The sequence below is a fragment of the Gigantopelta aegis genome, chromosome 6, assembly GCF_016097555.1.
Source record: "Gigantopelta aegis isolate Gae_Host chromosome 6, Gae_host_genome, whole genome shotgun sequence".
Taxonomy (NCBI): domain Eukaryota; kingdom Metazoa; phylum Mollusca; class Gastropoda; order Neomphalida; family Peltospiridae; genus Gigantopelta; species Gigantopelta aegis.
The window spans coordinates 20,087,476-20,206,580 of NC_054704.1; the positions used below are offsets into that span (position 1 = coordinate 20,087,476).

The 119,105-nt window shown below is 34.4% G+C and overlaps 4 protein-coding genes across 9 annotated transcripts; all 4 read left to right on the forward strand.

Annotated features, from left to right (window-relative positions):
- Window positions 1–3,057: 3,057 nt before the first annotated feature.
- Window positions 3,058–25,105, forward strand: LOC121375264 (Bardet-Biedl syndrome 7 protein homolog). 2 transcript variants are annotated; one of them, XM_041502636.1, is made up of 18 exons: window positions 3,058–3,193; window positions 3,953–4,012; window positions 6,832–6,894; window positions 8,011–8,186; window positions 8,682–8,868; window positions 9,929–10,068; window positions 10,560–10,609; window positions 13,882–14,012; window positions 15,162–15,246; window positions 16,620–16,719; window positions 19,214–19,406; window positions 19,842–19,916; window positions 20,305–20,507; window positions 21,229–21,393; window positions 22,167–22,276; window positions 23,243–23,346; window positions 24,105–24,228; window positions 24,372–25,105. In XM_041502636.1, the coding sequence occupies exons 1-18, from the start codon at window positions 3,155–3,157 to the stop codon at window positions 24,506–24,508; spliced, it is 2,142 nt and encodes a 713-aa protein (XP_041358570.1). In that variant the 5' UTR covers window positions 3,058–3,154; the 3' UTR covers window positions 24,509–25,105. The 2 variants fall into 2 exon arrangements, with proteins under 2 accessions (XP_041358570.1, XP_041358571.1); XM_041502637.1 differs by lacking the exon at window positions 16,620–16,719 and adding an exon at window positions 18,066–18,165.
- Window positions 25,106–28,991: 3,886 nt separating this feature from the next.
- Window positions 28,992–36,275, forward strand: LOC121375278 (microsomal glutathione S-transferase 2-like). Its single transcript, XM_041502652.1, has 5 exons — window positions 28,992–29,218; window positions 29,887–29,986; window positions 31,472–31,542; window positions 34,297–34,378; window positions 35,443–36,275. Exons 1-5 carry the CDS (start codon window positions 29,128–29,130, stop codon window positions 35,594–35,596), a joined length of 498 nt encoding a protein of 165 aa, XP_041358586.1. The 5' UTR covers window positions 28,992–29,127; the 3' UTR covers window positions 35,597–36,275.
- A 5,355-nt stretch (window positions 36,276–41,630) lies between these two features.
- Window positions 41,631–67,747, forward strand: LOC121375456 (zinc transporter 9-like). Its single transcript, XM_041502924.1, has 18 exons — window positions 41,631–41,707; window positions 43,595–43,701; window positions 46,184–46,462; window positions 47,439–47,538; window positions 47,697–47,789; window positions 48,320–48,405; window positions 49,884–49,987; window positions 50,327–50,382; window positions 53,865–53,967; window positions 54,830–54,885; window positions 55,772–55,907; window positions 57,221–57,260; window positions 57,699–57,770; window positions 58,853–59,063; window positions 59,258–59,320; window positions 60,302–60,428; window positions 62,215–62,328; window positions 66,299–67,747. Exons 1-18 carry the CDS (start codon window positions 41,652–41,654, stop codon window positions 66,341–66,343), a joined length of 1,848 nt encoding a protein of 615 aa, XP_041358858.1. The 5' UTR covers window positions 41,631–41,651; the 3' UTR covers window positions 66,344–67,747.
- A 10,208-nt stretch (window positions 67,748–77,955) lies between these two features.
- Window positions 77,956–114,967, forward strand: LOC121376244 (transient receptor potential cation channel subfamily M member-like 2). 5 transcript variants are annotated; one of them, XM_041504065.1, is made up of 33 exons: window positions 77,956–78,064; window positions 78,505–78,643; window positions 79,076–79,383; window positions 80,654–80,839; window positions 82,270–82,494; window positions 84,617–84,827; window positions 85,772–85,985; window positions 86,329–86,452; window positions 87,094–87,187; window positions 87,560–87,690; window positions 88,154–88,345; window positions 89,750–89,914; window positions 94,839–95,020; window positions 95,969–96,224; window positions 96,621–96,708; window positions 97,262–97,335; window positions 98,952–99,086; window positions 100,243–100,386; window positions 101,130–101,363; window positions 102,422–102,596; window positions 103,598–103,651; window positions 103,985–104,002; window positions 104,400–104,520; window positions 104,889–105,108; window positions 105,804–105,943; window positions 106,842–106,981; window positions 108,044–108,165; window positions 108,782–108,876; window positions 109,923–110,132; window positions 110,706–110,913; window positions 112,315–112,434; window positions 112,754–112,957; window positions 113,345–114,967. In XM_041504065.1, the coding sequence occupies exons 2-33, from the start codon at window positions 78,529–78,531 to the stop codon at window positions 113,444–113,446; spliced, it is 5,007 nt and encodes a 1,668-aa protein (XP_041359999.1). In that variant the 5' UTR covers window positions 77,956–78,064; window positions 78,505–78,528; the 3' UTR covers window positions 113,447–114,967. The 5 variants fall into 5 exon arrangements, 4 of the variants coding, with proteins under 4 accessions (XP_041359999.1, XP_041360001.1, XP_041360002.1 ...); XM_041504066.1 differs by lacking the exon at window positions 77,956–78,064 and adding an exon at window positions 78,183–78,255; XR_005958423.1 differs by lacking the exon at window positions 113,345–114,967 and having other exon boundaries at window positions 112,067–112,434; window positions 112,754–112,781.
- The last annotated feature ends 4,138 nt before the right edge of the window (window positions 114,968–119,105 follow it).

Genomic DNA, 119,105 nt, shown 5'->3' on the forward strand with positions numbered 1-119,105 from the left:
TTTGATTATATTTATATTCCAGCTATCTAGTTTAGTGGTACCAGGATACAAACTTGTACCCCATCAAGTGAATTTGATTATATTTATATTCCAGCTATCTAGTTTAGTGGTACCAGGATACAAACTTGTACCCCATCAAGTGAATTTGATTATATTTATATTCCAGCTATCTAGTTTAGTGGTACCAGGATACAAACTTGTACCCCATCAAGTGAATTTGATTATATTTATATTCCAGCTATCTAGTTTAGTGGTACCAGGATACAAACTTGTACCCCATCAAGTGAATTTGATTATATTTATATTCCAGCTATCAGGTTTAGTGGTACCAGGATACAAACTTGTACCCCATCAAGTGAATTTGATTATATTTATATTCCAGCTATCTAGTTTAGTGGTACCAGGATACAAACTTGTACCCCATCAAGTGAATTTGATTATATTTATATTCCAGCTATCTAGTTTAGTGGTACCAGGATACAAACTTGTACCCCATCAAGTGAATTTGATTATATTTATATTCCAGCTATCTAGTTTAGTGGTACCAGGATACAAACTTGTACCCCATCAAGTGAATTTGATTATATTTATATTCCAGCTATCAGGTTTAGTGGTACCAGGATACAAACTTGTACCCCATCAAGTGAATTTGATTATATTTATATTCCAGCTATCAGGTTTAGTGGTACCAGGATACAAACTTGTACCCCATCAAGTGAATTTGATTATATTTATATTCCAGCTATCTAGTTTAGTGGTACCAGGATACAAACTTGTACCCCATCAAGTGAATTTGATTATATTTATATTCCAGCTATCTAGTTTAGTGGTACCAGGATACAAACTTGTACCCCATCAAGTGAATTTGATTATATTTATATTCCAGCTATCAGGTTTAGTGGTACCAGGATACAAACTTGTACCCCATCAAGTGAATTTGATTATATTTATATTCCAGCTATCAGGTTTAGTGGTACCAGGATACAAACTTGTACCCCATCAAGTGAATTTGATTATATTTATATTCCAGCTATCAGGTTTAGTGGTACCAGGATACAAACTTGTACCCCATCAAGTGAATTTGATTATATTTATATTCCAGCTATCTAGTTTAGTGGTACCAGGATACAAACTTGTACCCCATCAAGTGAATTTGATTATATTTATATTCCAGCTATCTAGTTTAGTGGTACCAGGATACAAACTTGTACCCCATCAAGTGAATTTGATTATATTTATATTCCAGCTATCTAGTTTAGTGGTACCAGGATACAAACTTGTACCCCATCAAGTGAATTTGATTATATTTATATTCCAGCTATCTAGTTTAGTGGTACCAGGATACAAACTTGTACCCCATCAAGTGAATTTGATTATATTTATATTCCAGCTATCTAGTTTAGTGGTACCAGGATACAAACTTGTACCCCATCAAGTGAATTTGATTATATTTATATTCCAGCTATCAGGTTTAGTGGTACCAGGATACAAACTTGTACCCCATCAAGTGAATTTGATTATATTTATATTCCAGCTATCTAGTTTAGTGGTACCAGGATACAAACTTGTACCCCATCAAGTGAATTTGATTATATTTATATTCCAGCTATCTAGACTGTCGTTAGTGAACAAGAATTTAGTATAGTGGTCTTAAATCTCACCAATTGAGCTGTTAAAAATGTGCATGGTTTCTGGTACCAGGATACAAACTTATTACCTACCAACTGTTGGGTCAATCAATTAACCATTATACTACTATACTATTAAAAAATAGGAAAGGCTGGGTTCCTGAAAACACACAATTTTGTTTGTAGCACAAATCTTGTTTGTATGCCTAATAATAATTTTTTTAAAATACTCTAACAGCATATGGTCAAGCCAAAATTTTGACCATATTATTGATTCTTTTTACCCCAGCACATACCATGGCTTTTGATATACCAGTCGTGGTGCACTGGCCAGAACAAGAAATAGCCCAATGGGTCCACCAGCAGGGATTGATCCTAGATCTACTGAGCATCAGGCAAGTGCTTTACCACTGGACTATATCCTACATCAAGTACTGTACTGGTGTTGGCTGGCCATATTTTGGGGATTCTAACCAAACCACTGCCTGCCCCCACCTACTGAGGCTAAAACTATTTTTTACAGTGCAACATTAGACTATTCATATAGGTGGCTACGGATAATGAAAACAAAAAGGTCCATTTGGTTTATATTTGACCCCCACCCCCCACCCTGATTCAGACAATGCTACACCCTTGTTATGATCATTATCATTTTAAGGTCATTTGCAATTTGATTAACAATTAGAGTAAAAACTGAAACTCTACAACACACTACACAATAATGTTAATAACTATTTGATTTAAATACTCTCACATAATAATACTATAATATGCTAAAACTATTTAAGACTGTATGAAGATTGATAAACAAAAGGAAAGGAATGTTTGTTTTATGATACTCTAACCCATATTGAATCAGCAGAAAATATTATCTGATTATTAGGTGTTATCAACACAATTGTTTTGACAACATGGATTTTTCTGCTAGCTACGGCCCTGTATATGCAATAACATTGTCAGTCTTGAGTGATCTGGATACAATTTAAAACCTCCATACTGGTAGGCCTACCCTAAACAAAATTCCAGGTGGCAGATGCAAGTTTCTTCTTTTACTTTCTAGACAAAGTGTCACAATTAACATATCATGGTAAGTGTTACGCAGTAAAACAAGGAGAGAAGAGAAATACCTTATATATTTCATAATTAAAGTAAATATTTGAATTCTATGTATGTTGTAACTTTTTTTATGAATAGTGAACACAAAAAGAATTGTGGAAAACATTCTTGATTTGATGACAAAAATGTATAATAATAAAATAATATTGTGCTTTATCAAATGACATATGGAAATCATACGTTAGTAATGCAAATAATATTAATTATTGTGAGTTTTTCGAGTAGACTGCCTGTTTTCATCGATACAAAATAACAACAAAAACAAAGTGTTGTGAGAGACCCTGTCGTTTTCTAACTTCCTATTGAAGATTTACGCATATTTGTTTCGTTGTTTGGGAAGCTAAACATAAATATTTATAAATTAACAGTTCAAACTTTTGTTTGAGAAAACAGTTAACAGATCATTTAAAATGATGGAATTAAATTTATCGCGTGTGGACTATATGCAGGTTAAACTGGTTTTCATTCGTTTTGAAAGATAGTTAACTCTTACTCGTTTCTTTATATGTTTCCGAGAGTTATATATTTTCGATTATATATTGTAATATATTAATTTCGAAGAATTACAATGGGTGATCTATGATAAATGCTTCAATTAAAAAAAAACCTGACCATGAAGTATTTAATACACAACAAATAATATGTTTTTATTATTAACAATAATAATATTTATAATCACAGAAATGTTAATTTTATTGTATTGAATTGTGTAGCAATCTCTATAACTTGTTTAGCAATGACATGAACAAATTATTTTTTGCTTATTATTATTGATTCCTATTTTTAATGTACATTAATTTTTGATACTGAAAAATACTAGGCATATTTATTGATTCCTATTTTTAATGTACATTAATTTTTGATACTGAAAAATACTAGGCATATTTTGTTCCTGTACTGGTGAAAAAGTTACCAGTCATATCGTTCCTGGGTCATAATGTCACTTCTTTCCATTAACTAAAACGTCCCCAGGTAAAACGTGAATAATAAGATAATGAATAATATGTTACATTAAAACAAATACAATGTCCATTTACACATATTGTAACATAATTAGTCTACATACTTCATATGAATTTGTACAATTTAATGTTATTAAACACAAAATAGTTATTTTGTCAGTGCTATCTTGGTGAGGATGTTTTGACCTTAAAATGTTATGACTGGATAAGAAGATAAAAACTGACCCCAAATTTTGGTGATTTCAGGTTGGAATAACCTGTCCTCAGACAATGAAGCTTCTTCCTGCTTCTGGAAAATTACAGAAGGTATGGTAGTTTGTGATATTTAACATTTTATTTTTCATTTTTATATCAAGTCTGTTTGACTAACTTAGTACATGTATTTTAATCAGCTACTAATATTTCAACTAGTAAATTATAATAATAATTTAATTTTTTTTTAAAGAAATATTCATTACAAATATCTGATGGGAATATTTTTAAGCATATCTCTTTGTAAATTAGTATACCTTCCAATAAGATTATCTTTTGAAATTTATATAGCAGATCAAATTGAAATGTCAGTTTTAAGAATATTAGTTTATGTAACTTTTAATCTCAAATGATAAAACATATAAAAGTAGCTTTTTAAACGGATTGAATTTTTGTTGAGATTAATACAATCAACATAAATTAAAACTACACTGTGGGCTGAGTATCTGTCCAAACTAGTATCTTTATAATCCAGTTTCTGTGTATACCAGCACAACCACAGAGTTCCATTTAGAGACCACAGCTTGGGTTAAATCTATCTAATCTGGCACTCTATATATACTTCGTCTTCACCAGGAAAGGTGAGTGATCACTCTTACTCTCCTGGAAAGTTATAGGAGAGCTGCAAATTCATCGCTTGCAACAAACTTTTGTAATAAATTTTATTTGAAATGTGGTTGCTCGCCTGGCATCATTTCAGGAGAGGGGCAGGATGTAGCCCAGTGGTAAAGCGCTCGCTTGATGCACAGTCGGTTATGGGTCGATACCCATTGGTGGGCCCATTGGGCTATTTCTTGTTCCATCCAGTGCACTACGACATGTCATGGTATGTGCTAGCTTGTCTATGGGATGATGCATATAACAGATCCCTTGCTACTAATGGAAAAATGTAGTGTTTTCTTACCAAAACTATATGTTAAAATTACCAAAAACCGATGATTAATAAATCAATGTGCTCTAGTGGTGTCGTTAAACAAAACAAACTTTAACTTTCATTTCAGGAGAGTGATCTTCAACTCATCCATTGATTTTGCTCCTGATGAATACCGTATATAACTGGCACATGTTAACAGTCCCACATGAATCTTGTGTAGACCAGTCCACTGTATTTTGTTACAAAATATACTACTCAAAAGAATTTAAGGGTAAAAAATTTATAACCAAATAAGTTTCAGAGTGTATTAGACTGATGATGTAAACTACACCAAAAATTTAATTTATTGTTCCATATTTACAAAAAAACACAAATAAACGTCACTGTATACAAGAAAGTCACATGACATGCTGTCAAAGTTGAAGGTTGTCAAACATGGATTTTACACATTAGAACATTCGTTTAATAGTGTGTGAATCCACCCCTGGCGCGAATACACTCGACACATCGTTGCCTCATGCTGTTGATTAGACGTCTGAAGAACTCTTGGGGAATGGCCTGCCACTCTGCCATAAGAAGTTGACCCAGATCATGAAGGTTGGCTGGAGGGGCATGGTTATCCCGAACTCTCCTGCCTAATTCGTCCCAGGCGTTCTCTATTGGGGCCAAGTCAGGCGAATATGCTGGCCAATCCATCCTGGCGATACCTTGTTGTCTGAGAAAGTCCGTTACCACCCTGGCGCGGTGGGGTCTGGCATTGTCATCCTGCAGAACTGCCCCGCCGCCAATCTGCTGAAGGCCTGGGAGAACCAACGGCCGGATAATCTCATTCAGATAGCGGATTCCATTCAGATTGCCATCCACCACATAGAGGGGCGTCCTGTGGTGGATAGAGGTGCCGCCCCACACCATGACGCTGCCACCACCGAACCGGTGACGTTGTCTAACGTTAACGTCAGCAAAGCACCCCCCAGGACGTCTGTAGACACGAACCCGACCGTCGTTGAACTGGAGACTAAACCTGGACTCATCAGTGAACATCACTCGACCCCACTGAACACGTTGCCACCGCAGATGAAGTGTGCACCAGTGACGTCTGGCCGTTCTGTGACGTGGTAGGAGTGGTGGTCGAACAGCCTGGCAACGGCAGCGTAGATTATTGGCTCTCAGACGATTGCGTATGGTTTGATCAGACACTCGAGTTCCAGTCGCAGTCCGCAGATTGTCACGTAATCGGCGTGCAGTGGTTGGGTGTTGACGTAGAGCCATATTGGTGATGTAGCTGTCCTCTCTATTTGTAGTGCTTCGGGGTCTTCCCGAACGTGGACGATTTCGAACAGAATTCGTTGCTTGGTACCGTTGCCACAGTCGGCCAACGACACTCTGACTGACACCAAGTCTCAGAGCAACATTTCTTTGCGTATTGCCATCCTGAAGCCAAGCAATAGCCCTTCCTCGATCTTCGATAGTCAGTTGATGTCGTACCATTGTCGAATTTCGAGTGTGCACCATACACGAACGCAAGCTCCAATTATACGGAAATTCAGCATTGGGAACATGGAATACACATGCAAAGCGTGCAAATAAAGCGCTTTGTGAAAAAGCAAGTTATGGGCACTTAGCAGACCTTTCGCTTTCGCCCTAATTTACGTGCAAATGTAAGCACGTTTTCGCCATTAGCACTAGTCGACAGTGTGATTGACAGTGGATTTTAATTCATTTATGGGTTGCTTAAACCCACTTTAATCAAAATGGAACAATACCATGCGTGACATTATGGTCTAGCTAATATAATTGACATTCAGAAAATAATGTCGAAAATATCGTCTGACCCTTAAATTCTTTTGAGTAGTATATAATTATTTAAATACACATCACATTCTTGTATGTTTGAAAAGCATATGTATCAATTGAAAATACATAGCATCATAAAAATGTAATTATTTACATCGACATGAATTGGTATGTTAAATTTGATCTTGTTCTTGTTACTGTTTAGGTTACAGTAGCAGATTGTGATGGCGTGCTTCAGTGCTTTGGTATGAGGAAAAGAGAAGTACAGGTAAAAATAATGTTTCACATAACTTATGATCATTAATGCATATGATAAGGATAGCACCAACAGCAATTTATAAATACTTAATCAATAGTTACTATAGAAGTTGAACATATTCTTATTCTGATACATAACATGTAATATTTATTTTATGATATATTTGACATTGTAAACTGATGGTGAGTGTGTTCTATATTGTGATTGGTTAATTACATTTTTTTGTTCTGGGATCAAATCAAAATAACACCCGGAAAGCTAATGACGTCATTAGCAATTGGAACAGGCCAAATTGACGGTTCAAGGGTCTACAGCAACCCCTGCAATTAACCACAGCAGTCAACAATGCTGTGGAGATTGCTGCGGAGTTTTTAATTATTTATGGCACTTTTTTTGCCTTGGACTGTATTCTTTTTCTTTTTTTCAATGGCATGTTTTTTGCCGTGGACATTTTCTTAATTGCAGGGGTTGCAAGGTTAGATTGTAGCCAGGTATTATTTTTTTTTAAATACCAACTACACAGTTAGTTCTTTAGAGAAACGATTCAGTTTACAATGGACATAACCATATGGAGTTTTTAGATTTGTGAGTGTTATTGTCTATTTGATGCCCGCAAATGTTTCATTTTTAAACTCAGGCCTTCGGTCAAAAAATGACATTTGCAGGATCAAATAGACAATAACACCCGCAAATCTAAAAACTCCATATGGTTATCTCCTAATTATAGAAATCTTTATAATATATTGCCATAGATTTGAAGAAATGTTTTCACTATGTTTGATCCTCCCAGGCTTCTGAATTTTATGAAAATGATAATTTCCGGTAATGTAACATAAGCCACCAATATTACCAAGAGACAGTTTCCAATGGGAATGGAATAAAATCAGTCTTTCCCATAAAATTGCAAATCTTGAGGTCTGTCCTCCAGTGTTCATAATACTGACGGTTAGATGATGACTTGTAATTTATATTTAATTGACTTTGATACCAGTTATACTTTGGTTTATCTGAACATAGACCAGTCCTCTCTGTATTTTAATACATTTATCAGTAAAATGGAGAGACAACTAATATATTTTAGCTATAAATTTGTATAATGGTTTGGTATTTCTTATATTTTAACAGCATTTCTTCAAAACAGTACCAGGTGCAAGGATCACAAGCTTGGAACTTGGAGGTCCCACTGGTCAGCCCCGTGAGAGGGTATTTATAGCAGCTGGACCTGAAGTAAAGGGATTCACCAAAAAGGGCAAAAACTTTCTAACCTTTGATACCAACATGTCAGAACCTATTCAGTCCATGTAAGCATATTAATCACATGTTTAATTATCATTCTTATATCTTAGTTCGTAATAAAATGTTCTAGAACATTAACTTTTCTGAATATTTTGGGTGTTTTGTCACTGGAACATATTACCATTAATGTTCAGTAGTTTGATCATTACCAAATTGTAGTTTACTTAATGTATCAAAGCTTTCTGATTCTGATTATACCACATCAAGCTCTTTACAGTTTAACATTTGGTGCCTATTTTTATTTTTATCACTATCCAAGTTCTTTAGTTTATTTAAATGTGATGTTTATTTTTCTATAACTTTACTAACTTTATTTGGACCCTTAACATTGATAATATTTTTGACTGAGTATGTTACAACAATGTCTAAAAGTCAATATTCAAGTTAATTCTATTACAGAAAAAGATATTCCGTCTTTTCAATTCTGTTTAAATTTTGTATATATTTTTTTAATATACATAATGTTGTTAGCTACTGCTTGTTACACATTTCACTTACAGGTATGTAGAAGGAGCTGATCTGCTTGTTTGTGGTAATTTTATTTACAATCATTACCGGGACTGTAAAGATCTGAACTACTTTCTGTGTGGAGACAAGGTTAACAATGTGCTCTGCCTGCCTCTGGATAGAGTGCCGGATGTCATCCCAGTGTTAGCCTGTGAAGACAGGGTTCTCAGGGTTTTACAGGTAATGTACAACACAGAAGAAGGAAGGAAATGTTTTATTTAACGATGCACTCCAGACATTGTATTTACAGTTATATGGCATCGGACATATGATTAAGGACCACACAGATATTGAGGGAGGAAACCCACTGTTGCCACTTTATGGGCTACTCTTTTTGATTAGCAACAAGGGATCTTTTATATGCACCATCCCATAGACAGGATAGCACATACCACAGCCTTTGATGTACCAGTTGTGGTGCACTGGCTGGAACGAGAAATAGCCCAATGGGCCCACCGACGGGGATAGATCCCAAACTGACCGTGCATGAAGCGAGCGCTTTACCACTGAGCTATGTCTCGCCCCATGTACAACACAGATTCAGGCCAGTTGGAAATTTAGCAGCTACTGTTTAATGTTTTAAAATTGTGTAGTGATCTCTGAAACCGCAGCAAATCGTGACGTGATACTGAACATGATATTCCCTGTAGGCCTCTGAAAATTGCATGTTGTTCACACAAGCAAATTTTAGTATAACCCAAGTTTTGTTCACACATTAAATTTAGGCAACATTTATACGGTCATGATGAGTTATGCACAAAGAAATAGGTTACCTTAAAAATGGTTTACACAAATGTTCAATTCTCAGGGGCCCGATATTACTCGGAAACATTTTAATATTTTGTTTTAAGGAAAAGAAAGTACTGTTGTTTTGGTTAAGATTGTTTTCATCAGATAAATGAATTGTAGGCCCAGATAAAATGTTAACAGTTTAATATTGTAATACTAACAATGAAATGCTATCTGTTGGGCATCTTGCCTCATTCGAAAACAGACCCAGCCCATAAATTTGTAAGAAGAACATTTTGATTAGATGTATTTTAGCTCTCTCTCTCTTTTTTAATGAACATGAATCTGTCAAAGACCAGGATTCTATCGAAACAAGATTTATTTTAGAGTATTAAATTGATCCTGTGACAATGAGAAATCTCTAAAACGTTCAGTGCATTATTTTAGTGGTACATCCACAGCACCAACTGTTTTTTATTTATGAAATATTTTATTATTTTTCCTTTGCCAGTCCTCAGACTTGTTGTATGAGATGGAGGTCCCGGGTCCTCCTGTGGTTCTCTGTCTCTATGCCAACAATGGAGGAGATGATGGCAATGAAATTCTCTATGGAACAGCTGATGGGCGTATTGGAATGGTGCAGATTGGAGTGTAAGCTAATCGAAATAATGGTCAAAATTCATATTCAAGGCCTCTCTGAGGCAATGTTGCATCGTCTTTGCAAGTCTTTTTGCATTTCACTGAGATGACGAAGTTGTGATAGTTTAGAGAATTAAGTCTCTGAACCTATATTTTCGAAGCTATCTTAGAGCTACGGAATCATAAAATCATCATAAGCTATGACATCACTATGGTGTGAGCTGTGGTAACATCATAGCCTATGATGGTTTTACGATTTCGTAGTGCTAACATTGCTTTGAAAATATGGGCCCAGGTTTTTAAGGACTGTCATACCTCCTCTGTTTTTAATGTTTCACGAATTTCATGATACAAGTTATTGCCCCTCATTTTTTATATCAATGTTTTATTTTTTTTGTTATAAGAATTTAAAGAGTTAATTTTAAAAAGAAATATTTGCAATTTATGATAGAATTGGCTTTAAAAGTGATATATGTTAACAGAGATATTTTAAATACTTTCAGCCTGGCTCCAACACACAGATGGGAACTGCCTAATGAAAAGAGAAGTGGAGGTATTGGTTTAATATTATAGCTCAGTTTTAAAAATGACACATTATAATTGTGGTATAAGTTACCAAAATGCATTTATTATTATTTTAGAAATTTTATATACAGTCGAGCACCGTTGTGTTGATATCGTGGGGACTGTACATAAATATCGAGTTAACCAAATATCGACTCAAACGTTCAGTCAAGTATGTAAATAAAAAATTACAAACAAAAGATGTCAAATTTAAAAATGAACTATAATTTATTTGTTTAAATCAAATCAAGAATTTCATTTAATTTCACAATAACATAATGTAACACAATTTTTTTTCTTCTGAAATTAATAATAAAGTAATCAATCAATAAACCAATAATACCGATGTGCGCAAGCTTACTGAATCTGTTAAAAGTTTTTATAAATTGTGGAATTAAAATGACTGTGGTTATGGAGACAGTTAAACAAAAAATTACGAAATAAATTTTAACATATTATAATAAAGGATTAAGAACAAAATGCAATTATTCAAACTGGAAGAACAAATAACAATCACAACTATCACAACACTTAATTCACAAAGTCTGTTAATAATGTCTGTCGCGCATTAGAACAAGGCATGAAAGCTACTGAGATTAGAAAGTTTGTTAAGTCCCCAATAGCATGGACGGGATTTCCATTGGAATCTCTGCTGTCCACAAATCGAGTTAATAACTCCAGTGCCTCTGTTGCTGACATCAACGATGGCGGAGGAAGATTGGCAGTGTCGTCATTTTCCATATCACTCTCTGGCTCTGGTTCTGCTACAACAGGGGTCTGGGCAGCCAACACCTCTTCAACAATGCTGTCGTTGGACATGGGAGCACAGGTTCCAGGCTGTCATCGGCACGTGCATATTCCATTAAAGTCACACCGTTGGTTACTAGGTGTGACAAGGGAATATCGTCTTCGGGGTCACTTTCATACTCCGGATCAGCCGACTCAGTTGTATTATGAAGCCTGCATGGCGGAAACAGTGGTTAATTGTCCCTACTGATACGTTATCCCACGCAAGTTTTAAAAATCAGAGGGCATCCAAAACCGAAAGTTTAACTTCAGTTTTTTTTTCTTTGGTGGCAAGGTGTCTGACAATAATATGTTTTTGATAGTCCACTTTTAGATTTTGAATAATACCCTGATCCATTGGTTGAGTATGACTTGTGGTGTTTGAGGGGAGAAATATCAGTTCTACATTGGTAAGACCAGTGACATGAGGGTGGGCGGGGCAGTTATCAACAATCATTGCGATTTTTCGTCCTTGTCTACGAAATTTTTTGTCAATTTTAAAAAGCCATTCTTTAAAAATATCAGACATCATCCATGCTTTCTTGTTGGCCAGGTACTCAGTGGGTAGTGATTTGAAATTTTTAAAACAACGTGGCTTTTGTGATTTGCCAATAATCAAAAGTGGGAGCGTATCCGTGCCAGACATGTTAGCAATTACTAGAGTGGTAATGCGATCTTTACTGCATTTGCCACCGTGACATTTCACACCCCTAAACTCTAAGGTTTTGTCTGGCATTAGTTTGAAGAAAATGCCTGTCTCGTCGGCATTGTAGATGTCGTCCTCGCTGTAAGACATGAGTATTGGGAGAAAGCCTGTTTCCAGTTATTCATAGCATCTGATCGATTGTTAACAGAGTTCGCCTCACCACAGACTTTTTAAAAAGTTATGTTGTGTCTTTCTTTAAACCTATCCAACCACCCAGTCGAACAAGTAAAATCATTTCTACCCAATTTCTTTGGTAATTCTTCTGCTTTAGCCATTATGTGAGCCCCAGAAATTGCAACATTGCTGTCCCTAGCTAATTTGAACCATTTTAATAAAGCTTCGTCTACATCTTCAAACTTAGCTGTTCGCATTCTTTTTCTAGATGGAGAAAAGGATAAAATTGCAATAGCCCCTTTAATTTTATCAGAATTTTTTAACCATGTAGACTAAAGTATTTTGAGGAATGCCAAATTCTTTTGCAATAACGCTTTTTGATTTATCACCTCTCTCAACAGCTTGGATAGCTTCTAATTTTGTTTCAATGGATTTTACCGTCAACTTACGTTTCTTTGGAGAATTATCTGATCCAGTTTTCACCCCAGATAAGCCAAGTCCTTCACTAGATTGCTCAGACATGGTGCTCTGGTGAAGTGACCAACGGTCCACTTTGCTTAAATAGGATAGGTGTCATTAAAGAAACACCGACATCGCTTCTTTGTTAATTAATAAACAAATAACCGACCACCACAAATTAATCCTACTTTAATCCGAGTCCATTTTACCAGTCCTCATTTATGAAAGCCATAAGTCACGTGACTTACTGCATTCTGTAACAATCATTTCATCTGCTCGATTACCGCGTTTAATTTTAAGATTGGTGAGGCCATTTATTACCGTGATTACTGTTTTAGATAACTTCACTCATTGATGTCACATGTGAACAGTAATTACAAATCATATCTGTTTACAGTGGAATGTCGGCAATGGTTTGGTTACGTGCCCAAAATACCGTCAGAGTGTTAATTATAGGTCGTGCAATTTATACTTACCCTTTTAAACATTTTATTTATTTTAACAAATAATTTTACTATCGACACATCAAGGCACTTTTGTACATAAAAGTTTAATTAGGGACCAAAAAATATATCGACACAAACGTAATATCAACTCAATCGTATCGACTCAACAGAGTAAAAAAACATGATATTTAATACACGTTTCGGCCGGGACCGGCCAGTCATATCGACACAAACAATATATCGACTCAAGCAAGATCGACACAACGGTGCTCGACTGTAGTTCTGTGTTTATTTTGAAAACTACTACTTAAATGCTGGATGTGTGGGTTGTATTGTTTTTTTAGCTTGCTGATTATACTAATATAGCATTGTTGGTGTATGTGTTTTACCATAGTAATGCAGTTATTAGGATTGTGGAACTGAAAAATGTTTCAGTTGGACATTAAAATTGGTTAATAGTGGTTTTTAGAGCCGAAAAGCCCTTTATTTAGTTTGTTATTGATCTGTTTTAACACAAAATTTCAAACGTTTGTCTGTCCCTGTTGCTTGTGAGGTTAGCATCACAGAATGTCAAATGCTGTACACATCAATGTTGGAGGTTCAAATGCCTTTTAGTGCGTGCGTGCGTAATGCTTTAACATGCTCATATACGACGAAGGTTTCGAGCATGTCTGCCCCAGGGTTCGGCCTTTGAGAGGTCAGGGGCCCAATCCGGGGCAGAGTGCCTTTAGTATTGTGTTTTTATTATAGGTGTTTTGTGTCTTGACAACTATGACATCACTGGAGATGGGGTGTTTGACTTGCTAGTGGGTCGAGATGATGGTCAGATTGAAGTGTACAGTTACGATGAAGCTGATGAACCTGTCCACAGATTTAGCCATGTACGTAAATTTGACATGTTTATGTTGATTGTTCCTGTATCTAACAAACAGTGACAAGTTCTATTTTATATAAATTTATAAAAGAATTGAATATTGTTTAACTAACAAAATGTTGAGATATCCTGAGAAAATATATACAGTGAATTCTGTTGCAGAACATGTGTTTGATGCATCAGCTACACTAAAGCTCAAGATTCAGTATTTTTTTTATGCAGTGTATTTTCTTTTTAAGACATTTAATTAAAGGTTGTAATGGTCTTCCATGATTTATAACCAGTGCTTTCTTTTCTGAGTTAGCTGCAAGGTTTTAATTTGTTTTTAAAAATAGATCACATGTTGCAACCTAATCTGTTATGATTATTTTTTCTAACCAAATGACAACACTACTCTGTCTCGGACCTGTCAGTTTTTCCTGATTGCCTGTGAGACACCTTTAACCTCACACCATAGCTCTTCCATGTGCATGTATCAGGAAATCAATTTTTTTACAAAACTGCCACTGTAGGAAAAAAGATTTCACCATTCGTTCAAGTCTAATTTTGAAAAAACTAAAATATATTAATATCAAGGACAGTTCTGTAAATGATACAGGTCAACACAAATTCTACTTTCATTTCAAGTTTAACAAATGCAAAGCTTAAATTAACTTGTTATAAGTATTAGTTAATGCCAACTTCTGTAGTATAGCTGTAACATAAATAAACAGACTTTAATTTTGACTATGGTTAGCTTTTGCTAGATTGTTATTGGTGTCATATCAATTAGTTACTGACACTCTTTTTTTAAATTATAGAAATGAGGGGTAAAATTAATTTCACATTTTTAATACTTTTTCAATAGTTAAGTGAAATATTTAACAAAACCAAAACCAAAAATAATTGTATTCCAAGTTCATTTGTTTTAGAATATTTAAACAAAACCATTGTAAAGTCAGTAGGATATACCTGCTTCTTATATTAGTATCTTGTTAATTATTATTTCGAAACACTAACACTTGAAATAGCTACTTTATTTCTGGAAGCGTGTTATAGGTAGACACACATATAAACAGATATGAAAATAAAAACAAAACTTCAAGCATTTACTTTGACAAATTTGGTAAAACAGGAGGTTATGTTTATAATAATGTTATTCCACTTGTTGTTGCAGACGTGTAGTGAGAGTGTGACGTCTGTACAAGGAGGTGTGGTCTCCTCACCGGGCTATGATGAAATTATCTGTACAACATATGCAGGTAAGCTAATGCATACTATATATTGTTCCCATCTGCTGGAGTCTCACCAGTGGCATATACTATTATCTCACCAGTGAGTTAGCTTTGGAGACAAAACATAATTTGTCAAATATTTCTCACACAGAAAAAAAGACATCCCATCTCCCTATCTTCAGTGGTGGTTGAATCTCACCATGTTGTCATGATTGTTTAGTCCTTCAGACAATGAGTGGTAGTTGGTGGGTCCCCACCCCAAATCCAAAACTCACCAAATTCTAGACCTCAATGTGAAAAAAATTGATTATGGGGAGTATTACCATATTTGATACCATATGCTATGGGGAGCTAAAAATGACTCCCAGCCAAGTGATGGGGAGTGAGAGTGATAGCTCCACGAAGATGGCGAGGTCTGGAATCCCCATCACAATGTCACTCGATTTGACCCACAGACTTTATTTCAAAAAAAAAAATTCTTCTTTTTCTTCTTTTTATTTTTTTTCTTCAAAATACTGAAATCCAATGAAAAAAGATCATAAAATGAATATAACTGCATAAATAAAAAAAAAATTAGATTATACATTACTCTACAGGGTAGTAATAAACCCTACTTAAGAGACTCATTTTGATCATAAATGCTAATATAATATAATTACGATCACTAATAAAGTGTACATTTAACCAATTTATTATTATTATTATTATTGTAAAAAAAAATTTTTTTATTACTATTAGTGTTTCTTGTATGTGATTCTTTTACATATTTGTTTTGTTCTATTAATATTTCTAGAGGATATATTCAATAAGTATAGGAATGTCTGATTCATTACTATTTCTCAGTGATATAAATATAAAAAATAGTCCCCCCTCCCCATTTTTGAGCATTTATCATCACTAGTTTTTAATTTCAAAGTTTGTATGTAGGTAATGGCATCGATATCATTCATTTATGAAGCATAAACATTAGATGTTTCAGTACTGATATAATATTAGTATTGCACATTAATCTATGGGTTTACACTGAAAATTCATGATTTTGAGTTTGTCTCAATAATTATAGTCCTAGTTGTATCTATGAATTAGATTGAAAGTTGATGATTTTGAGTGTATTACTATTTTAGTCCTAGTCAAACAAGGCCGAATTTACGAAGCCTGTTTTTTTTTTACACAGGTGTTTAAGCATTGTAAATGTATGTAGTTACACATATGTAAGACATAAACAGGCTTTCTAAATTTGACCAACAATTTTAAAAAATTATCATTTTGAGTTTGTAATTAGTAATAATATGATTTGGACTGAAAGTTGATTTCGAGTTTGTGTCACTAGTTGTATGATTTTAAAAATGTATGTCTTGAGTTTATATCACTATTACAGTCTTAGTTATACCTGTTTCCAGGATGGCTATTTTCTTTGACATCAGAGTCAAAGCACAAATACTCTGGACATGATACTCTCAGTTTTACTGCTGAGGGAAAACAAAAAATAGTTTCATTGAGGTAACGTGATGGCTAATGGCATGTCTGGGCATGATGGATATTATTGTAATTGCATTGTCATATGTTGCACACTGTGTTATATCTTCATGTATCAAGCTTTTTGTTACCAGAGATCAAGGTTTCTAATTCTGAAATTACATATTTGGAATTTGTAACAAAAGAACTGTTACAAAGATGTGAAGTTAATTTATATATGTCCTTATAGTTTAATTTTCTATTAATATTTCTGCAATTTATTATATTAAAAAATATATCAGTGTACACCTGTAACAATAATAACAGAGAAGTATTTTAAGTACATGTATTTTTCTTTGTTATCTAAACACTTTTGGAAAGAAACATTAAATCACTCAGAAATTGTTGATCCCTGTTTAAATAATCAATATGCATGTGCATTATTAAATCAATTAATGCATTTCCAAGTTTAACCAAGTATTTAGTCAAATGCTAACCATTGAAAAAAATGTTTTGTGTATGTCATTTGTGCTTTATATATATATTTATATATTTATATATATATATATATACACACACACACACACACACAAAACAAGAAACTATTAGCTTTCCATTGATTATTTTTTGATTATGTTTAGAACTACTTTGTTTATTTTAATAATCTCTTATGGTAAGCATACTTACATGTAATTTATGTATTTTAAAAAGCAGCCAACAAAATGTTTTATATTCACATTGAATTGATTGATCTTTGTTCAGATGACTGATGGCAAGTCACAAAGAGTAACATCTGATTCACAGGATATTTTACATATTCACTTAAATTTTGCAATTAAAAATTACAGAATAAAGATATAGAACAGTCAAGGATAAATATACAGGGCAGTGTATAGTATTCTGGAGAACCGAAATTAGGGGTTTTTTAAGGGCTATAAATACTTGTATGTTTATCCACACTAATCAGGATGCATGTTGTTAGTACAACAATATATGTAATGCTGTGTTCATTTGGTGCTCCTGAATATCGTTAATTCACAAGTTCCAAATTGTGAACATGACTTCACCAAGTGGAGAGTGTTCAGGTGACATATAGACAATCTGCAGTCACTCCAATCTTACAAACCCGATCTCATAAATGCACAAATTATTTGTGTTTGTTCTGCCATTTTGTCACGAGTTGTGAAGACTGAGACAGAAAATTTAACCCCAGTTCACAAGTTGTGTTCATGGGTTATTTCACTAAACGAACGCTCTTCACAACTTGTGAATTGGGAAATACAATATTCACAACTTCTAATAAATGCAGCATCACTGTGAGCAAATAACAAAACTATGAAAGTGGTTGCTACTTTTGTCTGTATTCTGCTTTTGTATGTTGCATGTGACAGGTTGGGTGTTTGGTTTGACCTCTGAACAGCAAATCAAATCATTTGGAAACCAAGAAAGTTCGCTTGATGCGGCAACTGAATCAAAGCTAATGAATCTGCAGTATGTAGACTTACCTCCCCTTTGGAGGTTAACCCTGTGTTTTGCATTAGTTTCTCTGGGTAGTGCTTTTTTTTTTTCAAAGCATGATTTTTAATATTTTGATTGCAAATTTTTATTTATTAAGCTTTGAATTTGGTTTTTAATTTAATCAAATTGGTAAGTATTAAAAGATGCTTTGTGTTATTGTTTTCCAATATTAAATTTGATGCTAGCATTTATGCAGACTTTATAAACTAATAGAAAACTAACAGAATGCTAGCAGTATTTCAAATGTTGTACTAACCTTCATTCACAGATTAAAATGTTTTGATTTCACTGTTTTGCTATTTTGTAATTTACTAGACTGCATGAGATACATTTGTGTTAAAACATTGTCTGTTTAATACTGTTCTGCATGGAGTTACTAATTTTTTGTTTGCTTTTTCTTATGCATTGTTATAAAATATTTATTTTATTTTATATTATTACTATAAAAACATTTTCAATTGATTTTAGTGAAATTTAAAAAAAAAGAGAAAAGGATCAGATATCAATTTAAATGTTTTGTTTTCTATTACCGGTATGTTCTTATTAATAAAATAGTTACACATTGTGTTATGACATATATGATATTATTATACTCATATACTCTATCTTCTTAACATCTACTGAACACTGCATAGTATTTTCACCTTCATCAACTGCTGTAAACTTTTAAATAACAAAATGTTAAAAAACAGATGTGTGACTGTATGATGCTGAAGTAATTGATGAAAACCTGTTCATACAGTTACAGTACCATATATTTAGCCTTTTCTGATCTTGAAAGATACCACTTGGATCAAACACCTTCTAATAGGAAGTTTCATTTTAAGAAACAGTGTTTCCAAATAAACATATACAGTAACTTGATAAAAAAAAAAAATCAGTCTTGTAATTAATTTTTCTTCAAAGACTTTGAAGCAACCTATTTTTAAATACATGTACTTAAATATAAATGTTTTTCTCAATGGTGTATCCTTGGCAGAATTTTATTTTTAAGCTAGTCTTGCCTTGTTGACTTTCTCAGACAGGAATTGGATGATCTTCAGAAGAAGGTGGTGGATGAAAGGGAGAAGTACCAACAGTCAGCCTTCTCCAATAATGCAGTTTCTGCCGTCCCGTGTTTCAACATCAAAGACAAGTTTGTGCTAAATCGGGAAGATGCCAGCTACACCATGAGTCTTGAGCTACAAATGCCAATAGATAATGTGCTGTTACAGGTAAATCAATATTTCGTTCTAAAACCTTATAAAAAATGTTTAATAAGGAATTATGTAAAAGGCTTTAAAAATAAAATTATTAGTTAATTTGTAATTGTACTTGCTAATGTTTTGCCACTACAACATTTTAATACAAACTGTTTATTATATTAACCTTTTATATTTTTCTAAAGGAAATAAACATTATTTGCAAGGACAGGTTCAAATAATATATACTATACACCATCTCTAATAGAGCTAAAAAGAAAAAAGAAAAACATAAATATTATTTCCTGAAAATATTTTCTCTGACATAAAAAATTTTTTGTTTCAAGTGTCTTTTTTCAGTGATAGTTACTTCAATGCAAATAATCTTAAAATTTACTAAATGTGTTAATAATTAGTGGAGTGTTATTAATATGTAATATTACTTTGAGATGTTTGTAACACTTTCAGAGTGATGTCCCCATTGATCTACTAGATGTAGAGAAGAACTCAGCAGTTGTCAGCTACAGTCACTGTTCACCTGAAGTCAGTAATCACTTTTTCTTTTTTTCTTTAATACACCTTGTTTACCGGTAATACATTACAAAGCATGAAGTAAAAAAATAATAGTTTAATTTATTTTAATTGTTGATATATTGAATGATGGCAACAATGTTTTTCTGTTGTTGTTTTTTGCAAGTTTGTGTAGCCTAAAAAGTACATCATTACATAAACGTTACTGAAAAGAAAATTTTACAAATCTATGCACTGGCATAGGATTCAGATATTTTGCTTTATATTTGCTTTATAAAAGTGTGTAAATATAATCGTGTGCCCCCCACTTTTTGGCACCTTCCTATGCCACTGCTATGACCTACATGACTTAGGTATGTTTATGTATCAAGGCTTGTTCATTTTTGATATTTTATTTCAGGAAGGAAATTTTCTTCTTGCCACATACAGGTGTCAGGCAAACACGACCCGACTGGAACTGAAGGTTAGGTCTATAGAGGGTCAGCACGGGATTCTTCAGGCTTACATCACCCCAAGAATACAGCCAAAGATCTGTCAAGTCAAACAATATCTTATTAAACCTCTGTCACTTCACCAACGTACACACGTCTTTGATGACAAGAGGCAAGCTGACTTCTGTTACACATTCATATTGTTTTCATGTTGTTTATTAGGTTTAAAGAGCAATTAGTCCAAAAATTTAAATGAATAATATGTTGATATATGCTTTGGATAGAAAAATTAATATACTTTAACTTCAGAAATGAGTGTTATTAATCAAAGAATTAGCTTATCCAGCTTATAGGTGACTAGTAAAACAAATCTCCCAGTATTCTGTCATAAACACAAAATAGTGGAATCTGCATGTGGCTATTCCGTCTTCATATCTTCAGCCACAACAATATTCTGGCTCAACAAAAGCTCAGATATTTTGCTTCAGAATTATGTGAAGTAATATTTTTAAAAGCACTTTCTGTTTGGTAAAAACAATTAAAAAATTCAAACTCTGATGTGTTGTGGCAGCTAGGTTGGGTTTTTGTTTTCTCTCATCTATGTAAAGTGTTTCAATTATTATATATTAGATATCAAAATAGCCACTTTTATTAGCAATATGCTGGCATTAATGGTTAGGTAGTATTTATTAAAAAATATTTGTATATTACAGGGGACATTTTGTTCAGTATTGCTACACAATTTTAAAACATTAAACAGTAATTACTAATCAATTTTTAATTGATAAAAATATCACTAATTGAGATTTTGATAACAAAATGTTCCTTGCATTATGATGAATTTTTAAATATTAAAAACATGTTAATTTAACTTTTTTTTATTTTTTTGGCAGACCATACAATACATTAAAACTGACAGGTTCATTCAGTTTGGCCGAGATGCACAACTGGGTTTGCTTCTGTCTGCCTGAACTGCCGGAGAGGACACCAGCTGGAGACACGGCCACCTTCCATTTTGAGTCCACATTCCTCAACACGCAGCTAGAGTGCTGCTACAGGTGAGAGGGCAGTGGGTTGGTTCAGTTAAGAAAGGAAGGAAGGAAATGGTTTTATTTAACGACACACTTAACACATTTTATTTACGGTTATATAGTGTCGGACATGTGGTTAAGGACCACACAGATATTGAGGGACTGTTGCCACTTTTTGGGCTGCTCTTTTCGATTAAAAGCAAGGGATCTTTTATATGCATCATACCACAGCCTTTGATATACCAGTCATGGTGCACTGGCTGGAGCGAGAAATGGCCCAATGGGCTTACCGACAGGGATCGAACCCAGCGAATGCTTTACCACGGGGCTACCTCCTGCCCCTGTTTCAGTTAAATGAATGCTCTGCTTGAGGATAATGTCTTAGTTGTATGTTGACATTTTGACAAAGGAAAAAAAGGGTTTGGACAGTGATCTGTATTATCTCTATTACATTGCCCAAACTTTTTGATAAATGATTGGTCGACACTTCTTTTTTCTGCACTAAAATTTCAGGGCTAGCTTTGGCACTCACCAAAGCCAACAATTGTAAATTTTATAAACAATTGGCAAAATTTATTTTGATTTGAGGAAATAATTTCATGCAATAATTGATTTTTGGAGAAAACCCCCCCTTTTTTTTCCCCACAATTTTTGAATTTTAATAGATGATTTGGTGACATTTTCTGCTTTCTCTGTTAAATGGATATGCTTATTTTAACATGAATTGCTTAACAGTTGAATTCCATGTTCTCTATCTATCCAGATATATCCAAAAGCCTTCTTTGTTTAATGTATTTCAGGAAAGGTGAGGCTACATTCAGATCAGACAACATCTCAACAATATCTATTCTGAAGGATGTCCTGTCTAAAGAAGCAACTAAAAAGAAGATAAGACTTGATATCACATACGGTGAGTGGATACCCTATACAACAGTCCAATCAGTGCACCACAACTGGTCAAACGCCGTGGTATGTGCTTTCCTGTCTGTAAGAAAATGCATATAAAAGATCCCTTGCTGCATTAGGAAAAATGTAGCAAATTTCCTCTGATGACCACAAGTCAGAAATTACCAAATATTTGACATCCAATGGCCAGTGATAAATTAATCAATGTGCTTTAGTGGTGTCGTTAAAGAAAACACTCTAACAACAGCTGAGATGGAATAATATCCGAGATAGATCATGGATTTGTAGACACATGAAATGTTTTGTCATGTAAAATATCATGATCTGTTTTGTCATGTGAAATATCATGATCTGTTTTTATCATGTGAAATATCACATGTTTTGTCATGTGACATATCATCACCAGTTTTTTCATTTGAAATATCATCACCTATTTTGACAGGGGTTAGAAATGCTGGACAAAATGCCAAGGTGTGAGAACTGTTGTGAAAGGAGGAAAATAAAATATAACAGTGATTTAGGCATATTACACAAAAAGGAAAACCAATTACATTATATGTGCTGGTGAGTTTGTATGAAAATGCAAGGGATAAATACTAAAATGATGAGTAATCTCATCCAGGTTTATAGCTGTAATTTACCAAATTGCCAAATGTGAACTGAAATTGAATTTGGCTAATGCCACTTTGAAAATGAGATAAATACAATTCTTTAGATTTAATTTTGTTATATTTGGTGGGTGGGGGTGCCAACTGAAACTTGAATTTGGCTGCAAATTCATCTAACTAAATTCACACAATTCCTAATAATTTTGGATCCAGTTTAAAGCCTGCTCACCTATATATTTATTTTAAAGACAGGATATTGTATTTTTTTAAATATGATAGAACACACTATAGAATACAGAGCACAGCAGCTTTTAATGTGTGCTACTATATGAGACTCATACTGATAATATTGCTCTTTTTAGAGGTGAATGATGATTCAGTATCACACACACTGGGTTTGATTCATCCAAGACTGGAATCTCAACTTCTGCTTGCCAAGAAAGTTCAGCTTATTGATGGATTGAAGGTATGGCACTGTTGTGATATTGTTTTATGACTACTGCCTGTATATTTTGTTCTATAAGATGTTCAGACTGTCTTCTTGTCCATTCTTTGAAGAGTAATAAGATAATTATATTGTCACAGTTAAATATTGAAATCACTCTCTACCATAAACATGGACTGTACATATGTATTGACGCTAAAGTAGATTATACCAGTCTAAAGTACAACATTGTAGTGCTTACATACACTGACTAAACATGGGTACCAGTTTTGTCTGAAAGTGTAACATGCAAATCAAAACAACTAAACTATGGTCACTAACAAACTCATTTCTCTGTACAAGACAGAGTTCAGTGAATAGTTTGACAAACTTGTGACATGACCACAGAACCACTGGAAAACAATTATTGGAAGTCTGATTTTTAAGGCATACAGTTTGTTTTGACTAAAGAAAAATGTTTACCTGGTATTTGTTTTATGGAGTGAATAAAATTATAAAAAAAACAACTATAAAACAGGTAAAACATGTGACACAGTTTGTGAACAGATATATTTGTTCTAGACCAGTTAGTCATAGGCTTTGTAAAATGCAACACAATTTCTGGTCTTCTACACAATGTGGGCACATATGGCCAAGTCATTGTGATTGTCTTATATTCATAAGTACAACTTTTGTAATCTTTCTACTGTTCTATTTATGTGTGTAAAAGCAACTAAACATCAAGTGATATTTTTTAGAAACTTAATATTCAATAATTAATATAATATGTTTTTCGTCAGGAACTTGCTATTCACGAGAATGACACCAGTTTCCTCTCCTCTGAGTATCAACAAATATTGGATAATGCAGACAAAATTCAGCAAGAGTTTAAAAAGCAACCCTGTCACTTGGAACGATTATATGGTAAGTTACAAAGGTAGTTCCAGCAATAATCGTTTTGTATACCTCAGTAAAAATACAGATGTAGGAATTGTGAAGTGTTACTGATTTCCATCACTTTTATGTCAAGTTTTTATTAATATTACTTTATACTTTCTTCTCTTCAGGTATGATCACTGACCTCTACATTGACAAGTTCAAGTTCAAAGGACAAAATGTGAAGGGCAAAGTTGCTGGACTATTGGAAATTCTTGATAATTATGACTTGGAAAGTCTTGTTCAGTTCTTTGAAAATTCAGCTTGAATAACATTGCAGCTGACTCTAAGTGACTGTGGAAGTCCGTACCAGTTAATTTTAAAGATTACCAATACTAAATTCAAGTATATATATATACTGAATAAAACATGTTTAATAATAGTAAGAAAAAATATCAGTTGTCAGAAAGAGCTTGTTGTGTGTAACACTGGTAATTTGACTGTTCGCATACACAGGGAATCATTAATTTCCTATTGTGGTAACAATGGTCATGCCATGGGCTACAAAGAGATGTTAAGAAGAGGAATATGTCTCATTGATTCAAACAAATGGGATAAATAAAAAATCACACATGTATCAGCTGGACACAGAAAACAGGTTCTATCTTATGACATCATAAAAACATTACATGGCAACGTTATTTATCAAGCAACTGGCACACAGATGTCATCACATTTTGTATTCATATGCATGTTGCTCTAGTTACTCTTGAACATTGTGGAGGTGAATGTTGATGCCATCTAGACATTGCATGACAGTGTTCTCGCTGGGTGAAAATTAAAGGAGGGTGGCCGCTCGGCACCACACCCTTCAAAAAAACAAAACAAAAACCCAATAAACAAAAAGCAAAAAAAAGGGGGGGGGGGGGGGAGTTTGGTTACCATATTGTTGTATGTTGTTAGACTTGTGAAAAGACATACTCCTTATTTTGGCTACAAAAAAGTGCAAAAAGGTTTATAAATACGAAATACAAGCACTTGTCTTTTAATTGAACCGAAGATGATATCGGTCTGACATTCACGGACAGTTCCGGTTTTGCTGAACCAATGAAAGTTTTAATATTATTATTTTTAATAAAGATTTCAAGATATACGAAAAACAATAAAGATGTTTGTAAAGTGATCCCCTAATGTCGGATACTTTTTATTTTTTTTCCATCTTCATCGAATGAATCGATCGCTGTGATAAAATATTCGTTTTGTTTTTGTAAAGGCCGTGTATATTTTATTTGGCACTCAAGATAAATGATTTTATTGATGAACACTACCACTTCCGTTGTTTTTATGAGCGTTCATATCCCCCAAAAATTAAAAGTTTACAATATTTTATAAAGAACTGCTGAATAAACACACTGACAGAAATGACAAAAAGTAAAAATCATCAGTTACAACCAATTATATCTGCAACGGAGGACAAAATATCAGACAATAGTTGGTGGAAACAAAAGACAGAATGACCGTTCTAATCACGTGACAAATTTGGCGCCAAATAGGTGAGGGTTTTTTCAATCGGAGATTGCTGAATCCATAAAAAATATAAATGTTTTCATTGCTCAAATAAAATATAACTTTTATTGGTGTCTATTAAACATACAAATGGATACAGATATGGGACAAAATAGAGGCTGTTAAAAATGCTGTTAAATTATGTTACGGTAACTGTCGTAAATGTTTCGTCAATTTGCTTTTTCGTACACAACGTGGCTTGTTTCCTTTGATGTCCAATGTGCAGACTGATCATTGTTTTTTTGTGTGGAAAAAAGTGCATTTGGAAATGGACTGGTACCATCGTTTTCTATCACATCACATTCTACTAACACTAAATCCAAAAACCAGTGGTGATTTACCAGGATCACTCGTCCACCTAACGGGCGACTTGCACTAACTGTTATTGGTTGTTTTTATTATTGGTCTTTCTTGGTGTTAAATGCTTATGATTCATTTACAAATAATAGTACAGTCGGACCTTGTTACAATGATCATCATTACTACATTTACACCATGTGACAAAACATTTTTGGGAACTAACCTAACATAAATGTTATTCTGTTATTAAAACAGATTTCACACCTTCCGACATTGACAGAGCTAATTAGGAACAAACATACATTTGCCTTCTGAAAACATGATAAAAAATGCTGTAATGGGGGCACTATCCATGACCAGTCGCCAACCACAGAACACATGTATGCAGTCACTTGGCATCCACGATCTTTTGCGAGCAGACGGTATCATGTGATGTCTGAGTTACTGGTGTCTACTAAATTTGGCAGACATGAAATAAGCCTTTAGTCACTCAGTTAAAGGATTAACCATGAATAATTAAGTCTTCTGTTTTTATGGAGATTTATAAATGTGCAGGACAAAAGCAGTTACCGATCATAGTTGTCTTTAACCAGTGAATGATTGAAGTGAATGCATCTTTATGTAGGTCTAGTTATTAATAGATTTAATAACAATTTGTTTTTCAAAACATGGTTTTTGAGATGTATTTGTTATTTTGGATAATGAATGTAATCAATTATTTAAATGCTATTCAGTCATCTGTTATAATTATGACATTATTATTTTTTTTAAATGTTATTGTGGCAAGGGAGATAATTTATGTCAAATTTGTTACAAAAAATTAAAAGTTTGTTTTGTTTAACTAGAGCAAATTTATTTATTAATCATTGGTTATTGGATGTCAGACATTTGGTAATTTTGACCAAGTTTAAGAGAGGAAACCAACTGCATTTTTCCATTAGTAGTAAGGGATCTTTTATATGCATCATATCAGACAGGATAGCACATACCATAGCCTTTGATCTACCAGTTGTGGTACACTGGCTAGAACTGAAACAGCACATCAGATGAGTGCTTTACCACTGGGCTATGTCCCACACCATAATTTGCTACAATGGCAAATTCTATATAATGACAAAGTGACTCCGGTACAAACATGGTCAATGTAATGAGATCTGATTGTATTTTGTTTCTACCATTTATGATTTTTTTGGGGTAATCTGACTTCTGCTATCATAAAGCCTTTGTTAACTAATATGGACACTGTTTAGGAATAAACTTGTTGAATGTTTACATACTGATGTCTTAATTGGAATTATCCTCCTTATGGTTTATGGACCAATAGATATATGAAGTCTCTTCGGTAATAAACATTATCCGTCCATTATTTTATTTTCCTTTGTGATTGTCTGATATATTTCATCTAATACATTTTTTTTTTTTTGCAATATATTTCTTTGAATATACCATAAGAATATGATATGTTTGCTTTACAAATAACATAAAAGTGTGAAGCATGATTGTTATTAATTTCTTGTTATGAGTATGTATGTAATTTTGAAAAGGACTAACATATTGTATATTTCTTATCATTTTTGTTAATGTCTTGTTATGTGTATGTATGTCATTTTGAAATGGACAATGATATATTTGTATATGTCTGATCTGTATTTAATAATGCTGTTCATATCTTTACATTCTTGAATGTAAGCAAAAGTAAACATATTTGTAAAGTGTTTCAACATTTGTTTTTTTGTGTGTGTTATATTTTTTCTCATTCAAGGAATGTTATCTACAATAAAACATTGAAATATACATCCATTAAAATTCACATTTGATTGTTAATCTGTAAAACAAAATCAGTATAGTTGTTTGGATGAGAGACATTGTTATTTGTTCTGTTGATCACATCAGTCACAAAGTCAAGGATTGTGTGTTTTTCTTTTATGATCATCGGGGTATGAATCCCCAAAAATAATCTGGAAACTGTGAATTGGTGAAGCCATTCTCTCATTTGCTTCCTTTTCCTTATAATTAAATTTAAAACAGAATTACTAATAATGTTAAAAGTTCATATTTTATTTTGAAGTTTTCTTTTGTGTTCTAAACAATGATGCTCAATAAGACAAAGTATTATTGTAAAATGACGTTATCAGATATCATCATTGCTGACGACATAATTTTTATGTTCATCGAGAAATTAACAAACTCCCACAGGCGTTATAGCTAGTTATATGCACACAATAACGATTATTAATTGAGTTGAAATGCATATCTGTGCTTTCTCAAATTGCAAAACAGTATGTTAAAATTATATGGTTAAAAACAACAACAGCAAAAACAAACCTATAAAAACACTAGATTTTTATTAGCTAGACAAGATAATTTGCTTCTGACCACCCCACCCCCACAAGACCCACCCTTAAGTCATTGGTTATAGGCCTATTTTTCAACGTGTTTTCATTTTGTGTAAAATTTTACATTGAACAAAATTTTACATTGATCTGATCAAATTACTGTAAACATTATCTTAATATCCATTTAGAAGATTTTGATCATTAATATTTTACAGCTTTTGAGAAATACATGTATATAGAAAATAGGAAAATCACTGAATTGCTTTTCATTACTACTTAAAGTAGGCCTACCTAGCAAGGATCAAATAATGTAAATTAATTATATTTAGATTTCTCAGTTCCTCAATTAAAAAAAAAATCAGTTATCCAGAACCAATTAATCTAATGCTTATAGAATAAATAATTTGATTTTGAAATTATAGAAAATTAAATATTTTGTGCCTCTTTGCAAAGCAACAAAGCTGATGTAAAACATTTGTAAAATAACAATCATCAGAATTAAGTTTTTACTTGGTCATGCAGGGTACATATACCTTTGCTGAACTCCACAAGGAGGTCTATTTATAATACTTGACCCACATAGACAACAATCAACTTTGGGTATATTCGAATAGCTCAGGTGTAAACTAGTTTTTGACAGGTGACCAAGCACTTTTTGGTGTGCTTCTTTTATCAGGAATGATTTAGCAGTTTGTTGTGCTTTTAATACTGGAATCCTTTTTTGCAAAATCATTTTCCATACAGTATGAGTGACAGAATGATGCATCCAGATTTTCTCCAACTTCAAGACATTGTTTTCCCAGCAACTGTGACCCTCATCAGTGGGCTTCAGTTAGGTAAGTGAAATCAAAGTATTCATACAGAACTATATCACACAGTACAAATCATATTCTGTCTTGAATATGTGCTGTGGACCAGGCCTCACACTTGTAAAACAATTAGAGTCTGGACTCCAATCTCAAACTTTAACTCTAGACTTTGATTTTGAGCCTATAAAACTACTTAGAGTCTCAACTTAATAGTCTCATTTATATTTAACATAAGCAGCCTTTTTAAAAAAAAAAAAATTATATTGTCTGCATCATTAATAGAAATTATGTTGTTTTTATGCAAGACAAACATGCAAATTTTAATTCATGTGACCACTGACCAGAGCATACAATACATTTTTTATATATTATATGAAAACACTCAAACATTAAGTATTTAAAGAAACCACATGCAACTTTTATTACTTGCAAAAATATGTGTGTGTGCGTGCATGCGTGCATGCGTGCGTGCGTGCTCATGCATGTATGTGTGCAGGTTGGATTTTTAGTTTTTAACTCTTATAATTTAAGAAACAGTTTTTAAATTAAAGGTTGTTAACCAATCAAGTTACCTTAATTTATTGTAAGTCAAAATATAATGTTAAATTTGTTTTGGAAAATGCAAGTACAATTTAGAAATTTTTAATTCTACTAGTAAATGAATGTAAGTATTCAATTTAAAATATTTGTTCCAGTTCAAATGGCTCGCCGGGTTGGTAAACTAAGATTGAAGTTGAAGATTGAGTACCCAACTATGACCGGAGATCCTTTATTTGAACGAGTTTTGAGAGCACAGTAAGTGTATTTTAAATCTAAAATTGTAGTAATCTAGTAATGTCGTTCATAAATACAAACATTGAGAATAATATATGTACATGCATTTGTAAAGTTTACTATTGGTTATAATCTGGAAATGGGGCTCCATCGAATAATCGACCGGTCTCGGTGGCGTCGTGGTTAGGCCATCGGTCTACAGGCTGGTAGGTACTGGGTTCGGATCCCAGTCGAGGCATGGGGTTTTTAATCCAGATACCGACTCCAAACCCTGAGTGAGTGCTCCGCTTGCACCGACCAGTGATCCATAACTGGTTCAACAAAGGCCATGGTTTGTGCTATCCTGCCTGTGGGAAGCGCAAATAAAAGATCCCTTGCTGCTAATCGGAAAGAGTAGCCCATGTAGTGGTGACAGCGGGTTTCCTCTCAAAATCTGTGTGGTCCTTAACCATATGTCTGATGCCATATAACCGTAAATAAAATGTGTTGAATGTGTCGTCAAATAAAACATTTCTTTCCATCGAATAATCGGTTATACTAATTATTTGCATAAATTTGACATGCACAAGGGCTATGCAATTAAGCAGATTTGACTGATTATTATTTTTTATTTTTTATTCTTAATGTTTGTATTTATATATATGTGTGTGTGTGTGTGTGTGTGTGTGTGTGTGTGTAAATGTGTGCATGTGAATGTGTGTGTATCCGTTGGGTTCATGATAAAATGCTTTTGTTGCAGTAAGTACTAGTGCAGTTTATGTGATTGATGGGAGTATTTGTTTTATGGAACAACATATTTCTAGATCATTTTTGTTTCATACCCAGTTAGCATTTCATTACCATTGAGAATACTGTATATCTGGTGTCCTCTCTCCATTAAATTAGCATTTAATTCTGTCCCCATGCTACAATAATAATTTTCTTGTAAATCATATTTTACCCCTTCCAGCTCCATGTAATGTGAATCAAAGTTAAAAGTTTGTTTTGTTTAACAACTCCACTAGAGCACATTGATTTATTAATCATCGGCTATCAGATGTCAATCATTTGGTAATTTTCACATATAGTCAGAGCACTAGTTATGGCGCACTGGCTAGAATGAAAAATAGACCAATGAGCCCACTGACAGGAATCGATCCTAGACTGACTGTGCATCAAGCAAGTGTTTTACCACTAGGCTACACCTCGACCTGTAATGTAAATCAAGTGCACTGTCCAAAGTTTAGTTGTACTTAATGATATTGCGACACATCTTGTGATATTTCAATGCCTGTAGATGCAATAATTTTTCATTCCTTTCACTGTTATATTATTAATACTAAAAACTCCTCTTACATAGTGAGTTTGTCATGTGAAATACCTCAAATGTGTTATTCTTTGTCATAAACACCTCCATCCTCTTAAAACTTTCAGACATACTCTGCCACCCGATCCATCGCTGCCTAAATTTTTAAAAAGAACTTATTGTTAAATCGTAAATTTTATGTAACCTCACTTGTGTTTCAGACAAAACTCCTTTGAATTCCACCCAATATTTCTGAGTAGCTTGTGGATGTCATCACTGTTCTTTCATCAAGGTAAGATTGTGTAATAATACATAATACATTTTTCAAATTTCAAATCAGTGCTCCATACAACATACCGGTATATAATTATACCTCACATACAAAACAGATTATATACAGTAGCTTGTGCCAGCAATTTACACATACAGAGTACACTCTTGTACCCTGCAGGTTTGAGCTTGCTTCAGTTCTTCTTTTCACTGAATATGCTGTAGAGCGAAGCTATATAAACCTAACCCTTAATATAATATCAAAATAGCTTCATACATGTATGTATATCCAGTAATAGGTCAAGAGATTTACATGCATAGAATCATAATTTTATTTCAGTACCAATTTATGACAAATAAAAATTAACTGTAGTCTGTTTATGGGTACACTTGAAATATATCAGAAAATAAAAATGCAGTCTGTTTATAGCTGGCCTGAAATTTTTTGCATTGTTTTTAAGATGACTTCATTTAATTGTGTGTTTCCCATTTAAATTTTGTTTAACATGGATTGGATGTGGAGGGAAACTATTTCTGTACTTAAGAAAAATAATCAAGTACTCATGTCAACAAATGTCAAATAGTTAATTTCTTGGATTTTCAGCCAAATGAATCAGTTACATACAAAAGACTTGTCTTTAGGGTAAAATGCATGTACTTATTATCTTGAATTATGAGTTTTGAGGAACACGTTTCTTGTTCTTGTGGCAGTTTGATGATCAGCAGGACAACAATTACTACCAAATGTTAAAAAGCAATCTCAGCTTTGTTTTGCCCTTCTTTTTTTTTTTTTTTTTTTTTTTTTTTTTTTAGAAAAGCGAGTTTGCTGTTATTGTAACATAACATATTCCCAACTACCTGAGCCATTTTAAAACTGAAATTACATATTAAGTACATTTTCTTGTTTATAATATCAGTGTCTCCATATTCAGTATATTTCTGGTTGTTCTAATGTTTGTACTAGCTCAAACAGGATGTTACCCTCCAGTAATATTGTACCGTTATGTATGAAAAATATGTATTAGGAAATAAAATGAACTTTAAACTACTAAAACATTAGGATGACAAGAAACACCTTAAACATATTGGCACCGGCCTCGGTGGTGTCGTGGTTAAGCCATCGGACATAAGGCTGGTAGGTACAGAGTTCGCAACCTGACACCGGCTCCCACCCTGAGCGAGTTTTAACGACTCAATGGATAGGTGTAACACCATTACACCCTCTTCTCTCTCACTAACAATTAACAACTAACCCACTGTCCTGGACAGACAGCCCAGATAGCTGACATGTGTGCCAAGGACAGCATGCTTGAACCTTAATTGGATATAAGCATGAAAATAAGTTCAAATGAAATGAAACATATTGGCACTGATTTTCTAAATAAGAAACAGTAATTTTAGTCCTTAAAAAGATTGTATTTTAATGAGTCAAAAATATCTGAACAAAGCAGAACAGAACAATCTCTTAACATATGGTCTGTTTTCAGCTCAAACTGAGAATGTCACATTACATGTACTAAGGTCGATGACAGTCACATTTAGCACCCTGGTTTTAGCGTTGTACACAGTAAATATAACATATCTTTTTGTAATTTCACTTCAAATCCCTATTTTGTAAATGGTACATTAGTACACAGTCAGATATATTACTATTAGTAATTTTCAAATAAAAAGTTATCAACAGCAATTTTGTATTAGAATTTTCCCAGCGTTCTGAAAACAGAAATATCATGCACCCAGTTTACTGTTATTATAAGAAGATGCAAAGCGATATGATTAAAATAAAAACTGGTCTACTTACCTTAATCCCTGTCAAACTAGTTTCGAGTTCTATATTGAGAAGACAACACCATTTTCATGTCAGGATATTTTAATTTTGTAATAATTTTAGATAAAATATTAAGTTTATGTTTTAATAAATGAAAGAAATAAAAAGTACCATTTGTCAGATATATCATATCAAAATATTATCATATTTTGTGTACAAACCCAAAACAAGGGTGCAAAAAGTGATTGTTATTAACCTAAACTTTTTTGTTGTTGTTTTAAATGCCTGTATAATGTAAATATTCAATCTTAAATGGATTGTCCTGAATTTGCTGTCATGGCAACATGTTACTGGTTATTAGAACCTTGTTAATGAGTAAAATTACATCTCCAATATATATTCAATGTTTCTGGTCATACTAATGTTTGTAATAACTCAAACTGGATGTTATCAACCAATAATTTCATACAGACGAGAAATGTTATAATTAGAAAATAAAATGTTTGAGCTCTTAAAAACAATATTAGAAAATAAAATGTTTGAGCTCTTAAAAACAATCAGAAACATTGAACACACACACACACACACACACATGCATGTACACACACCCCACACACACACGCACACACATACACACACGCATGCGCACACACACATGCACACACACACATGCACGCACACACACACACACACACGCATGCACACACACATACACACACACAGACACACACACACACATACACACACACACACATGCACACACACACATACACACGTACATGCACACACACACACACACACACACCTGCACACACACACACACACACACACACACACACACCCTGATATTTAAAAAACCCAAAAATATTTAATAAGAGATATAGTGGTTAGAAGCATCTTAATAGTGGCAGCAAATTCAGGACTATCTCTTTCAGGAGAAGACATTTTACCTCTTAAAGTGCTGTGTAATGGTGAGTTAAAACCTGTCCCTCTTTTTTTGTATTATAGTGCCTTCATCTCTAATGGGTATTGTTTACATTTATTCAAGACAGAAATACATCGAGGGATATAGCAAGGATGCAGAATCAAGGTATGATTGGTAAAACTATGGTTTACACTAAAAACATGTTTTTTATTCAGTTTCAGAAATTTGTAGTATTCTATTGAAATATTAGTGAAAAATCAGTAATTATATACTGGTATAAACTTTGATCACATGACTTAGTAAATGTTTACAGGCCTTGGTGGCATCATGGTTAGGCCATCGGTCTATAGGCTGGCAGGTACTGGGTTCAAATCCCAGTCGAGGCATGGGATTATTAATCCAGATACCAACTCCAAACCCTGAGTGAGTGCTCCAAAAGGCTCAATGGGTAGGTGTAAACCACTTGCACCGACCAGTGATCCATAACTGGTTCAACAAAGGCCATGGTTTGTGCTATCCTGCCTGTGGGAAACGCAAATAAAAGATCCCTTGCTGCCTGTCGTAAAAGAGTAGTCTATGTGGCGACAGCGGGTTTCCTTTAAAAAAAAACTGTCAGAATGACCATATATTTGACGTCCAATAGCCGATGATAAGATAAAAAATCAATGTGCTCTAGTGGCGTTGTTAAATAAAACAAACTTTACTTTTTTTAGTAAATGTTTTCAAAGTCAGCTGGAAATGTTTAATTTAACAACTAATGGGGTGAGCCCAGATAATTAATCTATGTACTATATTCATGGAGATTTTGACTGGTTTTCATAATTTTCTATAACTATCTTAAAAATTGTATTACATAAACAAATTAATATAATTATTTAGGCATGTCTTCACAGTGGTTTCATAAATGTGGCAAAATACCAGCAACCGGATGGGTTAGTTATATAGCCTTTTACCCATGGAGGGTGAGGGGGTCCATTGCATTATCTTCAATTGGGTGTTTCCTCTCACTCTACCCAAACCCCAACTTCTGAAGCCAATGGGTTGTTTTTTAAAATATAGTTTACATAGCTGCATTCAGCTTGGGGCTAAATATGTAGTAATCAAATAACTTTGAAATATTTTAAACTAAATTAAAGCATGCTTACTCAAACTGATAAAACTCTGAATGTAATGTTATTTTGAATTTTTGTCTTAAGTACTTCCATTTTATGCTAACATATTTTTTTCAGGCTCCCAGGATTTAAGCTTGGTATGAAGAGCATGATGGTTATGTTAGCAATGTCTGTTGCTGGCATAGTAACCGTTACCACAAGAATGTACACTGGAGTTGACCTTGCCGAGAAAGCATCTGGATTCATTCAGAGAGCTCTGCCATGGCAGTAGAATCAGTGTTTATTTTATCACTGAACTTCAAAGAACAAAGAAATACAGTTGTATTGTTATTTAAAATTGTTACCTAGAACAGGGTTTAAAATTGTTACCAGGCTGTTCTTTTGCAATATAATAGTACTATTGTAAATCAGGAAATGTTAGCGAGCATAAAATATTAGCGATTTTAGCGAGGTCATACAAAATGATATTTAATGATGCTAAATTAAAAAATTTAAAAAGAAAGATTAAAACAAAAACAATTAACACAAATTTTAGGTCATGTAAATATTTATTGTCTACCAGTACATGTATATGCATTAATTAACAGTTCCAATTTACATGGAACTATACAAACTGAGAAAAATTAACCATCAGTATAGCCAGCAACAATAGTGAGTTGCATGCACATTACTGCAGTTTTCTACTCGATTTAAATTGTCTGTAAGCAGCTTCACTTTGATGTTTGAGGCATGTTAAAAACATTTCATCTAAATATTTCCCAACTTATACTCTTATTTTTATTTATTTATCTTTTTGTTTTTTCGTTGATGCTGATCTTGCTAAAGTTTTATGTCTCTGATATGTCGCTTATTTGGATTTTGCTAAATTTTAAGATTGTCAATATTTTATTATTTGCAGTATTACAAATAGAATGTAGCTGTAGTTTCCTTTAATAAAGTGGTCTTCCATCTGTTTGCATCATTTTCCATTGTATCATTTGTCATTAATTATGTGGTTGATGTTCAGACCTGTCAACCTTTAGTCAAGAGAAAGCAGGAGGTGTGTGTTGAAAAAGCAGGAGATTTTGTCAAAAAACTTATTTTTTAACTTCACACAATTTAACCCAAAATCGCAAGGTTGTTGTAAACATTATTACAATAAGTTATATGAACACTACATAATGTCATATATACTTGTTAACCTTAGATCTTGGCTTTAAAAAAAAAAAAAAAATTAATAAAAAAAAAAAAAGAAGATATGTGTGTATATATTTCTTTTTAAAGTTTAAATATTGTTATGATTTAATAAATGTTTTTTTAAAACATCTCTTTTATCCAAAAATGTTAAGAACATTAACAAGAAATTAAAAAAATTAATTAGTACATTTACAGCATTACACTTACAGGTTACGTTACATCATCATTTGTGGCTAGTGTACCCAAATTGAAGTACCCAAGACAAATTTAAATAAATCTTATAAATTAATATTCAGTTTTTACTATAATGAGGAACAGTGGCGTGGTACTTATTTAAAATCATTATAATGATGCAATAAACATTGTATTCCCATTAATCATAAGTAAAACCTCATTACGGACATTGTGTGAAATATACCGGAATTATACCCATTTTCGTGGATAACTTTATATCAAACACAACATTTATTAACTGTAAAAAAAAAATCTATTGAAGTATACCCTTGTTACCAACATTTTACTGCACAAACATACAAAATTAACTGACACAAGTATGTTTATATAGCTAATTGGTCTTTTCTTTGTCTTGCTGTGACATGTGATTTTAACATTGTGTGTATTGCTGTCAACTCTGGGCCAGAGTCTGGCACTTCAGATCTGTCATAGCTACTTCCTTTATGTTATTTTGGCAAAAGGGGATTGATATTTTTTTTTATGTCTACAAAAATGTCATTTAACAGGAGAAATTGTCTCCTGCACAGGTTGTCAGGAGATTTGATCAAATACCAGGAGACTCCTGCTGAATCCAGGAGGGTTGACAGGTCTGTTGATGTTCAGTGTCAGTGTGTTATTACTCATAGATGTACTCGTCATGTATACTGATTAGACTATAGTGATTTGATTTTCAATGGGGCAGGGCAATGCATTATTTCAGAGTTGGGGCAGTGCCCCCTTATCCCCTTCTCACCCTCACTTCAGACACCTTTAAAACTATAATAAATCATATAAATAGGTAAAACGTTTGAGGATCCTGTTTGAATCAAGCCTGCCCAGCAACAATGTACAAAAAAACAAACAACCCAAGGCACCATCTGTCGGTGAAATGACAGTGCCAATAGCACGTAGCACTTAGTTGGGGGAGGGGGGGGGAGGGGTGGTGGCAAAATTTTATTACTGTAATTGTGTATTCAGGGTGTCTTTAGTTTCATGCTTAATACATGTATTTACTTTTAGTATTGAACTTTTATTTGTACCAATTTAAATCTTGTGAATAAATAGTTTTTTTTATAGATTGTGTTCTTTATATATATATTTGGCACATTTATATATACTGGTATGTTTTAGTTTTTTTTTAACTGTTTGCATGCTGCCAGCAATAAATGCTGTCCAGAATTTGCTGCCTGGTGGAAGGTGTTTAAACTTTATATCGATGTCATTGTCCCCACTATCATACAATTAATTAAACTAACTGAAACTCTGACAATATTTGAGTTAAAATTATTATTATTATTTTTTTTTTTAATCGACACCACTAAAGCACATTGATTTATTCACCATCGACTATTAGACATCAAACATTTGGTAAATTTTACATATAATCTTAGAGATTAAACCTGCTACATTTTCCCATTAGTAGTAAGTTATCTTTTATATGCATCATCCCACTGATAGGATAGCACATACCATGGCCTTTGATACATACCAGTTGTGGTGCACTGGCTGGAATAGGAAATAGATGACAGCGCATAAGGCGGGTGCTTTACCACTGGGCTTTGAATATTTGAATAATTTTGGCAGGAGCAAAGGCTAAGGTGTCTGTCTCTCTTGTCTCTATTTACAGTACAGCAGTAAGGAAAGAGTTAAAAGTGTGTACATTTAATGGTTTTACCTGGAGTATAAATAATAAAACCAGCCTATCTGTGTGTCAAGTGCTCTGGATTTATGCAAACATCAATAAATCATTATTATACCTGTGCTAAAAATAGCATTCATAACGATCCTGCCAAGAAAACCTGTGAATGTATTTCTGAACAAATTGCTTTCATATTAATTTTTACAACACCCCATCAAAATATTTTATCAGGTATCTGATAGTTGGGACATCTAGCTACTATTGTTTTGCAGCAAGGGGTTTGTTACATGCACTTTTCCACAGATGAAAGCACAAGAAAGAAATGTCAGCACATTGTATAATCACTCCCATTATTTAATTAGGAGAGGAGTGTTTAAAGACACCTCATCACTTTGTTTAACCAGAAAAAAGAATTGTGTGTTAATCAGCAGCTAGTAGGCTAAATTGATTATAACATATGATCTACAGAGCAGAGTGTTACAGAAGATATCTACTACTGTTAAATGCTCAATGTGTCTTTTTGTATGCACTTTTCCACAGCTAACACTTAAATTATTATGACAGCGTAACTGCATATTTTCAACATGTCATATCACCAGCTATACATTCATGACCACCTGATTTGAGCAAGAGGGAAATAACTCACGCAAAACCCTGTTCTAGAGTGATTGATCATCAAGTCTTTCTACATACAGAGATCTAAGGAAATGGAGTAGCTAGGTTCAGTTGTACGGTATTTGCACCCTAGATGAGCCATCAGTTATAGCCACTTCACCCCCCCCCCCCCCCACCACACATGCACAAACAACCCAGTTTAAATTGGCTTTTAGCTCTAGTCCTTGTCAAATAAAATACTCTGTTGGCTATTATCAAGCAGTAAGAATTCTGGCTTCAGATCTCTGGCTTCTGATTTCTGGCATTTGATATAAAGGCAGTTTTGGTGGTAAAGTTCTCGCCTGATGCTTGGTCCATGATCAATTCCTATTAGTAGGCCCATTAGGCTATTTCATGTTACAGTCATTGCACTACGACTGGTATATCAAAGGCCATGGTATGTGCTATCCTGTCTGGGATTGTGCATATATAGTTGCTACTAATAGAAAAATATAGCGGGTTTCCTCTTTAAGAGTTGCTGTCCAAATAATAATAATAATAATAATAAAATTCTTTATTTTCAGAGGGTAAACACATTCAGTACAAGGTGACTGGTCTCCCATGAGGCCCTCTCTAATCTATACATGATATTATACATACATACATTCAAAGAAACAACATCAACATACATGTAATATGTATAGCATGAGGAACAATAGCACATATTATGAATATATAAATAATATTTAAATCAATTTGTTAAGAAACTTGAGTCAGTGATAACTCAATACATCATAATTATTTTAACAAACACAAAATCAACAACAAAGGTATATCTTAAAATTGATTATTATTTGAATAGTGCTTAAAATAACTGGATTTGATAAATGACTCAATAGCTGATGATGAATAAATTATTGTACTATAATGATGTTGTTAAACAAAACAAACTTTAACTCTTAACTTTTAATTTTGTTTAGGCTATGTTGCTAATACTTACAGACTAGTTTATTAAAAAAACTAGCTGTATTTGGTTTTGCATTAGTAGTGTACTTACATTGTACAGGCAAGATGGATGAGATTGCAGCTTTAACACTAGAACTAATTAAATTATATTGTCTGTTTCACCTAATGTTATTACCAGCCCAGAGGTCAGGTCAGGAGGATCAGAGAAGAAAGTTTAAAATTTGTTTTGTTTAATGACACCACTAGAGCATATCGGCTATTTGATGTCGGATATTTGGTAATTTTGATTAGTAGTTTTTAGAGGAAATCCACTACATGTTTCTATTAGCAGCAAAGGATATTTTATATGCACTTTCCCCAGACAGGACAGCACATATCACAGCCTTTGATGTACCAGCCACGGGGCACTGGTTGGGATGGGGGGAAACCCCAATCAGAGAATGGGTCCCCTGAGGTGGTTCAATACAATGACACAACAAACTCAAATAAGCCATGAGGTTGAAGAGAAACAAGAAATCTAAAACATTAATGGTAGGCCTTGTTCGTCTGGTTGAAACTTAAACTTACCTTATTGCTGTATTCCTTTTTCGACTTCTTTTTGCTTTTCTACTAATATTTAATGTCTATACCTTTCGAACTCATTATTTTAATTTATAATTACAAAAAAGAAACTTAAGTTTTACACAGCAACATTTTACAATATTAGAAGTGGATCAAACATACATAATAATATATGTACCTTTAAGAGGTCCTGACGTCACAGCCATGTGATCAGAGGAGCAATCCACATTTCTGTCGATTAAATATATCTCCATAAAATAAGATCTGAAACATGACATTCACTAATGCATTGAAACTAAAATCTAAAATGTTACTAATTTATGGCCAAAAATGTAAACTGTTCCGTGAGACCCTCGAACGGTTGAAAACAACGTGACCCGGAATTTAACTGTTTCGTGAGACCTCTGAAACAACTTGTCAGCGGTGTTTACTTGACTTCAGACACTTTCATCTGTTCATTTTCATTGGTTTTGTCAGCAAGTAATTTGCTGGATGTAATAAATTAGGTAAGAAGTATATAACAGGCATCCGTTGGCAATTTATGTGTAAGCCTGTAATAAATGGAAATTACAGGAAAAAAGCTCAAAACATTTGACGGTCACGTTCTCCAATTTTGGTTCCAAACCAAATATGTTCCGAGACATTTTGACCCGAACAAAATCCTTACAGAAGCGTCTTTAACATTCGGCTATTCTCTAACCCTATTGGGTGTATATAAGTGAGGTTAGGATTTGGGGACAAGACTTCCTTATTTTCCCCTGTAACAACTTTTACAAATACTTTTTTAAAGGTTGATGGCTGTCCATTTTTGCACTTGTTTTGGCTTCATACACAATAAATATAACATAATTTTACATCATATGATATTTTGTAAATATTACAGTTTTAATTTTTTTTTACAACCAAACACTGTCATGTGCATGAAAGTTGACAACTGTCTTTACACCCTTATTTTGGCTTTATATCTTGGACCTATCAAATTCCATCCTATTAACAGGAAAATGCTACTGCACATGCTCAATCCAACAATCAGATCAATTTAATGACATTGTTGGTCCAATACAGAGTAAAATAACAATAAAATGTTTGTAATTACTTACCTTTATTGTCAATGAATGTAAAATTCCTACCAGGAAATGAATATTTGTACTTTTTTAACACCATCGAAATCCATCTGATGAGAATGTCACAAATGTGGAAGGTATGGAAGACCACATCCAACATAAAACTGAGGTAACAACAACGCAACAGATTGTCAACGAAGCCAATGTAAATGAATTACGAAGATATATATACAAGTTTGTCAAGATTATAACACAATTCTTCTTCTTGTAATTGGCAGTGTGGGCAGAAAAACTTGGTGTGGCATCTCACAACATTTTGAGGAACTCAAAATTTCACATGAACCCAGTGACTACAGTTTACAATCTGGTCATCTGACATTTTTTTAACTGGACTGGTTCAATCACTATACATACACATTTTTCTGAATCGGCAAATTCAATGCCATCACTGTCACATGCCATATCCATACTTGTTTCTTTACAAGAGGGAAGGTTTATCTTGCTGGTACTTGGAACAGCATCACATACATCTTGTACAAGTTCTGGTTACTTACTTTGACAGGTGGATTAAATCATGGCAGCTTTTTCAATTTGTTAAATACTGGACTTTCACTAATAGCCTTCCCTCCTATTTTCAAGACAAGACGACACAGAAAGTTGGCCGCTGGTAGGGTCTCCATGAGTACTCGAGTACAGGTGTATTCCTGTCTTCTAGAAACTTGAAAGAGCAGTAGGATACACCTTGCGTACAAGTTCTCCCAGATCGTACTGATGGTCTGTGTGGCATTTGTCCTCATTAAAGCAGCGCATTCAGCGTATAGGACTATAGATGTCTTTTGAATGACCCAAAACATCCAACATCAAATGTCTGTGTTACATGAGTAATAGGAGGAAAAACACACAAAACAATCTTGTTTTCCCTGGCCCACTCTATTGTTCCAGTGTTGATGTAGCTTGCATGTCATTCATAAAGTTAATTCAGGCTATCTTTTAAAGAATCTGATCAGCCACCCTTCTGTGAGGTCCTTGTGTGGTAAAATTCATAAAAAGTGAGCATAATCTGTAGCTAAGTTCACGACTTCCACTCTCGAATAACCATATCCTAATGTAGCCAAGTAGGAAATGTGGCCAACTAATTTTTTTTTTTCATCATCATTTTTTGTGAACATTGGTTGCCGACCATCACCACTGTGTTCAGGATTTGACAGTTTTCCTTGCTTCCTGTCCTTCAGAGTTTGTTGTGGAATGAAATTGTATTTTTTTGATGCTTTATAAACTGTCATATAACCCTTGATAGCTTTCCCGGCTGTCAATAACTTGTCATGACTGTAGTTACCTGGGTTTTTTTTTTAATAACGTTTATTGGTGACTGAAATTTTGTTTGTTTTCTAAAAACAGTAAAAAAATCTACTAATGTTATGTTTCTAAATAAAAATTGTTTGATCTGACACAAATGGCCTTCTATACATTTTCCCCCTTTAACAGTGTCAGTCATGTGACTTGTAACTAAATATAGACAAAACTTGTTCAGACGACATTCGCTACTTCATTTATAAAGGTTTTAATATATTATAAACCATTGGATATTGGTCCTGTATGCAATAATTGAATTACTGCTACTGTACAACACTACAAGGCAGAGAAAAAAATTCTTACCTTTTTTTCCCTCACTTTCTATTTCGATGCTTGTTTATATAAATGTATGCACTGGCACCAAAATTCATGCTTGCGCAGTGTAAATAAAAATAATACGGAAGTGATATAGGACAGAATATGATGGGGGACAAAATTTGATAGTTTAGTATACTCGATACACTTCAAACTCTTGTTCGGTTTGTTTTCATGTGCACGGATCAGATTTGTTGTCGTCTGCTTGTCATTCATTTATGAGGTTTTTCTTCACAGTTCAGAAACATTTTCATAAACAAAAAAGTTCAGACAAATCAGAGTTGGGGAGTGAGTGTGGAGAAAAGGGTCTAGATTAGTGGGAGATATCTTACAATGGCAGCCGACACAATAGTTTGTTTACTACTTTATAAATTGATTATTGTTTCAGGTTCGTTGGCACGATGATGCGGCCATTAGCCTTGGATCTTCAGATCATGTTCACGCAGGCCTTCAAGTTGCATTTAACAACTATAGCATCACCAGTAGTCTGCAGAGGTAACACAACCTGTAGAATCTCTATTAATCATGGAACATTTTTGCTACACAATTTTTAAAGCAGAAAAGCAGACTCGAAGCAACCTGAAACGACCTACTGCCCACCTGTTGTGTACAAGTGTGTATGTCAAATCCATGTGTATTAAAACATTAACAGTAGTTGCTAATAATCTTTTAATTGACTAAAATATTGCTAAAACAAAATGTTCCCTGTCATTACACAGATAGTCTAATAGTAATATATGTATGTAGAGGGGTGTAATGTTGCTCAGTTTTAGAAGACTTAACTGAGATAAACGGATTGCAAGGTCAATGGCCTTTTGTAGACTTTGATTGTTTTCCCATAGGAACCTGTTCCCCATCAGACAAAGGCCGTGGTATGTGCTTTCCTGTCTATGGGAAAATGCATATAAAAGATCCCAGTGTTCTCGCTGCTCCAGTTAAGCGGGACTATTACATTTTGCCACCCTCCTTTCATGTTCTCCACCCTCCTTTATTTTTCTGCGCCCCTCTTTATTTTCCAGCACCCTACTATATTTTCCAGCACCTATCTCCGCTATTTCCAAATGCACACTTTTTTGCACACAAAAAACCCACAACGATCAGTCTGCCCACTGGACATCAAAGGAAACAAGCCGCGTTGTGTACGAAAAAGGAACTGACGAAACATTTACGATGGTTACCGTAACATTTTCATTTTGGGGGGATATCACCGCTTATAAAATCAACGGAAGTGGTAGTGTTTGGCATTAAAATCATTCATCTTGGGTCCCAAATAACAATATACACCGCCACTACAAAAACAAAACGAATATTTTATCACAGCGATCGATTCATTTGATGAAGATGGGAATAACAAAAAATGTTTTCAACATTAGGGATCACCCAAATGTCTTTTTTGTTTTTCGTATATCTTGAAATCTTTATTAAAATAATAATATTAAAACTTTGATTGGTTCAGCAAAACCGGAACTGCCAGTGAATATCAGACCAGTAACATCTTCGAGTCTGCTTGTATTTTATATAAACTTTTTGTAATCAAAATAAGGAGTATGTCTTTCCACATAGTCTATCAACACACAACAACATGGTAACCACCAAGCTCCCTCCCCTCCCCCCTTTTTTTTTTTTAAGGGTGTGGTGCTGCGTGGCCGCCCTCCTTTAATTTTCACCCAGCGAGAACACTGGATCCCTTGTTGCAGTAGAACAAAATTAGCGGGTTTTCTCTGATGACTACAAGTCATAATTACCAAATGTTTGACATCCAATAGCCGATGATTAATTCATCATTGTGGTCTAGTGGTGTCATTAAACAAAACAAACTTTAACTGTTCCCCATGTTGGTATGTTAAAGGTGATGGTATGTACTGTTCTGTGTGTGTGGGGAAAATATTCCTTGCTGCTTCAATGATAAAAGTAGCCAATGCAGTAGCAACAGATTTCTTTTTTTGTGTGTGTGTGTTTATTTTGACAAGGTGTCAAAATAAGTATAATATGTTAGATACCATATAGCCATAGTTAAATATGTGCTGAGGTGAATATAAATATTTGTTTCCTACCCGTTTAGAATATTTTAAATTTTTTCGATGGAAGGGGCATTTTTCTCCCATAATTTAGTAACGTTTGTATTATTTATTTATTTATCTATCTCCCATAATTTGGAGACAATTTTTTATTTTGTGCTAATGTCCCACTTCCCACCCCTTTCCTTTTCAGGCTAAATGACTGTCATGCATAAATCTAATCTTGGGAAGATATAGCATTTTCAACCAATAGATTCACAAAATTACAATTACTGTTATATAGTCGAAGCACAATAAATGATGCTAATAATAAAGAAATATTTACTTGTGTTCAAATATATATATAAAAACCCTTATTGTTTTGATTAATAAAGTATTTTAATTACCATATGGATTATTTGTAAGTGTAATAGCGAGTTTGACTGCACATGAAGTACTAGGGTATTTGTGTAATCTTTTGCATGACTTCTATTTTTTTATTTTTTTTTATTTCATATTCTTTTGACAAATTTGTATATATTTCCTTCCACTGGTTATCCTTGACTGTTATATTTACAGCTATGTAATATAGGTCGCCATGTATATTGTATGTATGTAGAAGAGGGCCTTGTAAATTGTCAAACTTGTGCCCGATTCTTTTGTTCTTTGTACAATAAAATATGTTTTCAATCAAAAAATGTGTACAAGATTCTGATGCCTGGTAAAAGTAGCCTATAAATGTGATGGCTGTATTCAGTGTGAAACTTAGTTTTTTCTTTGGTATTTTGCATAAAGTATAATGCATGTTTCTTCTATAGATTATTAAAGTATACAATGTACCTCTGCATTTTGGTATCCTGGTTTTGGCCTTTAGAAAAACCCATGTGCCTGTATGTGTGTATCTTTAAATTACTCCACTGAGCTTTTGTCATTAATTCAGCACTTGTGAAAATAAAATTTATGTTTATTTTACTTTTCAGAATGTCAGAGACACTTTTCGTCACACAGACATGTTCAACGAATACAACATGTCTGGTCGAAGACTGTCAAAGCATGGGAACGCAAATTGAGCTCAGTGTCCAAAGAATCACCTCCAGTTGGTGATGCTGTCAAGACGAAAATGGCTGCTTCAGCCTCTGCTGGAACTCAACAGAAATCTACTGCTAGTCAGTCTCCAGTACCTCCATTTATTACCCCAGAAGCACCAGTCAGCTTGCCATTACCAACACCAGACGCAAAGGCGCAGAAAGTTCTCAAAGGTAAATAAATAAATTTATACATTTGCTTATTTTTGTAGGGTGGTGCTTTTAAGTCTTCTGAGGGGATAATAAGAAAAAAGATGTAAATAACTCTTTGTTGTAAAAAAAAAAATTCACAGAATAAAATCAACTATCTTGGATGGCATCCTGTAGTTTGTGTGACCACAAAAGACCCTATATTCCCAAAAAGCTACTGTAAATCAGCAGTTTTGTTTGGCTAAGATAAACTGAATTTGGTTGTACATTCCTGTTCAGCTTTAGCTCTACATTATATTTAAATATTGATGAAACAATTGCTGCTAACTATATAGTTCATACCGGCCTCGGTGGTGTCATGGTTAAGCCAACGGACATGAGGCTGGTAGGTACTGTATTCACAGCCTGGTACTGGCTCCAACCCAGAGCAAGTTTTAACGAGTCATTGGGTAGGTGTAAGACTTCTACACCCTCTTCTCTCTCACTAACCACTGACAACTAACCCACTGTCCTGGACAGATGGCCCAGATAGCTGATGAGGTGGGTGCCCAGGACAGTTTTCTTGAACCTTAATTCGACATAAGCACAAAAATAAGTTCAAATAAAATATATTTCATTTAAATTTCAGTATTTGCTAAAGGGCAGAACATTTTCAGGGAACATTTTGTTTTCAAAATCTTGATTAGCAATATTTCTAGTCAACTGAAAATGATTAGCAATTACTCTTTAATGTTTTATAGTTATTTATTGATCTCTAAAACTTTTATATTGAGTTGTGATGCGATACTGATCAAAATTTTCCCTGATTTTTTTTATCTGTTAACAAGTAAAATGTATTAGTAGAAAGAAAAACAAGATATATTTTGCATAACGGCAGTTGATGATATCAAACGATTTGAATTTATTAAAACTATAGGTTTTGTATTTTACCTTTGTAAATGGTGTTACAAGATGGAGAGGCATGACTTGGCCATATTTTGATTAAGCATTTTAATTTCAGTAACACCAAGACCAAGAAAACGTTCCTTGGATTACAGTTACACTGGTAATATCTACATTCTGCCCATACGAGCTATGAATGAATATCTTTTGAAACCAAGGTTTGCAAGTTTTAAGTTTTTTATAAAGATTTATAGATGACATTTTTATTTGTTGGTTTTCACTAAAGTTTTATACACGCTGTTAAAGACATGTGACTGCATGATACAGTAGACATGTGACTTAAGTTAAGTACTCTTCTTTTTTCTTTTTTTTCCAGTCACCTTGAGAAATGTCCGGTTTATCCTCGAAGGAGTCCTTATGAATATGGTCCTAAAATCACAATGTATTTACGTTCTGATGTAGAAGACATGTAAGTACTAATTACTTAGGTTTGTTACATGTCTGAATTTGGAGTGGTAACACAAACCAGTCAAGATAGTAGACGTCAATTTGAGATATATGTTTTTTTTTACAACAAGAGTATCGTTATTTACTTGTTTTTGCTTATTATCCCCTTGGGACAAGACATCAAGGGGATATTGATGCATGACACACTATATATCTTGCTATCTTGAATGAGTTTGCATTTCGCCTCTCCAGGTCATCATGGTCTGCAGGATAAAGATAATAACTAGTTAATGACATAGGATATCGTTTTTTTCCTGTTCAGGCCTAATAAGATGTTCTGCTCAGCGTTCCATGCAGAATGTCCCATCCTTACCTTCACAGGATAAAGCCGATATCCTATGTTTTTATAAAACTTCACATATAGCAAAAGGATCCTGAAACTGCAAAGGGATTTGCAGCATTTCAGGTAAAATTAAATTCAAATTTCCATGCACACATTTTAAGAATTCTGTTCCTTATTTTTCAGTATTTGTTGACTTTGTTGTGTTTCAGTGCAAAAATGTGTTGGGGGAGTTTAGAAAATTTAGCAAAGGAGAAACAAAGATTACTGGACCAAGAAAAGTTCTATGAAGGAAGATGTAGGTAATTCCTGTGGGCCATGCCATCCCAATAAAAAAAAAAAATTATCTTCTACAGTTTATCCCATCCTCCTATAAAACTGTTTATTTGTAAATAAGAAGAAAACTAAAAGTGTTTTGGAAATAACAAAAAACTACAATTTTTGTGTGCAATTTAATAAATAATCTGTTTAGAAATAAATAAAACTGTAATACATACCATAGTAAAAAAACGATGCTTATGGCATTATGACCACCATTTTGGTTTATGGACTGGTGTAGTTTTGATACGAGACAATTCTCTGTGATTAATTTCACTACAGAGGTGCAACAAGAAAATAATCAGTTATCTAAAGCAAGACTATAGGTTGTACTATACCAAACAAACTCCCATAGGCGACAATGTTAACGTTTGTGTTTAAAAAACAAACTATGACCCATAAATATCAGTACTACAACCCCTACCTCAAAGTATTAACTGAAGAAAATGGTACCTTTCATGGCTCATTTTTGATATAACCAGATTTATTTTACAATACAAAATTTGAGTGATTTTTTTTACATGTGTCCCATACATGTTTCTGGGACAAGACTACTTCACACAGTGGTACTAGATGAAATAAAATTGCATAAATCGTTTTGCCCAGATGAAACTAATTTTTTGTATAACCAACACACATTTATCACCAATCACAGGACTTGTGGTGTTAACTTCTCTATCAAAAGTTTGGTGCACCTTGAACTTTGACTCAGCTGGAAATTATTTGGTTTAGTACTACCTATACCAGTCCATAAACAAAAATGGCGGCCATAACGCTGTAAACGTCGATTTATTACTATTTCTAAATTGAATATTTTTTTAATTGCACCCAAAAATGTATGTTTTTTGTTATTTCCAAATCACTTTTACTTTTTTCTTATGTCAAACCAAGCCGAAATTATTTACAAAAAACATTTTAATAGGAGGATGGGACGGACTATAAGCTGTTTGCCAAATAATGTAACTTTTTGTTTTGGGGAGGAATGGGGGGGGGGTGGGGGTTGGATGGTGCCTTTAATAACAGTTTCCTCTGTTACACTAGTCATTAATATTTTGTTTTATTAAAACTATTAATGTTTTTCTAAAAACAATGGCATCGCTGATAGCTTGGCGTATTTTGTGTTGAATTACATTTAACTACCTCTTTAAGTTTTTGATAGACTTTGGATTACTATGCTATTTAATTCGTTCTAACATGGATCATTAAATTTCATCCGATACTTTATTTGCCAGACATTTTTCATTTGTATTTCTCTCCATGCCATAAAGTAATACATAAACAAGTCTTTTTTCTACATATAGTGCATTTGTTGACAGTGTTTCATCCTTTTTAACCTCATTTCATTTCTGGTTGTCTCAGTTTCCTAAATGACAATTGTGGATGATTACCAGTACTATCGTTACTTATTCGTTACTTGTTTTTGAGATCTGTTGTTGAGATTTATTTATATTTTTGCAGATGACATATTCCAGCTTCGTGCCATTATTGATCAACACAAGCATCGAGTACGCTTAAGGCAAACTGAATTCTCCACTGGTGATGATGATTCTAGTGCTACTACTGTAAGTGATATGTTATTCCTATTTTATTTGAAGCAATTTCATGATATATTTAGCATCTGATTTTATTGCAATCTGTTTAAAGATTATTTCTTAACAAGCAATAACCCATGTTGATAGTTGAAATGTGCTACATGTGAAAACAACTGATATTCTGTAAATCGTAAAATTTTAATTTCATTTTATTTAAGGTTTAATTAAAAACAAAAAATTAAAATGCATATGATGAACATCTGTGGATGCATCTATCAGCAACAATGAATATGTTTATGATAGACAAAACATGTAATTCTACAGAATTCTTTGGTGACTGTTTAGTTAATGTATTTATTTGTTTTTCAGCAAGAATCGTTTTGGGCTTCAGGGTCAAGTAAAGTTGTGGTGTCTGCAATTTTGATGTAAGCTGCTGTTATAGATGAGTTCTTTAAAGTAACACAAATCAGAATTCTAATTAATTATTAAACACAGTCATACTGTATTGTATGATTAGTGATATAAATACTGTAAACTATAAAAAAAGTTGTGCATATAAAGTTTGTGTCATTTGTATCCAACCTTGTCGCAAAATTTATCCATTAACATTGTTAGTTGTTCGGGCGGGACGTGGCCCAGTGGGAAAGTGCTCACTTGATGCACGGTCGGTCTGATATCGATCCCCATCGGTGGACCCATTGGGCTATTTCTTGTTTCAGCCAGTGCACCACAACTGGTATATCAAAGGCTGTGGTATGTGTTATCCAGTCTTTGGGATAGTGCATATAAAAGGTCAGTTGCTGCTAATGGAATAATGTAGCGGGTTTCTTCTCTAAGACTATATGTAAAATATACCAAATATTTGACATCCAATAGCCGATGATTAATAAATCAGTGTGCTCTAGTGATGTCATTGAACAAAACAAACAACTTATTTTGTCGGTTCATGAAATTTACATGTCGCAGACATGCGCTAAAGTGCATATTTGCGGGGAAAAGGAAGGAAGAAAATGGTTTATTTAATGACACACTCAACACATTTTATTTACGGTTATATGGTGTCGGATATATGGTTAAAACTACATTCCCTGGAATATTTTTATTATTTAAGCATATAGAACAGAAAATCCAATTATGTTTGGTGCATATATGACGCTGCACTCCGCATTGGTTTCACTATGCTGGCTTATCCAGGTCAAAAACAAAGCCATGATTTTGAAAGTGGAACACTTTTGACGGGCTCGTACCGATCTCGGTTTTCATTGGCTTATCACAAGTATAGAATTCCTCAACAAGAGATCACGTGAGATTTCTGCGCAATTTTTGAAAAAATGTAACCGTCTTTATTGAGGGGTCGTCTCATATCTCCAAAACATATTTATATCCATAGAGGTATGGTACAACGCCTTTCCAGGGGTCGGTGAGTGGGGGATTTGCCTTGAAATTTTTACAGTGGCCAGCTGTTAGCATATGCGTTACATGTAAGGGGTGTTACTAATTACGTAACTCTCTAGGGGTAGAGGAAGAGGGTACTGTGTTCGATTTACGTAACATTTTTCAAGACTATGTTATTTTTATTCATTACTTAGACCTGTTTTTTGGAAATGCGCGGTCAGTCTAGGATTGATCCCCATCGGCGGGTATACAAAAAGACCATGGTATGTGATATCCTGTCTGTGGGATGGTACATATAAACAATCCCTTGCTAAAAAAAATGTAGCGGATTTCCAAGGCGCGTGTGCAGGGATTTCAGTGGGGTTGGGGTTATAGACTGTGTTATGTGAAGTTTATATGGGGCCATGCTCCCCCCAAAAGTACATTTCAATTTTTTTTAAGCTTGGGCAAGTAAGGGTTTCAACCTCCAATACCCTCCCCTTGCACATGCACCCGATTCCTCTCTAAGATTATATGTCAAAATTACCAAATGTTAGACATCCAACAGCAGGTGGAAGGAAGGGATGTTTTATTTAATGACGCACTCAACACATTTTATTTACGGTTGTATGGGGTCGGATGATTATTAAATCAATATGCTTTATCTTTGATGTCATTAAACACACACCCCACCCCCAACTTTACCCTTTCCAAACGAAATAATATTTATTTGAATTTGTCGATTTTAACACGTAAAATTAAGAAGTGAAAACGTTCATTGTCTACTTTAGTATATTTTATTAAAAAAATATATACATGATTAATGTGTTACTAGTATACAAACTAAACTTTGAAAGTTCTACTAACACTTTATAAAATATCAATTCTGAAATAGGAAGGTACGACTGTCGATAATACGTTGTCAAGATCAAACCGGTTTTAACTAAAGACTCTAGTACCGTATCCTCAACCGAACGTTCTTCGTTCAGCACAAGATTTCTCTCTTAATTTTTTTAGACGAACCCTACAATTTGAAATCGGCAAACGCACGTGTTAACTGAAACTGACAACAGGCTGTCGTTTGTGCTTTGCCGAGCTATGGCGGCACAGGTGACGAATCAAGCGTATACGTTTGACGATATTCGTTCTTGCAAACACACACAACTTTTTTTAAAGTGCATTTGAGCTTGTATTTCACATTTGTACGTGATGTTATAATATGGTAACCAGAGAATGTAACTTTAAGGACCACATACATATTGAAAGAGGAAATCCACTGTCGCCACTTCATGGGATACCCTTTTTCAGTTAGCAGCAAGGGATCTTTTATATGCACCATTCCATAGACAAGATAACACATACCATGGCCTTTCAAGTACCATTCGCGGTAACACTGGCTGGAATGAGAAATAGCCCAATGGGCCCACTGATGGGGATTGATCCCAAACCGACGGCCCATCAAGCGAGCACTTTACCACTGAGCTACGTCTGGCCTTCTATTCGTGGGAAAAAACATAATGCTTAGTTTTCATCCAGAAGTAAATGTTGTCCACCTCAACCAGTGTCCCATGCCCATACATCAATGGTCATGATATTTGCTGTTCTGTATATATGGCAAAGTTCATGTAAAAGATTATTTTTGGTTGGAGTAGCTTCTGTTGCAGCAGTGGGTTTCCTCTCACCTAAGTGAAGTAGATATCAAATAGTGTACTTTAATGTATCATTTAGCAAGCATAACTTTTTTCTTTGGTATACACCCAGGGCTTTTAGACTACATCAAAGTCGAAGCGATAAACTTTGTGCCCAAAGTTTATATGTCCAAAATAATCACCCCCACATTAAGTACAAACACGCTGACCTCAAATTAATCACCCCCACATTAAGTACAAACACGCTGACCTCAAAATAATCACCCCCACATTAAGTACAAACACGCTGACCTCAAAATATTCACCCCCACATTAAGTACAAACACGCTGACCTCAAAATATTCACCCCCACATTAAGTACAAACACGCTGACCTCAAAATAATCACCCCCACATTAAGTACAAACACGCTGACCTCAAAATATTCACCCCCATATTAAGTACAAACACGCTGACCTCAAAATAATCACCCCCATATTAAGTACAAACACGCTGACCTCAAAATATTTCACCTCAAAACCACTGAAACGTTAAATTTACTTTCATTAAAATAACTTGAAATACATTTCTGAATATTGAAAACACTGCAGCAGCTAAAACAACCTTCCTGCTCACAGAATTGACAAACGTCCCTTCTGTGCCAGAATCAGTGAGATCTTAAGCTGTGATACCAGTATTTTTGTCTGATTCTGGTGTTACTATTATTAAATATTTTCCTCTTTGTTTTCGTGAATGTTAGTGTTGTTTACAATGCAGTAAAATGAATTGGTGAACAACACCAGACAAGATTGTGAGAAAAATGGTTCTCTGTTTTTACATTATTAATATATTGAAAATTGTTTCGAACGTTAATTTTCTTGTTTTACTTTTCTGTTCATATCTCAGAAATGGCTTGAACAGTTTGATAAAGGGTCTTGCGTGGACGTACACTGGCTCTCACAGCATGTTCTCAGAGTTCATCCACTCCATAGCCGATACACTTAACCAGGTGAGCTTTTCTCAAGTGGGGGTGGGTTTTAGCTCAGTCTGTTGAGTGCTCACCTGAGGTGCTTGCGTTGCAGGTTTGAACCACTTCAGTGGATCCATTCAACTAATTGGATCAAGTGATCACTGTATTCTCAAATGTCCCCGTAAATTAGAGGAGCTCCCCTCAATTGTTCTTGATTCTTAATTAATCTGCTCCATTAGGCCCAAAACACCAAAACTGGGTTTGGTGAGTATGGCAAAGACACCATATCCAGTGTATTTTGATGTCTGAATCTGTAATATATATTAATGAGTTCATATCTTTAAATAAATTTACTTTATAAACACCAAAAATAAGTATGACAAATCAACATTGAGTAATGAATAACTTTCCTGTTGTTTATTAGAAAAATTAAAGAGGTAGGTTCGAATATTGTGCATCTGAAAATATAGCGTATGATCTATGTCGTCTGTTGCCAAATCTGTAGTTAACGCCAGTATAGATGCGGTGTTTTGACACATTCGACTTGGTGCATTTCATTTTCAACTGGTACACCAGACCCAGACACAGATCCGGTGTGTTTTGGGCCTTAGTCTTGTCAACTTCTGATTCCTGCAATAATAAATAAATGTTATGAATATCTTCTTCTGTTTTCATGATTAAGGACAAAATTCAAACTTGTAACAATTTACTGAATGATATTTAACAAATATTTTAACATTAATGTTTACATTTCCATTTACTTCTCAAAGTCTCAAAGCTTTGCCAGTTTTCATACAAATACCTAATCTAACAATTTGCTTGGTGTTCCATTCATGTTCTTTCATGAGATCACTAAACTTACAAAAGAACAATTTGAAACATTGAAGTATTTTGCTTGCAGATTATCCTTGGAATTGGTTTGTATCATTCCATGCAGAAGCCAGACTCTCATCATCCGTAAGTACGACACTGCGAAAGGCTTCACAATTCTGCAATGTTAGACTTTTGTGGTCAGCGTTGTATATTTCATACAGGGCTAGCTCTGGGTGAGCCAAAAAAAATCGCCAAATTGTCTATTAACTTCAAAAATTGTAGAAATAACAGTTATTTGGAAAACATTTTCAATCATTACATGAAAGTATTTCGCCAAATTAAAATCAAACTCGCCAACTGCTTTCAAAATGCACAGTTGGCGAATTTGCTGAGTGCCAGTGCTAGCCCTGTCATATATAACTTGCATGTGTTTTGTTCAGCTCACCTTGCTCAGCAAAACATATTTTATACTGAAAGCAGTCCATATGGACTATTTATATTTTGTTTATCAAATGAAACTTTTTAACCAGTGTCATAGTCATGTTGTTATTTTTTTTGTTTTATTCAAACACTTACGATCCTATACTATTGAACATTGCAAATGTTTTTATTACACATTAAATATCCAGTTGACAACAAATTTCACTGTTTGTTTTTAAAAATTGTTAACTATCCAAAATGTAATGAGGTCTGTTTAGATTTAGATTTTGTCATCTTTATTATTTATATTATTTGTTTCTTTTTAAGATCATATTCATAGCAAATTTAGATTATTTTGTAAATACAGCTTTACTTCATGATATGCATGATATACATAAAAGTACATGATATAAATGTATGTTCTTTTAATAAATTAGTTAAAACATATTTTGTATTTAAATGTTTTGCTAAACACTGTGGGCCGAATTTACAAAGCCTGTTTTTGACTTACACACATGTAACTACATACATTTACAATGTTTAAACACCTGCATTTTAAAAAAAAGGGCTTCATAAATTCGACCCTGCATGTCTTTGCTTTTAATTATAGATATGGCTACATGAATCTTCGCCATATTTCTTCGTTAATCAGCGGCGTTGGGATATTTTGTCTTGGTACTGGCCTCTCTGTTTACCATGGAATTCAGGGCTTTATTCACCCAGAGCCCTTAGGATCCTTAACATGGGTAAGATGTTTGCAGTCATCAGTTTGTACATTTCTTGTGCTTGTAATTATGTCTTGTGTGCTTTCTAACTCAATTTTTATCTCTCCTCTATGGATTTTGAAAGTAAAATGTAGATTTTATTTTTCTCACAACAGTAATGTCAGCAACCTTGCATTTAGCTCTACATTAAATTTGCACCTCGAGCTTTATCACAAACTTATCACAAATTTAATTTATCACAGACTAAAGTAGTGTCGGAAATAGAATAAAACTGATTTTCATTGATTGTCTTTCATATTAACCTTCTGACTTACTGCAGGCGAGATATGTAGCCCGATGTCACGTCAGTCGACATACTGTATACTGTATTCATATTTCCCACCCTTTTGCACACGGCACTCACCGGAAATGGAAATATAATAAAAGAAAAAAGATTTCTTTTCAAAATGGTGTCTTTTATTTTGATTTTTTCAATTGAAAATACCTTGAAATTTTTAGTTCAAAAAGTGGTTTTCGGCAAGTTTTTTTGCTTGACAACAATGGCGGCACATCGTGGTCATTTTCAGGGATCAATAGCTGATAGTGACAGCTAATTTAATAATAAATTTGATTGTTTTACCAACAACGAAAGTCACAAAATATTGCAATATGAAACGTAGTTCGGGTGTTTTAATACTAAGGCCAGAAAACTATTGTTATAGGGAATAATTGACATAAATACGAGACAGCTGGCCACAAATGCCCGTAAGTAAACACAACTTTTTTGATGTTTTGCCTAATTTTAATCGGCATTAACTGATCTAAAAATCATAAAAATTACTAAAAGCCACGAAAATAATACTTGCAATTCACATATGAACTTTATTTAAGTGAATATATGTCAGTAAAAATTATAAACTCAACGTGGTTTTTGTCAAATATTAATCCAGTAGTCTAAAGGTTAAACTGACAAGTAAATATTTTGTAAATATCTATTTAATGATACTCTACCTAATTTAGCATTTACTTGTTTGGGTTCTTATTGATGTACAAGGTGGTGTTTCCTCTTGGAAATTAAAATAAAGATGTCAGTAAACAGGTGATCTGTGCTCTTTATTGGAACAGACAGAGTTTAGATCAATGACACTTGGGTCATAGTTGCATATGCAGTTGTTAATCTCATTGCATGTTTATAAATGTAAATAGAACTAGATTAATCCAGAATTTTGCATCACAGCCATTTTTTATTTTGTGTTTTAACTTTAAGTTGACAGATTGACAACAAACACCAGTGCCTGGTAGATAACTAAGGCAAGACATTTAACTTTAATAAATCCTTGAGTTTATACTTGCAGGCTATAGCTACCTTGATGGGATCATTGGTGTCTGAAGGAGGTAAATTATCAATGGTAGTGCTGAATAATAATGCATTTTGTCAGTTTCAAATAATACGACACCACTAGAGCACATTAATATATTAATCATCGTCTTTAATGCAGCATTTTTTTTTCTCATCAGCAAATACCAATTGGTCAATCTGTTTTCATAATCTTCAAGCTGTTGTTAAAATGTATTTTTTGATGCTAATGCCTTTTGATTTTGTTAGCAGCAAAGATATATTTCAGTGAATTGTGAAAAGTATTAAATGGCAGCAAAAGAATTACAGTTGTAATAATAGTTTCTCTAAGCTGGCCATATGTGGTGATGCTGACAAAATTTGTTTTGAAAAATAATTATATTGTGCAAATATATTTTCAGAAATTAAGAAAAATATATGTAATTGCATATGTTATAAGTGAACTGAATTATCAGGTTAATTTAATTATTTTTCAGCAACATTGATAATAGCTGTAAATCAAGTTAGAAAATGTTCTCGTGCAAAGAAAATTAGATTTTGGGAGTATGGTAAGATCTCTTATAACTTGTACATAATAAGTATCTTTTAACCTTCTGAAAACTGAATTAATTTTTTACAAAAAAACATGTTGAGGGGGTACAAATTTATAACTCTTACTCACATATTTTCATTTAAAAGTTTTATAAATCCATAAAATAATATTCATATTTGAATCGGTAAGTATTATTTTCGTGGGTTTTTATAATTTTTCTAATATTTTAGATCAGTTAATGATGATTAAAATTAGGTAATTTTTTTTTTGATAAGAGCATTTACTTACATGCATTTGTCACCAAATGTCCAGTATTTATGTTCATTATTCCTAATAATTGTGTTTTTCTGACCAGAATTAGTTTTGAAAATGAACTGTCCCAATATTTTGTGATTTTCGTTGTTGATAAAACGGATATCAACTCCTGAAAATTACTGTTGCAGTTGTTGACAAGCAAAAATACTTGCCAAAAATTACTTTTTCAACTAAAAATTTCCAGGTATATCTCACGCAAAAACATAAATTATCAAGATTAGTCTAGATCAGTGTTATTCCCTTATTATTTCTGTTAGTGCCATGTGCAAAATGGTGGGTAAATATGAATGAGTGAATGTACTGTATGCGGTATACAGTGTGTTGGCTTGTGTGACCTTGGGCGAGTAATCTCACCTGCAGTAGTCTGAAGGTTAAAGTATTGTACAATTGCGATGTCACATATTTGTTTCATGAGTGCTTTACAGTCTAAAAACTTTAATCAGTATTCTTAACCAGGTCGGTCACTTAGTCTTATTTTGATGATAATATGCAATTATTTAGTGTGTGTCCAGTATACTTATGTAATGTAATTTACACATGGTAATTAGTTGTAACCTGTTTACAACTGAGAATTTGTGCCTGTTTTTAGTTCCTCATGGTTGGTATTACAAAAGGTTTTGTGCATCTACGAAAATATGTTTCTAAAAGGTTTCTTGCTGCTAATTGTTAAAAGTAGGTTATGTTGCAAAAGCAGATTTCTGTCTTATCTGTTACAATTACAAAATGATTGGAAAAAGAATGTGAAGGGAGATATTTTAAGCAAGCATTCGTTTTGTGTTTTAGTGGTGCGAGGGAATGACCCCAATGTGAGTGTTGTGCTGCTTGAAGACATGGCGGCAGTCACTGGGGTAATAATAGCGGCCACATGTTTGGGAGTCAGCCATTACACCAGAAGTCCATTTGCAGATTCCCTTGGTTCCATCATGATTGGAGGCTTGCTTGGTGTTGTCGCAACTTTCATCATTACTACAAACACTCAAGCACTTGTTGGAAGGTACGACATTGTGGATATTCATTTGTTGGATATTTTTTGGAAATAAAATGCATAATAACATTTGCATAGTATGAAATAGGTTTTAAAAAACAGTGTGTTCATTATAGAGGTACTTTTTGTCATTGTTTCCAAATAATCGGACATTGTGAGAAGTCAAATGATGTATTATAAATGTTTTTTTGTTTATTTTTCAGATCTATCCCTGAAGATGTACAGAATCTAATCAGTCATGATCTAGAACGAGATAGAATGATTAGGTGAATATTATTTGTCCTCTACCAGTACAACTGGAGGCAGCTATAGGTTTCATCTCCGTCCGTCTGTCGTACATATTGTTTTCCGAATGGGTTTTTTAGAATGCCTTGAGATATTGAGCTGGAATTTTGTGTATAGCTTTATCATATACTGTTACAGATCTAGTTTTACTTTCATGGTGATTTATCAACTTTTTACAGAGTTATGGCCCTTGAACATAGGAGATATGAAAATTTGTTTTCCATACTTCTTTATCAGAAGGCATTCAGATATTGAGCTAAAATTTTGTGTATAGCTTTATCATGGACTGTTACAGATCAAATTTGACTTTTATGTTGACTTACCCATTTTTGACAGAGTTATGGACCTTGAATTAGGAGATATGAAAAATTAGTTTTCTTAACTTTTGTTTTACAATGCCTGAAGATACTGAGGTGAAATTTTGTATATAGCTTTATCATGTACTGATAATGATCAAGTTTAAGTTTCACAGAGGTTTGGCCCTTGAATTTAGGAGATATGAAAAATTGTTCGGTCAGGTAGGGGACGTGTATTGCTTTAGCAGTACTCTCGAAATGCTAGTTTATAGTTGGTTTTATTTACAAAGAGAGAGTAAGGGGAGGGAGAAAGGCTAGAGAAAGGGCAAGAGGAAAAGTGAGAGGGATAATGAGAGAGACAGAATATTGAGCGAGTTTGTGCATGTGTTTACATTTGTGTAGATGTATGCCAAACACTTCAGCTCTAACCTTTCCATGAACTGAACTCAAACCTTTTACCACAAGATCTTCAAACAAAGGATTGCTTTTCATGTCACTAACCAGATAATTTTTCCTAAACCATTTATCAGATTAAAATCAAATCTTGAAACTATCCTTAAATGCAAATACATTCTGAAATCACTTTCAGTGAAAGTTTTTGGTAAATGATCTTTGAATCTTATTACTGATACTTAAAAAGAATTTGACTGTTCTTGGTTCAAACAGGTCACTACACGATGTGAAAGCCACAGAGATGGGAGGACAAGTGAGATTTAAAGCAGAAGTTGACTTTGATGGAAAGGAGATAACTAGAGCTTATCTGTACAAGTTGGACATGGAACAGCTTCTGGCAGTAAGATATTAGGCGAATTGTCCCCTTTTCCTTTACATTGTGTAATATTATTTCAATTCACCTTTTACTGTTTATGTCTTGTCCAACAAAAACTTAGTTAATTTTTCTCAATACATGCTTTAAACTCTCTTACCAAATTGTTTTTGTATACCATTTTTTCTGTTACAATTAGCATCCACCTAATACCCATGATGTAGCCATTCACTGTATACTGCAGTCAGTCTAGGATTGATTCCTGTTGGTGGGGCTATTGGGCTATTTCTCATTCTAGCCAGTGCTCCACAACTGGTGTAACAAAGGCCGTGTTGTGTACTATTCTGTCTGTGAGATCCCTTGCTGCTTATCAAAAAGAGTAGCCCATAGCATGGCAGCAGTGGATTTCCTCTCTAATTTCCATTGTGGTTCTAAACTGCATGTCCGAGATCATATAACCACAATTGAAATGTGTTGTAAGCATCTGTTATGTGGTAACAGTCTTTGGGTCTCCCCCCCCCACCCCCCCCCCCCCCTCCCCCCCCCGCCCCCCCCCCCCCCCCCCCCCCTCCCCACTATATCCTGGCGTCATATGTTTTCGATACGATAAGCAAAAAATTAAAATATAATAAAAACAATACCTCGTACATACAATAATACTTTACCTTTCTCAAGTCACATTAGTTTATTGTGAAAAACAGTGATAATTTCCCATAAACGCCAAGTTTTCCTCCAAAAACACTAGCTGCTAAGTCGTACAGGTGTTGCCGCTATATTTTACCAAACGTCATATGTTTTCAATAGTTTCGATGGCTGTCTATTTTTGTCCTTGTTATGGTAGTGTAGGGTCTATACTCCATGCAATAATTTACATTAAAATCTTCCTTTGAAAATAAAATCATAAAATGTTTGTAACTCGTTAAAAATACTGAATAATTTTCAGACCAATAGACAGTGTTCACTGAAAACATATTTACATTAGGTTTTCGTGATAGGTTAATGTCTAATCATCTTGTTATACGTATCAACGGCACCAAAATTCAGATTGTGACCTTAAGTACTCTGACAGTGATACAGAACTATATATTTTCAAAAAATCTAATTCCACCAAACCACCTTTATTTGTAGTAAATGTAAATGCACATGTAAACATGCCCCCACCAGAATTACCGAAAAGAACTTTGCTGTGAATGACATAACCCAACCAGCCTTCCATAAATTTCATTGTTCAGTGTAATGATCACGTGTTATATCGTCTAACTTTGGCAGGTCAGATGTCAGTGTTGCAGACGATAACTTTGCAGGGATTTGTGATACCTGGATTTCACTATGTGAAGCATTTCATTAGTACCAAAATATTGCATTACGAAAAACTGATAACATGCACACTATTTATGGTATTATAATTAAAACATAAAGTTGGCAGCTTGACTTGAAGCATTTTTAATATTGTGAGGTAAAAGAGACTTCGTTGTTTATGTTTAGGCTGATAGTGACGTAATATCTCGCATAATCTCGCGATACATGCAGTTACAAACAAAGTATCGAAAACATATGTCGATCGAAATTGTATGACGGTACGATATACCACCCTACATACATGTATCTGTATTGTATATTAATCTGTTAACTTTTATGTGGACAATTCATCATACTTACCTCCAAGTGATACAGTTCCTGCTACCTTTATCTTGTTTGCTTTTTACTGTTGTGCTTTTTACTGTTGTGCTTTTACTCTTAAGTTTGCTCAAATTATGACTAAAAGATAAAGAGTAATGAAAAGATGTTGAAGCCTTTGTGACCTATGTTTTAGGAGATGCATGAACTGAAGAAAGCTGAAGATGTTGAGGCTTTTATGCTGCTTCATGGAGAAAGAATCATCGACATGCTGGGGGAAGAAGTAGACCGTATTGAAAAAATACTTAAGGTAATGTTCGTGTTTTTTGTTTTGTTTTGGTACAAGCAGAAAGCCTGTGCAGTTAGCTAATTGGGTAACAGGGGGCAGTTGCCATTCTGAGAAAAATTACCATAAAGTACACTTACTGCTTGCCTTATAACCTTTTATTTACTGCTACTCACCACCCCTCTAATTATATTAGGCTAGGTACGGCTCTGTTTTCAGTTAGATCAAAGAGTTGGGCTGGTGTAATATTTTATTAAAGTCACCAGAACAAACTCCCAATATTATGGTTTTGGCAACTTCTGTCACTGTCTGCCTGTGTTAACACATATCTTAATGTATAACTGGAAAGAAGAAACGCTCCATGTTAATTTTAATGAATTTAACCTTCTGACTACTGCAGGTGAGATATCTTGCCTGGCGTCTCGCTAGTTGACATACTGTATACAGTGTGTTCCTCAATTCATATTTCCCGCCGTTTTGCACACGACATTCACCAGAAATGATTTATTAACAGAAAATGGAAGACAACTCAACTTCCTGTGTCGTTAGATTTTCGTTTTTCAATGAAAAATAGCTTGGAATTTTGAATTGAAATAGTTGTTTTCGACAAGTATTTTCGCTTGACAACAATAGCGGCATGTCTCGGTAATTTTCAGGGATCGATAGCTGATTGTAACAGCTAATTTGATAATAAATTTGATTGTTTTACCAACAACGAAAATCACCAAATATTGATATATGAATCGGAGTTAGTTTTTAAAAAAACTAATTCTGGTCAGGAAGGCACTGTTATTGGGAATAATGGACATAAAAACTGGACAGCTGGCCACAAATGCCCATAAATAAACAACTTTTTAGATTTTTTGGCTAATTTTAATCAATATTAACTGATCTAAAATATAAAAATTTGAAAAATAGACAAAAATATACTTACCGATTCAAATATGAAATTTATTTTATGTATTTATGAAACATTTAAGTGAGTAAAAATTATAAAATTGTACTCACTCAACGTGGTTTTTGTCAAAAATTAATTCAGTAGTCTAAAGGTTAAAATCAAATGAACATCTAAAAACAGTTGTTTTTAACTGACGATAAAAAGAAAGTATACCAATTATTTTTATTATAAATAAACAATACACATTCATGGAAGGTTAGATAGGTTCCAGTATTGTTCGTTATAATGCAATCAATGACGAATAGTCGCACATTGCTGCGTTTGGGCGATGCCGCATGTGCAAAATGAGTTTATACATCAAATTTATACTGCACGAGAAACATGATACTCGTGCACATAAGGGTGTAAAAAAGGGTGCCATTGCTTAGAACATGCCTCAGTCAACAGTAAAATACCAGAGAACATGGCATGGCTAACTGCTGAAGAAAGAGAGAGAGCTATTGGTATGGTGCAGTTGGGTGCGAGTTATGCCCATGTGTCAAGAATCCTGAATTGCACAAAATTGACGATCGCCAGGTTGATACAGCATTACAGGGTGACTGGCAGGACTGCAGACAGACCATAAAGTGGAAGACCCCGCGTCACAACAGCCGAGGACGGCCATCTCCGCATCTTACACTTACATAACAGATTCCTCACTATGACGTCATCTGCAGCGACTGGCCTTGGACATGTCATCAGTCGTCACACTGTACGTCGTCGACTACGACAGCATGGTATCAGGGCCTATCGACCATTCAGAGGGATGACATTGACAAGGCAACATCGACTTCGACGTTTACGTTGGGCACGTCAGTTTCAACGTTGGCAACATCGGAACTGGCAACGTGTACTCTTTTTCTGATGAGAGCAGGTTCCAGTTATTCAGAACTGATGGCAGGACTCGGATATATCGACGTGCAGGAGAGAGAACAGCTCCGTGCTGTGTTCAGGAGACTGAACCGTTTGGTGGTGGATCTGTGATGGTTTGGGGCAGTATCTGTGGCCAACAGCGGACAGACCTTATTGTCATTGACGGAAATCTGTCTGACGTCGGGTCCATGCTTGCATACTTGCACATGGTGGACATACATGCTATTGAAACATGTTCTTTGTGGTCAGATTTATTCACCTTCGTTATGAGGTGGTCCTTTATGAAATTGCACATTTCACCCCTAGTGCTGTTGTGAACTGTGCTATTACTGTATAATACTTTATTTTCGCGTTTTTCGCGTGTGAATGAAATTCGTGAAAATATATTCCACGTGAAAAAAAACTTTTTATAAAGGCTGACAAAAAAAAAAAAAATGTAGTCTCGTTCAACTATACCACATTAGTTTCCGATGTACGAGGCTAGTAGTAACAAAGCGGTGCTCCCTCCTGTCACGGAACAAACCACAAAAGTTTCCGATGTACGAGGCTAGTAGTAACAAAGCGGTGCTCCCTCCTGTCACGGAACAAACCACAAAATACAAAAGCTGTTTAAAACTTTAAATCAAGAACACGATTGTAAGTACATACATTATAATAAAACAATACTAACACTAAAAAGCTTTATGCTGGTTTCCTTCGCATGTGCTAGTGATCAGTTCATCGGACAGAGTCTACACGTGTTCAATGACGGAAGTAAGCATGCATTATCACAGTATATTAAAAATGTGGAAGTGAAAAAATCCGGACTGGGCTATGTTCAGATGTTTCACAATTTTATTTTTATTTTTGGCCTGTTAGTCAGTCACAAACCGTTTTGAACTAGTATTGAACGCAAATAAATGTTTGCGAATTGACCCATTTTCATTAAATCGCGAAAATTTGATCCCGCGAAAATAAAGTATTCTACAGTATCATTTTATGGGTTTTATTGAGTATACTTGTGTTTATTTATCGCCAAATTATTATACTTTCAAAATATAACATTTGCATCAACTTGTATTTTGTGTTGTTTTTAATACTTGGAAAAAATAATTGGTATACTTTCTTTTGATCGTCAGTTTATATAGCACTTGAACAAAATGAGAAGGGGGATATTACATCAAACTCTCTAAAATGTTTTATCACTGGTATTGGTGTTATATTCATTTAATAATGTGTCTCGTTGGAGTCGATCAGTGTCTGCCTAATGCTCACCCAGAGATAGAAATTGATGTTCCTGCCCACTTTAGTATGTCTTGTTAGAACAATAGATTTCTCTCCTACTTTTTCAAATGGAGAGGCTGGTTCAATTAAAATCAAAATCAAATTAAAACCTGTCAAATTAGCAAATATATTATGCACTAATTATGATTTAATTAGAAACTCTAAAAATGCTAGAATTTAACCTTTAGTCTATTGAATTAATTTTTGCCAAAAACCACGTTTATAATTTTTATTCACATATGTTTTATCTTTTATGCTTAAATGTTTTATAAATACATAAAATAAAGTTCATATTTGAATCTGTAAGTATTTGTTTTGGGGTTTTTTTCTTCAGATTTTAAAATTTTAGATCAGTTAATGTTGATTAAAATTGGGCAAAAAATCGAAGTTGTGTTTACTTACAGGCAGTTGTGGTCAGCTGTCCAGTATTTATGTCCATTATTCCAAATAACAGTGGGGGTTTTTTTTACCAGAATTTTTTTAAACAAACTAAGATTCATATCCCAATATTAAGTGATTTTCATTGTTGCTAAAACAATCAAATTTATTTTGAAATAACTGTCACAATCAGCTATCAATCCCTGAAAATGACCATGACATGCCACCATTGTTGTCAAGCAAACCACTTCCAAGGTATTTTTTATTGAAAAATGAAAAACAAAAGTAGCCATACTCTAAACTAAACTGTTTCCTGTCTGATAGATATATTTCTGGTGGGTGCTATTTGCAAAACAGCGGGAAATATGAACTGGGGAATGCCCTGTATACAGAGTACAGTATGTCGACTGGTGTGATGTCAGTTGAGATATCTCGCCTGCAGTAGTCAGAAGGTTAAGTAGCAACTTTAATAAGTATATAATATGGTGATAATGTATCTTGATCATTAATGTTCAACACTTACTTTTTTTTGTCTTTTTTCAGGGAAAATATCCCGAATTGCGCCATGTTGATTTGGAAGCTCTTTGAGAACACGATGGTTGACATAGATAGTATATATTCCTTAAATTATTTGCTTTCCATAGTAGTGCGTTTTTGTTACATGTGTATCCACAACTTTCTTTGTTGGTAAAATGTTTAAAGTGCCATCTTGTGTGTCTTCAACTAGAACAAAGTATACATGCTTTAATTATTTGTCCCAATGTTACTATGTTGTATAGTTTGATATGTGGCAATGACCAGCCAATTTCCTTACCACTAACTCGGTGTTTTTATGCATTTGTTAGAAATAAACAATAGTAATCATAAGATACATTGCTGTGTGTATTTTGTATATCCATTTCATTGTGTCTTTGAAGCAAAATTTGCCTCATTCCTTTTTGTTTCCCCATGTGCTGTTAGATATTCTGATGATTCAACAATTTCTTATATTGTTATTGTCATCACTGAAAATGTTGGACACCATATAGGTACAGGTTTAACATGTGATGTGATTACAAACAGTTGCCTAAGATCATGGCAATGTTGGAAAGAGCTGTTCTTCAACAAAACCAACATACAATGATAAGATGGATGATAGCATCTACAAGATCATGTCGAACAAACTGAATGAGAAAACTGAATACATTCTTAAAGAACTCCTCTATAGCCAGTTTAGCCACAACAGGATGTCAATGTTAACTTGCACTTGGACTGGGAACTGTATTAACGTGTCCCCATCCAATAAAATTCAGGCACGTTTCTCTTGGGCCGGGACTCTGGCATGGCCAGTAACTCAATCTGGCCAGTAACTCAATCTGGACAGAGGTGTTAACTAGGAGACAGTTGACCTGGATATAGCCAAACACTTTGGACAAGTTTTGAAATGCATTGCATAAACTTTCTATTGACCTCTTCTCTATACATAACCATGAGATATTCTATCATTCAACTTTACAACATGACTGTTGTTTGAACTTTGGGGAGCTTATTAACTTGTTACTGTTAAAACAATGTACATGTATTTGGAAATAATAGGTAACTGTTCTGTGTAATTGGATGTTTGTCACATTTATTATTTTATTTTGTAATAAAATGTTTGTTCACATTCTATGCAAGTGCTAGTGGTGCAAATTTACTTTTATCATGAATATTTTTTATTCTCATAGACTGCATTAGTGTGCTTGTCACACTGCTTCTTAGGAATGTGTTATGTCACAATATGTTATGTCAGAATATAATGTGTGTGAAATTACGATATAAGCATACATTTATTTCTTTTCAGATAAAGATAATATGGATGTGTTACATAATTGTGTAATAAAACAGTTATTTCCCATATATTGGGTAATAATAGGTTCTGTAAACACCTACTAAGAATTTCTTTAATAATTGATACTGACCTATTCTATGTTGATGTTGATTTCTTGGGTCAATAAAGCATAATTTCCTTTATAAATTATCAATAATCGATTATTTGACAGTTTCCTGTGCAATTTACAACAACATTACTTGAGTAATAATTTAGAAACCTTTGATGTTTGATATCAGTAGTATGATAGTGGGGTGCATTTCCATATCCTTTGACATATTTGTGGAATCCATGGACTTAAAATAGTTTTTTTTCATTCCTTTCAGTAAGACCAGCATAATATACAAGCATTATTATGATCATATAATTGACGTAACCAAACATCGCCTATATTTTATTTATGTAAAAGTGTGATATCTTTGTGCAATATCATTTTCTTCCATTTATTTTTTTGCAAAATTGTTTCATTAAAAGTTGTTAATAATTAGCTGTTTATCCATTGTAGGGGATTGAGATTGTTGTTAACTTGTTAAGTTTTGTTTCTCGCATAGTTTGTGAAGTAAAAAGGCAAGATATAGGTATTACTTTTTCGTTGGCGGCGACACCATCAGCTTTTGTGTTAAAAATTTAATGTAAAAATTTCACGTTTAAATCAGTTTCTCACAAACTATAAATCCTAGTTCAGTGAAACTTGGTTTATAGTTGCTCTTATAGAGGTTCATCACAGTGTACCAAATATTTTTTATGGTAGGTGAGACATTTAATTATTTTTTTTTTCTTTGTCTCCCATTCCACAGCACTTGTGTTTTAAAGACTTGATATCTGCAGTAAAATCCATTTTGTGATAATAGTGTACTGGGGTGACGTTAAACATTCCTTTCCTTCAAACTTTTTTGTTTTTTAATTTATTTATTTTTACTACCCAAATTACACATGCACAGATAATATCCATAAATAATGTTACTGTTTTTAGTTTGGTGCTGGTGGTTATGGTGTCTGAAATGAAAAATATAATTCACCCTCAGCAATACTATTTATGGTATTATATCATGTAATTTTGTTTTAATTATGTTGGGCTTTTGTTATTTTATTAACTATTTTTTGTCAAAATAAATTATGCCATTATTTTATCTCATTATTTACTGCATTTTATTTTATAACCGACAACTATTCACATTGTTTACACAGACTTATTGTAATCGCTTAGTTGTAAGATGAGACAAAAATTAATTATCATCACTTATGTTATCCAACAATACATAGTGTTTACTTAACTGTTAATTAGTTGTTTGTTTTCCATCTTATTAGACCGGCCTCGGTGGCGTCGTGGCAGGCCATCGGTCTACAGGCTGGTAGGTACTGGGTTCGGATCCCAGTCGAGGCATGGAATTTTTAATCCAGATACCGACTCCAAACCCTGAGTGAGTGCTCCGCAAGGCTCAGTGGGTAGGTGTAAACCACTTGCACCGACCAGTGATCCATAACTGGTTTAACAAAGGCCATGGTTTGTGCTATCCTGCCTGTGGGAAGCGCAAGTAAAAGAGTAGCCTATGTGGCGACAGCGGGTTTCCTCTAAAAACATCTGTGTGGTCCTTAACCATATGTCTGACGTCATATAACCGTAAATAAAATGTGTTGAGTGCGTCGTTAAATAAAACACTTCTTTCTTTCTTTTCCATCTTATTGGAGACCTTCCTTGGATTTGAGATAATGAATTTATTACAAAATGTTGCATGCATTAATTATGTTGCAGAATAAACAGATCTTAAATTGAAAGGGACAGTGACTTTTATACAACAAATCAAAGTTATTGCATGTCATAACAAATAATACATGTCTGTTTTGTTGGTCATGTGAAGGTCACAACAGATCATTTGCATAAGTGTACCAGACAGTGGGGCAGGGAGAGCAACTGCCCCCCTAGTGCTGGAGCAAAACCTCAAATTCGGGCAAAAATGTGTTAACCTGAGACCTTTTTACCATGTATTTCCATCATTTTATAACTTTTTGGTAGTAATGCTAATATGAATAAATGTCACTACACATATTATGCATTTTCGTTGAATTCGGGCAAAAATCGGCTTGTTCCCGTACAAAAATGGGAGCCCGTACTCCTATGCATGTCTGTTTTGTTGGTCAAGTGAAGGTTACAAAAGATCATTTGTTACGACATTGTTATTTTGATGATCTCAAACGTATAATTGTTTTTAACAGGTTTATAGTTTATAGATGTATAAAGTTATATATTTATCAGTGAGAAACTAGGTTGAGATTTCTGTTAATTGTATTTGTCTCATCCAAATGTGACAAAACGCTGTGAGATACACGTGACAACAGGGGAGATAACTTGTTATATTAAGAAACTCGTCATTCGGTTCAAATAAGATAAAACTGTCTGACCTTTTGTTATTCATTTTTAGCAGTGTTACTCTGTGTAAAATACAAATGTAATTGATTATTTACTAAAGGGACGAGAGAAAAATAATCTCTCCAGTGCAGTCATGTGTGATTAAAAAACAAAAAAGTACACTCTCTACTGTGTACATTTTCACCCTGTGACTTAGCAAGCCTCATCCCAGGTCAAAATTTCCATCACGAAGGGTGTACTTTTTCTATCCCACTTGCTCATATTATTACAGATCACATTTTCGTTTGTCACATTACGATGATGAAAGCATATATAAATATGTCATTGTCATATTGTGATAAATGAGTAAATAAATTAGGTCATATTTCTTATTTCTTTGTTCTTTCCCACGACTGGGGAAAGAAATTGCATTGCCATGGACATTAAAGCAATGTAGTGTATTGTAATAAAAAGACTAAGACTATATATTACGTGTGTGTTTTTTCGACAATACATCATTTGCTTTCGTTTGTGATGTATAATTTGTTATAATATATGTGGTCTTTTATGGACACTCATTCAATATATCCTTTATGTAGCAGGCTTCCGAAAAACTTGTCAGGAACTGTTCACAGTATTTTAAGAAATTATAAAGTTGACTTTAACAACCAAACCATTGATTGAGTATTATGCTCTCTTATTACTGGATTTGTTTGCTTTGATAGCAAAAGTAGTTTCACTTTTTAAAGTACTTTTGACAGTTCTTAATGTTCAATAAATTACTGTGCAACAGAACCATTTGTTTGTTGTCTTTAACATAACTTGTGATCCAAAAGTCCAGTGAAAATAACCAGTTAACGATAATTACAAATAAATGTTTTGTTACTTACACACTATCATTCGTTGTTCATTTACGTTGGAATACGGCTACGGCTACGGCTACGGCTATCATCTTCAAAGAAATAAACCAACAAATGAGAATCACACTTCGCTGTTTTTCACTGAACTCGGAATACTTCGGCCGATCGTTCAAAATACCTCGGCTAATAACCTCGGCTCTGGTTCGGTCAATCTGGCGAAACATTGTGACTCAATACCTACATTTCCGTGTTAAGCCATTGGAACTGATTGAACGCTGGAACGCTTCTCATTTCGACAGCCTGCACCACCAGGTTGGATTCTTTTTTAGCGAAATTCCTTGCTTCCACGTCATTTCTCCGTCTGACTGTCGACAGGGTTTTTTCGTGACTCGTATGACGGCCATTCTGCAGAACGCCACGGTTGTTCGCGTTTAGTCTCTACATGTCCGAGCCTGTCCTAGCAGTACTGGAAGATTGACCGCCCCACTCTAAGAAGAAATAGGAAGCGGGGTCGGCCCCTACTACTCTTTTTCTAGACTTTACCTTGCTTTATAGTGATACCATCTCGTATCCTCCGGAGTCGGGCCCGTCCGCGCCACTATACCAACCCATGACGACTGGACTATACCCTAGTCTGATACTCTCTCTCGTTCAGACAGATCCGGCTTCTCAAGATCTGTATTTCAGCACAGCAGTACACCTTCAACGTCCATCGACTGTCAATCTAGGGGTTTTCTTGACGGGATGCAACCTATCTCGTCCCTTTAAGCTGTGCACCCAAACGGCCTTAACGAGGCCACTCGCGTGGACATATCGATCGGACTTTAAACTTTTAGATCTGCGTTCAAAATTTTATGTCGAAATTACTTCTTTTTTTTTAAAATATTATTGTCACGGGGATTCTATAATTCCCGTAACTGAATAAACACGATTATCCAAATCTCTCTCCTAACTGTATATCTATTAGATCTCTCTGTAACAGGCGGTTAAACCCTAGTATGGCTCGTCTAGGTATGATCAGAGATACGATCTTATATAAAGTATATATTATTATAGCACGTTAGTTCTCTAGAAACACAACAAAAACACAATACACTTTGGAATCTGTATTAATCTACGCTGACAAATGTACAGCCGTAGTAGTTAATTAATAACAGCAATAATAACAACCCAGAACTGATCACTTAATTAGTTAATCTCTAGGTGTCTAGTTACACAATATGCGAATCACTTCACCGTTACACCACACCCACACGTGTGATAATTGAGAAATGCTTCCAGGAGAAGTTAATTAATAAAGGAATTACATCACCATTCCTAACTCGTTCAGTAACGTGTGATAATTTAGGAACGCTTCCAGGGGAACTTAATTAATAAAGGAATTACAGCTCTATTCTTAACGGGTTAATTTTTAATTAACCCTAACTACTCATTCAGTAACCTTGTAACACAGAATTAATACTGGTACCTATCACAATAAAGACAATAACCTACAGTTTACCTAATACTCGTATAATGTTAGAACAAAAAGTCTACGATTTACTTCGTCAGATGACCGAAGACACTGTCTAAAGAATATTGGTATAATACAGTATCAAAATATTTAAAGTCACATCAATCACATCAAGGTTATACACAGAGCAGAAATGATATTTACCAAAGTCCAAACGGACTAACGTTCCCGGGAAGCTTCCTTTTCCGTTTTTCCGATATCTCTAAAACTAGCTATTTATTATAAATCAGAATTCGCCTGGGGGTACAAGGCGGTACCTCCCCCTATCATCTGATATTCCAACTCTACTAGAGTCGGTATATTTCTCTCTGATCATCAGACTTACTGACGCCATCGTCGCCAAATCACGGTTGTAAAAACCGCACTCGCAGAGGTATTACGTAACTACTCGCCACATGGCCTCCGCACCTGGCTAAGGGTGTGTATTAGGCGTACCGATCGAGGACCGTCGTGCAGAAGTATTACGTAACAAGTTGCCCATCTGGGCTTAAGTGCAATTAAACTGCACACGGCCCTCTAACACAATTAAAATCGCCACAGGCGAAAACAAATTAAGAGCATGTACCGTCACAATTATTAAATAGTCCAATCCTCTCTTCTTTCTCTTATTTAATTTTGGACTTTCCTTCTAAAATGCTCCAAATTATATAAATATTCGGCCGAGCAGTCAATTCTTTTTTATTTTTGGATTGTAACCTTTTTTTTCTTCTTTTTTTCTTCTATTAACTTTTTTACTAATTGCTATTTTCAAAATTCTGCCCATCATTTTCATCCCCCCCCCCCCCCCCCCTCCATCCCGAGTCAGGCCACCGATCTTATCGGAGGTCGGACTCGGGATGGGCGTGTTCGAAACCCTAGTGGTATATGGACACGTTAAATTAGTTATCATCATCATCATCATCATCATCAATAGTTTGACACCGTCACGCCAGTGTTCTAGTAGACTAGTATTGTGTTAAAAAATAAAAATATGGCCTAAAACATTTAGCCTGACAGCTGAAACTAATAAAGATCATTAAAAAGTTATGCCTTCTATTTTCATTAAAAAAAACCCAACCCATAAATAATATCAATTATATTGCAATACATATTGCAATAGTTTCTTATATCGCAATATATCGCAATACGGTTTTGACCGTATCGTTGCACCCCTACCAATAAGTATCCTGTAATTTCTCCCTAAAACTTAGTTTCTTGCATGTATATACTAATCACAATAAGCTTAAAAGTCAGTATCAAATTTTAAGTTTTTGAGAAAAAATTCAAGATTTCGGGGGAGGGGGATACATCCCACTTCTACACACGCGCATGGATTATGTTTATGATCGGTGGAAATGTTTTGAATGTATCAAACACCATGACAACAGAACTGAATATATATTTTTTAAATAGTTAAAAGGCACAGCAGTACAACGAAGAACACACAAGATATACAGAAATAACATGCTAAAACAAATGGAGTTTTACACTACACCGTAAGACGAACATGGACCGCTAGCTTCATAAACGGTCTTCAAACTGTTCAAAATGTACATGTGTGCAAAACATTTTGCACGTGCATGCTGTGTAGTTCTGTGAAAAGCATTCTTGACAATGTCTGGTACTGTCCCCAATAAAACTTTACATCCACCAGACTTTAAATTGAAAAGTTCAGACTGCTACCACAGCCAACGTTATAATACAGTTACGCAGAATGTCACGTGAACGTTACTTGGCCTCGACGATTTCACGGCCATAGAACAAATCCGAACGTGACAAAGATTTGAAAAACAAATAATTCATATAACGTGAACAAAAGATGTCTTAAGAGGAATAGAAATAAATGCTTGTTGACAATAACTGTAATTGGTTTGATTTTTCATTTATTTCTAAATCACAATCACTGGTGTGTGTGTGTGTATATATACTACTCAAAAGAATTTAAGGGTCAAAAATTTATAACCAAATAAGTTTCAGAGTGTATTAGATTGATGATGTAAACTACACCAAAAAAACACAAATAAACGTCACTGTATACAAGAAAGTCACATGACATGCTGTCAAAGTTGAAGGTTGTTAAACATGGATTTTACACATTAGAACATTCGTTTAATAGTGTGTGAATCCACCCCTGGCGCGAATACACTCGACACATCGTTGCCTCGTACTGTTGATCAGACGTCTGAGAACTCTTGGGGAATGGCCTGCCACTCTGCCATAAGAAGTTGTTCCAGATCATGAAGGTTGCCGGAGGGGCATGGCTATCCCGAACTCTCCTGCCTAATTCGTCCCAGGCGTGCTCTATTGGGGCCAAGTCAGGCGAATATGCTGGCCAATCCATCCTGGCGATACCTTGTTGTCCGAGAAAGTCCGTTACCACCCTGGCGCGGTGGGGTCTGGCATTGTCATCCTGCAGAACTGCCCCGCCGCCAATCTGCTGAAGGCCTGGGAGAACCAACGGCCGGATAATCTCATTCAGATAGCGGATTCCATTCAGATTGCCATCCACCACATAGAGGGGGGTCCTGTGGTGGATAGAGATGCCGCCCCACACCATGACGCTGCCACCACCGAACCGGTGACGTTGTCTAATGTTAACGTCAGCGAAGCGCTCCCCAGGACGTCTGTAGACACGAACCCGACCGTCGTTGAACTGGAGACTAAAACTGGACCCATCAGTGAACATCACTCGACCCCACTGAACACGTTGCCACCGCAGATGAAGCGTGCACCAGTGACGTCTGGCCGTTCTGTGACGTGGTAGGAGTGGTGGTCGAACAGCCTGGCGACGGCAGCGTAGATTATTGGCTCTCAGACGATTGCGTATGGTTTGATCAGACACTCGAGTTCCAGTCGCAGTCCGCAGATTGTCACGTAATCGGCGTGCAGTGGTTGTGCGTTGACATAGAGCCATATTGGTGATGTAGCGGTCCTCTCTATTTGTAGTGCTTCGGGGTCTTCCCGAACGTGGACGATTTCGAACAGAATTCGTTGCTTGGTACCGTTGCCACAGTCGGCCAACGACACTCTGACTGACACCAAGTCTCAGAGCAACATTTCTTTGCGTATTGCCATCCTGAAGCCAAGCAATAGCCCTTCCTCGATCTTCGATAGTCAGTTGAAGTCGTACCATTGTCGAATTTGGAGTGTGCACCGTACACGAACGCAAGCTCCAATTATACGGAAATTCAGCATTGGGAACATGGAATACACGTGCAAAGCGTGCAAATGAAGCGCTTTGTGAAAAAGCAAGTTATGGGCACTTAGCAGACCTTTCGCTTTCACCCTAATTTACGTGCAAATGTAAGCATGTTTTCGCCATTAGAACTAGTCGACAGTGTCAATAACAGTGGATTTTAATTCATTTATGGGTTGCTTAGACCCACTTTCGTCAAAATGGAACAATACCATGCGTGACATTATGGTCTAGCTAATATAATTGACATTCAGAAAATAATGTCGAAAATATCGTCTGACCCTTAAATTCTTTTGAGTAGTATATATATATATATACTCTCTTCAAAAAAAAGTAGGGGAACTCTAATAAGGATTTACAATTGCCAAAATTGTAAGGTATATTAGCTGGGGGGAATGGTTATATGATAATAGTGAATTAATTGGGCAAACATTACAACTGATATTTCAGTATTACAGTAGGTTTTATGACCATCTTGAAGAATGATTGGGGTTAGAAGTGAAAACTATGGAATGTGTTTCGGTGTGTTGATAAACAGACCTGAATGTTCTTTACTAGGGTGTATGTGGTCAAAACGTATGTTCGGTCTAATAGTTGATATTAACATTAATATTTTAGGTACCCCTACTTTTTTGAAGAGTATATATATATACAATTGCAATATATATATATATATATGCATACATACATACATACATACATACATCGGTGAATCGGTGCCACAGGTTCGAGTCCCAGCAACGGCATGGGACAATTTTTGAGGCCAGAAAGGATTTGATTATCCCCTGCGCCAGTGTGTTAATATCTATGTATGTAATAGTCAACCTCGACATACATACAATATATAGATATTCATACATCAATACATACTAGCCAGTGCCAGGTCTGCCCACTGTTTCGTGCACGTAAGCGGGATCGACCGCGTAGATTGTAGGCCCCATGCATATGGTTGATTTAAAGAAACTTCCTTTTTATGGAAGCTTCGATAGGTCAGAGCGTATCGTGGTTAGTCTTGCAATTTGCGGGCGAATCGGTGCCACAGGTTCGAGTCCCAGCAACGGCATGGGACAATTTTTGAGGCCAGAAAGGATTTGATTATCCCCTGCGCCAGTGCGTTAATATCTATGTATGTAATAGTCAACCTCGACATACATACATACATACATACATATATATACTACTACTACTACTACTACTACTACTACTACTACTACTACTACTACTACTATACTTATATAAAATGGACACACATTGGTTTACATCTAATTCTATGGCAACAAGTCAATGTTATTAGTGTTCATTTCTTTTCATCATCAGTATCATCGTGGTCTACTTCGTCCAAATATTCATCAATCCATGAACGATATTTCTCTAACTTGAACAGCATATAGATTTCTTCTCGAGTTGGGGCCTTAATCGAAATAATACAGGTACGTACGCGAGGAAGCGGGAGTACGTGTTTTTAAATACATCTTATAAAATCATTCTAAAATAAACCAAAAAAAAAAAAAAAATTACATTTTTTTCCTTGTGATATCCACGAATCTTCTTTTCCAGCAAACTATGCCAAAGAGACACTTTTGACGCAATAACTTCTGAAGCAAAATGGACGTAGATATTTCACTTAGAATGAAGTAAATGACGCTAGTAAGTAAATACCCACCCTTTTTATACCCCGAGGACAGTCGTAAGTAGGTCAGTAGGTAGGAAACCGGCCTCGGTGGCGTAGTGGTTAGGCCATCGGTCTACAGGCTGGTAGGTACTGGGTTCGGATCCCAGTCGAGGCATAGGAATTTTAATCCAGATACCGACTCCAAACCCTGAGTGAGTACTCCGCAAGGCTCAATGGGTAGGTGTAAACCACTTGCACCGACCAGTAATCCATAAATGGTTCAACAAAGGCCATGGTTTGTGCTATCCTGCCTGTGGGAAGCGCAAATAAAAGATCCCTTGCTGCTAATCGGAAAGAGAAAGCCCATGTAGGCCTAGTGGCGACAGCGGGTCGAGAACAGCATGCTTGAACCTTAATTGAATGAAATAAGTTGAAATGAAATAAAATAAGTGTAATTAGTTTGTAATAACAATTAATACTGGTTTTAAACTGCGATCCGAGTACTAATGTTCACTAATAAATGTCTATACTATTAGTTGTTTTATATTTAGCATGAAGCAATTAAAGACGATGTTTGATACACACACAGACACACAGTAGATATTGCAAATATATTTTTAATGTGTTTATAAAATGCTTGTTTTTATAGAAGAAAAAAATACACTTGTAGAATATAGACAATTATTTCTCAAATGTATCCATCCCGTCCTTTAAGAAAATGAATTTCTTGATAAGAGATGAGAAGTATATTATATTGTATCAACTAGGCGTAAGACAATTTTAGTGCGCGGACTCCTTGAGAGGAATTTAAACACTAACAGGTGTGAGGTTGAGAATGGTTTTACAGTCAAAAACAAGAGGGTTGTGATGATAAAACGTCATGTGTCTCCATAAATAACGTAATCAATTATAGACAGCATGCCTTTTTGGAATTTTGTTTCCATTTACAGTGTGTATGTACAATATTATAGCATGCTATGCCAACACTAATGGTATTGGATACTATTAATAGAACTGACATACATTCAATATTCTATTATTATAACTTCAACTTGTTAGCTATCGACTTTTATTATGTGATAGTAATAATTGGAAACTCCACAAGCCTTTCAAACGGAGCTAATGAATTGTCCTAAATTACACGGTAAAACTGACATTGTATTTCTGGTAAAGGATACTACTACTTTTACCATAACATATGTAGAGATTTGAACTTAAAATTTAAAAATATAATTTTAAATACAAATTTTAATTTTAAAAAATTCTTTGTTTGACGTCATCTGGGTTTAGTGAAACAGTACAATAAACATAATGAACAAGACTCCCCCAAAATAACAAAAGTAAATAAATAAACTTAGAATGGTTTTTTACCAGATTGTTTTTATCTTTTCAGATTTTGTTTTGTGACAAATCAACAATGAGTTCAGAATCTGGTAAAACATCAGCACTATCATCACCATCATCACCATCGAGAGTGATATCTCTGTCTAGTGGGAAATTGGCGGAAATCATCCCTGTGGTTGTCAATGATGGTTTGTCATTAATGGCTTTTATCTGTAGTAATTTTACAAGTTTTGTTTTATAATGTTAATACATTTTAAAAATTTTAAGACCCACTCACTATACCCCTCAAAGAAAAAAAAAAAAGAAAAAATAGGTTGAATTTACTTTTTAGGTAAATTTATTTATGAAACACATGATGTAGGTGTCAGAAGATACCTGCAACTGGAAGGGCCAGTAATGTAATATTAATTTTCCATTCAATGGATGGGTGGAAGAAGGGCTGTAACAGGAAGCAATGTAGGCCTATTATCTACCCAACCCCCAAGCTTCCATTGTCTTATAAGATCATAGTGTTTGTTGGAGAGGTTTTGATTTTGCAAACAAATTATTAGCTGGATTCAGTTGTGTGGGCTGTGCTATCCGATTTATTTGTTTTTATTTTGTTGATTTTATGGTTGCAGATTGTGGCCAAGGCGATCAGCCATCACCATCTGCGGATAAAAATGTCACATCACATAATACTGGAAACATGGATTGGGATTTCGGTGGTGGCGAACCATCAGAAAGCATGGTGGATGATTTAACCACCGATCAAAGTACTAAAACCAATGACGATGTTGGTTACGCAACCTGCACAGACCCAGCTTATGCAACGGTTACGAGTGTTGGCTCGTACATTAGCAGAGAATCATCGACAGACGTCCTTTTACCAAATCTACCTGGCGGGATCATCGAGTTCATACAAGAGGGTGCTGAACGAAATCAGACAGTAATATTCTATTGAGCTTTTTTTTTTTTTTTTTTACAACACATTTGTTGTTTTGATCTTGTTGTCCTGAAGGAAAGATATTTGAAATGAGGATTTCCCAAGCTATGTAAGGGATAAGGGCTTTATGGCCCCTATAAATATTAATATTATTACATGTGTTTTTCTGTCTGAATAACAAAATGACACATTTTTCAGCTCATTTAAATGTAACATATAGCATAACAAAAAATCTTTTAGTTTTTTGGTCAAGTGGAGGTAGGTGGGCATCCACCACGTCCCCTGGATGTTAGTATATATATGTTAGTATATATACATGTATATACCAATAACCGTGACAGGGTTGAAACTTGGTGTCCAAGGTAATCTGAATGACAAAACCATAATACACGACCAGGGCCGTATCTCTGAACAAAGCAGTCGAATGGGCATTTTGGAAAATAGTGGATGATTTCATGAATCTGTCTTGTGCCTCTTGTATAGGAAAACATTTACTGCAGATGTCACCCCTCTTGCATCACCACACAGTTTATTCCAAAAGTTTATTCCATACCTCTTGCATCCCCCACAAAGAGGACTGCCACTTCCAGACTAGTTTAATAAAGCACACACAGTTCTACCTTTAGTTTCTTTGTACTGCACTATCTTTTACTTCAGAGACAATGCAAGTCAAGCAGAATTCCTTGTCTGTTCTAGCATTTTGCCTTCACCCTGTATTAAAAATGGTATTTAATATGTATGATTTAATGGTACTTTGTAAAGTAACATTTTTTATTTATACTGGATTTCTTTTTAATTTTAATTTTTTTTAGTTGTTAATGGTTTAAAACTTAACATGTTTTTATATGAATTTTAACTTTATTCATTATGAAGTTAAACACCAATTCATTAGTTTTCTTTTGACGCAAACAGACTATATACGGTGAGCACATGGTTATTATTCAACAAAAAAACATTCAAGTTTTGATTTTGGATGTGCAGTTAAATTTCAATGTGATAATTGGAGGGCTAGTTGAATTTGAGAACTGGCCCTGCTGGCAACCATAGTTTTCATGATAGATAGTCCCGTTTTAGCACCAGGTTCATACACTCATTTAGTTTTGATGGGTTTTGAAATAAAAAAATGACCAAGTAACAGTATTTAGAATGAATTTGATGACAGATGTATTTTTTTTAAATGCAAAATAATCTGATTTAAAATGTATATTTGTGATATTTTGTAATATTTTCGTTCGTGTACTCTATTGATTGAATGAGTTGTACTTTGTTTTAGGATGGATACCGGTATTATGTTATAATACCAAAGGACACACCTGTCGATGACATTGCCAATTACATGGCTTATGGCTGGAAGCGGAGGACACCAAAAATAGTGTTGTCTGTAATTTCCAGTGTTAAATACTTCAAACAGTGGGAAGATGAGAAACACATTGAAGATTTCCAGGCAGGAATTATTAAGGTACCACCGCAAGATCTAAACTTATATTATATGATTTCCAAGCAGAAATTATTAACCTTTAGACTACTGGATTAAATTTTGACAAATACCATGTTTATAATTTTTACTCACATATATTCACTTAAAATGTGTCATAAATACATAAAATAAAGTTCATATTTGAATCAGTAAGTATTATTTTCGTGGGTTTTTCAATTTTTTAATGATATTTTAGATCAGTTAATATCGATTAAAATTAGGCAAAAAATAGAACAGACTTGAACTTCATGCATATCGTCAACGTCCCTAACTGCCTTATGCTTCAAATTCCGTTCACTTTGTTTTCTCGTGCACGGTTCGCGCAATCAACATCCGATTTGTTGTCATCGGCATGTCGTTCATTTATGAGGTTTTTCTTCATAGTTCAGAAACATTTTTATAAACAATAAAGTTGAAAAAAGTAAGTATCAAAATACAAAACTTTACAAAGCCCTAAAACCATTAATTTTACTAAGTTGTTTTTGTTTATTCCTTAAAATTACCGATATCGGGTCCACATGACTCGTAGAAATTGACTTAAAATGGAGAAAGATGAATTAACATTCGGTGCATGTCACATGACCTCACACGTGCCAGATCAACAAGGCCAGAGAATTTAATTTTTACAATTTTTAAGACCCCTGTTGTTAGAATTTGTTTTCAATTATTATATTCCATCTGCAAAAGGTATCCTACATTTGTGTGCCTCTGTTGTAGTGAATAGTATTGATAATCCATTCATAACAGTTGTAAATAATTTTGAGTATATAATTGTGTTAATTTATAATCAATTCATTAAACAAATTATATTTTACAAACTATTCGCAGGTATGAATGTAATGCCTATCAGTACTGACATCAAGTGTGAGTGATGTGTGTTGATAAAACGCGGACCGGACCAGAACGCTTGACAAATTGAATTTTTCCTTTAATTTTTTAAAATAAATTAAGTGTTCGGCAACTGTGCATAATTAAGAAATATATATTTTTTCATGTAGTTGCCTTAAAAATGGAAAATGACGAACCGCACATGTGCAGTACGATACTTTTTGCAAACGCATGCACCTGAACGCAGTTAGAAACGTGGCACCCTTTCCTGTTTACCGGAGGGTGTTTCACTTTTATTTATTAGAATGGATTTGTTTTACATCCACATTGTATATTTTTTACGTTACTTGATTGAAATTTATTTTGTTTCATGTATTGTAGCTAAAAAATGTAGACTAGTATTTCCGTAAATATCGTATTCGTGTTTTTGTCATTAGGTGAACGCAGTTTGGGACGTCGATGGTACATACTGTAGGTGGAATCTTAAATTTATATACATGTAGACTTGTTAATCTGTAGTTTGTTTTAAAAAAAAACATGTTGTCACAGTAACAAAATTGCATTATATGAAATGTTAATTTTAGGCTGCTAACCTCACAGAGATGTGGATAGTGACAAATGGCTTTGACAGCGGGGTTGCTAAATACATTGGGGACGCAGCATGTGACGAAATGGCTCGCCGCAAGAGTCAGGAAGAGGAATCTCTAGAAGTGAAGAATATCCAAGTCTTGGAGAAAGTGCCAAAACTGACAATCTTAGGAGTTGTAGCTTTTGATAGCATATCATATTCAGACCATTTGGATGGACAAGTACGTTTTTGTTGCAAAAACAAATAGGGATGCAATACTTATGTAATTGAAAAAAGAATCTTAAGTACTACATTGTTAGAAACAGTTATGGGACTTCAGTGCCACATGGACCGGCCTCGGTGGCGTCATGGTTAGGCCATCAGTCTACAGGCTGGTAGGTACTGGGTTCGGATCCCAGTTGAGGCATGGGATTTTTAATCCAGATACCGACTCCAAACCCTGAGTGAGTGCTCCGCAAGGCTCAGTGGGTAGGTGTAAACCACTTGCACCGACCAGTGATCCATAACTGGTTCAACAAAAGCCATGGTTTGTGCTATCCTGCCTGTGGGAAGCGCAAATAAAAGATCCCTTGCTGCTAATCGGAAGAGTAGCCCATGTAGTGGCGACAGTGGGTTTCCTCTCAAAATCTGTGTGGTCCTTAACCATATGTCTGACGCCATATAACCGTAAAATAATGTGTTGAGTGCGTCGTTAAATAAAACATTTCTTTCTCAGACCTGTCAACCCTCCCGGATTCCGCGGAAGTCTCCCGGTATTTGATCAAATCTCCTTTTCACCTGTGCGGGAGACAGTTTCTCCTGTTAAATGACATTTTTGTAAGCATAAAAAAAAATCTATCCTCTTTTGTCAAAATAACAGAAGGGAAGTAACTCTGCCTTTTTTTTTTCATTCGGAAAATGTCGACTACTTTCGGTTTCTGAGAATGTAACAGGCCGAATTGTCCCGACTGTTTAACCTTTGCCGAAGTGAGAATTGTGGGATAGCCTATTTATATTGTTAAAAAAGCACATGGAGTTTATAAAATGACGTGTTATTATAATGTTTGTTGTCATCGTAATGGCTACGAAGCGTGTTGCCGCTAATTCAACAGGTTGTGTATTGACATTCAGTGTTGCCATATAAAAAAAAAAAACTATTCAATTTAGTTCTAATAACACCTCTGAATTGTAAAATGTCTTCCCACTGGATTACATAATGCAACTATGACGAATCTGAACTGCCAGACTCCCGAGTTGACAGCGATACACATGTATGTTAAAATCACATGTCACAGCAAGACAACAAAAAGACCAATTAGCTGTATAAACATACTTGTGTCAGTTAATTTTGTATGTTTGTGCGGTAAAATGTTCGTTATAAGGGTACACTTCAAGAAATTATTTTTGTACAATTAAAAAATGTTGTGTTTGACATTGACATAAAGTTACTCACGGAAATGGGTATAATTCCGGTATATTTCAGACGATGTCCGTAATGAGGTTTTACTTATGATTAATGAAAATACAATGTTTATTGCATCATTATAATGATTTTAAATAAGTACCACACCACCGTTCCTCATTATAGTAAAAACTGAATATTAATTTATAAGATTTATATAAATTTGTCTTTGGTACTTAGGTACACTAACCACAAATGATAATGTAACGCAACCTGTAAGGCTGTAAGTGTAATACCGTAAATGTACTAATTAAATTTTTTATTTCTTGTTCATGTTCTTAACATTTTTGGATAAAATTATTTATTTTAAATATGTATTAAATCATAATAATATTTAAACTTAAATTATTTTTTTTTAAATGCCAAGATCTAAGGTTAAGAAGTATATATGACATTATAAAGTATTCATATAACTTATTGTAATAATGTTTTTTTTAAATCTTGCGATTTTGGGTTAAATTGTGTGAATTTAAAAAATCTCCTGCTTTTTGACAAAATCTCCTGCTTTTTCAACACACACCTCCTGCTTTCTCTTGACTAAAGGTTGACAGGTCTGCTTTCTTTCTTTCAGTGCCACATAGAAAATGTTGCTTTCCTTGTTTTTTAATAAAAAGGTTACCGGTACAATACTTATGTAACGGAAAAACAATTTCATATTTAGCGATGCAATACTTAAGTAGTGAAAGAAGAATTCCACTTTAACATTAAGACTAAAAATCTTACTACATTGTTAGAAACAGAATTCTGGATATCAGTGCCACTTGAAAAATTTAGCTTTCCTTGTTCTTTAATAAAAAGGTTACAACACTCCCCATTTGTTTTGGTCCATGATTTCTTGCATCTTTGCACATACTTATTGCTTAAATATCTATATAACATATTTATTTCAATGTACTTGCAGCATGTTCAGCCCAAACAAATAGAGAACAGAGGGCATAAACCACGATCATCGAAATTTGACTTGAATCCTTTTCATACACACTTCATGATGGTTAAAGACATAAATTCACAGGAGCTGAATGCATTCCGGTACAGTCTAGAGGTGCGCTTTCTTCAGCCAGTTGGTCGTGCTCGCAGATACAGGAGAATGCCGTCAAGTCACACAACACTGCGTAAGGGTTTTGTGATGTCATAGTTCTCTACTTGTGTGGATGGTTTGTTAAGAATATGAGGAATCTTCATTAGTCTAAAGGTTAAGACAGTTTATTAACAACTAAAGCTTGTGTTATGTCATATCATTAGTCTAGCATTTATATTGCATTATAACCTGCAAATAAAATTTAAAACATCAAAGAAGCCATTTTGTATTGCTTATATCTGAGAACTGAATTTTAACAAAAATAATTGGAATTCTTATCTATTAAAATTTAATTTGTGAAACCAGTTGGTATGTAACTGGTATGAAAAAATATATATCATAAACATGTTACTAAAACGTTTTTAAATTTAAACATTTCAAAAACAAATGTTCATGACTGTTCTTGTGAGTCATCATTTTACCACCATATTTTAACTCTTTAAAGGTATAATGAATAATTGTAGAACTTTGGGGTGTGTTTTTTTATCCACTGCTCCCTTTGTTTTTACTCCTTTGAATTCTATCTCATTTCTTCCCAATCTGTTAACTCCTCCTATCGTTCAACTTCTTTCACTGTCCGCCTCCACATCCCAGTCCTTGTCTCTCCAATGGCAACATGTGCTTGTAGGGCTAACTCTGGGTAAGCAAAACCTTTCGCCAGATTATCTTTAAATATGCAAAATCCACCATTATTTTTCAACAAAATATCAATCAGTACATGAAATATTTTTGCCAAATCAAAATTAAATTCACCAGTTCATGAAATTCGCAATTGGCGAATTTGGCGAGTGGCAGAACTAGCCCTGGCTTGTCTCTTGTGACTATCTGTGCCACACACCTGTCATTCCCCATCAGCTTTAGCTGTGGTCTTAGTCTGACCACTTCGGACAGTGTTCATTAGTTACTTCTGGCATTATTATTGTAGTACTTTGTTTTATATAGGTAGAATATAATATTATAATTTGTTTTCCACTGTAGCTGGAACTAACAGTGATCTTGATCTGAACATGGGAGAATCTCAAAATAACCCCAACACCAACACCCCGGTGATTTCCCTGCTGGTTCAGGGAGGACCGCCAGAAATTGACCAGGTGCTGTGGTTACTCAAGAAGAAGATTCCAGTTATTGTCATGAAAGGGTTTGGTCTGGCAGCCGATCTTATTGCATTTGCTTATGAGGAAACACGTGAGAGGTAAACTTGAAATGAAAAAATGTATTATTTTTTTTTATTTTTTTTCATGTGTCTTTTCTGTTAATTGATTTTAAAATGGTTAAAATTATTTTATGCTTGCTTTATCTATAGCAGTAGCTTCATACACAGCAGAGGAATTAATATTATAAAATTTATATTTTTTAGATGTATTAAAGGAAAACATTATTTTAGTTCTTAAAATGAAGTTAATACTTTACCTTCTGTATAATAAAATTAAAAATAAGCTGTTATTCTTATGTATTATAGAAAAGTAATTATATTTTTCTGACTATAAAAATCAGTGAAAACTAAATTAAAATGTAACTTAAATTTTTCTCCACAGTTATATCAAATCTGAACTGATGAAAAGAGTAAAAGACACATTCCCTAAAGAATTCAAGAAGGATGACCTTGCCGTGATAGAATGCAGAGACAAGATTTTGGAGTGTGCTTTTTATGCACACCAGGTACTGAAGTCAATATTACTGAAGTCAATATTACTGAAGTCAGGACATAGCCCAGTAGTAACACGATCGCCTGATGCCCAGTCGGTCTAGGATCGATCCCCGTCAGTGGGCCCATTGGGCTATTTTTCGTTTAAGCCAGTGCACCACGACTGGTATATCAAAGGCTGTGGTATGTGCTATCTTATCTATGGTATCCCATGCTACTAAGGGGAAAATGTAACAGGTTTCTTGTCTAACACTATATGTCAAAATTACCAAATGTTTGACATCCATTGTGTTAAACAAAACAAACTTTAAGTTTTAACTTTACCATCTTCCAAAAAATACTATGTATTGTAGTTAGTAATTATTATATACAATTGCTGTTGCTTAATTGGAGTTATTTAATTGCTTAATTTTTGGGGGTTTAAAAAAACAAAAACCCAACAATTTTTTTTATTTAGATATTAATTATTTTAAAAAAAAATATGTGTATGTGAAAACAAATTTAATTTTAAATGGATTGAAATACAGATTTGAATCTGATTGGCCAGATGTATTCAAACAGTTTTTTGAGGTACCTAAGCAGAATTGTAAGAAAAATCAATAATATCTTAAAATAAAAACAAAGATTTATATCTTTTAAATTTGTATCATTTTAGGACAGCTTAACATATCTAACAATCTTGGACACAGGGAACCGAGCATCTGATCTCACCAACCTCAGCAAATACATTCTAATGGCTTTATTTAAGTGTGAGTGACTTAAACAAATTATTCTTTGCTTTTGATTGTTTGTAACTCTCTTTTATAACTTATTTTCAAACCAAATAGTTAGAAACTTATATTAAATATAGGGTATGTTTATCTCATTTAGATAAACAAATATTTCATTGCCTTATGCAGAATGTGTGATAATGCACAATCAAATTTATTTTTGTTTTAAATTGTGTTTTTGTCATTATAGTTCATAATTTAGGACTTAAAATTAGGAAATTATCATTTTGTAGCTTTTATAAACAAATATGTTCTGTATTCTATTATTATTATATTCCAAATTTAGTTATTGTTTTGTCATTTAGTGTAAATACATATAAAATGTTTTGGATTTTTTTCACGTCAAAATAGCTCAAACCAGAAAGCTTGGTCACAAGTGGAGAGATCAAATTCAGCGTGACCTTCAGCTCACTTTAGACTGGAATCGATGTGACCTTGCCAAATCAGAGATCTATCAAAAATACAGCTTGACAAGGATACGGGTATGAATAGACAGAAATGATGTACAAATTTTTTATCATTGATTAATTACTGTGTTTCCACTTATATAAAATGATCTTATTAATTTGTAAAAAACATTATCTAGCAAAATTCTTGTTTCTTTGAATCCTACTGTGATTAAACTGTAAAATAATTTAACTGCTAATAACATTCCTGTTTTATAACCTATTATATTTTATTTATTGAAGATAATTAGCCATATATAATTAATAACCTTACTGCAGTTTCTAATTGCCAGCCTTTATCAGTAGTTTTATTGTTGCTAGAGAAGCTGTCTTTATAATGTTGTAAAGAAACATGCACTTCCTTTATTGAAGGTGCAACATATTTTATTTATTGAAGATAATTAACCATATATAGGAATAACCTTACCACAGTTTCTAATTAGCCAGCCTTTATCAGTAGTTTTATTGTTGCTAGAGAAGCTGTTATGATTTATTTCAGGTAGAAAATCATATATTTCATCAAGCGTTGCTGCGAGAGGACAGAGAAGATTTTGTAGAGTTGTTCCTTGATAAAGGATTCCAGGTTCACCGATATTTGAGTCACAAGAGATTGCATAATCTGTTTGAAAATGCACGGGACAAAGAATTCTTCATTGGTGTTTGTTTGGAAGGGGTACTTGGAAAAGCTGTGGTGAGATATGTCAATGAGCCTTTTTACTAGTCAGAAAAATTAATAAACATTTTAGTAATGATATAGTCATAATAAATGTAAATCTTATGTTTTTTTAATTTATAAAAGTAAGAAAACCAAATATTACATTTATGCTTTAATCTAGCTCAGTTGGTAGAGCACTCACCTGAGGTGCTTGTGTTGTTTCGTCTCGATGGATCCATTCTCTGACTGAGTTTTTCCCCATCCCAACCAGTATACCAATGTGCTTTCCTGTCTGTGGTAAAATGCATATAAAAGATCCCTTGCTGCTAATGGAAAAATGTAGCAGGTTTCCTCTAAGACTATGTCAGAATTCCATTGGCCAATGATAATAAATCCATGTGCTCTAGTGGTGACATTAAACAAAACAAACTAACTTTTAACTAATCAGAATGTTTGAAAAATCAGTATTTTATTAATGATATAATCATACAAATTGTAACTCTTTTATTGTGTTTAAAAGTAAGAAAAGTATTAAATTTATGCTAATACTGCAAGTGTAGAACAAAGCTTCAGAAAAGGTGTCCAAAAAGCCATGATGATAAATTTATGCTAATAAATATTTTTGAATTTATTTAAATGAAACTTATTTTTTATAGTATATGTTTGGAGAAATTATAATTATAGCTAAATTATATAAGTTAATAGTTTTTACAAAATACTAGACACCTTCTTACTTATATTCTCTGATGATAATACAAGTTAAAATATATTATTATATTCTTCAGAACCCCATAATACAAGTTAAAATATATTATTATATTCTTCAGTACCCCTTAATACATGTTAAAATATATTATATTCTTCAGAACCCCATAATACATGTTAAAATATATTATTATATTCTTCAGAACTCCATAATACAAGTTAAAATATATTATTATATTCTTCAGAACTCCATAATACATGTTAAAATATATTATTATATTCTTCAGAACCCCATAATACAAGTTAAAATATATTATTATATTCTTCAGAACTCCATAATACAAGTTAAAATATATTATATTCTTCAGAACCCCATAATACATGTTAAAATATATTATTATATTCTTCAGAACTCCATAATACAAGTTAAAATATATTATATTCTTCAGAACTCCATAATACAAGTTAAAATATATTATATTCTTCAGAACCCCATAATACATGTTAAAATATATAATTATATTCTTCAGAACTCCATAATACAAGTTAAAATATATTATTATATTCTTCAGAACTCCATAATACAAGTTAAAATATATTATTATATTCTTCAGAACTCCATAATACATGTTAAAATATATTATTATATTCTTCAGAACTCCACATAATACAAGTTAAATTGTATTATTATATTCTTCAGAACCCCATAATACAAATATAAAATTATTTCTTCAGAATCCTCATAGTCCTCTGAGTCGGAACTTTTGTGAAGATGATGGATGTGAGTTAAATCGCCTTCTGTCTCGATGCACCAAATTACAGAAACTCATAAACCCTTACGAGTTGTCGATGAATTCGCTGGGCACCTACATCACAAACAAAGCTGTTGCTGAACGGAGGGTATGATGTCTTACCCATCAAAATGTTTTCCCTTGTCAGAATATTAACCTTTGTCTGTCTGGCATGAAGAGCAATCTTGGAAAACTAGTGGTTAAACCTTTTTGGCTTTGAATGATGATTTTTTACAGTTCAGTATGGCTTTTGTGAGTAGTTGCACCTAGCTTGGAAATCATTTCTGTAATATTATTGGTAGTTGCATGCTGATTTTAGAATTAGAATTCCTATACGTCTCTTTGATGTTGTGTTAGCTGTATTTAAATAATACTATTAAAAATTACCACATATCTGTAGCACTGAGAGCTTGGGTTAAAGGTCAACACGGTCAATTTATATTTCAGCCATAGGTTCAACTGTGGGTAAGAATTCTGTTTATTTCTATTTTTCCTTGTTAGCATTCATTTAGTATTTATAGATCATATTGCTATCAGGGTTAAACAAATGGTTCTAGATAATAACTTCTGTGTTCTGTTTGAAAAGGTCTGCATGCTGTGTGTTACACTAATACCATGTTTGTATGGCATGTTTCATAGGCCTTTAAAAAAATTGTGTCTTTCTGGGCACTCGACCCTAGCTGGATAAAAAGGGCCAAACTTGTTTTTTTAACACATGATTTTGACAATAGATTTTTGTTATTAATATGTAAACAGGCATCGAAATAAGTCGAGAACGGTCGTTCAGGTTACCGGGAGGTTACCACATGTAAGAAAAGTTGAGAACGGTTTTTCGTTCTTGACAAAAATTTCAACGTTAACGGTAGTTTTGTTTCTCAACGTAAACCAGACAATGCATTCTGGTCTTCTGCGTTTCATTTTCTCGTAGGAATTGCATCGATGTTCGCATGCACTTGTGCAATTGCAAGCAATTATAGTTTATCCGCGTTTAAGCAGCGTCCACTAGATGAATTTACTTCCGCGTTTCGTTTTCTCGTACGAAATTGCACCGATGTTTGTGTGCACTTGTGCAATTGCAAGCAGTTTTGGGAATCCACGTTTAAGCATCTGTCGCGGGTCCGGTCTCTGGATATCCTGACATGCTCGAAACTCCAGTGGTATATGAGCATTTTAATACATATCGGTTTCGGATTCCGCGTTTAAGCAGAGCCCACTAGATAAATTTACTTCCGGATTTCATTTCTCGTACCGATGTTCGCGCGTACCGATACAATTTCAGAATTATTATTATCTTTCATTGTTGTATGATAAAATACGAGACAATAGAAAACAGAACATTTTTATTTTAATCAGTTTATTTATTCAGTTGTTCAGTTATTAAATATGAGTCACATACTTGTAAAGAATTATATGTAATACATGAAGAACAGTGATAAGATAAAAGAATGAATCATAAATACATGTATACTACAATAATCATCTGGAACACATACAAGGTAGTTAAAAGTAGTAGTAATAGGAATTCAATTCTAACTTTCATATAGTTGTGGTAACATATGGGTTACCAGGCTATATTTTGTGGTAACCTGTGAATGGGTTACCAGACACAATGCTTATTTCGATGCCTGTGTAAATAAAAAGAATTTATACATAACATTTATCTGGGCCCATGGGGTGAATGTGAATTTCGTTTTAAAAGCTGACCTATGCTACCTAATAATTTTTTTCGTCATGTTCCCTGAAACACAATTGTTTTTTAGGCCTTATTGCACAATACTTTTAATTGTTTAATGGTTTTTTGTGGCTGCTTGCTTCATAGAAGTTTACATTTACATGTTCTTTGCACATAATTGTAAAATTGTTGGTGGTGTTGTGAAAAGATATAGTTTGATGTAACCTGCCTTGCCATTTTAATTGTATTTAATCATGACTGTATGGTGTGTGTGAGGGGGGATGTGTTCAAATGAACACCCTTTAAGTATAATGTACATTTGTTTTATTTTAAGCTCTAAGGTGTTTACCCTTCCATCTCAAATTGTATGCAAATGCAAAATAGTCCCGTATTCTCCCTATATTTAGAGGGGTTAAAGATGACCCTACACCAAAATCCTTTTTCCCTTTCTCCCTTGCAAAAATCACAGAACCACCTATTTTAAGATCCGCCCTTCAGGCAGGTTACAGGTTAATATTTGTATACTAGTAGTTATTATTTTTATTTATTTGGAAATATAGATAACAAAAAATCCATTATAACGAGACCACATTTTTTAGTTGTTTAGGTTTCAGCATAATATATTGACGGCTGATTACGGATTCTCTGCAGAGTTACACTTTTATAGCTTCTTTCAGACTGAATTGGGGTCTCTTAATAGCACACGCGATGGAATTCTAGCGACTGTACTTGGTGTCGGACAAAATGATCTCTAATATTAAAACTTTGTGACTGTCAAAGCATGCCAATACATAGCCTCATCTGGTTCACGTGAAGGTACCTGTGCAGCCACCATTAAATTGATATTGGTAAATTGTGTTCTCGTTACTATGAATAGCATTTTACAGAATTTCTCATTTCCAACTTAATTGAAGCGGACGTGAATAAATTTTGGTTAAATTATATCAAGGTTTTAAAATGCATGACAGATATCATCTACAGATTAATATTATACTAGTTTAAGCCTAAATTGAAATTGGTTAAATGTATTATTTTTTTTTAATTCTTCCCCAAAAGAGACCAAAAAAGATTTTGACACGGGTCAATTTTCATGGGTTGGTCGGGTTGGGATAAATAAACGTAATTTCTATTTTTGCCTGGCAGCTTTTAAGTTAGTGTTAGCACACAAAAAGTATATTTTCGTATTTATGATAGGACATTTGATGGAAACAAGCTACGAAAATCGCTCATCTTAGATTCGTGTGTGATTATCGTTTGCCCATTAACCTTTTCTTTTGTATCTGAACTACTGAAGAAAATCATTTGTGTAACCACTAAAACCACACAAACGACATATTGGTTGTCTGAAAAATTCAGATTTTATGCCCTGTTGACTGTAAATTCTTTATTATGAGTTGGGGGGTTCCTATTGTTTGGGATGTGTCATTACCCCAGGTACTATTCAAGATCCTATGACTTAGACATTGGGGGGGGGGGGGAATTCAGCTCAGTTGAGTTCGCACTTGAGGTGCTTGTGTTGCAGGATCGAACCACCTCAGTGGATCCATTCAACCGATTGGGGTTTTTCTCGTTCTAACCAGTGCACCACAATTGGTCAAAGGCCATGGTATGTGCTTTCCTGTCTGTGGGAAAGTGCATATAAAAGATCCCTTGTTGCATTTGGAAAAGGACAGTAAAATTCACAAAACTGAACAATGAAACATTGTAAAATTTTAAATGGTCACCTGTGGAAAAGCTGAAAATCAGTATAGAACATGTAATTTACTGTTCATTGTTTTGACTATTGGGCCAACAGTGAGTGCAAAAGAATAGATCACCTCTCCTGGTCACTCTTTCTTTGGTGCAGTACATTAAATGTGCCCAATGGGAGCACATATCACATTGTACCCACTTTGCTTTATTGGCGGTTTATTTGATAAGACCCCCAACTCCGTTAGTACCCACTTAATTTATCGTGGCCTTACAGAGTCCCTCCCAATGTGTCAAGTGACTGAAAGCTGTCATTTTTGCCATCCAACCCAAACCATTTTTGTCTTCTTCTGTATTTGTGATAATGCAGGGTTTTGATTCCGGGGTAAAACAGGAATTAGTGAAAACAGTTAAAAACTATTAAACAAACATTTTGTTCTGTTTATACCTGGTTGTATCACATTATTTCTGTGAAACTTGTTTGTAACCTCTTGGTATCTCTTCTGATGTTTTTATTACCAAAAACAACAGTTGAAGCTTGAGTGTACTCACAAATCTCGAACTTAGAATACTCTCGATTTTACAATACTTGACCACATATATATTTTTTACCTTTATATCTATGACCCCCCCCCCCCCCCCAAAAAAAAAAATCTATAAGTCAGCTGTTGTTAATGTGTAAAACAACTATTCATTTTATTAGAAATAACTATTGCATTGGTGGATAAACAACATTTAATATCATTTAATATTGCTGGTCGGTACATGGTTCGCACCCCAGTACCAGCTCCTATCAGAAAACCAACTGTTCTCTCACAAACCACTAACAACTAATCACTGTCCTGGACAAACAACACAGGTAGCTAAGTTGTGTACCCAGGACAGCATGCTTGAACCTTTATTGGATATTAGCACAAAAATAAGTTTAATTTTTTTTTAATTAATATGCATATACAGGTGTTTGAAAATTGGTATAATAAGTGTTTATTATTTCACACAATTTTAATTTCTTGAACCATTTTTTTTTTTGCAAAAGACAAGATTTATAGATTTTTTTTTTTAAAGTAGGATTCTGAGAATTTAAAATTTGCATAAACCCTTCATGTCCATGTCAATAATGTCCTAAATGTAATGCACAAACAGAAAATGGTTTACTCATGTAAGCACAAAATTATTGTTTTCACTCTTTTTCAGAGGCCTGGGGCCTAATTCCATAAACTCTTGCAACTTTGCGATCTCGCAGTGCAATGCTAAAAGACTTACAAAGAGGATGCTTTGTTGTCTAACAGAGGCTAACAGACCTTTGTGAATTAGGCCCCTGTTCTCTCACTTTATACAGCTGTCTCAAATATAATTCTTTTGTTTAGATGAAGAAATATTTGAAATAATTTTCTAGAAATAATAATCTGTGGCCTAAATCACTAAACTCTCACACTGCGATCTTGCAGTGCAATGTTAAAAGACTTACAAAGAGGATGCTTTGTTGTCTAGCAGAGCCTAAGAGACCTTTGTGAATTAGGCCCCCAATTATAATGTAGAGGCATGACATAGACTGTTTTTCTACATTAGTAAACCAAATTAGCATTTTTAGTAGTGTTGTAATTTCTTCTTCTTTCTTTTTGGTATGTGTGTTCTGCTATGTGTTGTATTATTTAGGTGTTTTGTTTGTTAGGCAACAACCACCCTAGTGCTCTGGGCAGCTCTCACTAACAGGCCCATCCTAGCCAAGGTATTTTGGAAGAAAACTGATGACCCTATTGCTGTGGCATTAATAGTCAGCATGCTTCTCCATAGATTGGCCTCGCAGTGGTGCAAAGATGTTGACATGAAGAGAAGGGTCAAAGCCACAGCAGTGTATGTTTTATCTTTTAAGTTTATGTTTTGTATTGATGAAATGTTTAGTAGTACGGTAGTGAATTTTTTTTTTGTACACATGAAAAGGATTTATTATTTATGCAGGGTTTTTTTCACATCATGGTGGATAAATATAAATATTTTTATCACCACTCGCTAACACTTTAGTGCAGAGATAAGCCAACTAGCAGTTAAATGGATGCATTAATTTTGATCTTTGATCTGCAATTTGAGTTAATACTAAGCACTTAGATATTTTACAGTTGATAACAGTTATAAACTGAAAAATCATTGATCATTTGCATTGCTGAGTCATAAGAAAATGTGCACCTGCATGAACAAGCTCAAATTTTTCTTGAATTGGGAATCATGATTGAACCAATTAATGAAAAATCATGCCTTAGTGTTACTAGTGCTCAAGTCTTTTGAATGGATTGCATTCAGCTTTGGTGTGCAATTCTGTTTGTGGGGGGAACATAAATGAAATGTATCGTATCAGCAGGCTTCATCTCTGATACTTGACTGACCTTGACCTTGACCTTGTATAATAATTAGCCACAATGGAGAGATGTAGGTCATGGGAGAACATTCACATGATGTGTAGTTGGTCTACGGTTTGATCCCCTCACAGTTAGTGACTCATAACTGGTAAATCAAAGACACTGCTATATTTGTCCTGTTTGTGAGAATGTTTGTCAGAAAGTGCATATATAAAAGATCCTCTAGTTGCTAATGGGAAAATGTAGCAAGTTTCCTCTGAAGACTGTCACAATTACCATACTTGACATCCATTTTAATTAATCAATGTGCTCTAGTGGTGGTGTTAAACAAAAATGTTTATTCTTTTGATACTTTACCTAATGTCATAATTACCAGATATTTGATACCTTTTAGTTACTCATTTAACAGAAAATGTTAAGGTGATAGTACACTGTACCTTCATTGCAGGGAGTTTGGTAAAATGGCAGTTAGTATGTTAGACCTGTGCTACCAGGATTCCAGTATCCAGGCATTCCATGCTCTTAACAAGAAGCTTCAGGACTTCAACAACAGAACTGTGGTTGAGATTGCCAAGATGGGGAACAACAAGTTTTTCATAGCACACCCATGCTGTCAAAAGTGGCTGGCTCAGAGGTGGTTGGGATGTCTTCAGATTCGAGAGCTAGACTGGGGAGGGCACATCAAACTACCGGACTGGCTCAAGGTCTGTTTCTAACAAATAACTGATCCTCTTTTCTCCCTGAACTTTAATATAAAAAAGTATCATTTACACTGTAACATTATAAAGTATCGTTTGCACAATATTATATTATGCTGACTATTGAGTTGTTAGTTTTAACACTAATCTTTAGCAAATGTTTTGTGTTCCGTCCAAGACTGATGAAATTTGTCATTTGGGGAAAAAAGGTTAAAATTAAGATTTTAAAAAGATATAGTGTATTTTTTAAATAAAATAACTTTATGTAAAGTCTAATACTACTGTACTGATTATTCATTGGACACTTTAGATTTATTATATATATATGTTAGTTATCACATACAAATTTTAAATTAACCATTTTGTCCGTTATTTTAATTTTATTTAATCCATTGATTTCAGGTGTACTTGAGTGCTTTCCTTATTTTCCCCATGTTTGTATGGATTGCATTTGTACCAATGGAAAACGTGAAACAAAAGTTTGAAAAAGGTAAATATTCTTAAGACTGCTTATAAATGCATATAAAGTAATGTATCCCATTTCTATGGCTGGAACACGCAGTTGTATGTGGCTGGGGTTTTAATCAGAGATGACAATTGTACAGATTTATACAGAATTCTGGATTTTTGCATTACCCCAAAACTGTTCCATGTCTGTGTTCTTTCATTAAAAGTCCAAAGTACAACCGCCCCTCCACTTCACACATTTCAGAACCCTGCAACATTTTAATCTCTTTTAATACATGAATTAGAAACCTATAATTTATGACCTTGTACATGGACAAACCATTATCGGTTGCAGAAGATTAATAAAATTGTGTTGGGTTATACAAAAGCAATGTTAGTACCCCAAGTGAATGTACTTTTTATTTACAAGTTATAATCCATGCTTATGAACCATCAAATCTGTGACATTATCATTTTAATAGCAGTATTGGTACATATATATTGTCTATGTTAGACATTTCAAACAATGTTTTAGTATATTTCACCTACATTTTGAACCCAATTGTTAAATGTTATGTTTACTCATGTTCTGTCAGAGGATGATGAAGAAGAGGAGGAGGTTGAAGAGACAAACATGCTGCTGCGGCCGCTGTCGATACAGGAGAAACAAGTGAGATACACAGACAAAACCCATGCACATGCACGCACACATGCTCGCTCGCTCGCTCGCACTCACATACTCACACTAGCACTCGCACTCACACACACACACTCTCACACTCACTCTCACACACACTCTCACACACTCTCACACACACACTCACACTCGCACACACGGATACACACACTCACACATGCTCGCTTGCTCACTCACTCACACACAGTCAGAATACCCGAACATAAGAATTTGTCGCCCACAACATTTTAAAAACAATTGCCGTGGGTGAAACTGCACACCGATGGCAATTTTGAACCTGCCTATGGCAATTTTTCAAAAAGTGACTTTTGCAGCAAATAAATATGACTTATTTTGTTACATGTAGACATTTCAGGTGTACAAATGTCATATACTGGCAGATAATATACACTAGGTGTATATATTTTGCTTTCACTGACAAGTTTTACTGACAGTAGTAATTTTTTCTAGTGGCACAAAATTGCCGTCAGTGATGGTCCCGACCCACGGCAAATTATATTTCAACAATTGCCGTCTGTGCCATCATTATGTTTGAGCCCTGCACATGCATTTATGCACTACACATTCACCAACAGCAAAATTGACACAACCTTTGCTTAAACACTGGCATATTTTTTACTTTTAGAGCTGTTTTTAATAATTGAAATCAAACATTACATATTACTTAGATTTTATTGTTTAGATTATCCATTTATGTACATTTAAAGTGTTTGTGATCATTCTAATGCCACAAAATGCTTTTTTCCCATATTTAAAAAAAGAATGTAGAGACCGGCCTCGGTGGCATCGTAGTAGGCCATCGGTCTACAGGCTGGTAAGTACTGGGTTCGGATCCCAGTCGAGGCATGGAATTTTTAATCCAGATACCGACTCCAAACCCTGAGTGAGTGCTCCGCAAGGCTCAATGGGTAGGTGTAAACCACTTGTACCGACCAGTGATCCATAACTGGTTCAACAAAGGCCATGGTTTGTGCTATCCTGCCTGTGGGAAGCACAAATAAAAGATCCCTTGCTGCTAATCGGAAGAGTAGCCCATGCAGTGGCGACAGCGGGTTTCCTCTCAAAATCTGTGTGGTCCTTAACCATATGTCTGACGCCATATAATGTGTTGAGTGCGTCGTTAAATAAAACATTTCTTTCTTTCTTTTTGTTATGGAGATGTCTTCAAACCTTTTAAAGGTATTTCCTCATTTCCTCATTATAGACTGTTGTAACTTTATGCAAATGTGGTACAGGTTTCCAGTCTTTAGTCCAAGTGAAAAAATAAACATTTTCATAAATGTAACATTTACCTCAGTGTTGTATATATATATATATATATATATATATATATATATATATATACACACACACAGTGAAACCTCTCAGAACCGGACCCTCTGTAAACTGGAAGTCTTCCAAAACTGGACATTTTTCTCAGTCCTTTTTTAAAAATCATTACAGATACCTTTTATAACCGGACATTTTAGTTGGTCCCGAGGGTGTCCAGTTTAGAGAGGTTTCACTGTATATGTTCTGGCATTCAGCTAATTTATGGACTAGTCGTGTCATTCAAATATTTTATCACAATGACAAGATATTTATTTCAGGGAAAGAAACGGTATAGCATGAAAGTGAAGTTCAAAAACCTGATTGATAGAGGGGAAGTAACTCTGAAGCTGCCAGTTTACAAGCAGATATACTACTTATGGAGTGCCCCAATAACCAAGTTTTGGGTGAATCAGGTTTGTAAACATGACAGTGACATATTGGGATTTTTTACTGAAATAAAATGAAAACTGCCAAATATCAGTAAAGTCTATGGCAATGGAAAGCTGATTGTATGAAGTGCTTGTTCCAAAGGGAATCTTGCTATTTTAAAAGAGACTGGTACAGATTTAGAAAGGTTTCAAGGGGCCATGTAATTAATTTTGCCTTTGTATAAGGTGAGGAGTATTGTTTATTGCTGTGCTATTTTGTGTTAAACTATGTTGGATGCTAGGCTGATTAGGGCACTTGAAATGGCATGAAAAAGAGGCGATCCACTACTGAACCAAAACAAATTTCTAATGTCTTCTGTCTCACTAACCACGAACAAGTTAACATATTAACCCTAATCCTGGACAGACAATACCCAGAAAAATGGGCTTTAGAGTTAAGTAGACATAAGCATGAAAATACAATTACAGAGACATATTCAGTAGGGGAGTGGGGGGAGATGAGGAAGTGCAAAAATGTGCCATTTAAGCACACCCTTTTTGTCTAGCTGGAAAAAACCCTATATTTCTCTGGCCTGATTCATGTTTTAATCTTTAGACTACTGGATTAATTTTTGACAAAAAACATGTTGAGGGAGTACAAGTTTATAATTTTTACTCACATAAATGTTTCATAAATACATAAAATAAATCATTAAATATTATTTTTGTGTGTTTTTCCAATTTTTATGATATTTTAGATCAGTTAATGTTGATTAAAATTAGGCCAAAAAAAAGAAGTCACATTTACTTCCGGTCATTTGTGGCCAGCTGTCCAGTTGTTGTTAGCAAAATGATCAAATTTATTATCAAATTAGCTGTCACAATTGGCTGTCGATCCCTGAAAATGACCGTGATGTGCCGCCATTGTTGTCAAGCGAAAATACTTGCCGAAAACCACTTTTTGAACTCAAAATTCCAAGGTATTTTCCATTGAAAAAAAAAAAAAAATTGCTGTATGCAAAACAGTGGGAAATATGAATTGGGGAATGCACTGTATATCTCGGCTGCAGTAGTCGGAAGTTATATTATACTAGGTATGACATTGAAATAAATACCCTGTCTCCTTGCAGCTGTTCTACGTGTTCTTCCTGATACTGTTATATTATACTAGGTATGATATTTATACTGTGGCTACTTGCAGCTGTTCTACGTGTTCTTCCTGATACTGTTCAGTCTGGCCGTGCTGTGGCCGTCGTGTGGGGATCTTCATCTGAACCTGTCCGTCTTTGTGTGGACCTTCATCATCTGGATAGAACTCGCACGACGGACGTGGGTCAAAAAATGGGTGAGTTTGTTATTTACTATTTTCACATCAGTATAGGTGGGTCTTTGGATAAGTACTTTTTGTGATACAGACATTTTTTTTGCATACTGTAACTAAAATTGTTTAATTTATATGGAGTTTAATTTATTCTGGATTAATTTTTAACAAAAACCAAATTAGGCAAAAAAATAAACAAAGTTGCATTTACATACGGGCATTTGTGGCCAAATGTCGAGTATTTATGTCCATTATTCCCACTGACTGTTTTTCTGACCAGATTGTTTTTTGGAAACGAACTACATATCATATCCCAATAGTTCATGATTGTTTTGGTAAAATGGTCAAATATATTATCAAATTAGCAATCACAATCAGCTATCGATTCCTGAAAATGACTTCGACGTTCTGCCATTTGTTGTGAAGTGAAACTACTTGTTGAAAACCAGGTATTTTAAATTAAAAAACAAAAAAACTAAAACTGCCACACTATCAAAATAATTCATTTCCTGATGTATTATAATTATTAGATAGATAAAGAAAAGTAAATGTTTTAGGCTTCTATCATGGTCATGTTTAAATAATGATTAAAAATGGTATAGATGTTAGGTGACACCAGTTTCTAGGTCTTTTCAATAGTTAACTAATTCAAGAAGTAATGTGTACTGCCATACAGCTGTAAATATATGTGATATAGGGAAATCACATGTGAGAATTCAAAATGCATAACATGATATGACATGTGTTTGATTCCTTGTGACCTACAGAAACATCCTGAAGTTCCCATATTCTGGACATCAATTGAGGTGATACTAATCCTGTGTTTTCTGCTCCTGTACCTCGTGTTTCGAATTATACCGCACTTCGTGGAGTACGTCGACTACATGACCACTAAATTCGTCATGAGCATCGGTCTTCTCTTCTTCTACTACCGCACCATGGCCGTTTTCTTACCCATCAGTCCAACACTCGGACCCATGCTCATTCGAATCACAAAAATGGTAAGATGCAATTAAATCTTTCTCTAACTAAATAAGGGCTGTTCCAGAATTGATCACTGTGGGGAGGAAGGAGACACTGTGATGATTATTGTATGCATGATGGTTTGCCAATTGGTTTTTTTCTATTCATAATTTAATTTATGGGATGTGAGTGTCCATAAATAGAGGATAATAAACGAGTTACCAGTTATTATCAAATTTATGTCCTGAGTGAAATAATTTTCACTTGTCATGAGCTTTAGTGGACAAGTGGAAATTATTTCACAAGGGACATAAATTTGATAATAACTGGTACAAAGTTTGTTATTCTATTTATTACCCCAGCTTTTTTTTTTTTTTTTAAAGCCTTTCTTTTCGATGTATAGCCTACATTGTCTACATGTCCATGTATATAGAACCGACGTAAACTACTTTACTATTCTGGCTATTGCTTTAACTTTGTATTTTATTCACGGTTCACAGATAATTTTCAAAACCCAAAGTTCTATATATTCTGTAAAAAAATAAATCTATAATGAATTGCATTAAACTACCATTTTATTACAAATTTAAAACTGAAACCAGAAAGATGTAAATGCAGATGCTTTAAACTACTTGATGTCATTGTGTGTGCTTTGCCAAATCGTGATGACGTCATATTTAGTACAGACAAGGAGATTGGTTTGTTGGTGTCAAATCGTCCAATAGTAATGTATGTTAAACCAATGCATGATAATTTTCAGTGAGAAATTATGATTTTTATTTTCCCCATTATGAGTGCCTGCTGGGGTAATAAATATATATATACAAAAGTAAAATCATATTTTTGGCTCAATAAGCTTTTGAAGTCATGTATGGTTGAAACTTAAATATAGATGCAATCATCTTTTAGAACAATGCATAATTTGCATCAGGACTCAAATACTTTCTAAATATGGCTGAGACTTGAACTGTATTTGTCTTTTTCTCTTTGTGCCTTAAATAAAGCTTGGTTTTCTGCTGGTATTGTAAAATGATGTAAAAATAAAATCATTTTTTTTATTTCAGTATGAAGTTAATGGTGTTTAGGGTTTTTTCAGGTTCGTAAAGATTTTTCCACATGGATGCGAATGTTCGTCATCGTGATGGTGTCTGGAGGGATAACAATCCATGCTGTCTTGTATCCAAGCTACCCGTTAAATGTGGATGGTGTCAAGAAAGCACTGGCCAGAGCATTTTTTGCCATGTTCCTCACCAAGATAGATGATTTAGATGGCAAGTTGCAGTAATTCAAATCATTGTTTATAATTAAAGTAAATGTGAGATGTATTTACAATTTTACTGCAAAACTTGTGTAATTTGAAACAGACTATAACACCCATATTGATATTGATTACACCTGACAGATGAAATTACAAGTACTAAGTATAAGAATACATAGCAGTCCAGCATATTAAATTACTGATGTTGTATCCATAATAAATCATTTATTCAAATCTTAATCTAACAAAGCAGTTTATTGAACTTCATTGTATTAGAAAGGACAGGTGTATTATTTCTGTTATCAATATGGTATGAGGACCTGCAGTCTCAGTTACAGTTGGTAAACATTTGAAAGCTGTTTATTCCTTTTTCCATCTGGAGAATAAGAGAGGGAAATTGCTTATAACTTTAAATAAACTTAGTAATTGTGATTTCACCTGTCAAATAAAACAAACTTTACTTTTTTTTCACCTGTCAGGTGTAATCAATATCAACCTGGGTGTTATAGTCTGTTTCAAATTACATAGGTTTTGCAGTAAAATTGTAAATAAATTGTCGTTTTTTGGACCGGTTGTTTGAATACCATAACAGGTCATAATAATACTGACACATTTTTATGGTTTTTATTCCAGGGATTTTCATAAATAATATATAAGACTGGAAAATCACCTGGGTATAATTTTGATTAGTACTTTAGTTGATTCTCCTGGCTTTAAAAACAGAATCATTACAGTACCAGAGTCTAAGGCTACTTGTTTTTAATAGCCGAAAAATGTCTTCACTAGTACTAAATTTAGTACAGATAACATTCTGGGCATTATTATTATGTTGAGTACATAGTTTAAATATGTAAACACACTTGAGACTAATTTATGTCAAATTTATTGCAAATTGATTCTCATATTTACCACTAATATACCATTGTTCGTAGTAGTTTACATTACTGTTTGCTAATTTAAAATGGAGATTGTTTACTTCTTTGCATGTGAAATTTTAAAATTATAATTTTGTAGGGGATGATACCTGCTCTTACCTGTATGAAAATACAACTATAGGATCATGCCACCGTAAGTTCATCATTTTATTATAAATTGGAAATATTTTTAACTGTGTAAATCATTTACAAAGAATTGAACTAATATGAAAAATTGGCCATGAATACTTGGTATTTCCAAAAATTATTTTGGAGAAACAGGTTTACTAATTTTTTAATTTGAATAATTGTCCTATTTTTGTACTTTTTGTAAATTATTCAAACAAAATGTTGGAAACAATGATGTTTAAAATTTATTTTATTATTAGAATATTAATTGCCAAATGACATTGATTTCCTAGTTTTAGTCAAACCTATTTTTATGTCTGATATTGAGTAGTAAGGGTATATTGTTTCTTTGTTTCAGCTGAGCAAAGTGTTTCTTGTAAGTATTTTGTTAGCAAGTAGTTTAGTAAAACTTTTAGTACTAATTTATGTGTTGGTGTTTTTAGATGTGTGTTCACTGAAGACTGAATATTTAAAAAGCATTTCAGTTGCTATTCTGTTTAATCATTTTATGACATGTTTATCTGTTCTTGCTTCATTCATTAATTTGTGTTTTTACACATTGTTTTCTTTAATTAACTGAGTGAATTATAAAAATGTTCACAGAAAGGTAGAGTAACAATAAGTAGTATTAAAGTACAGGACAGAAAACATTGTGTTATTGTGCAAGGTAATATTTATCAATATGATATATTAGTTAATGTGTATTAAGATCCTGGTGATGATATTAAACATAAAAAAGTGATTGAAACTAGAGTTACCGTGTAATATTTCAGACCGATACGGCAACACCATGTCCACTTGTCCATATGGGAGTTTCGGTGGTTACTTCATTGTGATCCAGTACCTGTTGATTACCAAGCTGGTTCTTATCACACTGCTTTATGCCATGTTCAGGTTCAAACCTTCTTTTTTTTCATCAGAGTAATAATCCAGTAATAACCTTTCTAGTTATATGTTAGCATACATAGCTTACTTAATTATAATTTGAGTGAATGTTTTGTTTTAGGAACATAGATTCAAATAGAATAATCAATTCATATAGAATAATTTCTTTTTGTTCTCCATGTTTGTTTAAAATAATATTAAGTGAAATTGATATATAATGAATGTATATCTATGTTGAACATCCCTTCTTGCAAAGTAAGAAAAGAAGTATTTTTTAAGACACATTTCAATCTATTAGTATGTAAATATTAAATACATATCCAAATATGATTTTATTCAGTCAAGAATACATTGTTTAATCTGTATTTGTTTTCCAGTGTGACTAATGCTAGGATATCTGACCATGCTCTGGAGTACTGGAAATACCAGCGCTATGGTCTGATTGTGGATTTTGAGGAGAGACTGCGACTCCCGCCCCCACTCACTATAATCAGCTACATATGTATGCTGCTGAAGTTCATCTGGACTAAGGTCATCAGGCCATGCTGGACTCGGTGCAGACAGTGCTGCAGATGTTTCACCAGTCAAGACTCTGTGGCAAGTTGTTTTTTAAAAACAGTACTGGCGGGGTGGGTCAAGTGGGTCTGGAGCCCATGACTTATGTTTTTGTTTTTTTTTGGTCCTGACTTATTGTAAAATGTATTCACTGCTAATATACAACTTTAGAGTCTTCCATTTAAGTAGCTGCATGTAGCTCACATACACACACCAAAATTAAAAAAAAAAAAAATCCTGGATCCACAGTTGGTACTGCTAATTTATTACTCTATTTTAATTTTGGTATGTTTTTATCACTTTGTGAACATAATGGATTTAATCATTAAAAGCTGTACCATACTGAATATGCCATCATACTATTAATAATAACATGTTATTCTCACTTTTTTGGAATTTCTCTTAGGAATAGTAATGATTGTTGCAGTTATAACATAACTATTTAGGCCTATAGATACTAATCCTAAGAACTTGAAAGTCATGTGACTATTGGAAACAAACTGTAAGCAGGATTTTATTTTTTTTAACATTAAAACAAATTAAGTTATTGATCTGGTGCTAATAACCTATTGTTATAAACATGTTAATCCTGAGGAAACTTTAGAAAACACAGTCTTAATATTTCTGAAATGATTAATTTTAATAGGATTTTATATTACCGGCATATTAAGCATTATTAGATTTTTTAAAATCACAATTATTGTGACTAGCTTTGTCAATTTTCCTTCTATTTGTAGGATGCATCGAGGCATATCAATATTTTCAAAAGCTGCAGGACGATGGACTATAACTACTGGAAGAACTGTGTAAAGGTTTACATCAATAAAGAGAAACAGGACCAGCTGAAGGAAACCGAAGACCAGAGGCAGAGTGAAACGTGAGGATCGTCTTATCTTTTTACCCGGAAAAACTGTTGTGATGGTATTTCTAGAATTCACATTTAAACACTGGCCTCGGTGGCGTCGTTATTAGGCCATCGGTCAACAGGCTGGTAGGTACTGGGTTCGGATCCCAGTCGAGGCATGGAATTTTTAATCCAGATACCGACTCCAAACCCTGAGTGAGTGCTCCGCAAGGCTCAATGGGTGGGTGTAAACCACTTGCACCGACCAGTGATCCATAACTGGTTCAACAAAGTCCATGGTTTGTGCTATCCTGCCTGTGGGAAGCGCAAATAAAAGATCCCTTGCTGCTAATCGGAAAGAGTAGCCCATGAAGTGGCGACAGCGGGTTTCCTCTCAAAAATCTGTGTGGTCCTTAACCATATGTCTGACGCCATATAACCGTAAACAAAATGTGTTAGTGCGTCGTTAAATAAAACATTTTTTTTTTTTTTTTCCCACATTTAAAATTTACAGTTCACTAACCATTAATCCCTGTTCAGGCAAGACAATCCAGACAGCAGAGGTGTCTGGCCAACACGATGTGCCTGAATCTTAATTCAATATAAGTATAAAAATGAAGTTGAAATAAAATGTTTTAAATATGCTTATTAAGTCTGTAGTAAAGTACTGAGATATGAATTTAGTATGTATCAGCTTCATGACTTAACTACTGCACCATTGAAACCGGGTGGTGTGAACCATCAAATCCAAATCATTTACTAGTATATTTTTTTGGGGGGGGGTTATGCCCCAGTCATTATATACACATTTTCATCTTGGGACAAAATCATTTCGTGTGTTACTGCCAAATGTGTATCCTGTTTTAAAAGGTGTTTTTTTTAATCAATAATGTGTTTAATTGTAATATTTTATGAATGTATTATTTTCCAGTCTCTGTGTCCTGGTGGATGACATGCAGTCACAGAAGGAAACCAATCGTCGCCTGAATGACCGGCTGGGACAGATAGAGAAAAGTTTGACATCTTGTCGTTTGTTGCTGGAGGAGATGAAACACATGATGGAAGCAAAAGGTAGAATTTTTAATGTCAGTTATTCCATACATGATCTTTAAAGTTTAGACTTCAATATTTCATAAAGCTTTGTGTGCAGTTAAAGTGTGGAGGTTTTGTTAAAGTTTTGAGTATTAACTTTAAAGATTTATAATTACAAACTTCCCAGTTATACTATTAGATGATGTTGCTAAAAAGTGAATGTTAACCTTCGATAAACTTAAAAAAATTATGCCATTACATTAAATGGGACATCATTATATAAAACGGGTCAAGAAAGGACGTTAGAAGCTGCTTTTTGTGTATTTTTAACTAAATAGAAGTTTTGTTTGGAATTTATTGATGTGTAACAGTCACCAAGTTAGTATACAATCACTTCACTACGCTGTATGCTTTTATATCATTTGTGACTTATACATAGATCAATTTACAAAAAGTTACAAACAGTTCTTATGTAAACATGGGTCCTGAAGTTAAAATGTTAAATTACAAAAATGGCTTTATATTAATGCCTGAGGCTTAGCACAGTAAAGTGATACAATTACATATTTTAAAATAGCAAGGATTTTTTTAGTAGACATCAGGGTTCGTAGTGGTCTTTAAATTCATTGAAAGTCTTTGAATTTGAAAAAAAAAGTTTTTAGGTCTTTGAAAGTCTTTGAATTGTAATAAAAGTCTTTAAAAGTCTTTAAATTCTCGTATTGTGTTCATTCTTTTATTTTATTGTTAATTTTTCTCAATCAACATCAATACTTTGACCTTCTTTCTGCTGGCATAGCTACATCATAACACAATACTTTTACAGCTGCATGCACTTGATATTTTCCAGTTACAAGGTTTAACCTGTCATGATGCATGTAAAAAAGCCCAATTTCTTGCTATGGACAGCAACGTAAACAAACTGATTTGGTATTTTTATCACATTCTATTGTCTTTGACCACTGTGTAAAAGTCTTTGAAAATCTTTCAGTTTGTTTGGTCTTTAAGGCTATGAAACCTGAGACATGCACATTCACATTTATTTTATCTTACTTGAAATTTTGTAGATCTGGGGAAGAACAAAACTATCATTTTTGTTTTCAGATATGGGGACAAAAGGCTTGATTCCTCCAAAGAAACTGATTCATATATCTTCCAGGCAATCTCCGTACCCTGGCACCAGGATTCAGCGCTTTCCCATCTTTGACAAATATGTACCATGGGAGGTAATCCATGTCAGCTAACTTTAATACATTGTAATGTTTGTTGTTTTGAAAAAAAAAAAAATTTCAAAGCATAACAGGAGACTTACAATTAAACATGTTTTGAATGTATTAAGACTGTTTTCGCATTACAATGCTGTGAATAAAATTGAAACATTTTGGCAAAATGTAAAATATAAAAAGCAACCTTCACTGATGGAATTGGAACCACAAACTCTCGGTACAAGAGTCCAGTGCTCTACCAACTGAGCTAATAGGGAAATTCCCACTGGCTGCTGCCAGTAGGAGCACTTTATACAAACACTACTACAAAAATATTGAATAGAGCATGAATTACAAATCAAAAACTTAAAATGAGTTTGATTTACCATAATTGTAAATCAGGGGCCTAGTTTCTATATTTGCAGGTACACAGCTGCATACCACCTGATATTACAAATATTTTTTTTTAAATTAAAATGTATGATGTAAACACAGCCAATAGAGTTTTATTCCATCGCCGAAAAAGTCTGCGTACCACCTGAAAATCCTAAGCTAGGCCCCTGTAAATATAGTTTTTTTTACTGTTTATTTTCTGACACTGCTTTTATTTGATATTAGAGTACAATATATATTTCAGGTTACATATGATACATACGATCCTGCCTGGTATACTCGACCTGTTGAAGAGTTCCCACCAGAGATCATCGGATATGTTGATATAGACATTATGCAGTAAGTATTTCAGAGAAATGGAAACTTTCAAAGATCGCTAACTGTTACTTAGTAGATGTCATCTTTGACTGCAGCAGATATCTTCTCTCTCTCTCTAGACCAAGTGTCACAATAGTGATAGTATTAAACATAGGGATGCACAGTCTTATTGGTATACAAATATAATATAATTCAAAGGGTAAATCATACATTTGCTGATACATCTGACTTTGTAATTCCTGTATTTTCAGTTTGATATCAATCGGAAACTCTGATATCTCAGATTCAACTGATTTTCTTAACTTTGTTCATAGTTGTGACAAAAGGAAGGACCTGATGTTATAAAATACGGAGTGGGACATTACCAAAGTGGTAAAGCGCTTACTTGATGTACAGTTGGTCTGGGATTGATCCCCATTGGTGGACCCATTGAGCTATTTATCACTCCAGCCAAGGCACCATGACTGGTATATCAAAGGCCATGGTATGTCCTATCCTGTCTTTGGAGGGTGCATATAAAAGACCCCTTGCTACTAATGGAAAAATGTGGTGGGTTTCCTTTCTAAGACTATATGTTAAAATTACTAAATGTTTGACATCCAATAGCCAATGATAACTAAGTCAATGTGCTCTAGTGGCGTTGTTAAACAAAACAAACTTTAACTTTTATTAAATAAGCTTTTATGTGTGAAATATCCATGGTTTGACAAGATGTGTGCTGAGATGTTGTCAAATAAGCATTCCTTTTCTTTTACAGTTACCTCAATGACGAAGGAAATAAACAAAATATATTTAAGGCATTCCACTAATAGTCATATTAAAGCAGAGTAATTTTTTTCAGTTTTTAAACCATTGGCCACTTGGTTGAAATCTATACATTATTGACCTAATTTACAGAAGATAACTTATAACTATTGTAAGCAGCCATGTATATTTAATAATTTACGATAAATTCAGGTGTTTAAGTGCATGCATAATATTTTGTCCATGTGTAACTCTAATTGCATAAATGCCTACGATTACTTTTCATGTTTTACTTACACTGTATTTCCCCCACGATCATTCAGATTACGGCAGCAAGAAGAAGAAAGGAAAAAGCTGGGCGCTGATGAACTTGAAGATCTGCCTCCGTTGCCAGTGTTTGAACCCATGTGGAACTCTGTGTTTTCTTCCTACATCAAGGACACTGATGTGCAGATAGAGGTTGATCGGACCTCATGGATAACGTTTGACAACCAGCCACTCCGTTACCGGCTTGATAAGTCAGGGTTACCACAGTAAGTGATTGTGTTTATTTTTCTAAATGTAAAATTAAATGTAGTTTTTTGTTGTTTTTTCATTAATTATATCTATCACTAGTTAAAAATAGAAAGAATTCACCTAAAGTGTCTCGGATCTATTTAAATGTATTATATCTTATTGGTTAATACCTTTACATTGAATTAAACAGTATTCTCATAAAATCTTTTATTGTTCTTTTCATCGTTATAAATATTTTCTGTGGTCAAATGTAGAAAACCAATTAAATGGTTTTGTTAAAACTCCAGACAGAAAATAGATTGAATTTTACCAATTGTAAACAAGAACCATAAGATTAAAAAAAAATCTTTTGTACTACTGAAGAAACTACCGTTATCACAGTTAAGTATTCATATGTAAAATATTACAGTACCCAAGTGAGCTTGCACCGAACTAATTTAACTTCGCGCAAACACTAAGTGTGCACTACTGTTATTTATTTCAGGAAATACATTATCAAAACATTGTAAATTTTGCAATATTTCTGCATTTTTAATTCAGAAATCCATTTAGTCATACATCACAACATGTTTCTGATTTTAAAAATTCAGAAATCCGTTTGGTCGTACAGGGTTGAGAGGCCGTGGTAAACTGTGGAGATGGGGTCCCAACCACCACATGGCTGTCATCATCTCTCGCTGGAAACGCAAGTACTCGGCTCTCGGAAAACCTCTTGATCACATTATTGTTGATGGGAAGAAAGTCCTTGAATTTATGGTCGTTCAGAGACAGGATACGGGAGATTTTTCATTACCAGGGGTATATTTGTAATAGTTTATTGCTTTCTGTTGTCTGGATAGTCTTATATAATTTTTCCATAATGCAAAAATTCTGTTGTTAAAAAAATCCCTACATTTGCAAATATTGATAACCTTAATTTCAAAAGTCGTGAGATATTTTTTGTTCAAGATATATTATGTCTAAACAGAGCTGGGATAATTCTTTTTGATGCTATCATTAATATTTTATAGCAAATTATAACTATTTGGACTCCTGTTTTAAATTTTTAACATATTGTTTCATTTATTTGTGTATGTGAAAGTACCATATGGTAGTGCTGATCCAACATTTAACTAAATAAATAACACATAAGATAATTCAAACATTCATGACTTAATTTTCATGAGAGCCAAATTTGTTTCATTTATATATTATGTAACTATATTTAATATAATGTAACTATATTTAATTGTGTTGTTAAAATATTTGAGTTCTCTGGTATAGTAGATGTTAACTGTATTGTAATTGTCTTCAGGGTACCGTATATTGCCGTGTATTAGCCGACACCTTGGATAAGCACACAAGTAATTAATTTATTCACTGGATAGCAAAAAGTAAAATCATTGAGGCATGTTTAATCCCCCACCACACATACAGAAACAAAAGATCATGCGGTCCGTGACTGCAGCTGTTCACTGTATATGGTATGGTCATGTGACAATTTTGGGAGTAATTATCGTCCTGAAATTCATGTTATGTTTTTTCAGTCGGTAATATAAATAATGAGCTTAATTTATTTATGGCATTACTTTATAGTTTAATGCACCCTCCCAACAAAACAATAATATTAGAAATATAATACTTGTTTGAAGGAAAAAAAACACCGTTTTGTATCTTAAATTTGCTATATGAAAGACTGGTCCCAGCACAGGTCAAACAAAGATGGCGGACAGTTGGAAAGAATACATTTTTACCATTGAAATGACAATGAAACAAGTAATTTTTTATTATTATTCATCAAACTTATAATGCATTCAAGAATAAAAGACTGCATAATATTGCATGATGGGGTGTTTTATTTATACTGTGCACAAATTATTGTTACATAATCTTTGAACGGCTAAGGGTCTGGTAATGTGTATGGTGACTGTACAGGAATAGTAGATGTTAACTGTATTGTAATTGTCTTCAGGGTAATGTGTATGGCGACTGTACAGGAATAGTAGATGTTAACTGTATTGTAATTGTCTTCAGGGTAATGTGTATGACGACTGTACAGGAATAGTAGATGTTAACTGTATTGTAATTGTTTTCAGGGTAATGTGTATGGCGACTGTACAGGAATAGTAGATGTTAACTGTATTGTAATTGTCTTCAGGGTAATGTGTATGGCGACTGTACAGGAATAGTAGATGTTAACTGTATTGTAATTGTCTTCAGGGTAATGTGTATGGCGACTGTACAGGATACTGTGTTATACTGAAGAGTTTCAAGAAAGACCTACTCAAAGAAGAAGTCATAGAACACAGCACCAAAGCAGATGAACAGGAAATGATCACGGTTTGTATTAAATTGGTTTACATTGCACTTGTAATCTAACATGTTATCAGTGTTCATTTGGTTTTATGTAGGAGGCATCTTTTATTGCCATATCAGTGTGCTTGCACAAATGCAAACCCTGCAATTAAGAAAATGTTCAATGCAAAAACAAAATCATGATATGGATTTTTTTTTAGAAATTAGTCCATGTTAAAAAAAAGTGCTTCTGAAAATTAAAAACATATCAGGAATATTTGAGGATAGTGTAAAAATGCCATTAACGATAGGTTGCAAGTTCAATGTAAACTTGGTGGACTTATTAAATTGCTATTATTTACAGTTTTTTGGACATTTTGCCACTGGGCATTCCACTGCTGTGTATATACACCGTCGGATGGATACCGCTGCCGCTGGTTTCAAGGCACAGATACTGTACCGCGGTTACATGGATGATACAGCTAACACCGACAACAGCTGGAGAGAGGTGGAAGTCTGGAACTTCCATTACGAACTCAACGATGTCTTTGATGAGAAGATACCAGATGTAAGTAGTTTTTGCAGTTTGTTACGGTTCTTGACAGGACATTGGATACCATTGGGGGTTTTTGCATAAAAGAGAATAAATATATTAAACTTTGTACCATAATTTCACTTCAGATCCATTTTTGCTATATAGTACAATATGATAGGACATTGTGACACCATTGTTTTTGGCTTAATGTACAATAAATATGAAACATCTTACAATAATTTCACTTCAGATACAATTTTTGGTATAATAGTATAATATCTTTCAATTAAAAGGGATAATCAGAAAACAAAAAAGCATTCCATTGGCAGTTTTGCCTTGAAAATGTGCCAACATTTTAATGATGGAAGCTATGTCTTTCTATTACTTGTGTTATTACGTATCTCCTGGTTAACGTTTCAGAGAGAGAATGTGTGGAGAGAGGTGTCATCATACACGCGTCTGTACGGAAATCAGACGGCAATAGTGCAAGAGGCTGCAAGAATTCATGGTGCTTACTGCTGAGACTTCTGGAATCCATCCATACTGATGATATTAAATTCCATGGTGCTGACAGAAACTCAAATTACATAACCAGTGCTTATGGCCAAAACAGAATTATATGGCCAGTGCTTACAGACGAGACTTCTGGAATCCTTCCATGGTGCTTACAGTAACTCAAATTACATAACCAGTGATTATGGCCAAGACACAGAATTATGTGGCCAGTGCTTACAGCTGAGATCATAAGAAAAAATAATATTCTGTAGTGCTTACAAGAAAAGTGATGAACAAAATTTGAGGAATCGATTCATTGACAATCTCATTTCTAATTTTGTCAGTGAAGTGAAATGACTTATAAAAATACTGATTTTTAAAATAAATGTCATATATTCCTTGTAATTCCACAGACTTGTTATTTTTTTTCAGAATATGAAGACTCAATAGCTTTTTTTCTGTATGTTCATCAAAGTATATCCAACTTTTATAACAAATGTTTTTTTTCAAAGTATGAGATAGTCCTGTTGTGCTGTTATTACAATATGTGCAGTGTCAACTAAATCACAATATTTAAAATTATTTATGTTTATATAATCTTTGATAGATATAGCCTAAAATAGTTATGCTGATTCAGATTTGAAATTTTTTTCTGAAATGTTTTAAGTGGTTTTAAATACATTTATAACAACCATATCATGATGAACAAATACTTTTTGTCTTCAGGTGCTACTGTTGTTATTCCATTTTTATTCAAGCATTTGTTATTAAATCACTATTTTACTTTACCCATTGTTGTTAAATCACCATTTTTATTTTGTATTGTCACATCTAATGCAGTTGTTTTTCCCACTGTTGCAACTTTTTGTTACTTTATTGAAAAATCATTAGGATAAAATATTACAATTTTTACCAACAATTTAATAACTAAGAAATTATTAATGTCTTCTTGATGTTTGGTCGTGAACATTAAGATATTATATCTGAATTTAATTCTTAAAAATTAATAACACAAGACTAAATTTTTTCAATTTGTAACAGTTTATCTAAAGGTGCTTTATATACACATGTAAGACTAATTTCTTTTATGTTTCATTCATTTATTGTTGTTTACATTTTGTTTAATATATTGTGTATTGTTATGGTTTTCAGTTTAATTAGGATGAATCAAAACTAAAGCATTCAGTCAAACTAATTTATCAACATAAGTTAAATCGGTGTATATTATATTTTTTAATAAGGATATTTTTATACATTTATTTTAAACATAACAGCTTTGTATATAAATATATGTATTTAATTATTATGAGAACTTAGCTTTTCATATACAAAAGGAGCTGATCTCAGTCAATGCAAAAGCTTTAAGAAACTATAAATGTCCAGTTGCCATAATTATTTGAAAACATGCACATATCTATAAATATTGTAATTTTGAATATTGTGTACAGATATGTCACATTTTATATAATACGTAGATGTTTGTTGTTAGTCTTAATCTTCAACCAGTGTAACTATGGGTGATGGCGTCAAATACATTTTTTTGTATTATTATTATTTCTTCTCATAACTAAACCTGATCTCAACATTAGTGCATTACCCACCCCCATCCCCACTGCAATGGTTTGATACAACATTAGTGCATTACCCACCCCCATCCCCATTGCAGTGGTTTGATACAACATTAGTGCATTACCCACCCCCATCCCCATTGCAGTGGTTTGATACAACATTAGTGCATTACCCACCACCCATCCCCATTGCAGTGGTTTGATACAACATTAGTGCATTACCCACCCCCATCCCCATTGCAGTGGTTTGATACAACATTAGTGCATTACCCACCCCCATCCCCATTGCAGTGGTTTGATACAACATTAATGCTTACCCACCCCCATCCCCACTGCAGTGGTTTGATACAACATTAGTGCATTAACCACCCCCATCCCCACTGCATTGGTTTGATACAACATTAGTGCATTACCCATCCCCACTGCATTGGTTTGATACAACATTAGTGCACAAACTAATGGTTTGATACATTAGTGCATTACCCACCCCCATCCCCACTGCAGTGGTTTGATACAACATTAGTGCATTACCCACCCCCATCCCCACCCCCATCCCCACTGCAGTGGTTTGATACAACATTAGTGCATTACCCACCCCCCATCCCCATTGCAGTGGTTTGATACAACATTAGTGCATTACCCACCCCCATCCCCACTGCAATGGTTTGATACATTAGTGCATTACCCACCCCCATCCCCACTGCAGTGGTTTGATACAACATTAGTGCATTACCCACCCCCATCCCCACTGCAATGGTTTGATACATTAGTGCATTACCCACCCCCATCCCCACTGCAGTGGTTTGATACAACATTAGTGCATTACCCACCCCCATCCCCATTGCAGTGGTTTGATACAACATTAGTGCATTACCCACCCCCATCCCCACAGCAGTGGTTTGATACAACATTAGTGCATTACCCATCCCCACTGCAGTGGTTTGATACAACATTAGTGCATTACCCACCCCCATCCCCACTGCAATGGTTTGATACATTAGTGCATTACCCACCCCCATCCCCACTGCAGTGGTTTGATACAACATTAGTGCATTACCCACCCCCATCCCCACTGCAGTGGTTTGATACAACATTAGTGCATTACCCACCCCCATCCCCAGTGCAGTGGTTTGATACAACATTAGTGCATTAACCACCACCATCCCCACTGCAGTGGTTTGATACAACCTTAGTGCATTACCCACCCCCATCCCCACTGCAATGGTTTGATACAACATTAGTGCATTACCACCCCCATCCCCACTGCAATGGTTTGATACAACATTAGTGCATTACCCACCCCCATCCCCATTGCAGTGGTTTGATACAACATTAGTGCATTACCCACCCCCATCCCCATTGCAGTGGTTTGATACAACATTAGTGCATTACCCACCCCCATCCCCATTGCAGTGGTTTGATACAACATTAGTGCATTACCCACCACCCATCCCCATTGCAGTGGTTTGATACAACATTAGTGCATTACCCACCCCCATCCCCACTGCAATGGTTTGATACATTAGTGCATTACCCACCCCCATCCCCATTGCAGTGGTTTGATACAACATTAGTGCATTACCCACCCCCATCCCCATTGCAGTGGTTTGATACAACATTAGTGCATTACCCACCCCCATCCCCATTGCAGTGGTTTGATACAACATTAGTGCATTACCCACCACCCATCCCCACTGCAGTGGTTTGATACAACATTAGTGCATTACCCACCCCCATCCCCACTGCAGTGGTTTGATACAACATTAGTGCATTACCCACCCTCATCCCCACTGCAGTGGTTTGATACATTAGTGCATTACCCACCCCCATCCCCACTGCAGTGGTTTGATACAACATTAGTGCATTACCCACCCCCATCCCCATTGCAGTGGTTTGATACAACATTAGTGCATTACCCACCCCCATCCCCACAGCAGTGGTTTGATACAACATTAGTGCATTAACCACCCCCATCCCCACTGCAGTGGTTTGATACAACCTTAGTGCATTACCCACCCCCATCCCCACTGCAATGGTTTGATACAACATTAGTGCATTACCCACCACCCATCCCCATTGCAGTGGTTTGATACAACATTAGTGCATTACCCACCCCCATCCCCACTGCAATGGTTTGTACACATCAACAGCCAGTCATATAGCCATTATCTTCCACTGCAATGGTTTGTACACATCAACAGCCAGTCATATAGCCATTATCTTCCACTGCAATGGTTTGTACACATCAACAGCCAGTCATATAGCCATTATCTTCCACTGCAATGGTTTGTACACATCAACAGCCAGTCATATAGCCATTATCTTCCACTGCAATGGTTTGTACACATCAACAGCCAGTCATATAGCCATTATCTTCCACTGCAATGGTTTGTACACATCAACAGCCTGTCATATAGCCATTATCTTCCACTGCAATGGTTTGTACACATCAACAGCCTGTCATATAGCCATTATCTTCCACTGCAATGGTTTGTACACATCAACAGCCAGTCATATAGCCATTATCTTCCACTGCAATGGTTTGTACACATCAACAGCCAGTCATATAGCCATTATCTTCCACTGCAATGGTTTGTACACATCAACAGCCAGTCATATAGCCATTATCTTCCACTGCAATGGTTTGTACACATCAACAGCCAGTCATATAGCCATTATCTTCCACTGCAATGGTTTGTACACATCAACAGCCAGTCATATAGCCATTATCTTCCACTGTATGAGAACTTTTTACTTCGTCATACAACTTCACTTTCTTTTGTCGGTGGGATGTAGCTCGGTGGTAAAGTGCTCGCTTGAAAGTGAAGTGGTCGGTTTAGGATGGATCCCAGTTGATAGCCCCATTGGGCTATTTCTCGTTCCAGCCAGTGCTCCACAACTGGTGTAACAAAGGCCATGGTATGTACTATCCTGTTTGTGCGATGGTGCATATAAAAGATCCCTTTCTGCTAATCGAAAAAGAGTAGCCCATGAAGTGGCAACAGTGGGTTTCCTCTCTCTATATCTGACACACACCATATAACCATAAATAAAATGTGCATTGTTAAATAAAACATTTCCTTCATCTTCTTTCTTTTTACCCATTTATTAAATTCCAAAATGTTACCCAAACCATTCTGTTTTTAGGCTTGGATTTGGGTCTGTAATGTATTTTATTATTCCTCTTCTACATTTGGCTTAATATTTGACTGTTAATTTTCTGGATGCAGTTGTAAGTGGTTAGGCCCCCAAATCGGAGTATGAAGCACAAAGCTTCTTGTTGAAAAAGTTTGTTTTGTTTAATGACATTACTAGAGCACATTGATTTATTAATCATCGGCTATTGGATGTCAAACATTTGGTAATTTAGACATAGTCTTTGATGTGCACTATCCCAAAGAAAGGATACCACAGCCTTTGATATACCAACTGTGGTGCACTGACTGGAACGAGAAATAGCTCAATGGGACCACTGATGGGAATCGATCCTAGACTGACCGCACATCAAGCGATCGCTTTACCGCTGGGCTACGTCCCCCCCCCCCATCTTGTTGAATTCTGGGTCCATGCTTATAAAGACTTTTAGAGTGTAGACTCCAATCTCTAATGACAACAGACCAATAGTGTATGGTGTTAAAGTATCATACTCTTATTAGTCTAAAGTGCAAAAGTTTTATAAGCAAATAAAGAAAAACTCAGATTTTTATTGTTTTCTGAAATACTTTCAGCTGCTTTCAGTATTTAAGAAAAGCTAATCATAAATAATTAGTGACAATAGCTTGAATGAAATGTGTATAATCTAACACCCTGTGCATTCCAGCACATTTCGTCAGTCCCACTTAAGTTTCAGTTGAAACCACCAATTCTTTTTTACCAAAAATAGTAAACCAGCCGGAGTTGCTGAAATTCCTCTGGCATCCCTGCTATTTTATATATTTTTAAGCCTTGTTAGAACTAGTTTAAAAATTCTAGTGAAATAATTTTTACAGATACCATTAATATTTTCATTTTGATAGTTGAACAGGTTGTCTTTATTGAAGGACTCTTTGTGTCAATGTTTTAGAATTTTGTTATCCATATTCTGTAAACATTTTACTGGAGATGTGCCTTATTTATTT

Coding starts and splice junctions, on each gene's coding strand:
- LOC121375264 (XM_041502636.1), top strand. CDS start 3,155: ATGATGGAATTAAATTTATCGCGTGTGGACTATATGCAG. Junction 8,869..9,928: donor GGGTTCTCAGGGTTTTACAG/GTAATGTACAAC, acceptor TTCCTTTGCCAG/TCCTCAGACTTGTTGTATGA. Junction 16,720..19,213: donor CAAAAAATAGTTTCATTGAG/GTAACGTGATGG, acceptor TGACTTTCTCAG/ACAGGAATTGGATGATCTTC.
- LOC121375278 (XM_041502652.1), top strand. CDS start 29,128: ATGAGTGACAGAATGATGCATCCAGATTTTCTCCAACTTCAAGACATT. Junction 29,219..29,886: donor CATCAGTGGGCTTCAGTTAG/GTAAGTGAAATC, acceptor TATTTGTTCCAG/TTCAAATGGCTCGCCGGGTT. Junction 34,379..35,442: donor AGCAAGGATGCAGAATCAAG/GTATGATTGGTA, acceptor TATTTTTTTCAG/GCTCCCAGGATTTAAGCTTG.
- LOC121375456 (XM_041502924.1), top strand. CDS start 41,652: ATGAGAATGTCACAAATGTGGAAGGTATGGAAGACCACATCCAACATA. Junction 41,708..43,594: donor ACATCCAACATAAAACTGAG/GTAACAACAACG, acceptor TTATTGTTTCAG/GTTCGTTGGCACGATGATGC. Junction 59,064..59,257: donor ACTCAAGCACTTGTTGGAAG/GTACGACATTGT, acceptor TTTATTTTTCAG/ATCTATCCCTGAAGATGTAC.
- LOC121376244 (XM_041504065.1), top strand. CDS start 78,529: ATGAGTTCAGAATCTGGTAAAACATCAGCACTATCATCACCATCATCA. Junction 102,597..103,597: donor CAAGATAGATGATTTAGATG/GCAAGTTGCAGT, acceptor ATAATTTTGTAG/GGGATGATACCTGCTCTTAC. Junction 112,958..113,344: donor TTGATGAGAAGATACCAGAT/GTAAGTAGTTTT, acceptor TTAACGTTTCAG/AGAGAGAATGTGTGGAGAGA.